The sequence below is a fragment of the Mycena indigotica genome (assembly GCF_014461135.1).
Source record: "Mycena indigotica strain 171206Taipei chromosome Unknown Mind.scaff0006, whole genome shotgun sequence".
NCBI classification, from domain to species: Eukaryota; Fungi; Basidiomycota; class Agaricomycetes; order Agaricales; family Mycenaceae; genus Mycena; species Mycena indigotica.
Genome location: NW_023503005.1, coordinates 3,447,336 through 3,563,841, shown reverse-complemented (window position 1 = coordinate 3,563,841; position 116,506 = coordinate 3,447,336). Strand labels below are relative to the sequence as shown.

The window sequence follows — 116,506 nt, the reverse complement described above, 5'->3', positions numbered from 1 at the left end:
GAAACGCTTGTAATCTTGGAACGACGCAATGTCATTGAAGACGTGTCGGGAAGCACCTGTGTCGTGGTAGACATTGTTGGTGCGTGGTGGTTCACCGCCGGGCGTTACGTTGACGGCATTAACCCAGATGTCGCCTTCCTCTTCCTCCTCATCGATATCCATTCCTCCCGCCATGAAGACAAAGCTGGCCGCTATCGTTTCATTACTCAGAACATCCAGGGCCTCATCATCATCATCTTCTGTGAAGTCCAGCATGCCCACGAAACGATCTCCACCTCCTCTGTTCCTCCCATGGTTTTGGCGCGCCTGCCGTCTTGCTGCAGCGACTCTCTCAGCCGGTGGAAGGTGAATATTCCGTGATCCATGATAATTGTCGGGGTATTGACCTTCTTTTCCGCCCTTGTAAGCGAAGCAGTCGGCTTGGCAGTGGCCAATTGGCGTGGCACATTCGACATTTTCGCAGAACATTCGTTGTCGATCGCGATGGGGAGTATCGTTTGGAGGAGCATTGGCGTTGCGACGATCATATGGTGCGGGGCGTCGATCCGTTCGTTGGTGCGTTCTCTGTTGGAATCTACGTTGTTGCATCGGTTGTGCTAATGAAGCAGTAGCGACTGCGCTGGTGTCGGCATCGGCGTTTGCGGCTGTCGAAGAACTCGCACTTGAAGCTTTGAACGCTTCTTCATTTTGTAGCCTGGTCGACACCTCTGCAGAACTGAGAGGTTTGCCTGCCTTTTCTGCCATAGTCATCTCCTGGAGGAGCGAGTCCCGACAGTATCGCCATTTTTCGGTTTGCGCCATATTCGTGATTAGGCATTTCGCGAATTCATGGTCTGGCATCATCTCGGGATCTGCTCGACAGAGTTTCTGGAACTGCTGGAGCATCGTCACTCTCCAGGCCACTGGATCTCCTGTTCCGCAAAACAACGAAGATATCTGTCGCTTGAGTGTAACCGCTGTCAGTGTATTCGTTGGTTCGTACGCTTCCTTCAACGCCATCCAAGCTTGACGTGCCGTTTCGCAGTCGTTAATCACATACAACTTGGCCATCGGGACGGCATCGGTAATCGTGGACAACGCCTTCTTGTCTTGAATCAACCAGGCCTCTGCAGCTTTCTTGGCAACGTTGACGGCTACCTCGTTTCCTTGCGTGGTTATTGTGGTGGTGTTGCCTGCCTGGTCCACTCCGGTATGTACTTGACTCTGAATGAGTGCTGGAATGACTGGTGGCTTATAGTTTGGACCATCGATGTATTGCCAGTACCCAGCAGCATCGAGCTTCCTCAACGCTTTGGCTCGAAACTCAGCGTAGTTGTTACTGCCGTCTGTGTTTTCGACGATAGGGGTGAGTTTCAATGCTCGCCATTCTTTATCGTTGTCGCCTGAGCTCATTTCGAACAGAGATTGGAATGGGTATGCCGTTGTGAAGTAATAGTTCGAGCGAGCGAAGTTGTGAAGTGGATTGGGTTGACTAGTGATGTTTCAGAGTCTGTGAGCAATATAGTGCCTGAGAATGTGTGTGGCTTTGGTGCGCAGATTTCAGGCGGGGCCCATAACCTATCAAAGATATGTGTATTGAGGTACTGGTACGACTGGTACAACGAGAGAAGGGTTAGGAAACATGTATGTGAGATAAGTAAGAGGGGTCATACCTGGTACGACGAGAGAAGGGTTAGGAGCCTCTCCCGTCGTCCAGGTTTCGTATACTGTGATCGACTGTAGATTGGGAGATAAGATAAAAGATTAGATGATGGCAGCGTCACTGTCTGACACGTACACTCGCATCGAAGGTGTCTTCAACCTGCCCGTGGTGAACTCTGTGGAAGAACTCATCGCCGAATACGATGGTCCTCCTATGTCGAAGGTCGAATGTCTTGTGCTTACTCACTTTGTTGTAAAACTTTTCCGACACCATTCTACGAGAGAAGCATGGAGAGAATATTTTGGGTTGTAGTACCTACTTAGCTATCTTTTCTTGACCTTCACTGTGTAACACATCCGAGTCATTATAATCCAGTTGACGTTGAAGACATAGCTGTGAATTTCGCTAAGTAACAATGAGGTTATAAGGGAGTTGCAAAGTGTGGTAATGTTGACTGTTCTAACAAACTTTATGACAAGCTCACAGGCCACTTACGATCACCTTATCCACAGTGCTCAACATTTTAGGAGGTTTATAAGACACTTGCAAGGGTTTGTACATATCCAAAGTTGTTACAAGCAACCGACTAATTCTGTGATGATATTGACAGGTTTTGACAACAACACTTGGCCTTAAGTTCACAAACTGAATGAGGTGTAGAAATTAGTCTCAAGTATCAAGATCAAGCTACATAAACTTAACCATGACAATAAGCAGTCTGCTTTTTCATACCTCAGCTGAAATGATGGAAGTCACGAGATTTCCGCATTAGGGAGGAGGGTTTATGTTTGATAGCAGATGGCCAGATTCCCTGAACCTGACATCCTACTGTGGTAAATCTATACTATCCTATCCCTGATTGAACAACTGCCAGTGTTTGGTTTCACTGTAGTGATTGATGGTAAACATGACCACAACTAGTGAACTTTGACCGAATTCATGAATCATCCCCTTTGTACAGAGGCAGCCTTTTATACCTAGCCAAGTTAACAGGGAGGTATAGACAACCATTGTATATATGAATTGTACACTATGAGCTATGAATCAGAGTGCAAGACAAGACTTGTGGTCATTGTCTGGAAAGAGTACTGCTTTGGAGCTCCCATTGAACCCCTTATAAGAAGTAGGCTTCAAGTAGCAATTCTCAAGTTGATGGAATGGGCACCAGGCAGTGGCAGGCACCTAAAGCTGTGGTGACTGCAACAGAGCACATACTGTACTATTTCGATTAATTGTCCGCGGCATGTAACACGTAATGCAAACTGTCCGCCGGACAAGGTGTCCGGATTACTATAAAAGGCAAGTGCGGCGTCAGCCGGAACGAAAAATTGCCTTTTTAGGCCTGGATTTGATGGTAAATCAGACTCGAATGTGTAACGGCGGCTGCAGGTGTCCGCACCCGGACCGCGTGTAACGCGTAACGCGGACAATTAATCGAAATAGTACAGTAGACACTGAGGCATTGAATAAGTACACTCAAAGGGTAACTTGAAGCTATAATTCAAGTTACTACTGACCCATTGCATTCGATTCTGCCTAGTGATCATCACGGGTGGCATGACCCGTGACGGGCTGTGAGGACAGGCCTGCGTGGGTATGGGTGTGGGCCTGGCCAACCCAATAGCCAGCCGGGATAGCCGGCTCCGGCCAAGTTTTGATGCCTTGAAAATGTGACTGACTTGGCTTCAATGGTCACAATGGCTGTTGCTGGGGTGCCCAAACCCGCAACAGCATTCCCCGACATCGTCTTGATTGTTTAGACTGCCTTGGCGTGGCTTGTGTGGTCTGCAGGCCGCGGAAACGTGGGCCATCCACAGCCCATTGGCCAAAACGCAGTTACCCGCACCCACCAAAGCGGACCCGGGCCATCGGCGGGAACGGGTACGGCCTGTACAGGCCACCCCAGATTTACCCGCGGGTGGCCCGTGACAAATGCTAATTCTGCCAGTGACAGCAGCCAGTCATAGCCACATCACATTTTTCGGCCAAAATATTTTAGCAAGAGCTATTTTTTTTCATCCCACAGCATCCTAATCGGGAGGATTTTCAAATTTTATGCACCTGCGGCATGCTAAATTTCCTAATCGGGCAGTAGGTCACACAAAATTTGGCCAAATGGTCATAGGTCATTCAGTGTCACAGGCCTGCTGAATTGATTGAAATGGGTCAGCATTATGATTAACTATTGAAAAGGTCAGTCCTTGCAATTTTGTATAACCATAACTTAGCTTCACTGAAATTGAAGCAACCTCTCAAAACCCCTGGCAAGAGGTATGCATAGCTGAAACCCCCGACGTCAGGTCAGAAAAGTGAGTTAACTACTGCTGGACACCCCCCTCCCTGTGTGATGTCACGCCACATGATTGCACGTGATGTCCCAAAAAGGCAATTCCATGATGGGTGTGAGAAACTGGTGAAAATGTCATGCAGTACTACTAATTTCCTCTATATATAGTGTCCCTTCTTGTGCTCTCCACCCACATCCACCCTGCGGACATCATTATAAAACCAATTTTGGCTGCAGGCATAGCTGGCAGGTGTGACTTGGGTGTGCCGTGGCCGTGTCATTACTACCCAAATAGGAAATTCCTATCAAAATGCTTATACATGCCTCAGAAGAACATCAAAATCTGCTTTCCATTGAATGACAATTACATGCATGCTGAGACCATTAATAGCATTCCTATGTACCCTACAAAAGAAAAGTGAATTAAGGCCACCAGACCACCCCCCTCCCCCCTGACGTCTCGGCTTGCGCCGGCACGTACCCTGGTGAGTACGTGCACTGGAGCATAAATATTCACAGAGACAACATGATAAAAAATGACTTACCAATGACAAAAAGCAAAGACTCACAACTGAGCATGCCAGGCATTGCCACTGGCCAGCAAGATAAAAATGGAGTGAAACCCTCTTTCTTAGAGTCTCTCCCTTTGTGTAAATATAATTTAGCACAGATAAGACTAAGATAACCAGGAGCAGGATCTACGGAAGTGATGTTTTTGTAATAAGCACTCAAATGTTTAGCATAGAATAGACAAAACTATAGGAGGGCTGCCTGGCTCGGTGATTATCAATTGTAGGTTGCAATTGACCGAAATATGCCGATCAATCATCGGGCTGTTACAGTTGTTTACCTATGTTTAATATGGAGGACCTTGCCAGAAGGCAAGGTTAGATGGCTTAAGAAGAAAACGCGAGTGGTCACAGACACGTGTTGTGACATTCAAGCAATTCCCGCTGTACTACGGATACAAGTCAGATATGATTATATATACATGGTAACTTCCTTTTGCACCACACACTCCAGTCAGTTGCGCGTTCATTTACTGCATCGTGAACGACCACATCGACCACCAATCATCCACAGCCTCCTGCAGCTCTGCATTAGCATGCAATGTCAGATAGAGAGACGATATGGTGCAACTTGCCTTCGCATCGTAGTTGAACAACATCAGGTACTGCTCCCATGTCTGCACCAACACATCCGACTCCGGGTCACAGTTGTCGAAATCTTCAAACTCGCGGTCTTTAGTCAGCTTCAGCGTCTCGTCGCGCCCATCGCGCTCGGGTCCAGGAGGAAGACAGATCATCAGCAGCGACTGGTACTCTGACTCGCCCGCTGCCTGGACGCGGTTCTGGCGCAGCTCTTCGTATGTTTCAAGGAAAACGGCGATTTCTTTGCGGTTCTGGAGGTGAGAGAACAGCGCGCCCAAGGTAACGGCATCTTCGATCTGAGTATAGTTTAGATTGATTGAGAAGTTGTTGAGAAGCAAGATAGAGCTCACCCCCATTGACGTGTTGTGGCTTCCATGGATCTGCACATAGCATATTAATAGGAACTGAAGGGCGAAAACACGATGGACTTACCAGGACTGAATGAGCAGCATCACCAACGAGTATGACAGTCCCGTCGGGGTTGACTGCATCCTCTTGACTCAGGACGCGTTGCTTCGTTAACCGCATACTTGTCCGCAGTTGGATTGCTGCATGAAGTCTATAAACGAGTCAAGGTTATTTAGAAGGACAGTCCCGGGACCAAACTCACCTTGGATCGTAAGCCGATATGTCAATGGGAAGTTGTGATGTTTCGCTCCAGTCGTCGGATATGGCATTGAGGTCTTGCCCATCAGCGAGCGGCCGTTCGTTTTCGATCGGCATGGGAGTGCAGATCCCCAGATTCATGAATTCACAGCTTTTCTGTAGCCGAGTGTCAATGACGGTCGAAAAGAGAGAAAACCCGTCCTACATCGAGTACCGCGGTAATGCTGGACCCGGAACCCATCCAGATCGTAAACTGGACGGAGCATCAACATCAGCAGAGAGAACGGAGACCGAGAACGGAGACAAACCTGTTGTTCCTCGCAGAGAGATGCAAGATGCTCATGTTCGAGCAGGGCTTTTGTCGGAATGGCGATGTCAACTCTGGTCATAAGTAAGTCCAACAGCGAGTGGCAGTTTCAAGCGGTTGGAATACCCCGTAACAATCCTTGTGTCGTTCGCGAAAGACTCTTCCGCCGTGACGAACGAGCGCAGAAGACTATTGTGACCGTCAGCCCCAATGGCCTTGGTGGTGTTAGCTGGCACTATCAGGTAAAACTGAATGCGCACAATATTTCCATGGATGATTCCTCCATCCTCCAAGACAATATTGACCGAGAAATCGCCTGCGTCTTCTGGGACCACCACGTCAACGACAGTCCCGCAAACCATTTCGACTCCAGACGCAATGCAAAGCGATAAGATTTCTCGCTGCAGGTCATTGTGCTATAATGATATGATCAAGTTGAAGAGCGCACTGTTTATGGACATACCTGCAGCACCAAGAAGTCTGCGCCGAGCTGTTCCATGATTTCGTGGTAGAATTTCATGGACCCGACCGTTTCTGATGTCTCGCCTATCCATTATGAGCGATGATAATAGTTGATACCAAGACATACCGATACGGAACGACAGGCTGGTGATGCTAGTATAAGCCTCAGGACAATTCAAACGATACGGGGTCACGTACCCAGAGACTTCGGACGCAGAATTGAACAAGAAGCTGTCCATGCCTGGCCATCGAGAGAGGACCCGCGTCATGTTAGGCGGGCAGCGGATGCTCCCTTGCGTCTGAGAGCGCGTCAGTCCTTTGTTTTACCACAATCAGCACGAGCCATTAACTTACCGGCTGCGTAAGGTTTCGCTTCTCCACAACCACAACATCGTGGCCGGCGGTACGGAGCGAATACGCGGTCGCAAGGCCCGTAATTCCCCCGCCCACGACGACAAACTTGAGAATGCATGACGCCTGCTGGCCCTCAGGTTTGCTCGATGGCATCGCGATCCTGTTGAAGGGAAAGAAAGAGAGATGGGGTGACATAAAGAACGCAAAGAAGTGGGTTTCCTTCGCCCAGCTTCATCACGGCAGTACAATTATCCCTTCATTTTGAGAGCCCCCCTTCGAGCTCAGACCCCTTCGCTAGTCAGGCAGACATGGTTCTTGATTCGCATTTCCGCAGGTGAGGTTATCTGAAAGAAGACAGCGTTTATCAGAACACGGACTCGGAACTTTTAAAATGCTCAACTTGTAAGATACCAGCCTTTGGTCTTTCGATGCTTTTCAAGTTCAAACGTTCAAGTCCACCAAGTTCATGCTGTCAACGAGTGGTGAAACAGAGCCAGCGAGGCTACAAGATATCTGAATCAAGCGCCGCAGGTAAATTAACACCCTAAATTCTATCTGCTGGATGAAGACGTCAGCAAGAGGTGGCAACACGACTGGAAAAAGCCGCACCAAGAAAAGTCGAACGCGTGATACGTGACATGGTCACGACCTCGATTAGTCTCAGCCGGCGTATCGGGTGCAGTGTTCGCGCTGTCTTTTGCTTACCCTGAACAATCCTGACGTCCGGGTATGCCCTCGGATCCCGCACCGAAAGCGTCAACTTGGAAATTTCCCAAAACAAGCGCTGTGTCCAACAGTTGTCTGTTCGCTGCGAGGCGGCGGGATCTCAGGCTAAGGCTACCCTGACTGCACTATTTATCGCCACAGACTTTGCGTGATGCGTCTTCCAGTTCCAGGTCAGTTCTTTGCCTGTCTCTTGTATATTTTCCACTTCTTCTTTCTTTCCCTTCTTCGCGATGCCTGTACATTTCCTCAAGACCCTACTCCTGTTCAGCAAGTCCGACGTCATACCGATTCTGGGTCCTTCGGTTCGCCTTTCCCCCACTCGCGTTCGTACTTATTCTGATGCACTGAAGCTCGCGGTTGCTATGGTTCTCGCTGGCCCCACCGACATCTACTCGTTTATCATGGGCTTCGCCTGGCTCGAGCTTCACCTACTGACATTCGAGGTTCGTTCAACCCTCGATCGGCCTCTGCCCGAACCTCTCTCTGATATCTTGACGCAGATCAAGAACCAAGTTAGTCTTTGATCATCTAATCCGAGTTCCGACCCTGCTACTTCACTTTTGCTCTAGATTACAGGATTGGAAGAAGACCGCCTCTCGAAACCAGACCGCCCCATCGCCGCCGGTCGCCTAACTGTTTTCTGGGCCCAGCGACTCTACATCCTCGTCGGCATCCTCTCGGTTGTCTGGAGCGTATATCACGGCCTCTTGCTCTGCAGCACCATCTATATGATCGCAATCGTATGCTACAACGAGCTCCAGATGTCCCGTCACTGGTTCTTCAAGTCATTCCTCGGGGCTATCGGGTACGCAGTGTATTGCTGGGGCACGACATCCATCTTTGGTATGTTACTAGACGCGTCGAGGGTCCATTTAACGACGCGTTAGATCACGGAAATGCACTCTCCGTAACCTCCATCGTCGCCATCACGTGTAGCTTTCTCCTCCATGTCACGACAGTCCGTTATTTACCTCCACCTTCTACTCGGGTTAAACCAGTTGTAGGGCCATGCCCAAGACTTCCGCGATCTCTCGGGGGACGCCGCCATTGGCCGCGTCACCCTCCCGATGCTGCTCCCGCCCGCCCTCGCCCGCTGGTCGCTCTCCGCATCAATCATCCTCTGGACGACCGCCTTGGCCGCCCTCTGGCTCCCACCACCCCCGGTTATCGCTCTCCTCGCAGCGCTCGCCAGCGTCACGAGCATGCGTTTCGTCAAGAACATCGCCGCTCGCGACGACATCCACCGCGAGAAGCTCGACGGCAAGGCGTACTGGTGGTACAACGTCTGTTCTCTCCCGCTTCCATTTCCGCTCCGCAACTGAGCCTGTTCACAGATGTGGCTGATCACTGCCCACATGCTTCCGCTCTTTACGCCGGTCGTTGACCCACTTGCCCTCCTCCCCCCGGGTCCGCTAAGCTTACAAGCTGCGAAACCGATTTGGGAATCACTGTTTCTTTCTCCTTCTCCTTCCCCCTCTTCCTCGCGCTAGACGCCGAACTTAATTAATGATCACTAATGATCTAATGCAACATGCGACGCAACATTTACGACTCTAGCACCTTATACTTGTTCTCCACCTACAACTCAGGTTTGTTATCCAATGTTTTTGTGATTGCCTATTCCATTGGCTTCGTCGTCTAGCTACCCAAAGACTAACGGGAGAGCGTAAGCGTAAAACGTACATCAGAAAGAAACATGAGATATAAGTACTAGTAATGGAGAAAGAAATCCAAACACAGTCCGTGCCGAGTGTCCGTGATAGAAAAGTAGAAAGCGAGCGGGATGAACGAAGCGGGCGCGGCGGCAAATAAGATACCGAGGTACCATTGTGACGTGGATGCAATGCCAGCAAAAGTGATGGAATAAGATAGAGGCCAAGGGTATTACGACCAAGGGTAATGTAGGAGGAGGAGGAGGGAGGGAGGGCAAGGCATCTATACACCATGCTGAGGTCGTCGTATGGAGTCGTCAGATGAGCAGGACGGGCGGTCATTGATTCATCATTAGCACGTGCCATGGTAGAGAGAATTTTTGGGTTTCTCCCAAGCCCATGTCGTCGTATTCGCATCTGCAGATCACGATTCAGCCAAGAGGAAAGCAAAACACGAATGAGACCCACTTGAATACGCTGGCAGATGGTTCCTGATGTAATCCATGGTCGGATAGTCCTTGGGGTCACACCCGACGTTCATCTCACCATCGCGTTGATACACGCGCACATAGTCGATCAGCATTTCAGCCGGGAATACCATCGTCGACAAGTCCGGCGTTTCCCAGTTTTCTACAATGTTTCCTTATCAGCAAGCTCAAGAAGAGAACAAAAAGACACGCACTGGATATACCCAAATTCAAGATAATCGACATCGGCTCGACAGGAATCAACCGCTGACCAACTCCACTTCCACCAGAACCTTGGTCTGGTCCAACCGCACCTGCACCCATCCGAATACTTGGCGTCCCATCCACTTGCCATGTGATAAACCCACTCGATGGATCCTTCGGGTCACTCCAATACTCGAATCCATACTTGATGAACTTCTTCCCGCTCCCCTGGAAGCCCTCACCCGGTACATTCGTCAATCCAGAAACAGCCTGTTGTACCGCGCTGCCCTTGTAACCGTTTGGCCGGGAGATGCCAGTGTTGAAGATATTCCATTGGTCGGTTGTTTGCGTCAGATAGTTGTAGTCATGGGTAAACGGCGCGAACTGAGCTGACTGGGACACGACTTGGCCGATAGAGTTGGTCTTGTTGACCTCAGCTTCGAAGATATCGATTTCCGGCGCGCCACGACCGACAGTGACGTCTGGACCAGGGTGGTCTGACCCAGGGCACGAACAAGCACTGCAATTATATTATCAGCTCCATCGCCAAGGCGCAGAGAATATGACATACGAAAGTTTCTGTCCGCTCAGCCAACTCAACTCGTTGTTATACTTGGCGCTGCCCGCCTCGGTCTTCAAAGCAGCAGCCGGTCCCGACCCATCCGCCAATGTCTGATTCGGGAAAGTCCCAACATCACACGACGAGTAAGTGTAGGGCCATGTTCCGTCAGTGGTCGCAGTGTATCCCGGTCTTGCAAGGTTTCCCATCGTCCAAACACCAGGCCAATAACCCTTGGTGTTGGCATTCGGCCCAGGAAGCACAACGGCGACCTCGATATACCCTCTTGTGAAGCAGAACTTGTTCCACGACTGGACCATCCCACTCCTGTACTGTAGGTTGTGGTTTTCCGCAATGGTAAATGGCGCAGTTGAACCAACACTCTGCCCCGACTGTGTGCTGTCCGCAGAGTCCATGGTGATGACAAGGTTCCCATCGCGGGTGACGACTTGGGAGGGGTCATACCATTCGAGGTCGTTCGTATTTCCATACCACAAATCCACGGCCTCCCAATATGGATCGTCGCCCGGGTAGAATGTCCTTCCATCAGTGTTGAACTCGTCGCTGAACACCAACGAATAGCTTTTCCCATCAAAACCCTTCCGTGAGAGCGCGTCGTTCGGAGTTGCGGGGTCAATGAGTGTTGGTAAATTCGGCAACACCGCGACTTGACCGGTCTTGTTCACCCGTATGTTGCCGTCAATCAACGAGATCACAGGTTCTTCGCGAAAGAACGAGACCACCGGATAGGTTATGAAGAGGGCGAGAATGGCGCCGATGACGAGAAGGAGCATACTGATGTTCGCTATCCCGCGCCAGGGGAAGAAGCGTCGGCGCCTGAAATTTGACGGCCCCTGGTAGCCATTCTTACCCCCCTTGTAAGACGGATCATGGAGGAAGTCTTCGTCGTCTGGTGGGTCGAGCTCGTCAAGGGCGGGATCGTAAGCGTAAGGTACCAAACCACGAGTTGTGTTGAAACCCGAAGGATATTTGGAATCGCTGGGCAGTGACGCTTGCGAAGCGAACGAGGCAACACTATCTCGGTTTCCGCTTCCCAGGGCCCGTGGTGGGGCCAGTATTGTGCTCCCTCTGTCAGGCTCGTCAGCGAGACGATAGAGTATCATACTGCCTCGTATCGATCCTCCACCGTATTGGCTTTCCCGCGCAAAGGGGTAAGGGCCAGAGTTGGGGTGAAGGCCAATTGTGGACTCGTCGGAGGGCAGTCGACTTGGCCCAGGAATGTTCATGCTGCTACCTCGCGACACTGAGCGGAATGGGGCAGGGCTAGGTGTCGGGTTGAGTGGTGAGGAGACGAAAGAAGAGTTGCGGGTGGGGGTCGTGGCGGGCATGTCGGAGGGAAGGAAAGGAGTGGCCTGGGTGGGAGAGAGCGGCAGCATTTGGCGCGACTCACCGCCAGGAGGCGAGCGGGGGAGAGGCTGGCTCGGAGGCCATTATTGACGGAGGACGAAAGGAAAGGGCTTGCAAACGCGTGACCACGGCTCATTTATGCCGCCTTCCATCTTTTTCGCATTGCGCACGTCAATTGACCCCAACCCTCTTTCGCCATCCCTAGATTGCGCTCATATAGACATGACAGGGGACAGTGCATGTCAATCCTCACAGCAAACGGAACGCTAGGAGGTCGTAGATAAAAAAGATAAATTAACCACGATAGGTAGGTAGCAAAGGTCGAAAGATTCAGACGACAAGAACGCGTCATCAGGCGGAGGGAAAGAGGACAGCGGGGGGTCATTGAAGATACTTTCAACAGCACTCTTTCGAAGGACGAGATAGCAGCAAGTCGATTACTACTACATAGCACACGTTGCAGGCAATAGTACATCCACAACATGTGTCACCTATTCGGAAGCGTCAACTACTGGAAAAAGGACAGAAGAAAAAAGAAAAAGGTCAGACAGCGTATATAATGATTCCGGATACGTGGTTTTCGTCGGAGGACGGATCCTCAGTCGAGGGAGACTGTTTGTACATCCCACAAGAAGGGAAACAAGGCAGGACGATAACTCACAGTTTTCGATTGTTTTTTATCGGTTCTTGAAGTAGTCGAGGAGGACATGTAGGCCCTCGCTTTCAACACCGTATTCCTTTACGACGACACAGCTGCAGCCAACGATCTTGCGTGCGACACCCTCGCGATCGATTTTGCAGAGACCAGCCCAGGTTCCGAGCACCTTCGCGTCGCCAACCTTGATGAGGTTGATTTTGTGCTCAGCGCAAAGAGCTTCGATAAGCTTGATGTAGGCAGCCTCGGTGTTGGTCTCAACAAGAACACACAGATGCGCCTGTCGCTTGTCGAGTGCTTTGGCACATTCACGGAGTCCACGAGCAAGACCGTCGTGGACAAGCGCGTTCTTCAGAACTTGCTATAGAGAGAGAGAAGTAAGCAAGAATCGGTGAGAGAAATGAAGAATAACACACTTGAAGAGCCTCCTCTACTGAGAGCTTGCCCTTGGGAGCTTCCTGGGCAACTTCGACCTCCTCAACCGGGGCGTCGACAACGATATCATCTCCAGCGTCAGACATTCTGCCTCTAGTCAGTCGCCCGTCCAGCAATAAGAGCGCAAAACGCACTTGGGAGATAGATTTATAGAAAAACAAAGTCTTCGTCCGCTGGGTCTTGATGTGGGGAGTAAAAATTAACGGGTGTCACATCATATACAGTTGCCACTTCGAGCGGCGCTTTAATATTTCTGATCCGTGCTCAATGCCGGAACTGAAACAATTCTGAATTGAACAAATGGAGGCTTGAAGTCAGCTTAGAATAATTACATATCATTACCTAACACCTCTTTGGTCCACTCTCTCAATCTTCTGGCCAATCCATCGTCCCTGCATAGCGCCGACTCTCGATCTGGCACCCCAACAGGCTCATAATACTTCCCAGTGACCACTCCCTCAGCAGTCGTCGCCCAAAGACAGTTCTTCACACCCACTATCGGCGACACCGTCACCAATGGACTGAGCGGCTGCGATATCCACACAAGCAACGTGTCCTTCGCCAACTGGTCCGTCAGTCTTGTCTGATTAAGCCGCCCCGGGTGCACTGCGACGATCTTGATTTGCGGGTGTTGAGCAGCAAGTTCACGCATGTAAAGGTTGATTGCCAGTTTGCTCTGTCCGTAGCGGTGATAATATTTCTGTCGAAAGTGATCAGCGTTGCGAGCAAGAACTCAGCGCACACACTCACCATGTCTTGACCATTGGTCTTCAGCTTGTCAAAGGCAATCCCTCCCTTCGGATTCATCTTGTGGCCCTCGCTCGAAACGAACACCAGCCTCACATCTGTCGCAGGCAGCTCCGCTGTCCTTGTGAGAAGCGGCATGAGCAACTTTGAGAGCAAACAATGGCCAACATAGTTGATTCCGAATGCCAACTCAAGCCCTTCATTCGTCGTTCCTGGCTTGACAGGCATAACCCCCGCATTCAGCAGGCAAACGTCCAGCCGCTCCTCCATGTCGCTGAAGCGCGCCACAGCCCTCCTCACCGAGTCAAATGAGCCCAGATCGACGCCAACAAACCGCAGCTTTCCAATCGCATTCGGCACCAACTCGTACAGCTCTTCAATCAAGCCTTGACCGTGATCTGGCCTGGGTAAGTCCAGAATATAGACCTTCTCTGCGTCGTGCCGTGCGAACTCGAGCACGGCTTCGCGGCCCAGCCCGTTTGCCCCACCAGTGACGAGAATAACTTTGCCTGCCAACGACGGCATGTCACGGGCCGGTTCAAAGGGGGAGGCCACCGCGGTTGCTGGACCCAAAGACGGAGACCCGCGTCATGGTTATGAGGTCCTCCATCCTCGTAGTCACAAAAAGAGACACAAGCGACGATGTGGTGGTTTCCGCGCAAGATCTGCACAAGGCGACAAAATAGGAACTTTCACGTGCAACAACCGAACAGCTTATCTTATCTAGATCCATCCTATCTTATCTTCTGCAGTTTTGTTGTATCGAAGACTTACCTGTCAGAGAAAGGTCCGCAAATATAAGATCGCTTGACACTTCGCTTTCCAAGTCGGAGAAAACACAAGTAGTTGAGCAGTGTTATAACTTGTCAGGCATTTGGACATCAAGGCCCGATAGCGGACTCAACTCAATCCAAGTCTGGATCGACATACACTGTGAAGTCAGGTTCAGGCCCGACCCTCTGATGCTCGTCTGCCCACGCCCTGATCTTACTGTAATCACGACACTCATGCGTAATATCATCCCTCTGAACAACTTGCTTGAAGACCTCTGACCATTGGAACACCACCGGTGTCACATCACCATAGCACTGATTGAAACGAGTTAGTCGACAGATGATAAAAGGGGGGGTCGCGTACCATAAGCGCCTGTCGAATAGCACCGAAGCAGTGGCGGATATGGTCGGCGGGGAGCATTTCATAGCCTCGTTCTGGATTAAGTTGATGACGAATTTTGTCCTGTCCATTGATTAATGCTTTAGTTACAGACTCCTCATCTAATGGACACGCACCAGACAGTGAAGCTGGTGGAAGACCTCCAGGGACAGGAAGTAGTAGCCTGGATCGTTCTCGATTGGGAACGTCGCATTGTACATTTTCCTCGCTTCCGACTTGGGCACACGGATCTCGGGCCCTGATGATTAATATTCGCTTCAACATCGCTTTCGTGCAAAGAGCAAGCCAGGACTTACTGGCGTAGAGCTCTTCCCACGCTGCATCTCCTTCATCAGAAGGCTCTTCGTCGTATATTGGAATGCCTCCCGGACGATCGAGGTCAAAGCCCTTGGTGAACTGAACTAGCTTATATTCGATAGCGGATTGGGCAGGAGCTAAAAAGAATGTAAGATAACAGAGGGAAACATTTCATTGAACCTCGTACAGTAAATGACGCCAGTTGGAGCTGCACGCTGAGACCCCCGCCACGCAAAGAAAAGCCCAACGCAGATTAAGTTGAATAAAAGAGATGCGATAAGCAAAAGCTTCAGTTGGAGTTGTCGCCGAGTGGACGTCTGGTCGAGCACATGTTGAAACCGGACTGGCTGTAGTTCTTCTGGGTCAGCGAGTAGCTTGGCCTCCTCAGACTCGTAAAGGGGAGTATACGGGGCTTCAGGCATGGCATCCGCGTCGCAGGAGGTGACAGGGACCAGCTGATATTAATGGGAAAGTTAGCTGCAAGAATAGTCACGAGAAACGTGAAATTGAGCCGACGCGGGAAAGCCTCGAAGGTATTCATCTCGATATCGGGATGCGATTGAGTCCGGGGTCGATCAAATAGAAGGCTGCACGAGCGCTGGTGTCTCGACAGATCAAAGAAAGGTCTATCAGGATTGCACTCGTGCGGTTCCGAGGAAGTACTTCCGCGCTTCTCTGATGATTTCATAACTCAACAGGGGTGCAGTCCAGTGCTTATTCGAGCAGAGATAGGTTGGGTGAGAGTTGGGCGAGAGTCGAGCCAGAACTATAGGCGAAGATGCTACAGTGTAGCACCGCGATTAGCTTTGAGTAATCCTACAGACGATTTCAACTCACCTGAGCTATTTCGGTCCCGATACCTTCGAAAGTTCTGTTTTCTGGTCTCCCATTTCAGACGATTGTTTCCCAATGAGGCGAATGTCAGCTTATCCCTTGACGTCCAGGATTCTTCGACGAGACAACGTAGTTGAGTTGCGCAATTCCGTCACTTGCTTGTTGGTCCGTTGAGACCGCAGAACTGGTTGACGGTGGCAACAAAAGATACAACGAAGTTCGACACTTCACTTCTAGCCCAAGTCCAAATCGAAGACCGCATTGCGAATTTGGAACGCCGACTGGAACTGGTCTCCACAGTCCCCGGGACTTCCGTTGGTGCGCGCAGCCTCATAGTGACTTACTAGAGTACTTTATGCCACAACTATCCGATGGGTGCGTAGCCTTTGGGTTTCGATGATTCTTGTGAGGTGTTGTTCATGCAAGGACCAACCCTGACCAACCGCGTGACAAGAGTGACTTGTCACGCTGGACCCATCTGTCAAGCGACCTTGAACGTTTGAACTTGAAACTGCACGCTTTCAATCTGCCTCAACCAGGACCCCATGTCATCAACCTGGAGAATTGCGCGCGGTCACCGCGATGCGTACGGCCCCGCTAACGGCCCAACCATGACAACTCTAAGCACTACCACTCGTCAAGTTAGATTTCGTTCCATTGTTTGCGCATTCAATTTGAGGTTCTCTTCGCGAAAAGGTACATTGAACGGCGGCGGCCAACTTGAACATCAAGCTGGGAAGATGGCAATACTGCCAGGCTCGTGTCAAGCTGCTCGCCTTGACGGTCTTCGACAAACTTTTGCGCATGGCTACTGGCCTCTTCTAATTGCACGCTTTCAACTCAATACACTACACCCAAATTCGGCACAATCTCTAGCCAATGGCTGCCTGCGCTTACTCCTCTGAGCGCTGTATGAGGGCCAGCTCTTCACATTCCATTCAGCTTTCCTAAACGGCATGGCCCGTGGTCGACGGTTCATCGAATCGTCAGAAGCGACCGCAAGTCTGCTATAAAGCAAGCACAGAAGAACTACAGGTCCTCAGTTCGCAGTCACCTATCCAGAACTTGAAGAATGAAGTCCTCGCTTGCTCTTTTCATCAGCCTCGCAGTGGTCTTTGCTTCAGGTTTCTAATTGTTCATATTTCATTAGCTGCCACTAATCTTTTCGTAGTATCTGGTCTCGCAGTCGGTACGCTCCTGGATAATTTTCTCGAGATTTTCTCAATTATCTTACCTGCTCCGTAGAACGTCGTGGTTAGCAACCTATCGCGGTACTACATCTAAAAACAACTAAATTTTGTGCAGGCAATAAGCCATTCAATGTTTACCCGACTCTGGCTCCGTGAGCAAGCGTTGAACGGGTATCAAAACCTTGACTAACGTCTCTCCAGCGAAGGTGCACCCGTTGAGCAGCGTGGTAGGCTTGCCTCCAAGATAATCAAGCCTCGGCTCACCGTCCTCGCAGCGAACAAGCCTTTCAACCTCTACCCTACTTTGGCACCGTAAGGCCCCGGTATTGCACCGTGTTGCGTCGATAAACTGTTCATCCAGCGACGGCGAGCCAGTAGAGCAACGTGGTGGGTCGAATATAGTTGAAAGTGGGATATTGAACTAACACAATATCTAGGTGTCAAGCCTTTCAACGTCTACCCAACCTTGGCGCCGTAAGTGCTTTGCTTTGTAAGAGCTTGGTGCTGAAATCAATTTCCGCTTCAGTGAAGGTGCACCGGTCGAACAACGTGGTGAGTGAGAAATAAACAAGTCTTGATATGGGCACTGATCCTTTACCTGTAGAAAATAAACCTTTCAACCTCTACCCCACTTTGGCACCGTAAGCTGCTGTTGTTGGGATTGATACTAGTATCGACCATTGTTACAGCGAAGGTGCGCCAGTTGAGCAGCGCGGTGAGCAAATCCAGTCTCTCTTGATACCCGAGATAGCTGGAATTCTTGTCAGCCAACAAGCCTTTCAATGTGTATCCAACGCTCGCGCCGTAAGCATCCATGTTCCATGATATCAGAAGCTCCATAGTCTGCATAGCGATGGTACGCGTGTTGAAGAGCGCGGTAAGCTCGTCCACATTGAGCGTTTCAGGTCTCTCACTAAACCTTGCTCAGCAAACAAGCCTTTCAATGTTTATCCGACCTTGGCGCCGTATGTGTCGCCGCTCATTTATCTTGTAAGGATCCTTATGGTTTGTCTAGCGAAGGTACGCGTGTCCAGGAGCGTGGTGAGCAGAATATTAGCTATGCAGTCAACCATCGGCAAGTTAACTAATTTTTTCGTACTTAGAAAACAAGCCGTTCAATTTGTACCCAACTCTCGCTCCGTAAGTCATCTTCTATCCGATTTCTATGTTGTTGTCCTAACATAAACATATAGGGATGCTAAACTCGTGGGAGCTCGCGGTAAGCGGTCCTTACAAACGTCCGCATTAGTGCCAGTTCTTAACATACTAAAGCAACGGAGTCCGCGTTCAATATCTATCCCACGCTTGTGCAGGAGTAGAAGTGAATCATTCTTGTCATGTTGTATTTGGTCGAATTGAATATCCATGTTGGCTTTCCACTGGCAGATGTGAAAGAAATCGACCGGAATGGCTTTCTTAGCTCAAACGAGGCAATATCGCTTAGTATGACCAAGAGTTCTTCTCCAGCATACTTCTCAGCGACTTGTACCGGTCAGCTGAAAAGACGAACCGAACTGTCAACTTGCATCGGAACCAGGACATCCATATCTTATCATTGATTATGCGCTCAAAATAGCCCACCATTCTCGGGCCGCGGACAGAACACGGTCACCTGCCTCTTCCATCTTTTGCGACTCCACGTCTTGACAACAAAAGAGTCTCAATGGGCAGGATTCCCGACTTCTGTTGTTGTTCTCACGAAAATCCCGAACTCGCTGCCTGATATCCGTTCACCGAGAAGTGATGTTGAAAACCCGCCTGCATTCGAGCCATTCACTTGTGGTCAGCGTCAAGCTCTTCGCGCATGGTGCCTCTGAGTTGAGCTTATCTGTAACCAATGAAAGACCCCTTCCTCCAAGGACATCGATTTTAACAATTTTCGTCACTCGTGGTTCCAAACTCGGTCTCTTTAATAACGCTGTCGACGGATGGTATAAAGTCCAGTGCGTACTACAGGCAAGACGTAGCGCCAGAAAGATGAAGTCCTTTGCCACCCTGTTCGTCGCTCTCGCATTAGCCGTGGCTTCGGGTAGGTCTAGTACTGATCCTTCCATGACCATTCCACTGAAATCATCACAGTGTCCGCAGCCCCTGTCGGTGAGTCGCCGTCGCGAAATCTCGCAAAACATAACTTTTGCTCGCAATTCTAGAGCCCGCAGTGAAGCGCCAGATCGGAGCTTTCAACATCTACCCAACGCTCCTGCCGTATGATCCTTTCGAGCCCTTGTTCATCCCGAGTTGATACTGGGCCATTGCCAGAGATAACGCAACCCCTGTCCAGAAGCGCCAGATAGGCGCTTTCAATATATACCCGACGCCCCTTCCGTACGCGCCTTCAAGCCGCTCTTCTCGAACTGACAACAATGTTCAGAGACACCGCAAAGCCCGTTGAGGAGCGCCAGATCGGGGCGTTCAACATCTACCCGACTCTGCTTCCGTAGGCCCTCGATGTTATAGGCGATCCGCATTCATGCTCATCTTCAGAAACGCGGATACGGAAGGGAAGCGTCAGATTGGTGCCTTCAATATTTACCCGACCCAACTCCCGTAAGTTTTGAGTTTTTTGCGGCAAGGAGGGGTCCTTATAAAACATGTTCGTAGTGAGGCCTAAGCTCGTGGTGCTTTGTCGGCGATGGAGTGTTGTGTTCGGATCTGTTTTGATTGTTCTGTGTGGTACTGTAACATGCAATGATGAAAGTGCGAGAAATTACAAATATATCCTCCTTAGATCTGTGGCGGCGGTTATCCGCTTGCATATTGGGCATAGTTTTGTCGAGCCAAGGCAGCGGAGCCAGCATTCTTTGCAACAGGTATGCCAGCAACCCGTCGAAACCGTGGGGTCGGTGTAAGCTTCGATACAGATGCGGCAAACGGAAGGGGTGCGAGATTCCTATGATTCTTTATCTCAGCGAGACTTGGAAAACATCACGGACAACGCACGAGAAGTTTAATCTTGCTTTGAAGTAGCCCAATGAGTGATGCCTGGTCGCCGCGACTCTTCGCTGTCAAAATAGCCAGCTCAAGTTTGTCCACCTCGTCACACGTCTGCCGGTGACTATCCAGAACCTGTTGGGCTGGTCGGTCCCGCTTGATCACTTTTCCTTGAGCGACGAGCTCACGCAGAGTCTCTTCTCCGTCCCCGTCTATGTCCACCTCCATATCCTCGCCATCCTCAGTGGGACGTATTCGTTCTGTTGCTGGGAACGCATTCACAACGTCGCGTTCAGTAAATTGGATACCACCAAAAACCTCTTCATCGTCTCCGTCAATGTCGATTTCATCATCGATATCCTGAGCGTTTGGATCCCGGGTTGCAAAACCGGTGCCTGTTCTTCTCGTCAAACTGCGTGGTAAAAGCAGAAGCAAAGTAAGAACCCCGGACATCACCAACATGGCCAGGGCCGTCGGCTTCGTCAACTACCATGACATCAAGGCTGCGCTCAACTCTTCTTGCAGCCCTTCGATCCGACATTTGCTCTCTTCTCTGCTCTTCAAGTCTCCTGGCTTGATCCGCCAAACAGGCGTCCACATGCGCATCCAGGACATCGGTATCTCCTCTCACTGAAACCAAACAAATTGGGCAAACAATTTCGCATGCTCCTCCGCCTGTTGTTCCCCGTCTTCTCCAAGTTTCCCGCAGTCGCGACGACGAGGCATGACTGCTCGAAGGAGCTTCGTCTCCCCGGATCAGCTCTTTGAGTTTTATGTTACGTTGTTTGCGGTGCCGTTTTATTGCTTGAATTTTGTGCGATGCTTCTGCGACAAGATCACGGTCTGTCTCTGTTGGAGTCTGAGCGTTGCCTCTGGACTGTCGGGTTCGTATGCGCGCTCGGGTTAATATTGCGATGGTGGAACTGGGAAAACGTTAGTTATCAAGCGCACATAAGACGACGATTATCGTACTCCTCTGTCATTGCTTCAAGAGCATCCAGCAGCTCAATGTCAATATCTGTCTCGCCTATGCGTCGAACTATAGCTTCCACTCGTTCGGCTTCCAGGTCAGCATGGGCCGCCAACAAATGAGTCGGGATTCGTTCATTGCAGACCGGACATTCGCGGGTTTCTCGTTGGCGGCGGTCTGCATCTCTGCGTCAGAAAGCGTGCGCGTGCGATTGGAAGACAAAAAGTGGGACATTTTCGAGCAGGACCTGGCTCCTCATCAGGCAGGTCTGTGAGTGGTGATTCTGAGCGGCTGGACTCAACGTCCTCATCCCGAGCACGTTTCTTGCCTCTAGCAGAGTTTTAAAGAAGGGTTAAAGGTGGAGCTGAGGTTCGTACTTGTCCGGAGGCATCTTTTTTTGAAGTGAGTGTGAGTTGATGGAGGGCAAGTGGATGATTGATAATAATCTTTAGTTATTGATCGCTCATGAGGACAACGCAAACCATTGGTAACTGGCAAGCTCTGGTCTAGTGTGTGAAGTCGACACTACTTTCTATATGCTATCTTGGCTAGCGCCACCCTCGTCTACTATGCTTTTCCCAGTTTCGTTGTGCAGGGCTTTTCCTATGGCCGAGAATCCACCATAGAAGCTCCTGGAGGCTCTCCACGGCCCATAGCAGGTCCATAGAACGTGTTTCACCACCGGGACACGTCTGTTTCTGGCTCCGAGTCTGGAGCAATTTTTTTCGCGTGACGTCAATTGCATCATGGGTGCACTGCCACCTCCCCCCTACTTAAGCCTTCTTTCGGAAGCGCACAACCTAACTCATACCTCCAACACACAACCAAACACCACCACCCCCTCATACCATGCCTGCCACCAGCAAAGTTATCTACAAGCCTGACTCCCAATCTACGGAAGAGTTTACGGTAGTTGTAAACACCGAATCGGCAAGTCCCATCGTTCGTTAATCCCTAAAATACCTGACCTCCTCTTGTTCACAGTTCAAGAAATGGAAAGCTGGTGGTACGTCTAGCTCGGATCGTTGACGATCGTAAATCTGACCACTTTTCAGACAAGTATTTATGTTTCTTTCACTCGCGTGCCGCACTCTGATCTGGCGCTAGGTCAATCCCACTTGCGGATGTCGTCGACTGTCCGTCTCTGTCTGTCTATCGGGCTTGTTCCATGCTAATTGACTTCAGCCTTCCAAGTCTTCGTGTCGACCCAGGGCGCCCAAGGTGTCCTCGGAAAGCCTTCAAATCAACAACTCGACACGGTATTCGAGACACACAAAGATGTCGACGTCGTAACCATTATTCTGGAGAAGGGTCGCGAGCAGAGCACAGACGGCGTTACATCGTCCACATTTACGGGTTCGAACGTTTCCCGTGGCAACAACGACCGAGGTGGACCCCGCGTATGATGACTCTTTTGGGCTTCGATTGGGTCAAGCTGCCACCGTATTAAACCAAACAAATGTATTACCACTTGCAATCGACATTGCTTTCGTGAAGCTACGTATTTTTTTGGACCGAATAACGAAAGTCGGATCATTGGCGTGTAGCTTTTTTTCTTCTCACAACCACCATGTCAATTCTTCGCTTTCCTGCAGAGCTCACGGCCATGGTGTTCTTAGCCTGCTTACCGGACTGGGACTTGGCAGAATCGAAAGCGCGCAGTGCACCAACTCTGTTGCTCCAGATTTGTCGACAATGGCGATACATTGCGCTCAATACTCAAGCATTATGGTGCAATATTCCTGTTTTTATTCCGGATGATGTCAGAGGCAAGTCCCCGTCGGTAATTGTCGATGCATGGGCAAGCAGGGCACTCAGCCAGCAGATTTCAATTCGCGTTTCTCTTGGTCCACAAGCTACACCCGGGCAGAGCGAAGGCGGGTTTGGGTGGTTCAATGAGTATACTGCGCCGATTGAATTCGCGAACTTTGTTGCTTCGTTGCAAATACTTGCGCCTCGTATCGTTCGCCTTGAAATCGAGCTTCACATCACCGACATTGAGGCCATCGGTAACGCCCTCGCCGCGACCGATTTCCCCGCTCTCGAAAGCCTTGTGGTCACACACACGGGCACAACACGCTACACTCATACTCACTGCGCGATCACCCCGTTCAAATCCGCACCAAAACTTTCCAGCGTCGGTATAATTCGCATTCCGCCCTCCGATATTAGCCTGCCTTGGCACCAAATTCGCTCATTCACCGGCGAGCTGACCTCGACCGGCTTCGCGCTTGTTTTTCCAAAGATGTCCAACCTCGTCAGCTGTAACATCGAGTTTGACGATTCGACATCAGAAGGCGAGGCCCGTGAGATGCTAGCACCGCTTGCCCCACAGCACAAGTTAGAGACACTTGTGTTGAAAGAAAGTTTGGATATAGACTTGGTCAACATTCCTGACGGACGACACACGCTTGCATACCTCACACTGCCAGGTTTAAAGAGACTGGAGCTCTTGGATTGCGACGACTACGAGCAAGAAACCATCGACCAATTTCTTCAGCGCAGTCAGCCGGCCAAGCTGCACCAACTCGTCATCCGACCAATGCTCTGCCAACTGACCCGCATATCCCTGTCTGCCGACAGCGGCCTGTACGCCTGTCTCCAGGTGTTGGAGCTGTGGAGCCCCACACGTTCGTGCGCAACTGTGTTCTTCACCATTTCCGTTGAATCCCTCGTTGCGCTCAAAAAGCTGGTTCTGGGTTGCAACGAAATCGCCGGGGAAATTATACCCAAGTATGGCGACGACAACGCGGCAGACATGAACATGCTGTTGGCCCTCGCAGTCGTGCTCATCAATAAACGCGAACAGGGGTTCCGCGAGTTGACAATGCTCGTCGATGCAGACGCGCCGTCGGAATTCCTGGATGGACAATTCTTAGAGCTGGAGGTGGATGCTGTGGAGAAAGGATGCAAGCCCGCTGACGAGTTATTGGCGCCGTTTAGGGAATGGCCCGCGATGGGAGTGGACGTTTACATCGGCACCAAAGATTTGACGATGCGCTTTTTGTAGACAAAACATTGCTGACAAACTCACAATATAGTTACACCTCATATAATCCAACTTGAATTTACATAGAAACATTCGAAAAAAGGTCCACTTCGACTCAAAACCCGAGACCAAAAACACTTGACTTGTCCTTAACATCCCTGCGCTTTGCTGATACTGGTATAAGAACGCAAAGCTGCTGGTGGCTGGAAAGATACTCACCGAACGAGCGTAGGGGCGCGTTTATCGCCGACTGGAGTGGCCTCGCTGCAGCGGGTTTTCATGATCTTGTCACAGCAGAACTGGAATCGCTCACGGTGCAAGCGTAGGATAGATATTGAACGGAAGGCAGCGTTCTTCAAGGTCCGGAGTAGCCTCCCTGTGGAATGGGACCATAAGCGTTCTGGCATAATATAACTAGAACCACTGACGGAGCGAGAGTTGGGTAGACGTTGAACGGAAGAATGCCAATGTTGCCGCGTCCTGCGACGCGAGGGGTTGTCTCACTGTCAGACAAGATCTAAACCCAGTTCCCGAGTGCGATATTACTATGTAGCACTTACGGGGCAAGCGTCGGATAGACATTGAATGGGAGGATGTTAACTTCGTCGTGGGGAGCTGCTTTACTGCAGAGAGAATATTCATTGAAAGGGAAGTAGACAAAATGGATTGCTTACGGGGCTATCCCAACGTTGCCACGTTCTTCGACGCGAGGAGTTGTCTCACTGCCGGAGAAGATCCAAACCCAATTCCCGCATGCAACAACATCACTTACGGGGCAAGCGTCGGATAAACATTGAATGGGAGGATGTTAACTTCGCCGTGGGGAGTTGCCTCGCTACAGAGAGAATATTCATTGGAAGGGAAGTCGACAAAATAGATTGCTTACGGGGCTAACCCAACGTTGCCGCGTTCCTCGACATCGGGAGCCTCTTCGCTGCGGAAAAGTGAGCCAAAAATCTAGATTTACACGGGTGGAAGCATTTACGGAGCAAGAGACGGATATATATTGAAAGGGAGGACTCCGCTGCGTTCCTTCACACCCTCGGCGGCCTCGCTGCAAGCACTATCAGCGTAAGGGATCGGCATGGGTACACAAGCTGACGGGGCATGGGTAGGATAAATGTTGAAAGGAGGTTCAACTGCGCGTTTACTCAGTTCGATTGCAGCTGTGCTGTAAAATTGGGTTATGTGTCAAGTTGCCCTTCTATATGACTAGTAGGAGTCCCTTACAGGGCAGGTGTAGGATAGACGTTGAATGGGAGCACATTCCGTTTGTCGATAGCTAGAGCAGATGCTACAATCCATTAGCTCTATATCATGATCACTGGGAGAGCTCAGGCATACTATTAGCGACTCCGACGGCGAGAACAACGAGGAGCGCGAGTGTGGCTTTCATTTCTGGAAATAAAATGGTCCTGAGGGTCCATATTGACACTCTCATCAGCTTTTAAGCCTCCGACGCCTCCCATACATAGCGCCAACAGCGCTCTTGTGTTCGAGAACCGGATAAAGAGGCACGAATAAAGTTGCTTCCCATTGGCTCGTGATAGATATCTTTTTGAGGGCGGGAGCTCGGAGGCGAAGTACTGAGCAGGCGAGGCGCAAAAGTCTGCAAAACGACGAAAATAAGCACTAAGTGGCATGCATAATCGAAGGCGAAGCATACGTACATGTGGCTCTCAGTCTGTCAGAAACGTGCTGAGTTCTGGAACCGGGACATCCAAAACGAAGGAAGACGTCGAAACTTGGAAGAGATCATGGCTGATAGAGGGGAAAACTTTGGGATGCTGAGATTGGTAAATCATTTGCCGAGTGGGTTTAAATAGACTTTTCTTGATGCCACAAGTCAATCGAGTGGCCGACGATACAAAGGTGGGAGCCAGACGCCAGTTAAGGTCAAGTGTGAGGTCAGGACAGTCAGGTCCATCTTGTGTTGGACAGAGTTGCAGACAATTGATGTTGGCTGTGCTCAGTTGATCCGAGCTTTGATCCGACGTGGGTCAACCAAACCTTTTCATCTTCGCTTCTGTCCACCAAGGTCTGATTGGATGACTCGACTAGCGCACTCGTACTGGCCAACTACACGGGATAGGCATATACAGAGCCAAACTTGAGCACGGTTAATATCGCGCTGGACAGATATCAGTGTGCTGTTCTTGAACAGGTGGCAGGGCGCGCTATTCTGGTGTTGGACATGAGAAATCTGCCGCACGGCCCGCGGTCACTCATATACCCAGCACCGCGACGGAGGGTCGGAAGGCTCTCCCTCACAGTCGTCACGATCGATGTCCTCCAATGCAGACTATGCTGCTGTCCGACCACTTCTAGAAGTCTACTTTGATATGCTAGCCCTTGAATCCCTAGTATATGGTACGTAGCCCACTTCAAAGATTTTCGTGACATGTTCTAACCAACTCTACCTCTGGCAGGAATTTACGTCGCGCTGTTTGGTGTCACAGTAGCCTCTATCGGTTCGAAATGTTCCTTCAATTCAAATGAGGACACACAAAATAACGCTTTCGGCATAGTCTCTAGACGTCAACTTCAATTAGACAGCTTTGGACTGCATTTTGCGGTTGTGGTCATGTTTGCAATGTCGACAATTCATCTGGCGACCAAGTGGTCCATTGTCAAAACCGCGTTCGTTCTTAACGGAGAGACCCCACTGTCTGTTGCAACCTACCTCTCATCCCCGCGCCCATCTGTCGAAATCCTGGAGGCAACAGTCTTTGCGACAAACACGTTCTTTGCCGACTCCATTTTGGCAAGTTATCTGCCAATATTTGTCAACCAATCTCAACTCTAATCGATAGGTCTGGAGATGCTGGACCATCTGGGGACGTGATTACCGGGTAGTTACAATACCGGCACTTTCCACGATAACTGGTGCACGTAAGAGATTCTCTTCTTGATGTACTTCGTCAACGTTGACTGACACCACGAACGACCAGTTCTCGGATATCTCAGTGTGGCCCAAGAAGCCCGATTTCTGCTGAACAAAGCCACTGCGGCCGATGCCTATGTGCAGTTCTCCAACCCATACTTTTATCTGTCACTCAGCACGACGGTCCTGTGTACGCTGCTTATCGTCATTCGGATCGTCCTTCTGGCACGCGGGAGTTTCGGGCAGTTGCGGAGCTATAGCGGTGTGATCGAAATGGTGGTCGAGTCTGCCGCCATGTATTCAGCCACGCTGATTGCGTTCATCGCCATGGGCTCGCTGAATGTCGCGGACGGGTACCCACAGGCGATTTTGGGGCCGATGACGGTATACTTATTTTTTTTGAGGGCTACATATCAAGGTTAGAGCTAATCTATAATAGGGCATTGCGCCAACTTTGATTGTCGCCCGTGTTTCTTTGGGCTTATCGCGCGCTGAACCTTCATGGAAATCCCGAGGAACAGTTAGCGCAGATACCATGCGGTTTACGCCTCAGGTGTCCCTGTCCATGGCTGGTTCGGCCCAGCCCAGCGACACGATATTCAGTCTGTCAACACTGGATGAGCGCCATGGAAAAGTATAGAAAGAGCATGTGTATATTTATCTTCGCAACGAGTAGCTTCTGGCTGGAACGCCCATGAGTCCAATCTGCGGTTGTGTTATGTTATGTTATTAAGGCCATACTTATAGGTCCCCCCGAGTGACATTTTTTTTGTCAAGTCTTATTCTACGGTCATGTTGCACTGCTAGCACCAGTTGTGATCATGATCAACGGTTTCCTGGCCCATGAGTTAAGTAGTGGCTGCTATTTCTGAGTGCCCAAGTTGATAAGGAAATCACGGCCTGATGACTAATCACACATCTCTTTGAAGTTGACCAACTCCGCGTCGGGTAGTTTTGCTCGAAAGCCTTTACGCTGTGTGCTCCAACCAACTTTTCCCGATGACCTATGCTCGACCATCTCAACAATGCCAGTGACACTCGACCACAGGCGGAACATTTCCCCAAAAAATCATTCCAAACGTCGAACATGGCAATCCATCAAGGGCCAACATACAGTATGGCACAAGCCTCAAAAGTCCATACGCCTAACAAAACTTTCGCAATTCTGCGTCCAAAAGTTTCCATTTTCGTCCTCAAAACTTGAAATCCATATTTTCCGACCATGAGTGTCACCGTGTCCCGGGCCTAATGCTAGTTTTCCAGTGCAGATGCAAGTAATGCGCCATTGGCTCGCGCTTTAAGGAACAAAGAAGAATTGCTCGTCAGATTCTGAAGTTGTAAGTATGCTCTTGATGTCCGTGGAGCATCGTTTCCCGCTCACCAGATGACAGGTAGTTCATCTCCGGGCGTTGATGTCATCGTTGATTGCTGGCTTTGCGGGCATTAGGTTCACTCTATTCACGCACATTGTTTCTATCGCTCACTCATTGCAACCAGTACAAACTTGAAGTATCCGTGCAGACGCGCGCTTTAGTTGACGAAATCAATTATTTAAGCCCGAAACTCTCCACCACACGATTATCAGACAGCATTTGTTTCCCTCGCGCCAACATCAACCGCTCCCTTCATCCCTCTGCTCCGTCCCGGTAACTGAGTTGCAAAGGTTGCAACAGCGAGAGTTCGGATCTGCATGGCCTTTCCGCAAGGATTTAGTTGAACGAAATGCTGCGTGCACATTGCATTCCCGTCATCAACGATGGCTTCGACGAATCTCGACCACCTAAGGAGCATTTGCCGATTGTTTCCGCGCGAGGATGGTATGATGAAGTTACTCTCGCCACAGACGGCTCGTATGATTGACCCTGATAAATGACACAGGGCCCCAATTCCCCGCCGAGCGTTCTAAATGCAACTCATCAGCCAAACCTCGCCGAAACATCTCCTTCCAGATGTCCGCTACACCCGGCCCCCCGCAAGAGCCCTCGCAAAAAGGATCCAGTCGTCACCCCGTCTTAAGACGTTTGTGAGGGTTTGGACTTGGACGCCTCGCTGTAAGAAGAAACTTGACGGACCGCGTCTGTGTGCATGGCATTCCCGTTGTCAACGATGACCTCGATAAATCGCGGTCACCTAAGGAGCATTTTCCGCCGTGTTCCCTCCCGGGGATGGTATGATGAGATACTCTCGCCACAGTGGCCTATGCCGCTGAGCGTCTATGCATCTCATCAGGCAAACCCCGCTGGAACATCTCCCTTCAGACATCCGACACACTCGGCAGGCCGGCAAGAGCTCTAGATCTTGCAGCAAGGACCCCGTCGTCACCAACTTAACAAGAGTGAGCGCAGGAGGAAGCCAAGGCTTGTAGCCACTTACTTCAAAAACTTCGGATCCGATATAGACGATAGCCTTTCCGAAGACGCAAGTCAGAGCAGAAAGCGACAAGCACTCGAGAATTGACAACCATTCATTGTTCGACGCAGATGGTGGGGCGAGACGAGTAAATCCTACTGTTATTGACCACGTATTTAACCAGATGGTCTGCGACATGCGGATGTGATCTCACTTTCGTTCCCGTGGCTCCATGCCTTCCACCCGAAACAAGAATTGACTGTGGTCTCAACTATCCGACTTGTGCTTTCCATCCGGGAACTTCTGCTCGGGGCTTCTTCACGCCAAAACTCCTTGACCCAATTGTCAACGGCTCTGCGGACTCAAGGGATTCGGAAGGCACCGGGGAAGATTTGACCAGAGGTAGCGGAATCCAAACGAATCGATAGGATCCCGGAAAAGCTTAAGGATGCACAAAGTACACAACACTGGTGGTTACACGTATTTGAACAAGCTATACCAAAACCTCTCATTCACCATTTCCCACTTGAGACCCGCTAGCGACTTGTGTGCTGTCTGAGGCACCGCCCTTCGGATACCCTTGGGAGAAGCGATCGTCGACGTCAGGAGCAGGGCGATGGATGCGTTGTTTGAGCTTGGAAGCCGACAATCCTACTAGGGCTATTGGTCGAGTTGGACGAGCTGTCTTCTCTGTTTCCATTTTCTGATTCATTCTACCACCATCATCATCCTCCGATTCCCACCTCCCCAACCACATTCCTCGCTCCCGACCCAAGTGACCACCGTACAAACCTACGCTACTCACTTGGAGGGACCGCAGGCTCAAAGTACATACAGAAAATCAAAATAAATTATATAACAAGCTGTTGCTTGCACGAAAATCGGTGACCAGTACCTTCAGCCAGCACCATTCTCTTCTCTAAGTGCTACGGAGCAGTCTCTGCTGGCGTCTGCTGGAGATTGACTGGCGGAAAGAAGCTCAAGTGCCGTCACTTCGAAGTCCGCGCTCGCTTACTGAACTCACCGAGAGAACATTTCATCGTCTATGCATTTGCTTTGTTCAGCTTGAGTACAACTGGATACAAACCTGCTCTGCTCTTGAACACCACCCCCCCTCAAAAATAGCCTACTGTTGTCCTGCTTTTATTTTTCCCCTGTCCCTTGATAAGTCACAACTACTTAGAAGGTGACTCCAGACACGTGCGCATAGGCAGTAGTATAAATTAAAAACCCTCTCCAAACATAAGCTCTCTCTGCTCTCCCACCTCCAACTCAAAAAGATGACAGCCTTGTCCACCAACACCCAAACCGACGCGCCCGATGCAAACTCCGGCGAGACTGATCTTGGGTTGGCTCTCGATCCAATCCCTATCAACCCCAACATGCCCGGCACGTCACTCTCGGCTACACCCGGTGGCTTTCCAACCTTCTCATAACCGCCAAGGCCTCCAATGCGGCTTCCGTCCGCAAACAAAACAACTCAGCCCAGTACTGCCGTCATCAACGCCCGTCACTGCGCTCGCAAGCCAGTCTGTGTCGAACTCTTTAACTGCGACAACGAATACTCCACCAGTCACCACTTCCACTGCGCCCCTCTCTCGAAATGACAGCGAGGTAGCTCCTGCTGACGGAGCGGACAAGGAGAAGGGAAAGGACAAAGCCCCCACGGCCCACCCCTTCATCGCTGCCCTGGGCCTGCCAGCTCCGTTCGCCAACACTCGCTGGACCGCCAAGGATGGGATTGCCATGCAAGCGCAACTCGACCGTGTTGTAGCCGGCCTTGCCCAAGTCCATGAGCAAAACCGCGAAAGCTGGCTCTCCATGGACGGACGTCTGGAGAGTGCGTCACTTTTGCTTGAATTAATTGACAACAGATTTGACGTTCATCGTCCAGGTCTGCTTGCTCGTCAAAAGATGACCGTACAAACCCTACATGAAGGACATGGCCCGGTCTTCCCCATCCCTGACGGCGTCATCCCAACTATTGAAAAACTGACCACCGAAATCACCGCGTTGACTGCTGCTCAAGAGGATATCAAACTCGGCATCGACGCTGTCCGAGATGTGGCCCTCCAAGCTAACGACACTGCCAACGAAAATCGGGCCGTCCTTATTGAGGCGGCGAATGAAATCCAGGCCGTGAAGGCTCAGTTGGAAGCGGTTATCGAGGCCCTCAAAACTCATATGATCCGTACTGCACCGGATGCGGTAGACCCGTCCCCTGCCCCGCCAATGATCAACCCAGTGCCAGCGCCAGCCATCATCGACGCAGTGCCGACGGCTCCCAGACCCATTGCGTTCCCAACTAACGCCTTCTCCGCACCCACTGCTGGTGGCGCTGTTGCGTCTTCGATGCCGGCTATTTCGACGCTCAACTCAATCTCGGCAGCCTTGGGAGAAAAACGTGCGCGCGAGGAAGAAAGAGACGCTACGCGGGAAGTTCGAGCCAGGGCTGACTCCACCGCGTCGACTATGGCTGTCGACACCGCTAATGCTATCCTTGGGCTCCTGGCGGGCGCGAGTACCAACGCGAGTGTGGCGGCCACTGGCGACCCTGTTGCCCCCGCTGTCTGGATGGCCGCTCAACCAGCAATCCCCACGGCTCCGGCAACGGGTTCCGCCCTTGCGGCTGCTGTCCCATATGCCCCGGCTCGCAACTCCTACCCAACTGGCACTGAGGTCGTCTTCGGGCCAGTTGTCTGGCGTGGCAACCCTCTCAGCGAAGCAAAGCAGATAATCAACGAGGGCATGCGCTTCACGCCCCAACATGCGACACATGGGAGCGCGCGAAATGGACGACAAGCATTATGTCGCTCTGTCGTGGGAGCATGCCGCAGCCGCTAACTGGTTCGTCACCAACTGGATGGAACAGCGCCCGTGGTAAATGGTCCGGCATTGTTGCAAGGCGTTTAAATGCGTAAGGGCAGCTCATGTTGTCCCGTACAGCGGTAGTCTAGTATTGTCAAGTAGTGTGTCTGCGAATGCATCCCCTTTGTTGCCTTCCCATGATTCCCTTGATTTTATACCTTCTCTACCAATTCCAGTCCAGCACTCTCTGAAAATCAAAAGCTGGAATATCAGAGGTAACTTTGCTGTACAAATGAGCTGCCCAACCTTCATAAAAAAGCTGCGTAACTTTGATGTCAACCTGTTTCAAGAAACACATCTACGAGTGGATGAGCATGACGCAATTGAACTGCCTCACGGTTACTTAATTGAAAGCAAACCTCGTAAGAAACGGTCAAACTTTGGCCCCGCATGGGGTGGTGTTGCTGCAGTTATTGCATCCCGTATTCCCTATAAAATATGTGATGACCTCGCTGGCCCTGAGATGCAAGTAATTCAGATTGAAGACCTTCTGGTCTTCAACACTTATCTACTGCCCGAAACCACTACGTGGATTGGTGTACTACCGGCCGATCCTGTTGCAGCCTTGACCAACTCGACTGCAATCGCATATGCGAACAATTGAATGATGCTGCAATTTGGTGACCTGAATGCTCGGACCGGGTCATTGACGGGCGCTCTTGTGGATGAAGGAGAACGGGACTCCCCAGATAAGGTCATAACAACAAGAGGTCGTGGTGTGGCGCGCACCTGCACAGACTATAATCTTGCAATTCTGAATGGCGCCAAAAGATTTGGCGAGGGAGGCCGCAAGTTCACATCCTTCCAGGGATATAACAGCACTTCGCGACGTAGCATCATCGACTATGCACTGTGTTCAGCGGATCTGTTAGACGATATAAAAAGCTTTGAAGTCGCAGATCGAGAAGATGGTTATGACCATGCTGCAGTATGCGTTGAGGTTAACATGGAAATTCACCTTAAATCTGTTCCGGCCTCACATCCAAAGAAAAGACGCAAAAGTGGAAATAGTCTTGCCACAAGAAACTGACCTAGACCGCGCATTCATTACAGCACTTGAATCCTCAAAAGATGAACAAACCAAGCTCACACATGTATTCGGACCAGTACGAGTTGTGACATTGCCGGTGAAGGTGACCGTTCATGGCATGTGCAAAAACGTGGGAAAGATCTTTGCCTCCGCTACTGCGTCAGCATACTGGGGCCCGGGTGCCCTGCGCAATGTGTCACTGCGCTTACTCGGAGTGCAGTCACCTGACCATGCAGAACTCATGGCAATCGCAATTGCCCTCTATAAAGCCAACCCTGCAAAATCCCTGGCAATCTCCACCCGATCCGCCTATGGTATACGGGCTGTTACTTATCACTCTGAACGCCACAGAGGTATGGGATGGCGAGTCAAAAATGGAGACCTCCTCAAACTGCTCAACTTGCTGCTTCAGCAGCGCGCTGCCCCGATCTCATTCCACCATATTCCAAAAACTGACCCGCAAAATGGCCACCTGATAGCCGCAAAAAGCCATGTGTGAATCAGCAACTATTAAACCGGGTTCTTCTCTGCCGCCTTCCGTTGAGCACCCTCTGAATGCGGAAAGTCTTAGCCAGCCACAGCTTCTCACTCGGAAGGTTGTCGCTGACATTACCGACAATGGTCAGAATTCAGATGTGCCCACAGTGCCTCCACGCGATAAGTACCCAGCGGGACACCGAGGGCGCCCAAAAATATGTGCGATTAGGGCCAGAAATGGACTTAAACTCACACAAGCGACATCACCGGGCGCTTTCTGGAGCGCATTACGGAAAATAGCTGACCCAAAACCTGCACCTGTTGCAGTCCACGCAACCGCTCTCAAGAATGTCTTTGAAGAGCGATCTAACCCTCCCGCAGTCCTCCCGAGTTCCTTCGACGCAATGCAACATAAGATTATCCGGGACATATATGCCCAAATTCCCGAGCGCACAATAGATACTACTCCGGAAAGACTGTTCTCTCGAACATTTACACCGGATGACGTGGATGATGCAAAATACCATCTTGAATTGCATGACTCGGACAGTGCGCCGAATGACGACGGCACATCGTACGCGGGTATACTGCAGATTGAGAGTGAAATCCTGGCTGACTTATTCAACGAGTGCATCAAGCATCTCGACAGCCCTACTATCTGGCTCCGGAGCACAGTAATAGGCATCCTGAAGAAAAAGAAACCTGCAACAGACCCAAATAGCTATCGGATTATTGTACTGGAAAGCTGCTTTCTCAAAGTGCTCACGCTCCTCATCCATCAAAGGCTGACCTTTTGGGCGGATACACGAAATCTCATTCCAAATTGGCAGAACGGCTTTCGCGCCAAATACAGAACTAACAACAACCCGTTTGTTCTCCGATGCATTCGTGACTGGGCAAGAGCACATAGTAAGACTGTTTACGTGGCTGCCATTGATGCCTCCAATGCTTTCCCATCGGTTGACCAACCCTCGCTCTGGGTCAAGCTACACAAATTAGGCTTCTCGGGCCCAATCTTTGACTGGCTCCGAAAAACCTATGCCAGCATGTCCTACGCTGTCCGACATGGTGGTGAGGATGCAAACTCATACAAAGCAGCAATGGGATTGCTGACCGGAGATCCGGCGTCCCCAATCTTATGGAACCTATTCATGTCTGACTTGTGCCTTCCACCTGACTCCGACGACTTCCTGTTTGAATCAGTACGGATTGCGATTATGGCTCAAGCCGATGACATCTTACTGCTGGCGTTCACGGTGCTAGCTTTACAACTCAAGCTAAATGCACTTGCCTACTGGTGCTCTCGAAACTTCGTTCTGATCAACATGCTCAAAACGGTGATTCTACTGTTTGGCCCTCGTCTGCTTCAAGCGCCAACTTTTTACATCAATGGGAACCTGCTGCAGATCACGGAACTCGAGCGCTATGTAGGTATTCACTTCCATGCAACTGCGACAACATCAAACATTCTTGATGAGCACTACAAGCAAAAAGCCAGCACTGCGCGGTACTGTGCCCATCGAATTATGGCTGTAGAAGATAAGGCAACTGTTACCCCGAGGGAATTAAGAAACCTGTACATGGCGCGCGTGGACTGTCATCTAATTCATGGCTGCGAAATCTCGCCAGACTGCGAGGATGTGCACGTAAATCGCCTAATAGATGTCCAGAAAAGCTTCCTCCGACAGATCCTCAATCTTCACAGTCGTTCAATGGTGGCTCCTCTTTATACGGAAACTGCTGTTGTCCCAATTCGCACACGCCGCTTCCTCCTCACTCTCGGCTACCTTGGCTACATATTAGATCTGCAACCTACGCACTTTGCCCGTGTAGCACTGAACAGTGCTATAGACCTACATGGGAGAGGCAAACGCTCATGGGTTAAAGACCTGATTTCTGCCCAGTCAAAACTGGAATATGCATGCACAACACTTGTCCTAACACGAGACACCACTAAAGCCGAGATAGACAGTCACTCAAAGCACGTCTATGACCGCATGCTCCAGTGGCTTCAGAGTGAAATTGACAACAGCCCCAAAATGTACCTGATCCAGCAGCGTTTAGAACCTCAACCAGAAGGCCGTGCACCTAAGCTAATGACTCTACGCATGAGACATTATCTATTCATGGTGAAAACCAAGCCTCATCGTAATGCTCTGATTTCCCTTTTGCTGTCGACGCACCGACTGGCGATTGAAGAACTCCGCTATCCAGATCATGCACATCAGAGAGAACCCGACCGTGAACGGCGCGTATGTCGCTTCTGCAAGACGGCTGTCGAGACTCCAGAGCATGCACTACTCACTTGCATGTCAAACCCTCTGCTCTTGCAACTACGTCTTGACTTCCTGGGAAACCTCTTTGAGAAAGCGCCAAAAACTCGCTGCCAAATGCATGCAGATGGATCCAGTCGACTTTCTTCGAATGGTGCTATACGAGCGCTCGACAATAGCAATATTTGCAAAACATGCATCCGATGTACTGGAGGTCTACTATGCTACTCCAATTTACAGGTTACCACCAAGGATTCCTCGACTTCCTTGAATCAACGGGCTAACACTGATTCTGGTTCCATTCACAGACTAGGTTCTACAGCGCTTGGGAGACTGGGCGTGAGCTCGACTTGGAAACTGTTTGGAATCCCGGGACGAAGATATTCGTATTACTGCACTGGCTATGTACTATGTATATCGGGCCAATCCCCGGAAACCGGCGTTCCTCAGTGGGACCGTGCCGCGTAATGCTATCCTATCCTATCCTATCCCTCCGACGCATAGGACACATTGAAATTGTCCATCTGTTCTGGACTCGCGATGGCTGCAAGTTTACGCATTGCTTCGGCCACCTTGCTATTGCCTGCCTCCAAAAGATTATCGTATTGAGCGTCAAACATGATGTCGTTGTGTCGTGCAGTCTTGAGAACTTCTAGATGATGTCGATGCGAGACGAGAGTACTCTCGATTTGATGTACAAAGTGTTTTCCACTGGTGAAGTATTTTGCAAGCTTGGCACTAGTCTTGTTTAGGGGTTTTCTGGCAGTATGCACGATAGTAGCGTCCACTTGAGCAAAGTAACCGCTTGCAGAGGAAGACGCGACAGTGGTATGATAATCTTCGGCTGGGATGGCTCTGGGAAAACCCCAGCTAGCGAGGTTCCTGTCATAGTTCGACTTCGTGTGTGCTTCTCTATCTTCAAGTGGGGCGTTGTCCTGATCGGCTTGCCGAGGCTGGTTCACCGGAGCGAGAGAAAATTGAGTCGGAGTCGGGGACAAAAGCAAAGAGGAAGAAGTAGGAGGTTGCGGGAGTGACTCGAAATTGGTTGTTGGTGTGAGATGGTCGAAAGCTAACAACTGGCCGTTGTACGCATATGAAGGGGGTGGCGCTGAGTGTTCTGTGGGTGGAGGATGATTGTATCGAGAAGGAGATAGAGAGACCAATGTTGAATTGTCGGAGTGTGAAGTATCCGTGGTAGTAGTAGTCGACGTGAAGGGACGAACACTCGCCATTGACCCGGAGTCCGTTTGTCCTGTAATGTCGGTGGCCACTGGAAAAGTGTCTGTGCGGGATTTCTTCTTGACGGAGACTTCTGGTTCTGTGATGCAATGAGAGAACTATGGCGGGCATTCAGACGATGAACAAACCAGGGCCCTCCTCCTCGTCGATAGCAGACAAATCACGTTTGCTGTGACGCTTCCGCTTGAGGTTATTTTCAGCGGTGAGAGTAGCGGCAAGTGCTTCCCAAGTATTAGCTTGAGCTCAGCGACAGCTGGAAAAAGTTTACCAGTCGCCCCTAACTCCCTTGTCCCAAGGGCAGCGAGGCGTGTGCGACGTCTTTCTCGAGAACCTTTGGTTGCGTTCCATAACATGTCGTTTTCTTCGATGGCGATTGCATGCGTGAGAGAGACGAGTTTCTTATTTGCGTCATCGAGATATGTTTGTGGGTCCAAGAGAGCATGCAGCACAAACACATCTGACTCGGATGTGTCAATGATGGTGGTGGTGGCGTCCTTGGCTTGAGCTGGAGATGTCACGCAGATCACACTTGAGGGGAAATCACAATTGACCAGGTTGTTGTTGTGTTGTTATCTCCCATACTTATCCAAAAGCGCCGTAAAAAGCAACGATTCTGAACGTCGTGCGACGTGAACGCGTGAACAACGCGGTTTGGGAGTGGTGACATGTCGTGTCGACGCTTATCACATGAGCGCTCAGGTACTGTCCAAGCAAAGCCGAGGCCTGGATTTCTCCCACGTTGCTCTTTCCGCTGAAAAGCCACGACAGACGGAAAAGCTTGTTGAGAGTCCAGTGGTTCTCGTGAAGAATGCTCAGCTCGAAGCCAGCCGCGAGCCATCTGGTCACATCACATGCAAGTTTCTTGCAAAAATACCATAGAACCAGAAGATGCGACACCCATTCCCCTCCGTTTTCCCCTTCAACGACCTTCCTCGCGATATTGGCATCTTGGTCCGCCTCACAGAATTAACATGCTACTAACCTATGAACTTTTGGCCTATAGATTTTAGAGCAATGCTCGCCATACGATCTCGTTCAGCTCTCCGCGACATCGAAACGCCTTCGCAAAATGATACTTTTGAAACACGTCTATCTTTGGAATAGGGCCAGAGCCAATCTTGAACGCAGTGGAATCTCTCTTACTCTTCCCCCTTGTCCTCAAGTCCCAGCGTCCGGCAACTTTTCCGAAACAGCCTACGCAACTTTTCTCTTTGGCGGAGGAATGTGCACCGTACGCAGATGTCACTCTTCCAATTGCTCATCGCTTGACCAGACTCCCCTTTACTAGCAATGCACAAAACCAACTGCGCGCCTCCCTTGCATATTCTTGTTTCGCTCTAGAGCTTGCTCGGTAGCTACGCCTAGCCTTCTACCACATTCAACTCCTCACTCCTCTCAGCGTAGATGCAAGCTTGATATCATCTCGTCCGTTATGATTTGTCTTTTCCACTGGTTTTATAGTTCAGCGAGCAACAGGAATTTGGCTGTGGATTGGATCCAAATCCAAGATACCACGCCGTGGGGACGTTCGCTTCCGAAGATTCCATACCAAGTGGTCGCAGGCGTCGTCTATTACGCATTCGACTGGAAGGCTATCCAACTTGCTAGGCAGGAGCATGACGAAGCTATTGCTAGAACCTGCGGCGCAGCTCCAACCCCCCCAAAATTGTTTCGTTCACGAACGAGGCATCAACTCGAAGAGGTACCCTTCCACAATTACCACCACGATCAACACCCATGACATGACCAGGAATATACCAAGCGCGAGCAATCAGTTCCCATATTGCTACAGGTCCGCAACATCTTTGATCTCACGAGCACAAATTTGCTCATCTAACGCGTCACTAGAATGCCGAACAGCTCAACTTGTGGGCAGCAGAATACTGTGATGAGCAAAGAAGAGTTTACTACCGCAATTTGAAGTTGTATGTTTGCTCCTGGGCTTCCGTCAACCCGTGTCACTACGAGACAGTCTACAACGGGTTGTAAAGCTGGCGGACCCGAAAATCAGCGCCAGCCAGGTCATCAAATCCCAAGTCTTCGGGCTCATATTCTCTGCGTTCAACAGAGACCTGCAAGACATCACTTTGACCGGTAATTATCGGACAAAGCCCGCTGTTTTATAAATTCAGCTTCTCCGCAGTTTGGCAACATCACTGTTCGGCGGTTATGACAGAACTTAAGCCGAGCTTCAAGATTGCCTGTCCATACTGCAAGCGTTTGATCCATATCGATGGATTGCATATCCATGTTGTTGCGAAGTCAATCTTCCATTGCTTTTATTTGACCTTGGTACTGACTTCTCTTCAGACACAATGACATCGACAAAGTTCGTTTGTCTACCCCGTCCGGTAAACTTGCTTGTTTTGAATGCCCAAACTCGGGTCGGGTGTTTACAGAGAAAGGCCTTTCAGATCATCGTCGCACCAAGTGCGTCTTTCATTGCTATTTGTTCTCCAGACTTACTTTTTTCTCTCTCTCTCTCCAGACATCCAGACCATCCCAGGCGTGTGCCATCTGAGAACGTTGATGAGGCATGATCGTAACTCTTCTCTTCTTCTCGTATTACTAGTAGGTGTGAAGTTCTATTCCCTCAAACAGCTCTTGTCGTTTACCCTTTACAGAACATGTACAGTCTATCCCAAATTATTTGTGAACTAGCTACGACGCGCACTTGGTTGACGAAGTAAATCGCCGTAAGCCCGGAGCCCGACGTCAAGGGGGCGTGTCGTCCTCCGAGACTCTCCAACTACAAAATTTGTTTCGACAACAAAAATCCTTCGACTAACACCGGCCGCTCCCTTCATCCCTCTACTCCATCCTAGTAACTGGCTCGCAATAGTTGCGATGGTGAAGGTTTGGACTGGAGAGCCTTTGCTGCAAGGCCAATTAAACTTGGACGGACGGCACGTGCGTACATGGCTTTCCCGTCATCAACGACGACTGCGACAAGTCGCAGTCACCTTGGGAGCATTTTGAGATTGTTCCCGCGCGAGAATGGTGTGATGAAGAGCTCTCGCCTCTGCAGCTCTTATGATTGACCCCGCAGGACGCTGCCGGTCAAAGCGACGTGTCTTGACGCGAGGCCCCAATTCCCCACACGGCGATCAATACATCTCATCAGTCAAACCCACCGGAACATCTCCCTCCAGATATCCGCTACACCCGGCGGGCCGCAAGAGCCCTTACAACAAGGATCCAGTCGTCACCAGAACTAAAGCGAAATGAGTGGAAGAGGAAGACAAGGTTTTGAGGTCATTACTTCGAGAGCTCCGCGAACGATCCCAGTTCAATTCACAGAGGCTTTACACTGGCAAGTTGCAAGCCAATCGTTAGAAGGACAGAACGCTCAGTGGCAGGAAAATAATCACAGTCAGTCATGATCATCCACAACAACTGGTGAACTGACGAGCGAAAACAGGGAAAATATCAGCACATCGTCGAAACCAATAACCGAGGCGAAAGGTTCAGAGCTGCAGAGCCCCTCCGTCCAGGCATGCTGAGGACAACCGTGTGTACATGGCATTCCCGTCATCGACAATGGCTTTGATGAATCTCGACCACCTAAGGAGCATTTGCTGATTGTTTCCGCGCGAAGATGGTATGATGAAGAAACGTCGCCACAGACGGCTCCTATGATTGACCTCGATAAATCAGATGATTGACCAAGGCCCCAACTCCCCGCCGGGCGTGCTATGCAACTCATCAGCCAAACCCCACCGAAACATCTCCCTCCAGATGTCCGATACACCCGGTCCCCAAAGCAGCCCTTGCCAGAAGGGGTGCGGTCGTCGCCGGCGGTGGTTCAGATTTGAAGAGCCTTGTCGCGACGAGCGTCCTGAAAGAACAGCGTCTGTGTGCATGGCATTCCCGTTATCAACGATGACCTCGACTAGTCGCGGTCACCTAAGGAGCATTTTCAGACTGTTTCCACTGCAAGGATGGTATGATGAAGACGCTTTCGCCACAGTGGACCAGCCACTGAGCGGTCTGCACGCCTGTCATCAGCCAACCCCCGCCGAAACATCTCCCTTCAGATATCTGACACACTCAGCAGACCACAGTAGCTCGTGCGACAAGGATCTCAGTCGTCACCAAACTTGGTCAGAGTGAGGTCAAAATGAGCAAAACGGGTGCGATGGAGGAAAACCCATAAATCCAGATTATTTAACGGCTTGGTCCAGGGGGCAGGTTTCGGCAGTGATCTGGCTTCCGCCTCTGAACTCCCACACCCGAAACAGAATTTTACTACCAGTGGTCTCAGACAGCCGACTCATACGATTCATATCGATTCTGCGCGATGTCTGGTCTTCAAGCTTGCGCAGCCGTTCTTCGGCCATTTTACCAGTTGTGTACAATGCTGGCACAAAGTGGACCTTCAATTCGAAGTACTCTTTCACTTACACACCCCATTCTTTCAACGTCTGGAGCGGAAATTAGTAAAAATGATGAATTTCCGCTAAAGAGTTTTGTACCTCAAACATTATACCATTCTCAAAGTGTTTAACTTGTCCTGTCACTTTCGTTTTCAGTGCAAGGTTGATTCGGCTTCGCTCAAAGTTCCGTTGGGCTACTAGGTTGAACGCGAAAACGAGCACCGCTCATTTCACTGCCTTAATCGTGTGGGGTACACCCTTATTGCCCACAATTGTGTCTTTCATGCCCAGAGTTGACGAGAACATATTTTTCAATGAATTGCCTTCTCTGTCATTTTCCTTACTCGGATCCGGGTCTCTCTTTGTGGAGTCTGACGAGCTTTGTTGAGTCCAGCGCATAAGTATCGATCATCGCGCGGGCACTTGAAGCTTCTCTGACTGTCATTTCGACTGCCCTCAGAACAACAACTTGAATACTAGTATGTTTCGCGCTGGAACTTTTAAGACGATTTTTGAGCTATGGTGTGCGAACACAACGCGTCAATCCGTTAGTGGGAAGATGGATGCAGGCTGGCTGAACTTGAAGTTTATCGCGCTAGTGAGACAGTATCGATGAAGGCTAAACATAGTGGCCGCAATGTACAAATAAACAACTCCAAGTCCAAGTGTCCTGTTTCTCTAGATATTTCGTTTCGCGCTACGCCTTGGAGAACATTGTTAAAAAGAATAGGAATCATGATTGTTCAGGAAGCTTCGAAATCAGTAGCACTGGGACGGTGACTACAGGTGCTGTTCAGTTGAATCCACAGATAGTTGATGAGGGATCTTGCGGTTGGAAGGGCAGAAAAGCAATATCGAGAACGTTGAATTGAAGTTCCGAAAGGCATGATTCGCAGGGATGCCCGAAATTACTGCAGCTGGTATCCGAGTCAATAGGTAAGTCTGCTAGTAACTTATGCCCAGTTAAGGCTGTCAGTATTTAAGAGATGTTTGCGACACGAAAGCATCTTTGGAAAGACGCTCGCTGACGCTTGAGTAAGGAGAGGGCTGGCGCCGACAAATCCCAATGGGGAAAAGCAGGTGACTAACAGTAAATTTCCCGTCCACTTATTAGATAATCGTCTCTTGTCTCTTGTGAAGTTTCCTCCAATGTCCCTCTGAGTTTGTAACCTGTATCCTCGTTGTTCTACCACCCCTGTACTCCAACACCCATGTCTCAAGTGCGTTTACACCAGCGAGCTTTTTGTTGACTCATACGTGTACAGGATTCTGCTGCCCTCAGTTTGCTGTCGTTGTCGCTGGCTGCCGAGAGTGCTCCTCATCTAGCACTCGAGCCATCCAGCGCAGGCAGCAAGCATCCCTCTGCTCCCGCCCATCATCGCCGTCTCTCTTCGTCAACAGGACGTCGTCGGCGACTGAGCGATGCCAGAGACGCAGCAACCCGCCCAATGTGCGTAATCAGTTGTTACTCTCAGCCCATCTCATCTCAGTCATAGTTCGGTCGGGAGTCCGATATCCTCAATGGCGGCCATGTCTCTCTCTTCGGTGTCTCCTCCCACTTCGTCAATCCCACTACCTGGAAGCGCCCCAACCAAAGGAAGCACACCCATCCCCATTGCCTCCAATGGTCCAGGTCGCAAGAAGCGCGGCGTAGACCACAAATGTGAGACTTGCTCCAAGGTGTGTCTTTCACTGCTGTTCATTCTCTTTCTTTCCTTGTACAATTTCGACGGCCATCATTTCCTTTGCTGTGATATGCCTGTCAATCACAATGTTACTCTTTCGGGGTCGTCTGTGCGCCCGAAGAGCGCCTGATCCAATGCTCCACTACTTTTTTTTCATTTTGCCCCTAGTCTCAGATCCCACTCTATTGATGTTTTTTGTGGCTTACTCCTCACAACACAATACTCAATATTCCAATAGATCTATCGTCACCCTTCTTGCCTTATCAAACATCGTTGGGAGCACACCCCGCATTGGCGAACCCTTGCATCACTCCCCACTGGAGGCGGTGGCGTTCTCAGCAAACATGCACAGGTTCAGTTGCTCGAGGCTGCCGCTATCCTTTCGAATCTCAGTCCTGTTTCTGACAATGGAACAAGTCTCCCTGAAGACCGTGGAATGTGGCCTCGTTGGTGCAGTGGCGGTGTTCTGGAGGGCGAAGATACTGTCTCGACCTCATATGGATCGCCTGGGTATGGTTCGGTCCCTGGAGTATCCGAATCTTTCAACGGCTATGGATTTGCTGCTCGCTCTGCTGGTGCGGGTCCCCGGCTTCATGACTACGAGGTGCCTCGTGGAGCCCAAGTTCGAGCCGGAGTTGTGCAAGTGCCCAATCCTCGCCATGGTCACAGCCACAGTCTGGGGAGTAGCGCATGGAGTGTCCCTCGCTCAGTGAGCGTCTCAGCATCCGTGTCCTCCGAACAGAGCCGCAGTCGTTCCACTCCCAGCGACGATGAAGAACTCGAAGAAGATGAAGGTTATCTTCGTGGTCGTGGTAATGCACGGGTTTGGAAGCATGAGGAAGACGACGACGATCTTGGTTACGACTTGCGCGGGGTGCGCGAGGAGCGCGAACTCGAGGAAACCTTGGAGCAGGACAACGACAAAGAGAAAGCACGGGAGACTGAAAGCTTGCGTTGGGCTGGCATGCAAGAGGACGACATCGACATGGACCTTGATTAGACTGCCGAACTTCCTTTCCATCCTCACCTGTCCAGCCCATCGAATTTCCATTTTTTCAATCACTCTGCTGCTATGTCTTTGGCTGTCCTTCTCCAATAACGACCAAACTCCATATTTATATCCACTCCCATCGTACTCGGTCATGATTCTCCTACGACGTATGATGGTCCCCGTACACAAACACCCCATCCAACTCAGCGCTTGGCTCCCTCAATCTCGCCCTTTCATCTCTTGCGCCGAGCTACCCCACCCGCATAACCACCGCACCACCACATTTTCTTGTGTTCGCGCCTTTTGGTGCTCGTACCATATCACACGGACTTGGACTTCACTAGGGTCATCGTTCTCTTTTTTCCCTTCTGCTCCTTCCATCCTTCCCATATCTCCTCCTTTCACCTTTCTTGTCTGTCGTCCGCGAGAGGCCAGGATGGGAGCAAAGTTGACACCATGTACCGGCGCAAGGGCGCTTCGACACGATATTAAAGTAAATGAAACAGCACAAGCAATGTAACTGTATTGGTATATCTATTCCTGAGGGTTCTGGAATTTGGAAATTCAATCAAGTGATGTTCTTGGTTGTCCCAACTTTGCTTGACGTCCTCGATGGGCCGTGATTGGTAATGCACCTAACTTGGACGTGCTGCTGCTTCCATACAAATTGAGTACATTTTAGTTTGGTATCGCTGCTTGAAAGAGCTCAACTAGACATACTGTACTCTTTCCAGGTGTTGTTCGACAGTACCTTGATCAATTTCAATTGGGAGGACGTGTGCCTGACTAAGCAACTTCCGTGACTGCCACGTCTGTGATCTCCACAACTTTCTTTCCTCCCGCTCGTTTATGTACCCATTATGAGCGGATGTACGTCTGCAAGGCTATTATTTCGCACAAAACGCGCTGACCTCTTCTAAAGTTAGGTTCCTCAATCTCGTCCGGCCATTTCTTCCGATTCTACCAGAGGTAGCATCTCCCGACCGTAAAGTGCGTGGAAACTTGGATTTCGTGACTCTATTTCTGACGTGGCGACCAGGTTCCATTCCAGCAAAAGATATTATGGACGGCCGTCACGCTACTCATCTTCCTGGTCTGCTCGCAGGTGCCGCTATATGGCATTATGTCGTCCGACTCCTCTGACCCGCTCTACTGGATGCGGGTCATCCTCGCCTCCAACCGTGGAACGCTAATGGAACTCGGTATCACCCCCATTATCACCTCTGGCATGATCATGCAATTACTGGCTGGCGCAAACCTCGTCGACGTGGATTTTAGCTTGAAGGAGGACCGTGCCTTGTTCGGTGGTGCCCAGAAACGTGAGTGCTTCCTTCTCGTACCTGTTGTATTTGAACTGTTTATAGTCTTCGCGCTCATCATTGCCCTCGGTCAGGGTATCGTTTATGTTGTGTCTGGTCTCTATGGCCAGCCGAGCGAGCTTGGTGCCGGTGTTTGCCTTCTCCTCATCGTTCAACTTGTTGCGGCTGCCATGATTGTGGTTCTTCTCGACGAACTCCTCCAGAAAGGATACGGTCTCGGTTCTGGCATTTCGCTGTTCATTGCAACCAACATTTGCGAGTCGATTGTCTGGAAAGCGTTCTCCCCCACAACTGTCAACACTGGTCGCGGCCCTGAATTCGAGGGAGCCATTGTTGCCCTTTTCCATCTCCTCTTCACCTGGAACGACAAAGGCCGTGCGCTCCGCGAGGCTTTCTGGCGCGACCGTCTCCCCAACGTTATGAACCTTGTTGCCACAGCAGTCATCTTCGGCATCGTCATTTATCTTCAGGGCTTCCGCATCGAAATTCCTGTAAAAAGCAACCGATTCCGTGGCCAGCGCGGGTCCTACCCCATCAAGCTCTTCTATACCTCCAACATGCCCATCATGCTGGAGTCGGCTCTTACATCCCAACGTTTTCATTCTCTCCCAAATGCTCGCGTCGCGCTATCCCAGCAACCTGTTCGTCAAGCTGTTGGGTGTCTGGGAGCCTATGGAAGACTCGCAACAGCTTGTTGCTACTTCTGGTATCGCGTATTACATGTCGCCGCCCCACACAATGAAAGAAGCCCTCGTTGACCCAATTCATACGGTCATATACATCGCCTTCATGCTTTCTGCCTGCGCACTCTTCTCCAAGACTTGGATTGAAGTTTCGGGTTCCGGCCCTCGCGACATTGCCAAGCAGTTGAAAGATCAGCAAATGGTGAGCTTCTGTTTCCTTTTATTCCTGATTATACGTTGTTGACCTGTTTGGTAGGTTATGGCTGGGCATCGTGAAGGCTCAATGTATAAGGAACTCAAGCGGGTTATACCGACTGCTGCCGCCCTTGGTGGTGCTATTCTCGGACTTCTCTCCGTCGTCGCCGATCTTATGGGCGCCATTGGCAGCGGAACCGGTATCCTCATGGCCGTAACCACCATCTACAGCTGTAGGTTTTTGCGCACTTTCTCTCTTTCTAACTGACGAACACACGAACAGACTGGGAAATCGGCATCAGGGAGTCTGGTGGGCCGGAGATGGCTGCGTTTGGCGATCTGTTGTAGGGGGGAGTGTATTCCAAAACCAAAAAAGACGCATGCGTTTCCTTTACTTGTCCGCTTCCACTATAATCATATCTATTCTCGCATTTTTCTGGAGTTTGTGAGTTGAATGAAGACTTGAAGTTGTTGGCAGAGTATCTGATCCGCATCAATGACGGAACTTCGACTCCTTCCACCTCCACGAGTACCTTTCGCGGTGGGCTCTAACCCATAAATTAGGTGTCAGGCCTAGGTCGCTATATCGCAACATTCGAAGCCCATAAGCAAGGGAGGGCATTATGCTCAAACACAATCTGACAGTTGTCGCACAATAATATAAAGTTCGACAAGCAAAACGCGCCAAACGTCTCCTTTTTCCACCATGTTGTCCGCCCTCTTCGGGTGGTTGTGGCCACCGAAAACCACGCCGCCCCCGCCTGGAATGCACGTCGTGCCATGCACTGGCGTCGACCTCGTTGCGCTTGACCTGGTGCTCACAACCGCGTTTATCGTTGATGCCAAACTGGATCCCAGAAAATTGGAGGAAACTCTGCTGCTGCTGATTTCACGCAAGTTTCCTAGAGCAGGCGCGAGGCTGGCATTGCGAAACGGGGTGTGTCTTCTGCTTCCAAATTGAAAAGACTGATTCCAGTTTAGAAGTACGAATACCAGATCCCGCTCGCTTTCGACGCCCAGACGCCAGCCGCAGTCTTCACGAGCGAGACTTGCCCAGAACTTTATGACGCGTCGGATAGACCGTCTCCCGCGAAATTGTGGTCGAAGGCCAATCAGCCTTTTGCTTGTGGCTACCCAGACATGGTTCCATTCATTCGCGGTCCCACTTGCCCCAAGGGCGCAGACGATTGCCTCAAATCTGGTGCTCCACTCCTCCACGTCCATGTTTCCGTGTTCGAAGACCTCACTTTCATCGGTGTAACCGCCTCTCACGTGCTCTTCGATGCAATGGGGACAAAAACATTCTTGCATGCCTGGACGCGTGCTATTTCTGGCGAACGCATAGAAGACATACCTGGGATGGACTGGGATGCGCAGCCCTTCGCAACCTTCTCGCAACCAGCGCCGGCTGGGTGGGTGCAGCGGGGATTCTTTGATCTAGGGCTCATATCCAAGGCTTCCTTCATTGCGCGAATGGTGCTGAGTCTAATGCGCGACCCAAAAGACCACGGAATGTATGTCTGTGTGCCAAAGCCATTTCTGGAGGCTGAGAAGCAGAAGATTATGGATGAGTTGAAAGAGGAGGGCTCCAAAGAATGGGTCAGCAGCTCCGATGTGCTTGTGGGGTGGTGGCTGAAGGTATGTTATTTGTTCCTTTTTCCCACTTCATAACACATGATGCAGACGGGTTACAAACATCGCCAAGACTTACAGACGCCCTTTCACCTCCACTTGCCCGTCAATGTGCGAAAACACGGGATTTTCTCGACCGCTTCAGGCGACATTGGCGGCCCGTTTATCAACAATGCTGTCATGGGCATCTCTATCCCTCCGTTCACTATCGGTGACCTCCACACCATGTCATTGCGCGATATAGCGTTGAGAATTCGACGCGCCATCCTCGCCTACAACAACGATCTAGAGGGTATCAAGAACGATGTCAGTTGGCGTTGCGCGAACCCTTCAATGATGGTATTTCCTTGTCCACCCGGAGCGGAATACTCGTTCCAGACCAACTGGCGGACCGCTGGCTTTGGCCAGCTTGATTTCTCCGGCGCGTTGGTAGCCCCAAAGAAACAGGCGCGGGTGATTTGGGTCACGGGTCATTCGACTTCGGGTAACCCGATGCCTATGCGGGGCAGCGGTGTGATGCTGTTCGAGAACGACGATGTTGTGTGGATGGGCCAGATGAGGACAGTCGGAGACTGGGAAGATATCAGACGGGCCGGTGCCCTTAAGTTTATTGATTAGATCAAAATTACAATTTCTGCTTTCATCCATGACTGACCGCGAATCGCACTTGCTTCTCCTCCTCTCCGACAGCAACCTCCCGACTGGATCGTTTGTCGCGTCTTCGGGACTGGAATCATTCCTCACCCACGGATTTGGCGCGGGGTCCGCCAACAAACTGGACTTGGTGACCACTTTTGTGAGGGACAGCTTGTCGACCTACGCGCCAAGCGCGCTCCCGTTCGTGTCTGACGCGTATATGACTACCCTCCGTCTTGAGGAAACCGACGAAAGCCAAATTCTTGCAGACCTGGAAACGATTGACGCGCTCTACGAGTCCATGACGCTGAACCATGTCGCCCGTCGCGCCTCTGCTGCACAAGGCGTAGCCCTTCTCACATTATATTCCAAAGGATTCAGCCGACCACCTAATAGCTCTGGCACCGAAACTGCTGCAGAGAAACTGTTATCAGCGCTTATCGCCTCATACAAACGGCGCGTGAGGCAAAGCGACGGTTCAGCCTTTGGGCATCTGCCTATTTGTTGGGGTGTCATCTGTGCCGCTCTTGGCCTCTCACTTGAACGAACCCAGCACTTGCATCTTTTCCTCCATGCGCGTGCATTGCTCTCTGCTGCCGTCCGCCTCAATGCTATCGGGCCCTACGCTGCTCAACAACTTCTGCTCCATACCGTCAATGGTTTTGTCGAGGCACAACTCTCTAAATGTGCACGATTACGAGCACGTGCTGGGGGAAACAAAGACTGGGATGAAACCCAAGATGGGCCAACAAATACGTGGCCATTGGGCGAATTACTCGCTGCGCGACACGATCTACAACATTCGCGCATTTTTAACAGCTGATATACTCATGCAACAAGCGCTAGTCTCGACGACACTTCTGCTTGGGAGCGGAGGAGGTTGGCCAGATAGGAGATCATCAATGTGTCCTATGGCTTGTTGGCGGATTGGAGGCGGGAAACTTGTTTTGCACGTACCTGAAGGGCAGCGTTGAAGGCCTTATCCTCGCTTCCTTTCTCCCCAACAGCGCTGATGGCAAGCGTATCCATGAGATACCGTCCCAGAGCCTTGTCGCCCGGAATCTCGCCCGCAAGAACACGTCGAACGTAGACCAAAACGCGGTCAATCATTTGTGACACACTTGTGAGTGCAGCGTCAAGGTTGGCGAGTGTCGTGACGGGCTGCGGGGATGTGGAGTTGGGAGAGGTTGAAGTTTGGGAGAGTAGATCAACTATGGACGATTAGTGGGAAGGATAAAACCAAGGTTGACCGACTTACGTCCACTTCGCTCAGCCTCGTCAAATTTCAGCCGCACAGGTACTGGGGTGAAAATGCAGTTCTCAGGTTTCGGGAACACGCCAACGGGTGAGCTGGGTGACGCTTTCAAAACAAGCTAGAATCAATCGAGAATCAACAAACCTAACGAAAGCATGAACACCGGCTTCTGTGTCTTCCTCTGCGCCCGTATTTAGCGCAACGTGTATAGCTTGTTGAGGGGCTGTCTCTTGAGAGTAGAAGTTTTGAATGAGCGCCGAATATGTGTTTAGATTTGAGCCTGTTGAGTACCTGTTTCAAACGATTAGACTTGCTCTCCAAAGATATCAAGCACGTACCAGCCAACGATTGTCTCCTTTGGAGTGACCCTTGTGTGGAGCTCGTACATTGTGCGGTGGTATTCCATGTCAACAGCAACTTGCTCATCGGTTTCGCTATGCAGCACGGCAAATGACGAGCGGACATGAACAACGGTGCCATCGGGCGATCGAGTGCCGAGGAGGGTACCGATTACTCGCGGTTGTTCGTCGCTGCGCCTGAGATAATGGTCGAGGATTGAGAAGAGAGCAGCTGGGTGTACAGTCACATTGCTGGGTTGCCGACTAGGATATCATCAGCAGACCAACTCGGATATGAGAGAAACAGATAAGCACGGTAGCGTAGGAGCTGAGACGGTAGAAGTCTGGACGTGGACTGCTGAACTGCCGCCGAGTGCCATCGCAAAGAGATCAAGGCCTGAAAATTATTTGTCACGTGCAACGCAAGTGCTTGTCTGTTGTACCCAACATGCCCTCCGAAGAGACCAAGGTTTGTATGGACTCCAGCAGCGACGCGGTGGTCGTTAATGAATGACAGGAACGTATAGTCAAGGTTGTTGAGGTCGGCCGCGTACGTTGAGAGCTTACTGCAGAATATCGTTTTTCTCACTTGCCCATTTTTTAGACCGTCTTGCACTACGGATGGATTCCATTCATTATCTGGGTCGGCTTCACGCGCAGCAACCCACAGCCCTCCCTCATCAAGTGCGTCCTTCAACGTCATGACTCTGTTTGTCACTAATGTCTTTTGCTCAGACTCATCTCCCCGCTTGCATAGACGTGAGTGTCAGGCTGAACTCTCCCGCTTCTTTGGGATTATACTTGTCGTGGTGGCGCCTCGATATACTTCATACGAGGCGCCCTGATACCGACGCCGGCAATAACCGCCTGCTCTGTGGTGCTGCGTTTCTGCAGGTCGTCGAAACTGTGGATTGGACTAGGCCAGATCTGACCTTCTGCTTTCCTTTCATAAAACCACACTCTGATAACTTGAATGCAGACCTAAAATCCGACACTCGGAGCGTACTGTAAACATGTATTAACTTGGCGAATGCATCCACTCCCGAAATTATCACGCCAATGGCGGAGGCCGCTGCAACCCCCGTTTGGACATGCCATCTGAGCAGTTTTTGACGCCGCCAAGCTGCACGACTGTGTCATAGCCTTGTTATAATTGCTACCTGTCTCCGCTTATTCGTCTAAGTTAGCAGTCCAGATCCATGGTGCTATTGCGATGGTTTCGAGGAGTGAGGTTATTACATACCCTCACCTCCACCAAATTGCGCTGTTGGTCTTAGCTTTCCGGGTTCCGACCCCAGAAACAGACCAGGGCACCCCACGTTCGCTCGATGGTCGCTCGCTCTTCTGGTAGCTCCAAGCTCTTCTACCATTTCCTGAGTCAACTAAACAGTAATCTCCACTTCGCCTTCCTTTGCTCATCCGCATCTTGGGCAACTATTCGCACTGTCTTCATCGGTTCGGCGCCTGAGCGCGCCCTTCGTGCGGAGCTTGCTCTGCGTCATCTCAAGACTGAAAGGCATAAATACCTGCTCTGGGTCCACTCATGGCATCGAGCTCCTCACACGAGCCCATACAATGTCTGACACCATTTATATCCCACCACCCAACATTTACTTCCGCTTGGCCAACTACCTCAGCCTGCACGTCCTTTACTCACGCACGGACGCGCAGCCTGAGGTGGGCCACACTCCTCTTGGTGATAAGCCGATCGCAAATCAGTACTTCTCCCTCGTACCGGGCACTGGTTCGCACGATGGCCAGTATGCTATCAAGAGCAGAGAAACGGGCAAAGTCCTCTTTTCGCGTACCAAAGAGGAGCCCAAAGTGGGACACATTGACGGGGATGGCAAGTATAACGACAAGTTGGTGTTCTTTGTGCTATATATGATGGGTGTTTATTGTTTTCAGCTGGTTCAAACTTGATCCTGGTCAAGGAAAACAGACACAGATGTTCCGTTTCATCTGTCCAGCCACGAACACCGTGATATTCAGTCGCACGCATGCGAAGCCACAAGTGAGTTCTGATCTCAGGAAGATAATCTCTCATATGCATGACCACTCAGGTTGGTAACTTGGAACCGATCACGACCAAATACGACGACCATTATTTCTCGTTCTTGTTTGAGGACCTGGAAGTCGTCCGCGTCGACTACGATCTGAAGCAAGGCAAAATCCTGAGCGCAGCGCCCCAGGTGGTCGGCACCCAGTCCCTGACCAACAACACCAATAGCAGCCAAGAGATCAGCTTCAGCCTTCTCGCGTCATCTAACCACACCCACTCTTGGGAAACTACGGGCGGATTTCCTGTCAGCGTGGGTCTTGGAATCAGCTGTAAGTCAAGTTTGTTCAGATATCTGAGTGGAATCACAAAAAAATCAGCTGGCGTTCCGTACTATGTAGCCGATTCCGGCTTCGTCTCCTCCCCGGCGTTCGACTGGACCTTCGGCGAGGCGACTACATACACCCATACGTGGAAGGACACTATTCAGGGCAAAGCTGGCCCCAAGGAGACCATCCGTGCGGTCAGCGCGGTCACGCGTGGACTGCTCGAGGTCCCGTACGTCATCGTATTCCGCTCGCAAAGCGGTGTCGAGGTCGAGTCCAAGGGAGTCTGGCGTGGAGTGTCCACCTGGGATCTCCGCCATACGATTTATCGGGGTTGAAGTACGATAAATCAATATCGCTCGATTGATGTACATCCGCTGCTTACAACACGAATTGTTCGCACATTCAGCTGCCAGAGATGGGCTTCCACGTTTGAGACATTCTGTCGGGAGGATAGATGACAAGTGACTTTGCTTCTCCAAGTTTTTCGAGATACAGGGGTGGGAACAAAGCTGTCATTTTCCTCGACGCCAACGTCCCGATATAGTAAAAAACAAGCAAGCCAAGTTCATAAATATCCCTCGTTAGCCCCAGCCAAAGAAAGTGTATAGCGAGTTCTGGTTCATAATAACAATAAAAATTTGCACGCAGGTTACACTTTTCCCTCGGCGGTTGGTTCGAGGGTCGAAAGGGTAAAGACCGTGTCGCTTCGGCCTGTGTGGTCGGATGCTTCGGATCTGTTGAACCGGACTGCAGTTGCGTTGGTCCTCGTGTGCCATGTCGGATCTGGGCGGGAAAGACCGAGAGCAACACGACAGACAATGAGAGTTGGTGCGATTCCCTGGGTTTTGTCAATTGAGGAGGCTGGAAAGAGTGACGGGGCATACCGTCATCGGTCCCAACATCGCCTGTGGGTATCCATCTTGAATGTTAAGCATGCCGGTGGCGATAAATCCGATGAGGGTAATAGAATATAACGCAGCCGACTCGACGATCATCTCGATGGCCGAACGGTAACTCCGCAAACGTCCTTTAGCGCCACGCGACATGAGAACGATACGCAGGATGATGAGGACGGTGCACAAGACAGTGGTGCCAAGAGAGAGGTAGAAGTACGGGGTCGAGAATTCAACATAGGCATCAGATTTGATTGGTTTGTTGAGGAGGAAACGGCCCTCCTGTGCGATGCTGAGGTAGCCCAAGACTGAGGTGGTTGTTAGCCAAGGCATATAGAGAAACCAGGTAAAAAGCCGCACTCGCTCCGGCAATTGTAGCGAGCGCGGGAATTGCGGCGACCCGCGCATCGCGACCCCAAATAATCCAGGTTCTCCAGACCTGTTGAGGACAAGTGTCAATAGCCAAACTGCTTCTTAGTCTAACGGCGTACCAAAATAGAATCAGCAATGAATGTGCTGGTTGAGAAAACAGTCGATTCGAGAATTTCAATCGAAAATGGTGGCGCAGAGAGGTAGTCGACCGTAGTCAGAGGCGTATCCCCATTGAACACATAAGCGTTTCTAACGATGGTCCATTTGGTAGCCAGGTGAATTGTCGAAAAGATGAACAGGAGAAGAATCGCGATGTGAAGACCGATGACGTTGAAGTGTATTTGATGCCGGGAAACTGCGAATGCACCATCAGTTCTGCGTCGTGAACAAAATCCGTAGATTCGAACAGATGGTGTAAGCGGTGACCAGGAACAGAGCGACATAGACCCCTAAGCAAAAATTCAAGCCCTCGTTGTGAAGATTAGATAAGGATACTAACCATAGAACAGGGATTCGATGACGAGCATGTCGAAATAGACGGTCCTAAGGGGGAGCACGGCCGCGTAGTCGGCGTTGGAAGACATACTGGAGCTTGCTGAGGCACACAGGCACGACGAACCATGGCATGTACTTATATGTGATTTGCCCTCAGCCCACTTAAGGCCCGACTAGCTATGCATCGAAAGATCTGTCACGCCAGCGAGCCAAAATTAACTGGACTATCCAGGTGATGGCCATGGTCGAGCGCTGAGAGCTGAAGGCCAATGAACAGCGGTTCTGTCCAAGATCTGTCTATCACTGTGAGAGTACATAACAAGGAGTGTGCGAGATGACGGTGGCGGCCTACCCTCTAGGTCACGTTGGGCTATCCATCACACGGAAGTCCGGACTGAAAATCCCACACGAATGTTAGAGTTCGATTAATCGATCTTCGGCGATCATCAGCTTGAGCTCAAAGGTGACCGAAAAAGCTTCAGCGTCGGTTCGTTCTGACGGAGTAAGCATAGGGTTGGAACTTGAATCCAGACCGCTGAAAGTTCGGGGGAGAGTTCGAAGAAGAGCCGATTTCCGAGATCAGAAGAAAGCCAACGGCTCCGGTTGACGGAAGACTTGAAGAGATTACGTGCCTTGTGTGAATATGACAATTCCAACAAAGTTTCTTGCTCAACACCTCGATATATCGGTTAGTGTATGTTGTTGCGTTGGTTCCTTGAGCCAGCGATTCGTCGACAACATCAATACCTGAGTGGTCAGAGTCATTCATAAAAAGATCCGCTTCTATTTACAGCAAGACTCCATTTGCCACGCCTATTTGACAGGTTTCGAAACCTTCGGTACCAGGCTAGTTCCGTAAAACACGTATCTCGAGGTTGCACCTGGAGCGCGCATTGCGCGCAATTTAAGATGTCTATCATCAACGAATGGGCCCGTGCCATGCCTGTGATTTTTCCCTCTTTCTTGAATGGAACCTGTTCAACAGCTTCAAGTGAGATATACTTAGGAGGAGGAGGGGCAATACTTATAGCACAACGGGAACTCAACTCTTTCCTCGTCCCCCACTCAAAATGAGCTCAAGGTTTGCGTGCCTTATCCTTGCACTTGCGGTCGCTGCAGGTAAGTTCGAACGGATGCCGTCAATAACCACAATGTCGATTGACTGATTTGCGTATGTAGTCTCCGGAATTGCTATCGGTACGAGTCCATGCTGACCGAGAACTGAATGTGCCTTGAAGGAATTGGCTTAGAGCGTCGTAATGGTGGGGCACCGTCAAGTCAACGTTGTCTTGCTGATCATCTTTGTCAAGTCCTGCCGTTCGAAGTCTACCCCACACTGGCCCCGTAAGCCCATAAGGCTTTTGTTATTGTAGCTTGCATCCTGACGGCGAAAAGCGACGATAAACCTATAGAGGAACGTGGAGGTGAGCTCTGAAGTGTCCTCGAACGTGAACGAGATCGACTAGACCTCTTAGGACTACCGTTCAACATCTACCCAACTCTTGCTCCGTAGGTGCTGAGGATATTACGCAAGTATCGGCTGAGACAGAAACTAGTGAGGCAAAGCAAGTCGAAGAGCGTAATGGTCAGTCTGCCTTGTAACTACATCTTGATTGGCGAAGCTGAATCGTACTGGAGTGCTGCCGTTCAATATCTATCCTACTCTTGCACCGTGAGCATAGCCAAATATTGCGTTGCCAATGTTTATGCGTACTCTTCACAGTGAAGCCACACGGGTTGAAGAACGCGGAGGTGAGTTTTCTGTCGCGTCGACGCTAATGTGCCGATCCTGTCCCAGTCCTACCCTTCAACATCTATCCGACCCTGGCTCCGTAAGTAGTATCTGATCGTGTCGCTTCATGGTTCCGAGTCTGAATCGCATACAGGGAGAGTGCAGTGCCCAAGGTTGCTTGCCTGTGTTGATGCCCTTGACAAGGATATTGAGGTAGGTCGAAAGAAATCTCGACCCAGAATAAAATGTATGTTGGAGGAGTATGTACGTCTTGAATTTTCGCAAATGGTTTGTCCTGCGTCGCTATAAGTTGCTCTGAGTTGATGTCGGCGTGACCTGTCAGTGACACCGGCACGTGATCAATGGGGGGTGTCAGTGTGGTCGTACATAACTTCAACCCGCCGATGCCCTCTCGCATGTCGCGTACTTCCTCGTTGACTAGATTGTGTTCTCCGTTGGCCAGCTGAGTTAGTCAGCATAGTACACAGCATCAATGCTTCTCCTCAGTCAGCGCGGGCTTGGTAATCTTGACAATAACAAGGGATATTCCAGCACATTCTACAATGGCCGCGCTTCGTCTACCAACACCCTGATATATAAAAGCTGAAGGAACAGCAAATAACCCACAAGCCCCCTCCACCATCCACCATGTTTACAAGCTACCGTCTAATCTCAACTCCCCGCGACAACTATCTTGCTGCCCTGGCAAATGTGCGTGCTGCTGAGGCCGAGTACCTCGCTGCAGAGCGCCTTCAACAAGAGGAAGATGCGATTCGTTACCACCTCCGTCAAATCCAGGCTATAAAGCAGCCATTATGGCGCAATGTTCCTTACGACGAGCCGGCGGTCTACCCACAAGCACCCTCGTTCCATTCTCGATCACCCCAATTGGATATCGAGGCTCTTCGGAGGCAGATAGCCTTCGAAGAACGTCAGCGCATTCTCGAAGAACAAGAGCAGGAGCAACGGCAACGGGAAGTGCAGCGACAATCTGAATTTCAAGGTCGCAGAGCGCTCTCGCATATGCATCCTCGGCCAACGTCAAGTCCAAATCCTTGCTTATCTGAAGGCTTATGGCAGTCGGTATGTCCCCTATCGTCGTTCTCCGCTATTCATACTGATCCATCTGTGCAGCAGATTGACGACAACACTCATAATCCCCTGCCATCCATCGACACTCGCAATCCCATACGTTTCGTTAGGCCCCAGTTTGAACATCAACCCTCGAACACGAGGCCACCTACCGCACAGAGCTCACAGCCTTTACGGAAATTCGAAACCATCATACCAAGTCGCAATCTACCCACGGAACCTGTGCGAATGTTTATTCGAGTTGCCAACCATACACCCGCAAATACACAATCAGAGCCATCTAAGGCCTCTTCTCCTTCCTCGGAAGTGAAAGCACCTGAATCACAAGAAAAGCCCGTCGGTCCTGTTGATTCTCGCTCTTCATCAGTTGCCGAGATAGAAGCCGTTCTAGCAGCATTCAACGCATTATCCAAGGAGTGGGCGACGCCAGGAAAACTAGATTTTTCCTCTTCTCGCACAAACTCTCCCGCTGCTCGTGGCACCGGACTAAACGACAATGACACCATCATTTCACGTCTCAGTTCTAATGCGCAAAATCAACCCTTGCGACAGTACCACCAGACTCTAAGCAAATTGCTGGCGCGTCTTGATGCAGTCGAGAGTTTTGGTGACGAAGACATCAGGCATGCGCGAAAAGCGGCTGTCGGGAAGGTGGAGGGTGCGCTGGATGAGGTCGAGAGCATGGTTGAGACCCAATGGCGTATATTTTCTGGACGAAAAGCAAGAGAGGACCCAGTTCTTGGAGAAGAAATGTCAGGACTGGCCATAGTCGTACCGCCTTCGGCACCGGCGGTATCCGTTGACCTGGAAGAACCAGAAAATCAACAGCAAAACTCAGCTGCACTTGATGTCGAATTCATCACAGCTGCGGATGGCATAGAATCCCAGTCCTCGCTACTCGACACCGACTTTACAAGTGAGGGTGGGGATGAACGGCCCGAACCTCAGGGAGCAAGCGCAACCGAAATTGTCACTCCAATTTCGACTGAACCTCCATCACTTGAGCAAACTACTCATATCGTTCAGACATACGAGGTCGAACCCGCCAGTCCGAGTCCGATTCTGGATGTATCAAATATTCCATTATTCGACACCGAGCCAAGCCTACAATCTACAGAGGATCACGAAGAAAGTGATTGGTCTGAAGTTGACGCTTAGTCTACTGCGCTGTATCTTATCGTTTCTTTAACTTTCTTGTACTAGTAATACTTAGGACAATCAATCCTTGAAATGTGAAGCACGTGATCGGTCCTATCAAACGCGTCTTCTTTCAACCGCCATGTTCTGCCTCCCGCTGTTTCGCAAGGACGAGAACAATGAAAACGAAGCACGTGTTGTTTCTCCGCCATCTTACTTCCAAGTCTTGAAGAGATCAGGCGCCGGCTCTGCTGCAGTTCTCAATCATCTTCGTGCGATTCTGGTGGACAACAAGGTTGACGCGTATATTATTCCGAATGAAGACGAACATGGCAGCGAAATTCCATCCGCGTCGGAGCTGCGACGCGGGTTTATGACTGGGTACGTGTGTTGTTTTAATATTTTGCTTGTGTTCTTGATTCCAGATGCAGCTTCCACGGCTCGTCAGGTCTCGCTGTCATCACTCAAACCGAGGCATTGCTGTTCACGGACAGCAGATACTGGGTCGCAGCGGAGAAGGCTATTGACCCCCGCATTTGGACACTCCGCAAGGCTGACCCGCGTGCCATTGTGCCTGGTGGATTCCAAGACTATCTCTGCAATGCATGTCGTTTACTGGGGCTTGAAACAGCTGTTGAAATCTTTATTAGCTACCCGCTGGGAGTCGCATCGCTGTCGATGCGCGGTTGATTACTCCAGCGCTGATGGCTTCCTTGGAGGCGACTCTACCAACAGGCTCTAGAGTCATTGCAACACTGGTCAATCTTGTGGACCAAGTTTGGACTGACAAGCCTGCGCGCTCAACTGACCCGGTTATTGTCCACCCGCTCAAGTTCTCCGGTTACTCGCTCTGTCAATCGTGGTCGCTGGGTCTGAATATTTGTTCCCAGGTCGTGGAGCGGATTCTAAAATTGCCCAGCTACGTGAGGAGATAAGAGCATATTCGGAATCAACCTCGGTGAGTACATTTTTTTTCATTCTAATTGTTGTTTCTCATTGCTCACTTGAAGTATCTTGCGACATCTCTGGACGATCTAGCATGGCTCCTCAATCTCCGCGGCACCGACATGTTCAATCAGCCGCTTTTTTATGCGTACTGCTTCGTCAGCGCAACCGAAGTCGTTCTTTTCATTGATTCTCGCAAGATCACAACAGAAGTCCGAGAATATCTCAATACCCTCAACGTGCAAATCCAAGAATACCAAACTATTTGGGCCTTTCTTGCGAAAAAAGCGCAGCAAGATCCCAAGGTACCTACTACTAGTACTCAAACTCTTCGACTTGCATATAATTTGATACATGTCATTAGTCGCAGGTTTTGGTCGACTCGAAAGCATCGTATGCTGTTATACAAATGCTTGCGGTGCGGAAAAGTCAGCGCAGCTTCCTTCTCCCAAGTTTATGTCCAGTTTAGGCTACAGCGACCGTCATTCACTCCCCAATAAACACAGCCAAAGCCATCAAAAATGCCGTCGAAATTGAGGGTTTCTTCAACGGCAATCTTCGGGATAGTGTGGTCATGGTGCGCTGGTATGGATGGCTTCATGAGCAGATCGTCAAGAAAAAGAATGTTGTCACCGAATACGAAGCGGAGAGAAAATTGAGTGAATACCGTTCAAAGGTGAAATATTGGGCAGGAGACTGCAGTTTCATCAGGTTAGCTTGCCGACCAGCCAGAGTGGGACTCCATGCTAATACGAGCTTCCAGCGCATATGGACCGAGTGCCGCTTTACCCCAGTATGTTTCTTTGCTCATGTTGTCCGCCCCTGTCTGATCAAGATAACTAAGCTACCATGCGGAACCTGACGAATGCCTCGTTATCGGACGGGAAGCACCTTATCTCCTGTGGGTCCAATCACGTTTCATAACCCGTCTGATTGTTTCTCTTAGGGACTCTGGCCAGCAGTACTTTGACTCGACGATCGACACAACACGGTGGGTGTTTTGTTGCTTCGGAATTTCTCGTTTATTGTCCGTCTTAGCACAGTCCACTTCGGCAAACCCAGCAAGTAATGTTCGCTTTCTCCATCTCCATCTAAATGAATATCACAGCCAAAGAGCAGAAACGTGCCTTTACACGTGTTTTGCAGGCCCATATTGCAATCGACTCCCTCATCTTTCCTCAAGGCACTTTGGCCACGAATCTAGGTATTTGATTGCTGTTTCGAGTGGCTCCTTGACCGGAAGCGCCGTCGCAGATGGTATCGTGCGACATCATCTTTGGAAGGACGGAATGCAAGTAGTGGTTTTTTCAATTTCACTGCCTTCTTGACCGGGCACAGGAACTTTGGACACGGCCCCGGACATGGTATTGGAAGTTATGGTGTCGTTCACGAAAGTGATTGGGATCATAAAAATGCTGCAGAGTTTGTGTTTAATAATGAGCCCATGTAGGTTCAACGGGCATCAGCGTCCCATTCATCTTGAAGCCTGGGCATGTTATAACGAATGAGCCAGGGTTCTGTGCGTGCTCTACAATTCTTGCTTATTGTTCTGTTGAACTTGTGTGTTGGCAGATGACGAAGGTAACTTTGGATGTCGCACAGAGTCGACAATCGTCTGTGTCGAGAAAAAGGTTACACTTTTCTCAAGTTTCCATTGTGGCTTGGCTAAGCTTGCACATCAGACACGCAAGGAATTTGGCGGAAGCATATGGCTGGGCTTCGAGCGATTTACAATGGTTCCCATTCAACAAAAATTGGTCGAAAGTTCGCTCTTGTCCAAGGAAGAAAAGAAGTGGTTGAGGGCACATAATAAGCTTTGCTACAAGAAACTGCGGCCACTCTTGCGGGAGGTCTGTGATAAACGAGCTGAAAAATTGCTAGGTAGATTCTTCTGAGAGTTGTCTAGGTAAAGCTATTGAGAATATCAACGTCTTAAAGCCTACAGTTGTTCAGCACAACCACTGGACATGAAAAAAACGGGTACCCGGAATCCAAATAAGATGGCCATCTCGTCGAATGGTGTCTGCTTTATGTGATAACGTTGGATAAAGTCCTTCACGCGTTCTTCGGGCCACTGTGCCATGCCCACAAGATGATGCGCTGTTTTTATGCCGCAACGATTAAACGCAGAAAACAGTCCGCTCATTGGTGGTTGGCAAACAAGCATCAGAAAAGTGCCGATAGGATCCTCGGGGTCCAACAGCGAGATAAGGTCGTTATTGACAACTTGGACAACATTCGGACGCTTTTTCACAGCGGCCCCTCTGGTTATACCGAGCCCCGAGTCCGCTTCGCTGTTCTCGTTTGTCGAAGGACCTTCGTACTCGGAGGAGGCGGGTATAGTCGATGCCATGGATGCGGAACGACGTTGTTCATTCTCCGAGTCTGGTAACGGTACTTCAAGTTCAATTCCGAAATCCGCATTCAAACTAGATCCATTTGACCCATCTTCGTTCAAGGCGCGATGCAGTTCAGCGTTCTGGTACACTTGGAAATAGTTTTCCAGGGATGCGATACGGGTCTTCTGTCCAGAGTCCGAAAGTTTGTAGAGAAAATGACCGTGATAGATATCTAGAAACTTTGAAGGTCGGTTTGGGTGGTGATGCACTGCGAATAGGTAGATACTTTCTCCAATACTTCTTTGGCGAGGCGTCGTCGCTGGTTTTTGGGATACGGACAAACTTCAGCATCCAGCAACGAATTGAGACGCCTCTTGAGGTCAATGCGGACCCAACGTTAGATGCGGTTTGGGTATGTAGGAGACCTACGAAAACCGGCTCGTATATTTTGGGGTCGGACAAGTTCAGGTCGAGACGAAGGCGTTCTTTGGCCTGTAAGTGCAGATATCAGTGACTGGATTTCGGCCAGGCCAATAAGTGCCTACCCCTTCGAGGGTTCCCCAGTCGAGGCCTGAGGGTGTGTTAGACTGGGCCCCGCGGAAAGTTACCTCGTCGTACGGCTATTTTCTGGGGCAGCGGGCATTTCGAATTTTCGAAGATTGGGGTGGGCGAGGGAAGTTCACCAGAAGGTCCATAACTAGCCTTTATGTAAGAGTGAAGGCCATTCCTTATTGAGTGTGTGCCTCAAGCTCAAGCTTGATCATGTCGCGGAAATTCTTGAGTGAACACCCGGGAGTCACCGGATAGAACCCTCGGATGGAGTCGGACAGGAATCACGTCGAGTCACGATCACGGCGTCACGCATGCCAAAATGTGACGCAATAGAGTCACTTTTCTGATCCCGCGGGACCGACATTGTTTCCTCTCTACCGCCATGTCGTACTACGAATATTCAAACAATTCTCAACCTCCTACGCCGCGCGAAAACTACCAGTGGGAACAGCAAACACAACCGGCAGAATCTCAGCCTCATTCTGAGCCCCAACACTCTCAGCCATCGCTTGACCAGCAACAACTCGTCACCCCGACTCGGCTTCAGCCAACTTTACCGCACATTGAAGAGCCTCAGCAGCTAGTTCCGACCCAACGTCCACAACGGGGTCAGTTTGATATGGCGCCGGTTCGCCTTCACCCGCCGGTGGCGGGACGGTCACCACCAATTGAGATTAAGCCTGTCTTGCTGCAGGTGGACACGTCCGTGCGACAAACTTCCCGAGCCAATACGCGACCACCCCATCAGCATAATTTTCACCCATATCAGCGTCCGTCCAGCGCTGCTGCTCGTCGAGAGATGGAAGCACATCAACATATCAGGTTTGCGAGCCAAGCTTCGACACCACAAGCCCACCCAGGCTCGGCAGCTCAATCACCTGCTCCGGGGAGACAGACTTTCACCACGTCGCCCCTCAGGTGTGCCGCATTTCCCGGATTTTATCGACCTGATACGCCTTTCGTTGTAGCGAGTTTACCCCGCTAGCTCAACAAGGCTCATCGTCGTCATTCGTCCCCAACTCTCCTCATGGGGCTCTGCAGGACCAGGAGAGTGTTATGCACTCTTTTGTCGCCAACCCTACTCCGGCCACAGCAACAGAGGCTCCGAAGCGGTATCTAATTCGAGCGGACACCAATTACGATCCGCTCACTCGCATTCTAACCGCCACGCTTGAAGTCCCTGGGGTCAGAAAGGACGACCTTACGATTAAGCTTGCGACAACCCCATTCAATCGGTTGAGACAACTTGTTGTTCTTGGACACTCCTACCCGCCCTTTGCCCCAACCACATCTCCCAGCGCTCTTCGGGAACGCAAATATGGCATGTTTAGTCGACACTTGCCGGTCGCAAGCGACACACGAGTGCGTGCTTCTGTTCTTGTCCCGTTATTCTCACCCGTCTTTTTGGGGCGACAATATATGCCGACGTCGATTTTTCTTGTGCTTACAGCCTACCGACATCGATGCGACGATGGAGGATGGTATCTTAGTACTGAAAATACAATGTGGCTTTCCAGCACCAAGTGCGGATCAGCATGAGATACCAATCCGATGAGAGCCCGCATCCGACAACGCCAACACAAACCACAAACAACGCGCGACCGGCATAACTTATCGACATCCTCTCTTGCTGTGCGCTTTCGCACTTGTGAAACACTTCAGACATATCCATGATGCTAAGTTTTTCTTTCTCTCACTCCCATTTTGTCTGTTCGACAATCGCATCGCCAAACGACTGACACAAACAATATCACCCATCCTGTAGTGGAGGGACAACTGGATACGACAACGGAAAACTACCTACCTCTCGTTTGCTATCCCTGCTTTCGGTTTCGCATTTCTGTTTGCTATTCCGCTCTTTGTACTTGTACTTTCTTGCCCGCACGATACCCAGGTGGCTTAGGCTTAATTTTTGTTACATACCTCTGCGATGGCTCGTAGATAGTTTTTACATACTTAGCTAAGGACGGTCGCATAGTGTAAACACATCGGGGTTTTGCGCAAAAACAGCGACCCGGAGCTGGACTTTTTTGTGAGAAATCAGGTGCCAAAAATGGGCACCCAAATCAGTGTCGCAGATCCGATGTCCGAATTACCAAATAAGGTAACTTAACGTCACGTGCTCCACGATCTGATTCATGATTTGGGCCCCGATCTCTGCTATATAAGTCCAGCTTGGGGTGGCCGTTTTGGCGCGAAACCCCAATGTGTAATTAAACCTGAACTCGGATTTGCCTCCGATCACATTCCCCAATCCGGACTTTCCCCCTAACCACGATCAATGTCAACAAAAATAATCTCGTTTGAGGTCGTGCATGGCCGCAACGACCCAGAAATCATAGAAGAGTGCCATCGCATCCGCAAAGAGGTCTTCCACATCGAGCAGGTGCGCCAGTCAGTCTTGCGATATGAGTCATTCTCACTTTAAGCTAGAAATTTCCACTTGATACGGAATTCGACGAGTGAGCTGGGTGCTCTCCGCGTCTACCTTGCTCTAATGCGCTGACAGAGTAGAGCATGTCGCAATGCATTTCCTGGTGCGCGTAACGGAAGAAGATTCCACGACCGGCGAGCGCGTCACCAAAGGTGTTGGCACGATTCGTGGGACAGCCCCGGACGTGTATCCCGCCATAAATCGCTACAAGCTCAGCCGGCAAGCGTGTCTTTCATCTTCCAGCGCTCGTTGGAACTCATAATTGACATGGTTAACCTTCACAAACTATTCAATACTGCTGTGAACAGCTTGGCTGTGGAAGCAGACTACCGCCAGCATAAACTGGGCCGTCTTCTCGTCAACAGTCTTCACAACTGGGTGCTCTTAGACGCCGCCGCGACAAACCGGCCAGCAGAGGTCGAGTGCCATGCGCAGATCCCTGTCATCCCGTTCTATGAAAAGTCAGTCTGAAGTCCCCCTTCTCTGCACGCTCCGCGTCATTGTCGTTGTGGCAGAGATAGATTCTGCCACGGCGTTTCATTTCTGCCATTGAGCGTTTCATTTCGATGCCATCTCAACTCACCGCCGCCGTGCTTACCTGCTATATCCAGATTTGGCTTTGTCCCTGAGGTAGCGGCGCCTCCACCAGTCTAAACCCGATTGCGATGCTGATCCCAAGCGCTTTTTGCAGGGCGAGCGTTTTGACGAGGATGGCGCCCCACACCAGAACATGGTCGCGCGCCTCAAGTTTCCGGTCCCCGTCCAGCATATGGTTGCTAAAGTTGGAACTGGGTTACTCGACGCGAATGCCAACGCCAATGGGTCGGATTAGCGCACAATTGATTCAAAATGGGGTCTAGCATAGAGGGCGCTGTAAGTAGTACGATGGTGGTGTATGATCTAGGCAGGTACAGCTACAAGATAGTAGATCGGGGCATAAGTATGATACAACTATGGTGGGAACATCCACACTGTCCGGATGTACGAGTGGGCGAGTATATGAATAAGTACGCCACGGGAAGGTCGAAGAGGCGATGAGAATGGGTCGTAAGGGGTCGTAAATGAGTACCAAGGTACAGCAATCCAAACCAGGGAAAAAACAAGCAGCAGAACCCTTCAATGTGTCTCATGAATCATGACGATGCCCGAAATTGCCGCGTTCGCGGCCCATGGCTGTCACCCTCGCTCTCACTCTCCGATTCGAGTTTGAGCGTAGGAAACGGGGCAGGACTGAGGCTCCCCGGCAAAATGCTGAAGTTGATATTGGTCCCGTAGCCAGGCGAGCCAGCCCCGTCTTCGTACAGCCGTCTCGCAGCCTCGTACTCCATCTTCTCTTGCTCCGCCTGTGCCAAGAATGGCTATAAGTAGAAAGAAAGAAGGAATGTCAGATCAGCTGATTGCGATATGATAAGACAACGAAAAAGAAGCACCTTCCTCTCATCGTCGGACATGGCACGCCACTTCGCCGCAGCGAGGACGCTCTGTTTGGTAGTTTCGGTCTCGTCCCCAAATATCTCCCTCACGAGCACGGGGTCTGCCCTGATCCGTTGCAAAAACATGAAATACGCGCTGAGTGGTTTCTTGGGAGCGTTGGGGTCCTTGATATTGCTCTTTCTCGACTTTCCGGCCTTGCGTTGAGCAGATCGGAACGCGTTTTCACGCTTGATGTCTTCAGGAGTAAGCGATCTGAGATAAGCGTTCAGTTCACGCTCCCGGATCTCCTTCGCCGCCTGAGATCGCTGCTTGTAGGGCTTGGGAGAGCATGAGTAATGACGTCGTTTGACAAATTGGAAAAAGACACGTACCTCCTTCTCCTCCTCGCTCAAACTAGCATATTCCGCCCCTGCTTCCTTGGCTGCCTGGGCCACATTGAGCTTCCGGTTGCTTGACGCTTGCTGCCGTTGAATCCAATCGGTGAAATACAGCTGCCAGGCTGATGGGGCAAGCTTTGGGGGCCGCAACAAAGATTTCAGAGGCGCTGTAGCTGTTTTAAGTACGATTCATTAAGATGGTAATGAATAGAAGAAGAGAACACACGGTTGTTATCATGACTCTGTTCATCTTCGACTTCCTCCGCCGGCCCACTGCGCTTTCGCCTGCGAACAGTTGCATCGCGATCTCGATCCTCGGAGGCGCCAAATGACTCGGCACGCTTGCTGTAAGCGCGGATGGTGTTGTGCCCTACAGCTATTGCAGATGAAGGAGCACTGGTTGACGGGAACAGCTGTCCCCCAGAAGTCGTTAAGGAGTCACGTCTGCCAGACAAGGGTGAATGACGCGTAATAGAACGCGGGGATGATGCAGTGCGCGAGTGTCGCGTCGCTGGTGACGAATCCCATAGCTGGGCAGCCCATTGAGGGACTTGTGTTGTTGAAGAAGAGGAACTAGTGGTCTCTTGTGGCGAGACAGAATCCATTAGTTGCCGTGGAACGGCATAGTGGGTATGATGGTGCTCGTCCATTGACGAGGAAGGCGAGAAACTCGCGGGTAAAGGAAGCGCAGCAGCAAGTGATAACGGAGAGAATGGCGCGTCAAAACTGAGTGGTGACGAATGATCATTGTAGGAGATAAAGTCATGAGTCGAATTGGGGGAAGGGATGGGTATCGGGGAGGTCGGGGAGGTAGCGGAGGGCGGGTCCGAAGCCCAGTTGCTCAGATAGAGTCGATGTGGCTGTGGTTTGACGTCTTCATTGTACGACGCAAAAGGGTCCGCGGAGTATGCTGGCGCCAGCTCATAGGCGGGAGACGGAGGCATTTCGTCGAGGGGAGGATGAGTTTCGTCGTATCCAGGGGCAATGAACGACGAGTAGTCGTCAAAATCGAATAGCATTGGTTCCTCTGGGCTGTTGGAGAGGAACTGGTGTTCAAAGCGGGGCTCGTCGAAGAAAGACATGGTGGAAGGTTGGTGTTGTTTGAGGGCGGACATGGGTCGACGGAGAGTGGGGAGGATAGAAGAGCGGATGACAGGCAGCCGGAGGGCCTGTTTTAAAGGCTCTCGGAAACGGCTTAGTACCATTTATGGCGCTTGCTGACTCCGAGATGTAGATCTTCTCTTTTGTAGATAGTATGACTGTGACCTGTTCCAATCTTGAATCTCGTGCTGCGCATGCGTCTTGAGCTGTGGGACAACTGGCAAAGTCCAAGAAACAAAATGGAAGCTCTTGACAAAACGGGAAGGTGTGACCCAATGCTCTGGATAGGCATTGTCCGGTCCTCCTCCCGACTAAACCCATCAAGGACACAACTTTTGGATGTAAAACTAGCACAAAACACTACATAGAACGGTATCGCGGGTTGTGGTACGACGAATCGGGTCCCTGCAACGATTAAGAAGACCTGCGGGTCAAAATGAGATCAAAAACTCACCCAATTCTTCACATTCTTCATAATGTCCGCTTCCACTGCAGCAGCTCGTTGTGAGGCAGCATAGGCTTCCCGGTCTCCCTCCGCCATAAGCAACGGAACAAGATGAATCCTGGCCCACATCTGCTCGCGACGCAACTCCCTAGAAGTCGAGTTGCGTGTCAGCTGAGGTCGGTCCGAAGATACGCGTAAAAAGAGATGGCGAATACGGCCGGAGCCACGAAACGTTTTTCGGTGACCAGCCCCAGTACCAGCTGATCTCCGCCGACGTTTCTAGCCGTTTAGAATTAGGTTGGCTTACCTTCGTTCAACGTTGCCCAGTCCAACTCGGTAAAACCCAAACGCACATATCGCAGTCACACCTCCAAGGATAACCAGAGCTCCGGGTCCGCGAAGGGGGAGGTTCCGCTTATACTTCACGGTCTCGAATCCGCCAGCGGGAGGTAGATCTCTTGTTAATTTGTGGAATGAGCAGATAGACCGTTCTGTGACGCGACATACTGTCTAAACTGGGGTGTTGCCACTGCCAAAGAGTGCTGTTAGAGTCTGTGCCTCAACGGGAGGGTGAGCCATGGAAACGCACTGGTGGGAGGTGGGATGAGAGTCGGAAGGACAAAAGAGGAAGGTGTTGGCGGGCGATCAATATACTGAACGCCAGCAAACAAATCGAGACACAGCCAACCTAACTTGGCTTTTCCCTCCATGGCGGCCCAGGAGACGGTTTTTTTGCCACCTATCAACCGACCACCTGTCCCCACCCCTCGTCCACAACCACCACAGCTCCCCTACGGGCCAGGCCTTGCAGCGGGTGCAAACGACATAAAATATCACGCTAAATACAAAGACCTAAAGGTTAAGGTGAAGGAAATAGAACAGGTTCGTTCTCGCTTTCTTCTCTTGATATCTCCACCACTTAACGATGTCGTTCAGGATAATGACAAGCTGCACTACAAGATTCTGCAAGCAAAACGAGCAATTCAGAGAATGAAGTTGGAACGCGCGTAAGCACCTTGTTCTTTTCTCAGGTTGATGTCCGCCCAACTGACTCTCTGTGTTAAACCAAGCGTGTTGTATGAACGACTGCAAGTAGTCCCACCGTCATCCGACATGCTTTCTGTCAATGTAGGACGATTACCACCGCATCTTCAACCGCACGAGCAACAACCACCCCCAATGGACCGTCGTCCGATAGGACCAATGAACATGGATCGACGAGGGTCAATAGGTTATATGCGGCCACCTGAACCATTTCCTCCAGGAAGCAGCTCTGCCCCGACAATGTACCCACCCCCTCCTGAGCCATATATTGAACCGCCGCCACCACACAGCTCACCCAACCACGCTCGTCGCCACGTTCCTGCAGCATTGCCAGGCCCAGACATTCACGAGCTTGCGGCACGTTCCCAGCAACACTCCCACTCTCCCCCATCCGACTCACGTGTCCCCACCCGTGGAATACACAACCACCAACGACTGGGACCAGGCACGTACATAAACCGCGAAGATGAACGCGACTGGGATAGAGACCGTGAACACGGTTCTCGACCTCGTGACCTGCCAACCGCGTCTCCTTCCTCTCAACAGTACCACCGACCATATTCCCGTTCAAACAGTCCCTCTGCCCATGCTTCTGGCTCCGGACAGGCTGAATCACGTCCAGACTCGCGCGACCAATTCTATGATGGCGATCAACCCCCTCCCCAGCCAGCAAGACGCGCTTCATTCAGGCTTCGCCCTGTACCCCCGAGAGATGACCGTGATGTCGATATGCCACTTTCCGTACCCCGTAACGGAGGTAGCAATGCTGGTGGGCCGGGATCAGGTCTATACCCGCCGCCGCTGCCTCCAGGTGGCCCAGCGCCGCCGCCACCGCTTGAGTCTCGAAAGCGGACGAGAAACGAGATGGAAGATAACGATGACCCCCCAATTTTCCCCGGTAGACATCACGAGCCACGCAGCTCAAAACGCTACCATCCATAGACCGACCAAAACGCGCTACTACCAGCGCAGGCGAGACATAAAAAAGCCGTATATCTGTCTCTTTCTTGACTTATCATTTGTAATGTCACATCTTGCTGTCCCTCTGTTTTGTCGTCCTTGTCGTTACCACTCATTTTCCCTCCAATTTGCCATATCCCCACCATGACCCATCACAAGTAATCGTAATAGACCGAATGTTTTGCGGGCTTCAGATTGGACTAGCGCCTTACTATACCACTTGTTTCAAATGCCGACCAACACCACCCGAGTCGATCCATCCCGACAAACGGCTTGATAAGTGTGTTAGATGCGGACTGGTCACTTACTAGTGGCGGCGGCTCCGGACGGAACACAACTAAACATAACTTCCGATGTAAAGCGTTCCTCTCAGTCTCTCTCTCTCGGACTAACTCTGAGCGAGTTTGATAACCTTTAACGCGGAATGGAGATTGGCCCGAAAGCGCCGGAGGTTGTATGTCATACGGATAGTTGCACTGAAAAGTATAGAGATACTTGATCCATGATATAGAACGCCGGTTAACCCCATATGCATTCTCGACACCCAGCCACAAAGACCCAAGAATTGAAAGAAGATACCGACGCCGGTGATTTCCTGCATGGCCAAGCACAAGACGAAAAAAAAAGAGACAGAAACCGCAAAAAAACATAGAATGTCGCGCCGGAAGGGGTTCAAGCAAGCGCTACAGTTGATCGCTCCATAGACACAGGAAACCGGTGTTGCAAGCGCGAAACACCATTCGACGCCGAAACGTAGCCAGATACATCGCTGTTGTTGTCGCAGTCCTCCGCAATATCGATATCCACTTGAAACCCACACCAGAGCGCCGCCTGCCCCGCCCAATATTTCGCCAATGCGTCCCTATTTCCGTTTTCTTTGCTGTCGGTAGCGAGAATGAGGTCATACTGATAGCTGTTCTGCTGTCTTTGCAAACGCTGCTGGATAGCCAAAGCCACGTCTTCGAGATCGACTGCTGGCCCCTTGAGGTCCATGACCACGTCCATGATTGAGAGGGATGGAGTTCTCCGAAGAAGACCGCCTTGCTGTTGCTGTAGTTCCAGTTCTTGCTGGTGCTTGACATGTTGGCGGGCACGAGTGAGCAGCTTGATAGCGACAGCGCGGTCAAGATCGCGGTCACGGCTGGCGCGAGAAGACTGCGACTGACTCGACGCGAGAGATTGCGATCTGGAAGGCGAGCGGAAAGAGGCGATATCGATTCTGTATGTGGAGCTGGTTCTTTGTTGTGGCGTCGGCGAAGACGGGGAGGTAGCAGTAGAAGAAGTGACTCCCAAGGCCCGGAACTGCTGCTGTTTCTGTTTGTTTTTGCTGTTTTTGGTAGTGGGACGGGCCTGCCTAACCGAGGGTGTTGGCGAGATGTGCTGCTTCGGGTTTTGCTTGAGCTTGTGATGGGGACGGGTGCTTGAAGAGGACCGTCGTAAAGTGGCTGCTGGCGAGGACGAGGTATACGTGGCGTGAGCACGAGCTTTACGTGTGGTGGGGCTGAGACTGCGGATGCGATTGCTGGTGACCCCCGCTGAAGCTGATTTGCGCAAACTCGCCCGGCGATGTGTCGAAGATCCGATTCCGAGTCCGGAGGGTCCAATCGTTCTGTAGAGTCCATAATTAATTCCAAGAATATCGCCTATCATAGCAAAAGTTGGACATTTACCCTCGGCCTAGAAGCGGTGTCTTCGAAGAAGGCGGACCTGTCGAAGAGTGGTTCACAGTCTCCGGCGAGTCCAGCCCTGGATTGAGGATACTGTGAAGGTCCATATCCTGGTTGGCGAGACGGAAGAGGAGTGGAACCTTTAGATCGAGACAACCTCGCCATCAGAAAAAAAGTTTGGAACCAATCCGACAAAAAAGCTGGATTGTGACAGGGGCCACATCCGTTTTGGGCGAGCTGAGGGCAGGAGCCAGGAAAGACGCCACCAAACGGGTGTTCCCGACGTCCGCCGCCCATTGCGAAAAAGAGGTTTGCTGTAGAGAGACAGCGTCATCGCAACTCGAGTTCGTCGTCGGAGACGCTTCGCGGTAGCGGGATGTTAAGATGCAAGTGGTCCGCGGATGAATAAATCGACTCATCGCTGATCCCACCGTTGTCCGGAGGAACCAAGTTGTGTGTGATAACAATGGAAAGAAGTTATACCGCCTCGCACAATGGGGAAAGGGGTAGACTTCTTGGGTCAGTCTTGCCTTCCTGAGAATGGTAACTTGAAAACGACAAAAGCAGGTTTTCAACGATACCGACGAACGTAGCTGCGATTCAATTTGGAATTCGGGGTCGGAAGAAGAAAAGTAGACCTGAGCAAAAAAGGCAACCAGCTTCTTCGACGCCCAGATCTCGTTTTGGAAAACTCGCTAGCACGTGTATCGCAAAACGGTGTATTATTGGCTTACAACACGACATCACCGGTAGACATGATCAGCTAGCCAATAGTCAGCAAGATAGATAAAAAAGTGGGGCAGAGTAGACGTACAGCGCAGGTTAGCGGCAATCTCTGCTTCAGCTCTATCACCATTTGCAAGTAGCTTCTCTTTGTTGTAAAGCAGTTCCTCCCTCGTCTCTGTCGAGAACTCTTGATTTTGTGCTGTAGAAAGGGAAAGATACGTCAGAGTCTTGATACCTCGGAAACAAATCACCCACTTTCGACAATCGCATCGACAGGACATGCTTCTTGACAGAACCCACAGTAGATACACTTGGTCATGTCGATATCTGTCCCGGGGTAAAGAGAAGCCGCAAAAGGAGTAAAATAGCTGACCATATTTCGTAGTCCGACGCGAACCATCCAGACGGGCCTCGCTTTCTATTGTGATTGCTTGTGCCGGACAGATTGCTTCGCACAGTTTGCAGGCTCAAGTCCAAGATTAGCGCACGTTCTAAACCCAGCGCCGAGTACGACTCACCAATGCATCTTTCCTCCCCACTGGGGTATCGGCGGAGGGCATGTTCCCCACGGAAACGAGGTGACAGCGGGCCCTTCTCAAACGGGTACATGATAGTGTATGGCGGACGGAAATACTGCTCCAAAACGATCCACATGCCTGTGAAGAGTACTGAGAAAGTAGTGACTGTCGAAGCAGACGTTCATACCACGGATGATCTCGGTGAAAAAGAAGATGTGGACGGCTTTGTCTATCGCACTCGGTCCACCCTTGTATGGGTCGACTTCGTTTCCGTCTGCATCGAATTTGCGTGGAGTGAGCTCTTTCCGGTGCTTGCGAAGAGTCAGGTCACTAATGAGACCGTCCGCGCTCTCTAGGTAGTTTGGGGTGTTGGTTGAACGACTGTGGGCATGGGTAGACTGCAGTCGGCGGGAGATGGTGATAAGGGGTCTTGGCTGGGGCTGCGCTAAGGTACGCAGAAGCCCTACCGGCACGACAAGGCGGGGCGGAATGACCGGCATTGGAGGACGCTGCCAGCAACCGCACGCAGAGAAAGTAAAGTGTCACGTGTGACCCAGCCAATCACAAGTTGCGCAATTACCTTCGCTCAACTTTCACCGAATTCTTCACTATTCTTTACTTTCTAGCCCGGGCCTTGTTTCATTTCCAATATGTGCCTAACACTCAGCGTTTCAATATCAGCCGTGTGCCCATAGAGGCTATTATGGGCTGCTCAAGGCGCAGAACTTGATTTCAACTTCAAGAGGCCCCGGGAAGCTCCACCAAAGGGTGATTCAAAAATTTGGGTTTTTGAGGGCCAAAAATCGCGATTTCCTTGTCCAAAAAATGGGTTTTTGAGACGAAAATTCTGAAAACCTTCTTCAAAATATGGGTTTTTCAGGCCTCGGGGAGGTTCACAGGAAAGTTTTCGACTGGCCTGTGCACCAGCGTCTCACCGAGTAACAGATGCCTTTTTTTTGAGAGGTGAATCACCCCAGAGAGTGTTAGTTCCAAGGTAAAAGCGCCACAAGACACTTTTTGATACCTGTAAAAATTACCATTTTTGGCAGCTGTCACGCAGTTACATGTCACGATCCTTCTTCAAAAATGGGTTTTTGGGGCCCAAAAAAATGGGTTTTTGAGGCCAAAATTCGGAATTTTTTTGAATCACCCTTTGGTGGAGCTTCCCGGGGCCTACTTCAAGCTACTACTTACGACAACAGTTACTTTAAAAATCTCAAATATCACTTTCAACGAGTCTGGTCCGGGCTATGTATGCGTAAGAGCACTTACCAGGAATATCATGAATCGTTTTTAGCTGCCTCAAGCCTACCACGTTGAACGTCAACATTGAACAAGTCGCCGCGTACTCCAAGCCAGGAAAGCGTATAAATACTTCTGCCCTTCCACGGTCTCTCGTCTCTCCTTCATCCATCGATCTCGCGCAAAATGGCTGAAACACTCTATATTCCACCCCCTGGGGTCTGCTTCCGCCTGCTTGGCTATGTGACCCAACAAGTCCTTTTTTCACGAACGCACGAGCAGCCAGAAGTGTGGCACCACCCTGTGCAGTCCGAACATCAGGACCAATATTTTTCGCTCGTTCCTCTTAGTGAGAACCAGGAAGGCTTTTATGCCCTTCAAGGCAAAGTATCCGACAAATTCCTTGTCATAACCCCAGCACGGACCCTTGCGAATGAGGACGATGAGGGAAGCCCTGCAAGGTCACTGTGTCCTAATTGTCGATAGAGACTGGTTTAACGACTTTTTCAGCTGGTTCAAGCTAGAGGCAGGAGAAGGGAAGACGGCCAAGATGTTCCGCATTACATGTCCTGCTTTAGACATGGTCATCTTCAGCCGCACCCATATGACACCACACGTCCGTCTCGCTCTTCCTGGTCCGTGATGTTAGATACCAAAATACCATCTCATCTAGGTAAGCGCCACTTCGCCGATTTCAAATAAATGGGACGACCAATATTTCTCTTTCGTATTCGAGGATCTTCAAGTTAACCGCGTCGAATATGACCTTGCAAGAGCCACGATTGCAGATCGGAGTCTTGTCCAGATTACTGTCCATACCTTCACCAACAACACCAGCCATGAACAGCAAATGACGATAAGTTCCGACTTGCCCGCGGCACAGACGTTTACATGGAAGTATTCGTCTGGATTTCCCCTCGGCGACGACATCAGCTTCAAAGGCAAATTGAAAGTTGGGGCTTGGAAAAGGTACTAACCTACCCTCGTTATGTACAGCCGGTGTTCCATCCGTCGGCACCTCGGATACCGAACTTTCTATCGACATGTCCCCCCGGCTCGACTGGAAATTCGGCCAGGCCAACGACTACACCAGACCATATCATGCATCCTTCCAGGTTAAGGCTGGACGGCACGAAACTATCCGAATCTCTAGCACGGCCTCTCGTGGGGAGCTGCAGGTTCCGTACACCGTTATCTTGCGATCGAAATCGAACGTCGAGGTCGAGACAAAGGGCACATGGTACGGACTAGTGACGTGGAATCCGCACCATACGCTTTCGGTTGTTGAGTAGGATTGTTGTGGTCCCGTTTGGAAACGACAACTTCATCTTCATCAAGCTAGCGCTGGCGCTCCGTAACAGAAATCGAGATTTGAGGTAAAATTACGACTATTGTTCTGTTCGGTTTGTGGGACGATATATCGTAGATAGCCCACTCCAGGTCTCATAGGCATGGCTTACGCTCATCGGTCACTATGAAAGAAAGTTCCATCTTGGGTAGAACATTGAACCAAATGAGCTTCAGCTCTAATATGAAACCACTAGTAATGATTATCTTGCTATCAGATGTGGGCAGAGGCTCAAAGTAGGAAGGGAGTTTGTTGATCGCCGCAATGAAGCCGAGGCGCGCCGTCCGGATCATGCCGAAAGAAACCGCTTCACGGATCATTCCGGCGCGCGGCTCGGCGTCTGGCGGTGAAGTTTTTAGATGATTGAAGAGGCGGCATCGATTATAGCGATTAGGTTCCCTATCCTATTCTATCCACACCGCTCTTCCACGACTTCCAATTCCGCAGGTCGTTTGACAATCTTTTAGATTCTCTACTTACCCGAACATTCAATTCAACTCATAGTAAGCTCGGGTGAATCCTGCACACCGTAAAACCGAAATCTTCCTCTCCTGCAACTAAAAGAGCTTCCTCAACATCACAACTCGTGTCTAAGACGGTTTATAAATATATCCATTAGTTCCACCCATGTAAACTAGAAATCCTTCCACTCATCGTCCCAATCGTTGTCCTTTTTAGCCGGGGCGGCTGGCTTCATACCACTCGAAGAGGCAGGGGCAGTCGAGGCAGACAACGACTGAGGTTGGTCATACCCTTTGTACTCCGAGAACAGATCATCGTCGTCATCATGGTAAAGCGACGTTGATTCCCCATCATACCCACCCACAGAGCCATATCCCTGCTGCGACGGGGACGGGCCGACACGGTCACGCACAGCACCCATCGCGCCACCCACGCTCTCCGCAACATCTACACCAAATTGATTCTTCGACCACTGGTTGGCGGCTCCGCCAACGGCCGCAGCGCGCTTCTGGGCCTCGGAGACGTAACCCATCACGTTTGCCTGGAGATTTGGGTCGCGCATCTTCTCCATGCCTGGCTGAATGACGTTCTCTGAGACGGCGCGTGATGCACCCACGACAGCAGCGGAGAAGAGAGACCACCCCTTGCTCAGTGCAGCAACGGGGTTTTCCTGGAGTTCGGCAAGTGATGGAGCGGCGGCAGAAGACATGCCATATGAAGGGTGTTGGCTCGGCGCGGGCGAGGGAGTGCTGCCAAATCCAGCGTAGCGGCCACCTTGAGAAGGAGGCAAATCAGCTGAACGTGCAGCATTGGCAGCACCGAGATTCGCGAAATATGATTCGTTGGCGGATTTTTGGTCGGCGGGACCGTTCGCACCGAGGTCGGGTGTTTGGCGACCGGAACCGAAGGAGGCTGGGGAAGCGGAATCGCCACGCAAAGAGGACCCGGTGGCGGAGCGAGCAGACGCCCTTGATTTGCGAAGACCAGCGGCAGCGGAATCATTGCTCGGCAATGTCGGGGGTGGGGGTGCTGATGGGGCCCAGGATTTGCCTGCGATTTCGGCGTCGAGCTGAGAAATTGGCTTAGGTACGAAAAAAACAAGTGCATCTGCGTACCTTCTCGCGATATTGTGAGGCCGCCCAACAATGATAAATGTCGTATGCAGAGTTGTTCTCCTTGTAGCCTCCCTGCTCTGCGGGCTCGTAGGATTTCATGAACTGTTTGAATGCAGCATTGCCGCCGATCTAGAGCCAGGTTTGAGGAACGAGAGATTGCTTGGCGAGAAGCATTATGTACCTGCATTCTCTTGAGCTGGTCCGGCTGCCAGGCATCCATAGACACCGAACGGACAAAGCTAAACGTGGATTAGCATTGTAGCGAGAAAAGAAGGACCTATGACGCACCTAATATGCACGCCGAACCCTCTGTGCGTCCCAGCACATTGGAGACACAAGAACACGGCGAAACTGGGTGAATTTGTGGTTTGGTCAAAGTGTTTGTCGGGAGGAGACCAACGACACGGACCCAAGAGAGGCCCACTGTGGATTCGGGTTGCCACAGTCGCAGCAAAGACGGTTGTCCGACTTTATGAGGTCTTGCAGAACCTTCTTTGCGGCAGCCTGATCCATGGTCGTGGATTAAAGCAAGATTGGCAGTGGAGGAAAGGTAAAATCGTGGCCACGTGGTCGGGAGATAAAATCGGCGTCACCCGAATCCACGACAGAGAACTCGGTGACTATTGGTGCTTTCCTCGAGCTGAGAGAATTATTCAATTCTTATCTACTGTACTCGATTATCGATGAGCATTTACTTCCGTATTCCATCTGCAAACGGGTACTTTGGGACCGGAAAGCTCTTGGTGTTCTTCGAAGCCAGCCTGCCATTCGATTGGTTTGAGTGGGTTATCGAAGATAATGGGAGACGCGTTACTCACCAAGGATTTGTCGAGCGGTATGCTAGTGGCGGGAGTTCTATTACTCCCTACCAATGTTATGTTCTGCCGGATACTATCAACTGAGCGAATCGCAGAGGCCGTTGAGACGACAAAACGCCAGTCAATCATTAGGCCGCATGCTTTGTTGGGTTCATATAGCTGATGCTTGGCGAGTTCTGAAGGCAGCGGCATCGGTACAGGAGCTTGTACCACTTCTGAATCTTGAACACGAAGATTAACGTAGCAGAGTAAGTATGAAGAGGATCAATTTTGCATTATCGAACTCTATAGTATATGCATGAGAGCAAGTGGCGGCCATTCGAGATGGGAGGCAGGTCGTTCCTCCTTATTTGACAGTAACTTGTCGCCCGGATAGATAGCCATGGATCTTACTTGGGATTTGTCAGAGCGGAGGCCTGTTCAGAGCATTATTCGGTGCAGATGAGAACAATTCGGTGGAAATCGATATCTGACTGACCACATATGACCACCACCAAATCATATCCGTCGGAGTTCCCCGAAGGCTTTTGCTACCTTGATATGTGTGAAGATCATTGAATATTCTGGGCGTTGGATGCTTTGTGGCTGGCAACAAGATATGTTCAAGTCAGGAGGAGCACTTGAAGAACATGCATTGGCCGAGTTTCGCATTCGGTGAAGGGATTTCAAGGTGATGCTTTCGATACAACAATCGCAAATCAACCTAGAGCACAAGAAAGGCAGAAGAGACGCTTGTCGCAATTGATGAACCTTCTTATTAAGCTTTTGTCTTCGTGGATTCTTCTTCTCTGCGGTAGCCTAATCCACGGTCATGGTTTGAAGCAAGGGGAAATCGCTCACGTGTTCGGGGGATATAATATCGGACTTTGTCCGAGTGTGAATGTGCATTTTCCGTGTGAGGACGCTGGCGTTGCGCTGGCAGGGAAACCGGAAGCCGCGGTTAGCTTCCTCGGGCTTGAGTTCGGTGCTGTTTAGCGCGTCTGTGTCACGCCCCTCGCGTCCCTGTCCCCCCTAACCTCAACCACCAAAATCGCCCACCATCGTCTGCCGCTGCCAACGCCTACTATTTTCGCCGTCGATTGCACGCAGGAGATCCTCCGCTTGCGTGATTGGCCTTGACACAAAACACTTACACACAGACTGCCCACATCCACTCTTTCGGGTCGTGCAAAAACACTCCTCCGGCCTTATATCTTCACCCACTTCCCTCTATCTGGAAACCCCAGCGGTCAATCCGAGCTTATTTGACACCGTCTTGCGACGGCGGTGCTCTGCAACACTGCCCACTCACTCCCTTTATCGTCACCATGATACAGCATATCAGCCCTCGCAAAACGTCCGCAGCCATCGCGCCTATGCGCCAGCCCGGCCAGGATTTAGAGCAGTGGGGAAAGTGGATAGGCCGTCAGTGCGTACTCTTTTACACGATGCTTTACGTGTCGGAGCCTGACACGACCTGAAAGTTATTATTCTCTGGAAATGGTGCAGCATCCCCTACGCGCACGAATGTGTGGTTTCGGCGACAAAGTTCGTGATACTTTTCTCGCCATTTGCGTTCTACTATGCTGAATAATGATAGGATCGACGACCCTTAGCGCCTGCTGCGGTTGCAAGAATGGTCGTGAAACGCGAGGACCACAGCGTTGTCGACGTTGAGTGCGTGATTTCTCTCACACTTCTGGGTGGTCTGATTCTCAAGCACTCGGCAGCGACGTGGATGTGTCCTTCTTCCTGGTCACCGTCGATCTGTGGTCTGAAGACGGGAAACACGAGCGAAATCTTGTGCTGCACCCGTCTTCTGGTGAGCGATATGTACCGGTACAAACTACCAAGCCACGCCGTCGCACAACGGGCCCACCCCCTTCAGGTCAGCAAACACCAGTTCCCAGTTCCACCCCCTCACAATTCACAACAGGCGAACCGGTATGCTCATTGCTTCCCTCTGTAGCGGCTAACGTTGATTTCTAGACAAATCCTACCTATAATGGTCCTCAAGGATACTACCCAGCAGCGCCTCAGTCGCCAATGGCCCCGCCCTCTGTTGCATATTCCCCAACAGCTCAATACGGCCAGCCACCACCAACATGGGGTTACCCGTCAGGTGCTGACCGGAATACGACATACCCGCCACCAATACTCCCATCCATTCACTCGTTTGGACGTAGTCCTAGCGTTGGCCCACATGAACCTTGGGGATCGCCTGACACAGAGCCGACGTATCGCGGGTGGAACAACAATAATAATAATGACCATGGCTTTGAGCAGCTCGAGCCAAGGCCATTCTCACCTGCATCGCAGACGTACAGCAATGAGTCGTCGTTGTACAATGTCCCTTATTCCCACGCACAACCCCCTGCCGTGCCTTATTACCCTGCCGCTTCTCCCAGTGCGCCTGCCCCACCACCACCTTCTGCCCCGCCACCACCTTCGACAATGCACGGCTCACGAAGCGCGTATACGCGAACGCTTGTGGGACCACTGTCCTCAAACGGTTACCGGCTTCTCGACGAGCATCGCAAACCGGGCATCTTTTTCCTCTTCCAAGACCTGTCTGTTCGGACTGAAGGTTTGCATCATCCACGCCAATTAGTAGTCGTTGACAACTATCCAGGCACATTTCGTCTGCGATTGCGTCTCATGAACGTTGGCGCGTGAGTCTATATCCTTGTCAGGCCAAGACCGTCGTGCTAAAAACAGAAAGACCCCCGGCCCCAGAACCGGGCGCGACCGAGGTTCATACCGGCATCTCGCCTGTTCTCGCCCAGATATTCTCCGAGCCTTTCACCGTGTTCTCGGCCAAACGATTTCCGGGTGTGCCGGGTAAGTATCATTATATTTGCCTCCTGTTCTTGCTTACCAAAAGTGTAATCTACTAGAAACTACTGCGCTGTCTATAGCGTTTGGCAACCAAGGCTTGAAGCTTCCCTTGGTAGGTTGCCTCCTGTGGCACGATATCGGTTTCACTCAACTTCCTTGCAGCGCAATCGCAACGGCAACAGCAAGCGGCGGCGGGACGATTCGGATTCAGAGGACGACTCCGATAGTTGATACTACTTAGTAGTAGTAGTGGGATGGGTTGTCTATGACTTGTTGTATTATCATTATCGAATGGCTGCTGCTCTGGGATATACCCGCTTATATGATGATTCTCTGTGAACGCAGGCTCAAATGTCTGCCTCAATTGGTGTATTTTTTCCGAGTCTGGAATTCAAGTTGGAGTTGTATGCTGAATCACATGATCTCTGATCTCCTTCAACAATAGTGGAGGTAAGTAAGCCTTCAGAGCAGTTCGACGCAGGTTTCGGGCTTGAATGTCTCAAGGCAAATGTTCATCGACGTTTATTGGATTCCTGGAAATTTACTTTTGGAATCAGGCGTGACGTGACGCAGACGTCACAACCTACAAAATTCGAGTTGTGGACGACGACGAGCGGTGTGGTGTGTGCCTTTCGTCTCACGCGGTAATGCAGCTGATGCCAAACTACTCAGGCCTCCGTTAATGGTCGAGCCATTGCTGCTCACGACCCTCCGTCGCCCGCTCGCGAAAACGATGACCAACGCCATCCGCATCCAGCTTGCCCCCGACTTTTTCAGCCCGCGCCCGCGCAACGCCAAGGGAAAAGAGCGCATGTCTGACGACACCGTCCTCTCCTTTCTCGCCGCCAAATCTCAGGACTGGTCATGCCGCATGCGCGTTTCCGTGTGGTGCCAAAGTGTGTTCCAACAAAAAAAACATTTCCATCCAAGAAGCTGACTGGCCTGTCCAGACGGCACGCATAGACCTGAAAGTGATGCTCCCCCGCGAAAACGGCCGCGCGGGCCTCGCAGAGCGCGCTCTTCTCCTCCACCCATCCGCGGTATATCAATACTACACCAACGGCGCGGGCAGCAAGCTCGACAAGTCTCACAGCTGTCATCCGAGCCCCCACCGCTGCCCGACAGCGACGAAGGGGAGCCAATACCCATACCCGACCCCCCATCAGAAACGTCGGCTGACGCGTTAGTCGATGACCCCGATTCGCCGCGCAATGTTCCAGACCCTCCTGCACCGGGCCCGCATCTGGACCGCCTCCGTGGGTTCAAGAATGAGCCGGACGCGAATTTGGAGGAGCTTTGGTCGTCATTCGAGGTCGCCGACACGTATGGCCTTTTGGGAGAGTTGTCGGCGGAGGAGCTGTTGGGGTTGGTGGAGGCGATGGCGGACACACTGGAGCTGACTAGTCAGCAGGATGATCTGGATAGGCTGCATAAATGGGGCGAACGCGTTGGTCGCGTTTTGGAATCAGTTTCATCGGACTCTGAGGCTTTCCACCACTTACAGGCCCGAGTAATGGCATTGCAGGGCGATGTTCAAAAAGCCCTGGATATTGCACAGGCTCATCGACCTGACTATGCCGACTTTGGCCCTTTTTTACGCGTTTACGAATCGATACTGGTCTCGACCTGGCGCCATTTCGACCGCGTTCGTGCTCTCGAGTTTTTAGTGTTGGAGTGGAAGACAATTGGCTCGTATCTTCTCACTGAAACAAGCCGGATCCACTCAGGCAGTCCAACAATTGCCAATGCTGGCCGGTCTCTGCGACAGACTGCATTTGCGATTGTCTCCGCTCTACCCGACCCCGTTGGGCTGCTTGCCCAGAAACGCAACTCGGACTGGGATGATACACAAAGGCAACACATGGGTGACCTCCTCATCGAGGCCCTGATCCGGGCTGACCTCCCTTTGGAGTCTTCCAATGTCCTCCTCGAAATGCGACGGCAGCATTTGGATGCCGCACCCCATATGCAACTCTTCCTCGTTCGAGCTTTAGCTCGCGAGCATTGTTTTGCCGAGGCCCAGCAGCTGTTCAGCTCTCTCCCCCGAGAACGCCGATTCGACTATTTTTTCACCGGGCTTTACCTAAACGCCCACGAAGGGCTTGAAACGGCTGCATTGGATTACTTTAACCGAATCGCCGACGCGGGGTGGATGACTTCCAAAGTGGTAGTCCAGCTCATGTATGTTTATGCCATCCAGGGCCACACCAAGGAGACCGTACACGTATTTCAAGAATACTTTCCGGAGGACGATGACGGTGTCCCAAGCAACAATCCCACTTTGGAGCATTTTGGCGTTGGTTTATTGGCGCATGCGCAAAGCGGAGACTATACTGGGACGCGTTTCTGGCTGGAGCTTATGCGGAGACTTGGGCTCGAGCCCGATGCCTACGTCTTCTCTACTATCTTGAAGACATTTGCGCTACAAGGCGACCTTGACTCCATTTCTGTGGTGCTTGACCAAATGCGCCAGGCTGGCTGTCGGCCAAACCACGTGACATACACTACTGTGATGACGCTTCTTGCACATAGGAAGGACCCTGCCAATGTGGAGGCGCTGTACGCTCGCGCACTTCGCGAGGGCGTCATTCCGGACACAAAGATGGTTGCGACGGTGATGAATGCGCACGTTGAGGCCGGCTCATGGGCCGGAGTGATCCGGGCTTTCGATTTCACCCGGGCCGCCCCACACCGAGCACTTACCATCGGGGTTTACAACATCCTTCTCAAGGCGTATGTGCAGATCGGTGCTCCATTTCGCATTGTCTCCCGCGTTTTTGCACGGCTGGAGAAACTTAGGCTCCGGCCTGACGCGTATACTTTCACGCTGCTCCTCCAGTCAGCATGTGATGCGCGAATGATGGATGTGGCTGAGGACATCTTTGGCGAGATGGAGAGGCTCGCGGAGCGCTGGGGCTCCTCGCGTCACGTGACAACGTGGGCGTTGACGGTGATTATGGCGGGCTTCCTGCGGCTCGGGCAAGGTACACGTGCCATGGCGGTATACGAGGACATGGGCAAGCGTGGACTGCGGCCTAACTCGATCACATATGGCCACATATTGACCTCGTATGGCCGGGAAGGCACGGAAGATAGCTTCAAGCTCGCGGAGGAGTTCATCAAGACTGTCAAGAAAGCCGGTCCAGAGCGCAGGCGGGACTGGGATACACCTGACTATGGGCGACTGCCAGCTCGCTCGCGGCTGTACATTCCGCTGATGCGGTCATACATCCAGAAGCGCCGCCCGAAAGAAGTTGCTCGATTGTTTGGCGAGATTATCCAGGACGGGGGGACGCCGACGCTGAGTCTGTTGACCATCTTACTCAGGTCTTACAGTGCCATGCATGACATTCGCAGCATCGTCTCGTTGTGGCCTCAGATCTTCGAGCTCGGCGTTAAATACTGTGCTGTGCCGGTGGTGGAAGAACACGCGGAATCCCGAATTCACACCTTTGTCCTCTGCGACCCACTGTCGATCTACATCCGAGAGCTGGCCCGGGCGGAGATGCACGACGAAATTGCGCGGGTATGGCGTGAGTTCCAGGAGGCTGGATTCTCCTTCTCCTCCGACAACTGGAACGAGCTTGGCCTTGCACTGTTGGGCGCGGGCGAACTTGAGCGGGCGTGTGAGGTGCTTGAACGCGTGGTGTTGCCTTACCAGCGGCAGTCCGTCCAAGCCAAGCGCCAACGAACCGTGAAGCCAACATCGCCTTTGTTATTTGCGGATGACACCGTCATACCTGTCCCATTGGAACTCCCGAAGAGGGCTAAGACTCGGGCTGATGCGAATAAGTGGCACAACTACCACCGGCGCGCGGCTGAAGAGCTCGGCAGCGCGGAGCACGCGGACGACCTTGCGCACCAGCTGCACATTGTCCACCAAATCTCGCCCGTGTGGAACTCGTGGACGCCGCGGCACTCGCTGCTGGGTGGGCTCTTCCGGAATCTGCTCCGGCTCCGGGCCGGCCATCCGATTGACGCGGAACGGGAGGACATGGCGATGGATGAGTCCACGATGGAGAAGGACGAACTGGCCGCGAGGAAGAGGGAGGCGGCGACGAGGCTTGAGAAGATCCTCGTCAGCTACCCTGACACGGTTGCGGAGGTGTCGTGGTTTGAGGACAAGGAGCAGCGTCGTCTCGGAAAGTGGTATGAACGAGTGTACCCTTGGGCAGCAGCCATTCGTTAACGAGAACACGACAAACAAAAAACTACCAACCATGGATGTCGTGCCTGTTGCGCTGCAGGGATACCGTGCCGCGGGAGGCAGGAGCAGAGTATAAGTAGAGTAAACATTTAGCATATAACCCAAACAAAAGAATCATATAATTCTGACCTAAAATGTTGAGAGACCGTCATTACAGATCCATTTTTCTCTATAGTTGACTGTTGTTTACTATGACAGAAGGCTTTTTCCCCGTTTGGATGGCTTTCTGGTCTCAGTCAAGACCAGACTGTTTGGCACTACTTGCGACGCTGTTACGGTTGAGCTGGTTGTTTTTTTCCTCCCTCCCCTTGTCGCGTCATCGCGCGCGCGCTGTTGGTTGTCCGTTTTCGGGTCACGTTATCGTGTTTTGGCCCCTAACCCTTGGTTGTTTGTCGCTGCTTGGCTGCTTGTGTGACGACGGTTTGAAGATCTACTTCTGCAATTATCTCAAATGGCTGCCGAAAACCCACAGCGTCAGTGTCGCTAGCTGTTTCTGTCTTTCGTCCACTTACGTGTGGGTTTTCCTTGGACAGAGAGCAACCAAGACCTAGGTTCCATAGGTCCTGGCGAGTGTCTTTTCGTTGCTTTGCATGCCTGCCCCTGCTTATCGTTACGCTCGTAGATGACCCCGACTTTTGCTCGCCCATCGAGAAGGCTTTCTTCTACAAGGGTGTTTCCGAGGACCATCCCCGCCTCTTCCAGCGCTCCGACATCCAGACTCGTCCCTTTGTTCTTCCCGCTTCCGAAGACCAGCATACTGCCATTCCGGATAAGACTGCTCACGGCGCTTCCCATGCTATCCTCACTTCAAAGCTGTGGAGCCAAGACGTTGGCCCTGCCATCATGAACCTCCTCCAGAAGAAAGAATATGGCATTCATGTCTCCACGATGGCCCCTGTCCAGTTCTCTCTTCCCAACGCTCAGGGCAAATCTGTCCTTGAGGAGCACATCGTCATTTGGATTTCCGTGTTCCCCGGCACCACGTCCGAGAAATCCTGCCGTGATGCCAATGCGCCCATCCTCGCCATCCTCGACAAGCACAATGTCAAGGACGCTGCCGTTCACTGGATTGAGGGTGCTCCCGAGCGTTACTAACAAACTGCCCAAAGACACCAAAAAGCTGCACCACAGCCTGAGACATTTCAGCTGTGAATCGGTCCGTCAAGCTGAGAATAGTTAGATTCATAGTACTTACTGAAGCACGTGGAAGACAAGATATTATGGTGCCGAAACGTGAGAAACGCTGCTGATAACGGAATGCCACATACATATAAGCGGAACCTTAGCTTTGTCTGTTGTGAGATATGGCGCAAACCAGATATTTCAGCCAACATGATGCCAACACCAATGGAGAGCCCCCTTCTTCCAACGCCGCCCTAACGCTTGCTTATCGCACATTCGGCAACCCCGCAAACCCTGTGGTCTTCATCCCCTCATGCTTCTCCGGAAAGCTAGACACCACACTGACCTTTCTGTACCTCCCATCCGCTGACAACACCCCGCCTGTGCTGCAAGACTACTTCTGCATCGTCTGTGGCCTGCTTGGCGGGAGGCGAGTCGTCGTCCCCGTCAAATTCTCCCGATTCTCTCCGCGGCCCACGGTTCCCCAAGCTGACCTACGAGGACAACATCCGGCTGCAGCACGCACTGTGCCTCAGCCTGGGCGTCACAAAGCTTTACGCGTACATCGGGTTCAGCATGGGCGGGCAGCAGGCGTACCACATGGCCGTGCTCTTCCCCCAGTTTGCTGACCGTGTTGTGGTCATCGCTGCGTCGGCGCGGACGAGTTGGCACAACTATTCGTTCCTCGAGGGCCCCAAGGCCGCGCTCGTCAACAGTGTCGACTTCCATGACGGAAATTATCAGACGCCTGCTGTCCGGGGAACTCGGGCTTTCGCGCGGGTCTACGCGACGTGGGCACTTTCACAGGCGTGGTTTCGCGCGCATAGCTGGGAGACGCTGGGATATAAGGACCTAGAGGAGTATCTTCGTGTCGTGTGGGAAGGAGGACGGGGAGGCTGGGATGCCCATGACCTATTGGCCATGATTCACACATGGCAGGGCGGTGATATATCCCAATTCGGGCCGGAGGAGGATAAGGGCGATTTGGCGAAAGCCCTAGGACGAATTCAGGCCAGGGTACTCCTCATGCCGAGCCGCAGCGACTTTTATTTCCCTCCAGAGGACAGCGCAGAAGAGGTAAAATATCTGAAGCATGGCGAACTTCGCGTGATTGAGAGCATTTGGGGTCACATTGCCGGCGGGGGAGGAGGAACGAAAGAGGACAACGAGTTTATCAAAGCTGAGATAAAAAGATTCTTGACAAGTTAACGGTTTTTTGAGGTTTATTCTATATTTTGTCAGCTATGTGGCTTGAGACAGAAGGAACCACTGACAACGGGTAAGAATCCAAAATTGACCAACGATTCAGTTCCAACTGAAAACAACGCCATCCGTCTGTGGATCTCGCGCTTCTAGCCACTTTAAGCAACTGAGAAGCACGTCTCCCTGCCCATAAATCCGCATCCGATTCCATCTCTGTCGCCCAGCTTCCTGGATCTCCGCGTCCGCCTCCTGAGAAGGGGTAAGATTTACATCGTCGTCTGTTGACATGCAGTTGTAGTTGTTTTATACTTCCAAGTCAAAGAAAATATGCACCTTCTTCGACAACGGCAAAGAGCTCGAAGTATTTTTGCACATACCGCGCCACGACTTCCTTGCGGACTGTCGATGGCGATCTGCCCAAGTCCGCCAAGGGCTGTTTGAGCACGGGGAGTCGGAGGTTGTCGAGGTTCGAGTCGAAGAGTGCCAGCGATAGCTCGCTTGGATGTTTTCTGCAAAATCAGAAAAAATATGTTATTGATGCTCATCATGATTTCAGCACAAACCAACCTAACATCGGCAGATGAGGAAAGAACCGCGACTGCAGCTAGTGAGCGTGCCACCAGCGTCAGGTAGGACGAAAGCGTCCATTGGTGGTGGTCTAAATGGTTAGACTGCTTATCTGAAAAGAGGAACAAAAACCTACCAGGATCAGCCTCGACATCCAGCATGAAATACGCAGACAGCTCGATCAAGACCATTAGAGAAGGTGGGCGGTATAATATCGCCTTGGGATCCGACCCTTCGACGTTTGTCGACAGTGAAGACACCAGGTACGAAAAATGGGCTGGCGTAGGGGGATAACTGCCATTTCGTATGAGGCCATGGATTTAAGAAAGAAAGGACGACACACTATACGACCGTGCAGTCCGCAAACTCAAGTACACTCCCGTTCCCCGCGTTCTCTATCATCCAGCTGTCCTTATGCTCTTGTAGCGCTGCAGAAAGCGCGTCGCGCGAGGGCGTGATCATGACAATCCGCGTATCGGGGTATTTTTCAGCAACAGAGAGCGCGAGATAGATCGGTGCCGACGCGTGATAGGGGCCTTTTATCGCGATGGACTTGAACTCGGGCAAGGCAAGGGTCGGGCCAGCGCCAGACGGAAAGAGCGACATCGTCGCGACATGGACGAAGCGAAGGAAAACTTGGGGCACGTTACCGTGACGGTCACACCACTGGTCACACATTTCTTCTGCTGCATGAACCCCATCCCGCTCCTCCGCGCTCAGACCAACTCCCTGCCGGCAAACGGCCACGGCGCGTTCGTTCCGCAAATTCGAAAACTCGTGTTTGAGTACTGCAATGACTGGCCGTCGTCTGCGCCAACGCGCACTTTTCTGAGCCGGAACCTTGTTGCGTTTGCGAGGGAGCATCCACATGTGGAGATTGTAGTGAAGCAGCGGAATAGAAAGGAGCCAATAGTGAGGGGCTTCTATGGTGCGTGTTCTAATATCTTTGGTCTTCACATTTCCTCATCCTCGTCTTTTACTTCAAGCAAATGGACGAGACAAAGTCATCGCGCTGAACAAACTACAAGTAACTGGCATCGAGCAAAAGTTGCAACTGCTACTTGACTCCTCGGGGATGAAGATAAAGCCGCTGAAGCGGAGGACAGTAGAGAGCACCACAGAGGCGGCCCGTGGTATTTGGAGCGGATTACACGCAGCACGACCAACATTATAATACATCTTTTTTCTCGCTCTTCTACATCCTGAATACCCCGAAACCCTTTCCATCGCCGTCCCAAGTGGTTCCGGTTCCCAGTCTTGAATTGCCTGCAGCAGTTTTCCTGGCTGATAAACCGAGCGCAAGACCGAGTACATCGCGGGTGTCTGTGGGGCGAATTATTCCGTCATCCCACAGCCGCGCTGTCGAGTATAGTGCTGTCGATTGTGCTTCAATCTCATCTTGGAGAGATGCGTGTTGTGTTGGGTCTCTGATCAAGGAATGAGAACCAATGGAGAGTTGTGAATAAAGTCATACTTTGAGACGGTGGCCATGACCTGCGACAACTGGGAAGAGCCCATTACTGATATTTTTGCGTTCTAGTCATACTGAGCAAAGTAAAAACGATGCAAATGAAAATCTTACTGGCCACATCCACAAGAACCTTGGCGAATACTAGAAGAAATTGAGGATAGAGTTGGAAAGAGACCTAGAACCTACAGCTCGTCCCGCCATGCCTTGGTAAAGTTAGTAGATCATCAATATGGTGAAAGTGACGGCTAACCATAGTTTCCAGCACCGAATGAGCCGCCAACGATAACGGTCAACTTGGGTACGTCCGCACATGCAACGGCGCGAACCATCTTTGCACCTACCATCCTTTAATAAACCTCACCCAAAAGATGGGGGGAAAACTTACCATCTTTCGCGATTCCTCCACGTTCAGCCTTGGACCCAACCATATACCCCGTAACATTAACGAGGAACAGCAGTGGAATCTTGCGCTGAGAACAGAGCTCGATGAAGTGCGTCGCTTTGAGTGCAGACGGCGAGAACAAGATCCCATTGTTGGCGCAAATCCCCACTTCGTAACCATGTATATGCGCGAATCCCTAGAATGATTTGTAGCCAGTACTAAGAAAGAAAAGGCCACTCACTGTCAACATCGTGGGCCCGTATTCTTTCTTGAATTCCCGGAACCGACTGCCATCGACGATTCGCGCAATAACGTCCCGCATATCAAACGCTTGACGGACATCGGTGCCAACGATTCCGTGGAGTTCAGATGCGGGGTATAATGGGTCTTCAGGTTTTGCAGAGGGCTATAACGTCAAAATTAGTCTGGACCAACTTTTACAGCGCTTTGCTTTACTGACCAGTCCTTGGAGTCCGGCAGCATGTCCCAAATCACCAACGACATCTCTTGTGATTTCGAGCTTAGACTCGAGTTAGTACTTGTTCGTTCGGAATTTCGGTATCTACCGCGTGTTCGTCGTCGTTCGCAAGATGGTCTGTAACCCCACTCTCGCTGGAATGCATCATTCCACCGCCAAGCGTTTCTTCGTCAACCTCTTCTCCGGTGGCTGCTTTGACCAATGGAGGACCTGCGAGAAAGATACGGCCTTGATTTCGAACAATGATGTTCTCGTCGGCCATCGCAGGCACATACGCGCCACCTTAGAAAGGTGTTATGCTGCAACTTGCTTGAGGAAAGTGGGTCAGACCTGCAACAGATATTCCATGTATTGAAGCAATTTGTGGTATTCCCAGAGCGGACATTTGAGCCTTCAGATATTTAGTAGATTCAAGGCGGTGTTATGTGCAATACTTGCCATGTTGTAGAATATTCGACCAAAGTGTTCCTTGTCGGGGAAAACATTTGCCTGATGCGGAAGAGCAGCACCTGTGCAAGGGTCATCAGAATGAGAGAGCAAGAAGGTCAACTCATTTACCCCCAGATTCAACTGTTCCCCCCAGTCAATCATGAACAACAGGAGAAGATGTTACTCCGCACCAACATAGACACAGGGAAGACCGTGCTCCCGCGCGATTTCTTGAGCTCGGAGTTGCTTTTTGACCTTACAGCTGTCTCAGCATTATGTATGACAAGGTAACACCGCGACGAACGGTGAGCGGGTAATATGCACCGCCCTTGACGGTGGGGTCGTTTACGATGACCATGCATTCGCGCCCCCGAATTCGGCCAATGCCAGTGATGAGCCCAGCTCCCGGAATAGCTTCTGGATACACGTCATGCGCGGCAAGAGCAGAAAGCTCGAGGAATGGCGTGTGTGGATCGAGCAGGAGATTCAGTCTAACTACTTTATCAGTACCTCGGTTGAAAAAAGCATAGATAAACGCGCACCGTTCGCGGGGCAGCTTCTTCCCTTTACTCCTGAAGCGCTCAGCCGCCTTTGAACCCCCCTCCCAGACGCGCTTGCGCCAGGTTTTGCTCGAGATCCGCAACAAGCGTGTCCATTGCAGCAGCTTTGGCGGCGAATTCTGGTGACCCCGTTGAGACGAGAGAGGGGAGCACCGTCGCGTGGTATTTCCGTCGACATTGCGGGCGTATCCTCGACAATGCCTTGCTCGATGCTCGCAGCAGTGGTGGAGCCATAATAAGAAGGTCCGTCCCGATTCCGATCAAATTTCGGGTCAACTTAGAACGACTTGATGTTGAACGTCGACCCTTGCGCTGTTATTTCTCTGGCACCAGGCAATTCCTCAACAGATGCGCCTGAGGCTTCGCACTCCTTCAGCTCCCTATCACTTGTTATCGACGACTAGGCGCCGCTTTTCCTCCATTCTTACAGTCGGCCTCTGATACACATGACTCTCCCCAAACTCTCACAAGATCTTCTCCTCCCGCGCCGCCCGTCCCGCACATGCTGCGCTGGGACGCCAAGGAGGCTCTACTGAACTCTTCTCGGAGAATCTTCATCACGAAAACTTTTAAGCGATACGTTATAGAATGACTTCGAATTCTATACATAAGGCACAGAACCCCAAGTTGAACAGCGTTTACCCTCACGCCATGTCTGCCCCGCGGGGAACCTCGTCTGAGGACGCCATCGTCTCTCAGCTTGCAGCAGAGGACACAATTCCATGGTACAAGAAGCCTAATCTGCGCTACCTCTACCTGCTGCTGTTCCCAACATGTATTGGCGTCGAGATGACCAGCGGGTATACTTGTGAAAACTCCGATTCTGCCTTGAGTTGACTTTTTCTCAGATTTGATTCGTCGATGTTGAACGGCTTGCAAGCTGTGGACAGCTGGGATACCTGTGAGCCACTCTAAAATATGTTTTGGGGCTTGACTCATTTCGATAGTCTTCCACTCTCCCCGGTCAACACTACTCGGTCTTATGTCCTCTGCCTATTCTCTTGGAGCGATCATCGCGCTTCCTGCCGTCTCCTACGTGAACGATACCTTTGGTCGCCGGAAAGCCATCATCTTTGGCAGCATGTTCATGCTTCTCGGCGCTGCCCTACAAACCGCGGCACACAACTGTAAACTCCATTTGTTTCTATTCAAATGACACGCTCTGACAGGCTCCAGTTGCCATGTTTGTCTGTTCGCGCATCATCCTTGGGCTCGGCATCCCCTTCGCCGTCGTCGCTGCCGCCTCTCTCATCGCCGAACTCTCCCACCCGAAAGAACGCGCGCGCATGGGCTCCCTCTTCAACTCGTGCTTCTTCATCGGCAGCATTGTGGCAGCCGGAGTAACGCTCGGGACATTTAGTATGCCGTCTAATTGGGGCTGGCGCATCCCGAGTTTGCTCCAGCTGACGCCCTCGCTCATCCAGCTTATCTTCATCCCCTTCCTCCCAGAGAGCCCGCGCTGGCTCATCGAGCAGGGCCGTGGTGACGAAGCACGTGCGATCCTGGAGAAATACCACGGGGAGGGCATCAACGGCGAGGAGTTCGTCAAGGCGGAATACGCGCAGATCGAGAAGACCCTCGAGATGGAGCGCGAAAGCCGGAGCATCACGTGGCTGCAGTTCATCAAGGCGCGCGGCATGCAGAAACGCGTGCTCGTCGCGTCCGGGCTGGGGCTGTTCACGCAGTGGAGTGGAAACGGGCTGACCTCGTGCGTTTTTGTCTGCATTTTCTATCCGGTCCTCATCCTGTTTAGTTACCTCCTCGCCCGCATCTTGGACCAGATCGGCATCCACTCGAACCGCACGAAGAACAAGATCAATTTGGCGCTGACCTGCTGGGGCTTTGTCAACGCGACCTTCTTTGCGCTCACGGTGTCCAAGTTCCGGCGAAGGACCATTTATCTGGTAATTATTAAGGCACGATGTTGGAAAATCGGGACTGATGTGGTGCAATTAGACTTGCACGGTCTCCCTTTTCCTCGTCTTTACCAGCTGGACGATATCCAGTGCTCGGTATGTGCAAACGGGCAGCGACGCTGCCTCGAAAGCCGTCTTGGCGTATGTCAAAACTGTTTCTCGAAGGAATATCTTTTCTCAATCCCGACAGTTTCATTACGCTCTACAGCCCCGCCTACAACATTGGATACAATGCTTTGACCTACAGTGCGCTTTTTTAGCTCTTTCGAGGGAATATTATCAATCAACTGATTGTCCCAGCCTTCCTGGTCGAACTATTCCCATATCATGCGCGTGCCAAAGGCATCACGATCTTCCAATGGTGGGGCCGCGGCGCGTCCTTCTTCAACCAATTCGGTAGGCAACACAATCCGAGCCCATTGTAGTCCCTGAGTTCCCGCTAGTCAACCCCATCGGCCTCGCGCGCTCCGGATGGAGATTCTACATCAGGTATTTACCCCCCTTCCTAGCAGATTTAAACGCTGACCGAGAACCAGTTACGTCGTCTGGCTCGCGTTCGAGATCCTCTTCGTGTACTTCCTCTTCCCCGAAACGTCCAATCGCACGCTTGAGGAACTGGCATTCTGTACGATAGTTACCTCGTTTGTTGTTCCGTCGCTGATTATCTACAGTGTACGAGGGCGACGAGATGCGCAAGGAGCAGGCGCGGCGGGTCGAGATGGAGGTTGGCGCTGCCGCTGTCCAGAGCATCGAGAAGGTGGAGGAGAAACAGAGCTCGGAGGGAGGAAAATGAAATGTCATGTCTTTTGTCATGAATCACGATTGCAATGACCCTTGAAAAAAGAAATCTACTTGAGTGGACGTGGCTTTTGTTATCGGAGCAGGCCTTTTCCGGTCAATTCTACAAAGGCCTATCCGGTCTCAGCCCTCACTGCGACCATAGAACTGAGCGGGAGGTGTAACAAGTGGGTTTCCGATTTGGACAAACATCAGCTGGTCCCCGTGTTTTTTGTGCTCTACAAGAAAGACGATGGTAGAAAAAGAATGGTTTTGAAACAAACGGAAAAGGTGTTAAACACACTCGTGATCCGCCGCTGCCGGCCAGGGATCCGGTCCCGGCACCAGTATCGCCGGCTCGGCGGGCCACCCCTCGGCGACAGTGTTCATACTTTCCACCCACGGGCGCTTCCCGATCCGCATAAACGCATCTGGATCGACCTCCCACGCCCACGCCCACTCCAGCTCCGTGCGCTTCAGCGACCCCGTCGTGGTTGGTGGTGGTGAAGTCGTAGTCGGCGGCGGCGGCGTTCCCGGCCCGGCCAATCCCGGCGCCGAAAGGGCTTCGGGTTCCGGCGAAAGGATTGGTTGTTCTTCGTACGGAGAATCCGTCGGTTGCGGTCGTGGCTGCTCGTGTACTTGAGCCCGAGCCGCCGTGACATTGCTCCATAAAATTCTCGCAACTCTTTTCTTTTCCTCTCGGATTCGGATTCGCATTAGTTTTTGGACCCGGCCTGGATCCGTCGCCCCCCCGGGTATCGCTGGCCCCTCCTCGACGACGGTCTGCATACTTTCCGCCCGCCGGCGCTTCCGCGGACCTGCATCTCCATCTCCATCGATGTCCCAATCCAGCTCCGAGCTCGTGCGCTTCATCGGGACAAACAGCTCCTCGCTCTTTTGCATCATCGGGACAACCAGCTGCTCGCTCGTGGGCTGATACGAGTCCATTTGCACCGGCAACGGTGTGGCGAAATGTGACCGGGCAGACAATGCATGCTCGTGTGTTGGTGTCCTGAGTTTCGGCTGTATCTGTGCTTCGAATTTCGCCATCAGCGTTTCGGTCGATATCTGTAGCGCCGGGAGCGGCTTCTGGTTCTGGCGCCGCCGCTGCAGGGGCGATATTTGTGGTAGCAGTATCGGAGGCAGTGGGCCCAGCGTTTCTTGGCGTTGCTCTAGTACTGCCTGTACTTTCTGTTGTAATTCCTTAGTACCCACAGGCCCAAACACATCCGGCGCAATCGACAGCGGGCTCCGGCTCCGGCTCCGGGTCGGCGGCGTGACCGCCCGGGAGCTCGTGCCGACGCCCTGCAACATTGTCGTCCGGGACGGGACTGGGATGGAAGGTGTTGTTGTTGGGGGGTGAGTTGTAGCCACTGGACACGCCACTCCCGCATATATCTGGAGTGGAGGGAACACTGGCAGTGGCATTGACTTGACGGCGAAGACGCGGCGGGAGAATTAACCGTCCGATCTTCTTCGGGACTCGGACTTGGAGGGTCCGAGGCTCTGCTGTATCATTCAGTGCACGCGTGCGTAGACGAGATTCATCTGGAGGAAAATCCCGCAACCAATCATCCTGAGAGGTTTATCAAGTTGGATTTGCGGGACTGTCGATAAAGATATACTTATTTTACTTGCGGGACTTGACACAATGGTCCGCTCCCATGCCTCGATTCATTTATATCTCCCGGCCCGATGGCGAGTTGTCAATCCTTCGAACAAACGACCAACCCTTGTTGTAGACCTTGTCGGGCAGACTTGGCCGATTAGTGTTCGTATTGAATACGCAGCCGTAGTCGTTGGTCCTCAGTATGGACCTGATTCTACGAGATTAAATCCACGAGTTGCGCATTATTGTCAAATGTGCTCACCATGTTCAGCCACTCATGATCAGTCGCCTCCATTCCCCTGTTCGCTGCTAGCTTTCGTTCCCGAGTCCACCGGCAACGAGAAGCGCGCGGTCGGTCGCGTCGTTTAGGCATCCCCGCTTGCCCGTCGTTGTTTATTCTATTGCCACGCGGTCATTATTTCCTGCCATGCTTGCCGTGCGTTGGCCGGGCGGGGGGAGGTTTCTGCGGCACAGATGCTCGCGGCGCTGCTTGGCAGCTCGTCATACCGCTGGCCAAACGGACGCCATTTCGGCCACTTGCACGGCGCGCCGTTGCGCGACAGGACCAGCACCAGCAGTGGAGCCGAATACTGTGGTTCCCGCTGATTGGGTAATTTCCCATTGACTGGGTAATCACAAAGTCCTAGCATAGTTTTTTGCATAGTGCTTCCGGTATCATCCGGGATGGGTTTCGTAGCCTATCAAGTATATCCTGACAAAAAATTAGAGGTATCCGTGAGGAGATGGTGTGCCGGCGCAGTGGCCGATCATGCGACTCGTGTAATATTTGGGTCCAGATACCCATTTTCTGTTGTTGAAGGGGGAGGTTATTATCCAGAACACCTGGGCAACCTCTATATGCCTAATAAGTAACATTGAGTGTGTTGATACCTATTTCTATGCACCAGTCGCTCCGTAGCGTTGAAATTGAGACAAATGTGACACTCTGTCACGGGCCCATCAAATCTAGCAGTGGCTCAAGATAACGAAGAAGAAATGTCTTGGGGTCAAAATTTAGACTTCAGGGTGGCATATAAGGCCGCTTATACCTTTGTGGCATATTTATTGCCCAGTACACACTCAGGAGAGCTCAAATACGAAGTTTGGACCCAAATATTACACGAGTCGCATGATCGGCCACTGCGCCGGCACACCATCTCCTCACGGATACCTCTAATTTTTTGTCAGGATATACTTGATAGGCTACGAAACCCATCCCGGATGATACCGGAAGCACTATGCAAAAAACTATGCTAGGACTTTGTGATTACCCAGTCAATGGGAAATTACCCAATCAGCGGGAACCACAGTATTAGTTGCCCGCAGCCCTGTAGATGAGTAAGCTTGTATATGGCACCGGTGTGGTGGGAGTCAAAGTCAAACGCCGCTGTCACGTGTGATCGATGGTCCGGTTTCAGGGCATCCCGGCCGGCCGGGCCGCATGCGTCCAACCTTGTTCGGGCTATTCAGATGCGCTGCTGCCCGTGGATAGCGATAAGATTTGGTGTGCGCGCCGATCCCCCGACTTCGGATATACTTCTGAGCAGAATGAAGGATACGTACTTATTGAGGGTAGTGCAGGAAGACGAGTCGATGTCTGCAGAGGGAGCTTCTGCTGAGCAAGACGCCTGTCCCGTTCGTTTGACACTTTCCGTCAAACACACAAACCCGCTATACAGTCTATTCTTACCCCGACACACATAAAATTAAAAGCAACATAGTCTACTCCAAGCCCGCCAGTGCCAAAGGCAGCATATGCCCCATCCTGAGCACCTTCGTGCGCAAGTACTTGTCCAGATCAGGGCCATGCACCGCGTGTCCGCCGACGAGCGTCGCGCCGGGGGCCGGGGCGGTGTCCCCGGGGAGCCACCCGGCCGCCCCGGTCTCCGTCTCCATCCCGGCGTCGGTCCCGGCCTGCATGCGCCAGCTCCGTGGCACCATCGGCACCCGCTCGACGACCCCCACGCCCTCCTTACTAAGCGCCTCGACCTTGTCCGGGTTGTTCGTCAGCAGCCGCACCGCCCCCAGCCCGAGATCCCCGAGGATCGCGCCCGCGACGTCGTACGCGCGCTCGTCCGCGCCGTGGCCCAGCAGCAAATTCGCCGCGACCGTGTCGTGCCCGAGGTCCTGCAGATTATACGCCCGCAGCTTAGAAAGCAGCCCGATCCCACGGCCCTCCTGTCTTAGGTAAACCACGGCGCCCCGGCCCGCGAGCGAAATGAGCCGCAACGCCTCGTCGAGCTGCTCCCCGCAGTCGCACCGCTGCGACCCCACAGTCTCGCCCGTGAAGCACTCCGAGTGGATTCTCACCAGCGCGGGCGAACCCGGGGCGTTATGACCTGTCCCCGGGACTGACGGCACGGCGTTCTCCGGGCCGAGCCGCCCGACATACGCCCCGCGCACGATGCGGTCCATCGGCGTCTCCTCGGGCCACACCGCGTCCAGCGACGCCGACCGGATCGGGGGGGCTGTGCTGCTGTCGTCAGCGTACTGGGCGGCGTCGACGACGAGCGCGAGGTGCTCTTTCGCGTCGCGCGAGTTGTGGTAGAGGTGCAGGAACGCCGGGCCGTGCGGCGTCGGGATGCGCGTGCGCGCCATGCATTTGACGGTCACGGGGCCGGGGCCGGGCCCGGGGGTGTCCGCGCTTTTCGGGGCGGGTGCAGCGATGACCGACGCCCGCCGCTTTTTGGTCACGGGGGAGGGCGGGGTGTCGGTGTTCTCCTTGTTGTGATTTTGCTCAGCCACAGGCGCCTGGATGGTCCCCAGACGCTGTCGCCGCGGGGCCTGGCGGCTGACATACGCCATGGGGCTCTTCACGTTCGTGGGCAGCGGCTCCCCGGGGTTGAAGTCGTGCACGGCGTGGTTCCGGGTAATGTGCGGCCCGGACGCTGCGGGCGGGTAAACGGACATGGACTACGGAAGGGAAGGGGAGGGAAGGGAAAGGAAGGAATTGGAGAAGGGAACAAGGGGAGGGAAGAGAGCGGAGAGGAGTGGGGTTACGGGGGGGAGAATGGAACGGGAGGGAGGGAAAGCCAGGCAAAGGAGATGAAAGGAATGGAACGGGAGGGAAAGGCAAGCAAAGGAGAGGAAAGGAACGCACCGAGGGCAGCAGCGATCATGAGCGGGTCAAGCGCAGCATCTCGCCGGGGCAGCTTCGCCTTCGTTTTTCCATTCAGATTCGCATTCGTTTTTGTCCCTGGGGCCGGGGCGGTGAGCATCTCGAGCAGCGCGGCGTCCGCCGGTCCGAGCGTTGCGTGGTGCGCCATCTATCTGGGCCGTGGTTTGTAGTTTGCAGTTTATAGGGTGTAAGGGAGGAGGAGGGGGCGGGTTATATAGGCGGCGCAACGAAGGCAAGGAAAGGAAAGGAAGGGGCGAGAAGGGTGATGAGCAAGAAGATCCTTATGCAGATGCTTACGCCTCCCGCGCGGGTCAGCCGGAATCACGCGGGTGTGGCGTGGACGTGGGTCCCCGCCGGCCGCCCACGGCCCACCGGGACCGGCACAGCCTTCGTTCAGGGTCTCCACCTGCGCAGCTCACTGGGCTGCGATTTGGGTCGGGTTGAACGGAGCGAATGAAAGGGTAGCGGCTATCCCTTTGCGGCTGGCTTCGCGAACCCCGACCTCACTGTAAGAGATTGAGCTTGATCTAAAAGGCTAGTGTTAAAGTCAAAGCTACAGTCTGTGCCTTGTCCAGTCTGGAGATGTAAGGGAGATGTTGAATCAGCATCTGACAGAGAAAGATAGAGCATCAAGCCTGAGTGCGGTAGCCTGTATATATATGGGCCCGGTCTTCACAAAAGAGGTCCTGGACATCTTATCATCTGCCAGATGAATGCAGTGGCAGAAATCCCAGTGGGATACAGACGATTAGAGAAAGACTCTAAAGTAAGCGAGGGTTCCCAGATAAATTAAGCACGCCAAAATCACGCGGGTGCCACTTTGCGAAGGCACAGCATTGTATGGCCGAGCACGTGCCTTGCCTTCACTTTCTTGACTTTGCTTTCGCCCGGCGATGACCTAGGATGGGCCGCCTGCGCCGTCTCTCCTTGCCTTGCCTCTGTCTTTTCCTCCTCCTCTTTGCCGCTTTGTGAGTTTGGAAAGCTTATCATTGCCGCGCTAACGCCCTGCTGGTAGGACACATGCTATCCCTGCCCTCCCCAACAACGACAACGACGTTGCTGCTGCTGCTGCTGCTGGGTCCAGCGAGCTGGCCACGCCCACCCAGACCCAGCACGAGTCGAGCACGCCGCCACACAGCTCCACATCGGGCAGCCCCACGCGCAAGGCCTCCGCGACGGCGGACAGCCCCCACACGAGCAGCGCCCGGCCCTCCGAGCAGATAACCGCCGTGCACGCCTCCCGCGTCTCCTCCGACCCCGACGGGCGCGGCCCCGGCCCCGGCCCCGCGCCGTCGGCCACGCACCGCCACCACCCGCCGCCGCGCCCCCCGCCCGACGCCGAGCCCCGCCGCGCGCGCCGCCCGTCGCTCGCGGCGCTCATCTTCGCGGTCGTCGGCGCGCTCGCGGGCGTGCTGCTGCTGCTCAGCGTGATCCGCTGTCTGTATATCTACCGACGGACGCCCGCCCGCGACCGCATCACGGCGATTCTGCACCGCCACCAGCTGCAGCGGGAGATGGCGGAGCTGGAGCGCAACCCGCCGAGAAGGGAGAGTGTGGTGGTGGTGCCGCCGCCGCCGTATTTGCGCCCGCCGGAGTATGATGACGAGAGCACGCCGTTGAGCAGGCAACCGAATGGGTAGCCATGCTGCGGATATACATACACTACCCATACACTCCCTCACTCTCCATATCTCGGCGCCGTGTATATGTAGCTTATTATATTTAGGGACGGACGTTGTTAGAGTTTACCGTACATGGAATGTGGATGTGTGCTTGTCTGATGGTCCGCTGATTGATTGTCCTTTGGCGACGCGATCACGTGGCAGGTGTTACCCAGGGCTAAGAGGAGCAGAGACTATAGCTTTGTTTTCTTTTCGAATAGCTAAAGGACGGCATTCCTTCGTCTTTCTCGCCGTGGCGCCTAGACGACCGCACGCGCTCCAGCGCCGATGGGTGGCTGGGGTCCGGGCATGCTGCGGTGATCTGATGGGGTGATGTCCATACGGCGCGAAGGGATTCAGAAGGCCTGACGGACGGTGGGAAGGCTCAGGCGGATCCATGGCGTGGCGTGGGAGCGAAGACCGGCGGCGCACACGTCCGTCCCCAGGCCCCATTGCAATCGCGCTCGTCCTCCCCCCGTGTCGACGTCGACGTGGACGGCGACGCACAGATCGTCCGCGATAAGGACACACACGTGATCGCGCAGCGATTCTCTGTCTGACTCGCAGAACGGCGGATGACTAATAGCCGATCCTCTGACGTTGACTCTTTGACTCTTCCTTGACGCCGGGTGCTCGTCGTTGCCCTACCAGCGCCGACGGAAAAAAAGCAAGCGGGGGTGCAACTTGAGAGCGAGAAAGAGAAAGAGAAAGCGCACGTGGGATACGGATGGCGCAGGAGGGGCTGTACGGGTGCGTGGATCTGCAGCTGGGATACGATAACGTTACGCTGACCCGTGCTTTTTTTGTCCCCACCAGCGACCCACTCGCGAGCGCAAACGCAAACGGAAACGGAAGCGGGGAGGCCTGGGCGGGGCTGGCGGCGGCGATCCGGGCGCGGAGACGGGACGCGGTTATGCGGGTGCTGAGTGCGACGGCGAACGGCTGTCTGCACGAGCTGGGCTACGCACCCGGCATGCGTGAAAAGCTGGCCTACGTCGAGACAGTCCGTCCCTCCCTTTCCTCCTTCGTCAAATGCTGACATAACCAAACAGCAAAACGCGCACTTTGCACAGAAGCTCGACGAGTACGTCGGGGAGAACAGCCGGCTGTACGCGGACAACGCCAAGCTCATCCAGGAGGCAAGAAGGGCGCAGCGCGAGAATGCGGTGCTGAGGGAGCAGCTCGCGGTGGCCGCCGCGATGCACCAGAAGAGTAGTCAGCTGCTACTTCAGCAACAGCAAGAGCCCCCGCCCCGGAGGGCGTCGGGCCCGCCCGCGATCCCATCACATCCCAACCCGAACTGGCCCGGGCCGGTGCAGCGGAGCGCGTCGGGCGGGCGGGCGCAGATCGCGATCCCGCCGGGGCAGGCAGCGAGTCAGCGCGGCGGGAGCGGGGGCGGCGTCGGGCAGGTCACGGGATGGCAGGTCGCTGGCCCGCTCGTGCCCGCGCAGGGCCCCGTGGTGCAGTATACGGCTCAGCAGCAGCAACAGTTACTCCAACAGCAGCAGCAGCATTTGCGACGGAGATCGGAAGGACATAATGTCCAGTTCGCCTCTTCCCCCGCTTCTTCGCCGTCGATTTCGTCTTTTTCTGTTCCCTACCCGCAGCAGCAGCTTGCACAACAACAACAACAACTGCTCCAACAACAGCAACAGCATTTACAGAGAAGATCAGACGGAAATAGCGTCCAGTTCGCCTCTTCCCCCGCGTCTTCACCATCGATTCCGTCCCCTGCTGTCGTTCCCTACCCGCAACAGCCGGCACAGATATATAACAACCACGGGCGGGTGCAGCAGCTTCAGTATCCTCCCCAGCACCAACTCCAACAACACCCGCCGCTCCGCATAGCGACCAGCAGCCCCCAGACCGCGTTCCTCCCGCCCGCCATCAGCCGTCTTTCGCAGCAACAAGCACAAACACAGTCGCCCTCGCCGACGACAATGCTGCAAGGCATGTTCGCCAGCCCCGTCGCGCTGATCCCGCAGCGGCCGAGTCAGCCGTCGATTGCGGGCGCGTTGGGGCCGGTGGCGGTTGACGCAGCGCAGGTTCAGATGGCACTGCAACAACAACAGGTGCAAATACCACAACAAGTGCTGATCCCGATGGCGCAACAACAGCGGCCGGAGCCGGTCCGGATTCCGGTGCGCCCGCCGTCTGTGCCCGGGCAGGTACAGGTGCGAGTGCAAGTACAACCGCAACCGCAGCCGATGCCGATGCCACGAGTATTACCTCAATCCCAGCCGCCAGAAATGCCACCCCAACTCGAAACACCAACGCAAATGCAACTGGGGGATACAGAGGTTGAGCGGAGCGCGTCGTTGCCTGCGGTGAGCGGCAGGGAGGCGTTGCCGTTGCCAGTGGTGGAGACAGAGCGGGAAGGCGAGACGGCCGATCTTGCTATTCGGGGGCGCGGAGATGAGGGAGAGGTGCAATCAGTTGAAACAGCGCAGTTAGAGGGAGCACCGCAAACACTCGCGCAAATTCCGCAGCAGCAATTGCAGGACCAGGTACAGCAACAGCAGGAACAAGAAACGCCGATGGGGCCGGGGCTGGGGCGACCCCCGTCTGTGTCCGCTCAGGCACAAGTGCAAATACAGCCACAACCACAACTACAACCGCGACCTCATCCGCAAGCGATGCTACAAGTACAAGCCCAAGTTCACGTCCAAACGCCGACACAATCGGCACCAGTCGACGTGCGACCGAGCAGGCTGGGATCTAATGGTACCACCACAGATCCTCTCCAGCAACACATCCCTTCGCCCCAGTCCGACGATCTGCCGCAACCTGGACCACTTTCTGCGCCGGGATCGGCCGGGCCGGGAACGCCGCCGCCGACAACGACTTCCCCGCCGCCAACGACGACGGGGTCGCTGAAAGCGCACGAGTGTGGATCTGGAGCGGGATATTGATCCGGAAATGCGGAAGCGGCCGCGGGTAGACATGATCGACGAGGAGGACGAGGTGCGCGTGAAGCAGGAGATGCTGGCCGAGCCGGCGATACCGGTTCCCGGGCCGGGGCCGGCGTATGCGCTGAAGCAGGAGGAGCGGGCGATCCCGGTGCTTCTGGCGGGGCCGGTGGTGGAGGACGACGAGGACGAGTTTGTGGAGGTGGACGAGGACGGGAAGCGGACGAAGGAGGACTGTGTGAGGAGTATGTTTGACGAGGGGTGGGTCTGTCGGTTTTGCAGGTGTGTGCTGAGCCTTTGATTGGTAATTGTGTGCTGACTACTCAACAGACGCCGCGCAGAGGTGGTGGGTGACCCGCCGCCGCCGTCGTTTGCAGCAGAGTCGCTTGAGGTGCGGGTGGCGCATTGTGAGGGGGAGCATCCTGCGGCGTGGACGAGTTTAAGGGACAGCGCGGACGACAGCGATGAAGACGAGCCGTGATGTTTTCTGTATTCCATTCTCTCGCATCGAAAAGTCTTGCACTGTACATATATCTTGCTTAGTCATCTGTTATCCCCCCTTTAGCTGTCTCGCCCCAACGCTAAGTCGCGCTCGCTCGCCAAGTCGCGCGAGGCCAAGGCCATTCTAATATACTGCTCTGGGGCGCGCACGGACCTATCAACAAGGTCACCTGAGGACTTTGTGCGTCGAGTAGCGGGAGATTTTTGGGGGGTTTAACAGTGTTTTCAGGGCATTTCGGAGGGGTTCTCGGGCAGGCATGAAGGAGTGCAAAATTTCTGTATTGTCTATTTAAAGAGTACATCGGGACACGCTAATTTACGACGCGTCGCGACGCGTTTGATGGCATTTCCAAGTCCTACGCGTCGCAACACGTCCACTCCTAACACGTAGGTCCAACGTGATCCCGCAACCAGCCCACTCCTAACGCCAAGTCCGCGCGGGCCAGCATGTGTGGCCAACACACAGCCGACCAGTTGCCAAGCCAGGGCGTTACTTGCGCCTCCGGCGGCAAGACCCTGGAAAAAAGTGAGTCTTGAATCGTGAAAAAGTGGACCAAAAGCGCACCTTGAAATACCATCAAAACAGCATGTGTGATCAACACACAGCCGGGAAATTGCTGGCCGGGCGGCACACACGCCTCCGGCGGCAGGACCTGGAGAAAAAGCCAGTCCTGAATTGCAAAAAAAGTGAGTCAAAAGTGTACCTTGGAATACCATCAAACTCGGCCGAGTGGCCGTAGGAACGGGCTTGGATGCAACGCCGACGTTGCTGCCCGGGCCGTAGCGCTTGCCTTTAGCGGCCAGAAGCTGGAAAAAAGTGACTGTTGAAGTAAACAAAAGAGCATTGAAAGCTCACCAGAGAGCATTTCAGAATCGCACGCAAAGTTTGCAAACACGCGATCGAGAAGCCGGCATGACTGCAGCTGACACCGAGGCCGTGGAACCGCCGAGCGGCTTGCCAAATGGTTGATGGCGGCGGAGGGGAGTTCGGCGTGAGGAGGGGCTCGGCGTTGACGGCTAGCACGCAGTCGGAAGGCAGGTTTTGCGCTCGGAACCTGTAAAAAGGTGAGTGTTGCAAACAACAAACGTGTTGATGAACGTACACCGAGGATTCATCAAAACTAGCCGAGAGATGGCCAGGACGCGTTGCAAGCCGTGGCAACAGTGAGCCGCAATGATGCGTGGCCTCCGGGGCGGCATGGTACTAGCCTGAGATTGAACATCAGTTTGAATCAAAGAGCACAGGAGGAAGTAAACTCACAATAGTGGGGTGCTAGAGCAACAGCTCTAGCATAAGCAGCTTTGTGCTAGGGCGGTATGTGCCTCCGGCGGGTCAAAATCCTGGAAAAAAAGTCAACTTTTATTCGTGTTTCTGGTGGGGCTCGAAACGCTTACGTAATGGACTGGTGATGCCCGGATTTGACCTGATGAAGGCCCGCGCAACTGGAAGGGAGTGCGGGGGAAACAGCCCCTGCATCCGATTCGTTGTCGTAGGGGCGGTATGTGCCTCCGGCGGGCAAAAATCCTGGGAAAAAAAGTCAACTTTATTCGTGTTTTGTGTGAGGCTCGAACCGCTTACGTAATCGACCGCCGAGGCTCGGATTTCGCTTGACGGGGCGCAGGGGCGGGAGTCAGCAAGACACGAGAACGGTGCCGAATCCCGTAGCATGCGCGCGACAGGACCACGAGAGGACGCGTCAGCCTCCAGCAACACAAGCACAAAGGCCATCGCCAAATTCTACCGGTGATGTCAGCAAAGTTAGCAGAAAGGAAAGAAAAGCAATACGGACCTTCAGGAGACTCTTGAACTGTTGAAACTTTAAGTTGCGACTGGGCACGCAGCTGCCGTTGCAGTCAGCATCTGCTAGTGCAATGTATGATGGGGAGCAAACTTACCAGCAGCGATGACGAGCACAGAGAGGAGGTGGTCGCCGAGAATGAGCACTGCGGGCTGACACTTGAAGCCGTTGGCGATGCAAGTCTTAATGATATTAAGATCAACAAGGGCAAAAAAAAACAGGAAAATGAACACGAACCTTTATGACCGCCCAACACCAATCAAAGATAATTGGGATCCATCGGGAGAAGTCGAAACCATGCCCGGAGCACGTTGATGCTTGCGACCGAGCCACAAGACTCAGACAGCGCTGTCAGCGGTGCCCGGAAAGCCTGCCGCAGCTTGAAGCGAGAAGTTAATGAGTCAAATGCTATTGGTAAGAACGCGTGAAGACTCACCTTGGGTAGCATTCAGCGACGTGCCGCAGCACGAGGGAACTTGAAAATCTGCAAGTGATGTCAGCAAAGCCGAGAAAGAGGATGAAGAACAACACACACCTGGGAGAGATGCTTGAACGCGAGCAGAGGATTGTCGCTGGGTATTGAAACGTTGTGGGGGTCGCGTCAGAGAGTGGTCGCCCAAGTTGCGGTCGGCTCCGGGGAAAAAGAGCTGTAGAGATTGCAGTCAGCATCTGCAAGGCACAACAAGAGCAGACCTACAAGGAAAGTGGCGGCAGCGACGAGCTCAAAGTGGAGCGCATAGGCGACGGTGAGTGCGGACGAGGTGGTGGAGCAGAGACAACCAAGATACAGCAGCGTGACTTTGTTGACGAGCTTCCTGATCACGCGCGTTGACGACTTCTTATGGACTTAGAGCGGACTGGAAGCCTTGAAGCGAGTATTGCGTGGTGTTTGCAGGTTAGTGCGGAGGAAGACTAGCGCATGTCTCCGATTCACGCGCTGGCAGGTGGCGGTCGGGAGGAAGCTTCGGCGCCGGCCATCAGAGTGTGACCACGGTGATGTATCACTTGAGTGCACATAGCAAGATATCTGCTTTTTGAGAGCTGCACTTGGGTGAGGTACCAGTGTACTAGTGATGCCACGGGAATCCTGAGCTCATGGGCAACAAGCACCAAATTGGAAGCTAATTATAAATTTGGACCCACCTGAACCTTCCCCAACCAGGCCGAAATGAAGTTAAGAAGTATCAGGGAAGCGAACACGGCTGGTGGAGCTTGTGGCGCTTGTGCGGTTCGCAAAAGGTTCTTCGTTGTTGAGGCGGAACAGAAGCAGCAGTGTGACTGACAGGCCTCGGGGTGATGCCATGTAAGCCCGTCTGACTTGGCTGCCAGAGTTCTCCTTGCTCAGTTGGCTGGCTACTGTACTAGTTTTCGCACTGCTGCCTTCCGCCCTCCTCTTTTCCTGGGACAGCATCCCATTTTGCTTTTTGCTCCAAATTACCACTATTTGCCTGTGAACATGCCGCGTTTTCGCCGCGCAACATGCCAAATTTTCCCGTAGGCCATGTACCACTCGGCGCTCAGTTTTCTCTCCGCATCACCACTGACATCCAACGCTAAATGAGGCAATTGCCTCGGTACGGCCTGGGTTCAACACCCGCGCCATGTTCCGTTTAGCCTAATTCAGATAAGTTTCGCAAACTGGTTCCGCGGAACCAACCCGCACTATCCGCGCCTTATCGACCGTTGCGATGTAAAGCAAAATGCCGCAAAACAAGAAACTCATGTTTGTGCATCGAATCAACAGGTGATGTCAGCGGTAGCCGATTAAGGACGCTGAAAGATATAAATAGACCATTCGAACCCGACCACGGCTTCCGATTGGCCGCACAACGCCCTCCTCGTACGATCTTTGAAAATCTTTGTTGACACGTATAGTGATTCTCGTGTTGTCGTTACAATCGAAGCCTCCGCGCTAAGTCCACTTGACAGGTGGATCCGTTGCGCGATTCTTGAGCGCGTTATTTCCGTCCCGCACGCTTCTATAAGAGGTCACGCATGTTGACTTTCGCCCCAGCTCTTTCTTTCCCTCCTACCACGTCTTGGTTTACTTTGCGCCGTCGTCGCCATCCCCTTACACTTTCATCTTCAAGTTACCCTGCTCGCTACCTCTCTCTCCTACTTATTCACTCTCTCCTCACCATTATGCCGCACTCAATTCTTCATTGCATTCTACCTACCCGTTACAACTGCTGTTGACCGTTGACCCATATACCTACATCAACTCCCCCACCGCTGACCATTTCATAGCTCCCGTCGTCGCCTCCTCCTTCATCTCAGTCAGTCTTGCCTTCCTCCCAAACCAAACACTCACCATTTCACAGTCCTTCAACTTGTGCCGCGCCGACTGTAGGTACGTGTCGTGCTTGCGATCAACACGCTGACCAAAATCTCAGTTCCTGTTCCTTCCAGAACGAGATAATCTCACCATCTCCACACCCTCAGCGCTCGGTATGTTGGTCGTTCTTGATGCCCGTTTGCTAACGATTTCGCGCAGCCCTCGTCGTTGTCAGTGACCCGTTAGGCAAGAACGCGCCACTAATATGTTGGTCAGTTTCAACTTGCTCTCGGAGTGAACACTGACCAATTTACAGCCCACCGACTCGTTTTCTCTCCCCACTGCGCGGACATGTTTGCGATCGACGCTGACTCCAATGTCAGTTGCTGACCCTTCGACTCGAGCTGTCGTTCTCGGCGCTTGCCGGTCGGGGTTGTACTTCTGGATAACCCTTTTGCTGACCATCTCCTGTAGCCCCCGTTGTTGTCGTCGAGTGCGTGGTCCGTTACTTGTCTTGGAGCCGCGCGCTTGCGTTGCCAAGTCGGGGCCTTGATCTATTGCCGCCGTTGTTCTCGTTCAAGTTGTTGGTGTCCGGCGTCGCTGACCTTCTCGTAGACCCCGCGCGTGACGGTCAAGCACCCTGCGCAATTGCGTTGTCCTTTCTCAGTAAGTCGTTTGCTCGCACTGAGATTTATGCTCACTTGCTACCGCAGTCACCAACCCGGGGGTCTCCATCGGTACCGTTCCCCGCTCCTCGTTCCTCCTCGCCGTCGCTGACCATTGTTGCAGATGTGTTTGCTGAGCAGACTGCTTTTGGGGGTGTTCGTGCTTGACCTTTGGCAACACTAACGCGTCAGACTGGGGCTGGCGCGGAACTTGAAGGTGGCGCCGAGTTGTCATTTTTCGTGCTGATTGTTTTCGCGTTCACTGATGTCGTTGCAGTTGTGTGGTTAACAGGCCTGTTGAATATGGTGCTCTTGTCGTCAAGGTAGGCGTTCTCGCGGCTTAGAATATAAGATGCTGACCTTGATGTATAGCGATTTCGACTTTGGGAAGATGTTGCCGTCCTTGAGGTGCGTGCTTGCCGTTTACTGCTCCGTTTGCGCCGTTATTGTAGGCGCCGCGCGGCCCTGACACATTGGCGGGAGGCCGGTTTGGAGCAGGCCCATTAAACGGCCAGATTTAGCGATAAACGGCACCCGGAGTTCGATTTGGGAGAGCCAGAGCTTGCCGCTGGGCCGAGTTGGAGTTGGCGGCAGTAGATACCTAGTAGTCTTGCTGGCCGAGCTGCGGCTTGTAGTGTACTTGTGACTGAGGCAGGGCGGGGGCCGAGAGCGGAAGGAGATGGCTTGAGGAAAGTGGGTGGTGGTTTGGTTGGAGAAGGAAGAGACGCCGGCGGCGTCACGTGTGATCGATCGATCACCGTCGACCCTGACGTCCGCCGCGTTCAAAACGAGGCCAGTGCGGCGTGTGGTTCGCTGAAGAGCCAGGCAGTAGTGTCGGTGAGTTCTGACCTTTGCTTATTGATGCTTATACTAAGTTTTAATTCCAGTTGTCGTTGTCTTTGGCCCGCCCTGTGGCCAGTTATGTAGCGTGAAGACAAGGTATGACATTATCTTACCATTTGTCGTGCTAACCAATACTTGCAGCTGTTAAACAGGCCCCGCGACAAGGAATTGAGCCAACGATGGAGGTGGCCGGGCACCGGGCCGGGGCTGTGCCGCCGCTTCTTTTCGATGGCCGGGACGCGCACAGACGTGGGGATGGCCCAGCTAGATGGGTGCGTGGATCTGCCCTCCTAACGTTATGGCTGACCCGTGTACCCACCAGAGACCCAGTTGCGAACGAGGCGTGGGCGGGGCTGGCGGCGGCGATCCGGGCGCGGAGACGGGACGCGGTTGTGCGGGTGCTGAGTGCGACGGCGAACGGCTGCCTGCACGAGCTGGGCTACGCACCCGGCATGCGCGAAAAGCTGGCCTATGTCGAGGCAGCAGCAGCATTTGCGACGGAGATCGGAAGGACATAATGTCCAGTTCGCCTCTTCCCCTGCCTCTTCGCCGTCGATTCCGTCTTCTTCTGTTCTCTACCAACAGCATCAACAGCAGCAGCAGCATCTACGACGGAGATCGGACGGACATAGCGTCCAGTTCGCCTCTTCCCCCGCTTCTTCACCGTCGATTCCGTCCCCTTCTGTTCCCTACCCGCAGCAGCAGCTTGCACAACAACAACAACTGCTCCAACAGCAACAGCATTTACAGAGAAGATCAGACGGACATAGCGTCCAGTTCGCCTCCCCCGCGTCTTCACCATCGATCCCATCCCCTTCTGTTGTTCTCTACCCGCAACAGCCGGCACAGATATATAACAACCACGGGCGGGTGCAGCAGCTTCAGTATCCTCCCCAGCACCAACTCCAACAACACCCGCCGCTCCGCATAGCAACCAGCAGCCCCCAGACCGCGTTCCTCCCACCCGCCATCAGCCGTCTTTCGCAGCAACAACAAGGACAAACACAGTCGCCCTCGCCAACAGCAATGCTGCAAGGCATGTTCGCCAGCCCCGTCGCGCTGATCCCGCAGCGGCCGAGTCAGCCGTCGATTGCGGGTGCGTTGGGGCCGGTGGCGGTTGACGCGGCGCAGGTTCAGGCACTGCAACAACAACAAGTGCAAATACCACAACAAGTGCAGATCCCGATGGCACAACAACAGGTGCAAATTCCGATACAGCAGCAGGTAGAAATACCACATCAACAGCGGCCGGAGCCGGTCCGGATCCCGGTGCGCCCGCCGTCTGCGCCCGGGCAGGTCCAGGTGCGAGTGCAAGTACAACCGCAACCGCAGCCGATGCCGATGCCGGTGCCACGAGTATTACCTCGAACCCAACCGCCAGAAATACCACCCCAACTCCAATCTCCACACCAACCACCCCCGCTTGCGATCGACGGGCTCCCGTCCCGGGCCGAGACGATGGAGCGTAACGCGTCGTTGCCTGCAGTCAGTGGCGGGGAGGCGTTGCCGTTGCCAGTGGTGGAGACAGAGCGGGAAGGCGAGACGGCCGATCTTGCTATTCGGGGGCGCGGAGATGAGGGAGAGGTGCAATCGGTTGAAACAGCGCAGTTAGAGGGAGCACCGCAAACACTCGCGCAAATTCCGCAGCAGCAATTGCAGGACCAGGTACAGCAACAGCAGGAACAAGAAACGCCGATGGGGCCGGGGCTGGGGCGACCCCCGTCTGTGTCCGCTCAGGCACAAGTGCAAATACAGCCACAACCACAACTACAACCGCGACCTCATCCGCAAGCGATGCTACCAGTACAAGCCCAAGTTCACGTCCAAACGCCGACACAATCGGCACCAGTCGACGTGCGACCGAGCAGGCTGGGATCTAATGGTACCACCACAGATCCTCTCCAGCAACACATCCCTTCGCCCCAGTCCGACGATCTGCCGCAACCTGGACCACTTTCTGCGCCGGGATCGGCCGGGCCGGGAACGCCGCCGCCGACAACGACTTCCCCGCCGCCAACGACGACGGGGTCGCTGAAAGCGCACGAGTGTGGATCTGGAGCGGGATATTGATCCGGAAATGCGGAAGCGGCCGCGGGTAGACATGATCGACGAGGAGGACGAGGTGCGCGTGAAGCAGGAGATGCTGGCCGAGCCGGCGATACCGGTTCCCGGGCCGGGGCCGGCGTATGCGCTGAAGCAGGAGGAGCGGGCGATCCCGGTGCTTCTGGCGGGGCCGGTGGTGGAGGACGACGAGGACGAGTTTGTGGAGGTGGACGAGGACGGGAAGCGGACGAAGGAGGACTGTGTGAGGAGTATGTTTGACGAGGGGTGGGTCTGTCGGTTTTGCAGGTGTGTGCTGAGCCTTTGATTGGTAATTGTGTGCTGACTACTCAACAGACGCCGCGCAGAGGTGGTGGGTGACCCGCCGCCGCCGTCGTTTGCAGCAGAGTCGCTTGAGGTGCGGGTGGCGCATTGTGAGGGGGAGCATCCTGCGGCGTGGACGAGTTTAAGGGACAGCGCGGACGACAGCGATGAAGACGAGCCGTGATGTTTTCTGTATTCCATTCTCTCGCATCGAAAAGTCTTGCACTGTACATATATCTTGCTTAGTCATCTGTTATCCCCCCTTTAGCTGTCTCGCCCCAACGCTAAGTCGCGCTCGCTCGCCAAGTCGCGCGAGGCCAAGGCCATTCTAATATACTGCTCTGGGGCGCGCACGGACCTATCAACAAGGTCACCTGAGGACTTTGTGCGTCGAGTAGCGGGAGATTTTTGGGGGTTTAACAGTGTTTTCAGGGCATTTCGGAGGGGTTCTCGGGCAGGCATGAAGGAGTGCAAAATTTCTGTATTGTCTATTTAAAGAGTACATCGGGACACGCTAATTTACGACGCGTCGCGACGCGTTTGATGGCATTTCCAAGTCCTACGCGTCGCAACACGTCCACTCCTAACACGTAGGTCCAACGTGATCCCGCAACCAGCCCACTCCTAACGCCAAGTCCGCGCGGGCCAGCATGTGTGGCCAACACACAGCCGACCAGTTGCCAAGCCAGGGCGTTACTTGCGCCTCCGGCGGCAAGACCCTGGAAAAAAGTGAGTCTTGAATCGTGAAAAAGTGGACCAAAAGCGCACCTTGAAATACCATCAAAACAGCATGTGTGATCAACACACAGCCGGGAAATTGCTGGCCGGGCGGCACACACGCCTCCGGCGGCAGGACCTGGAGAAAAAGCCAGTCCTGAATTGCAAAAAAAGTGAGTCAAAAGTGTACCTTGGAATACCATCAAACTCGGCCGAGTGGCCGTAGGAACGGGCTTGGATGCAACGCCGACGTTGCTGCCCGGGCCGTAGCGCTTGCCTTTAGCGGCCAGAAGCTGGAAAAAAGTGACTGTTGAAGTAAACAAAAGAGCATTGAAAGCTCACCAGAGAGCATTTCAGAATCGCACGCAAAGTTTGCAAACACGCGATCGAGAAGCCGGCATGACTGCAGCTGACACCGAGGCCGTGGAACCGCCGAGCGGCTTGCCAAATGGTTGATGGCGGCGGAGGGAGTTCGGCGTGAGGAGGGGCTCGGCGTTGACGGCTAGCACGCAGTCGGAAGGCAGGTTTTGCGCTCGGAACCTGTAAAAAGGTGAGTGTTGCAAACAACAAACGTGTTGATGAACGTACACCGAGGATTCATCAAAACTAGCCGAGAGATGGCCAGGACGCGTTGCAAGCCGTGGCAACAGTGAGCCGCAATGATGCGTGGCCTCCGGGGCGGCATGGTACTAGCCTGAGATTGAACATCAGTTTGAATCAAAGAGCACAGGAGGAAGTAAACTCACAATAGTGGGGTGCTAGAGCAACAGCTCTAGCATAAGCAGCTTTGTGCTAGGGCGGTATGTGCCTCCGGCGGGTCAAAATCCTGGAAAAAAAGTCAACTTTTATTCGTGTTTCTGGTGGGGCTCGAAACGCTTACGTAATGGACTGGTGATGCCCGGATTTGACCTGATGAAGGCCCGCGCAACTGGAAGGGAGTGCGGGGGAAACAGCCCCTGCATCCGATTCGTTGTCGTAGGGGCGGTATGTGCCTCCGGCGGGCAAAAATCCTGGGAAAAAAAGTCAACTTTATTCGTGTTTTGTGTGAGGCTCGAACCGCTTACGTAATCGACCGCCGAGGCTCGGATTTCGCTTGACGGGGCGCAGGGGCGGGAGTCAGCAAGACACGAGAACGGTGCCGAATCCCGTAGCATGCGCGCGACAGGACCACGAGAGGACGCGTCAGCCTCCAGCAACACAAGCACAAAGGCCATCGCCAAATTCTACCGGTGATGTCAGCAAAGTTAGCAGAAAGGAAAGAAAAGCAATACGGACCTTCAGGAGACTCTTGAACTGTTGAAACTTTAAGTTGCGACTGGGCACGCAGCTGCCGTTGCAGTCAGCATCTGCTAGTGCAATGTATGATGGGGAGCAAACTTACCAGCAGCGATGACGAGCACAGAGAGGAGGTGGTCGCCGAGAATGAGCACTGCGGGCTGACACTTGAAGCCGTTGGCGATGCAAGTCTTAATGATATTAAGATCAACAAGGGCAAAAAAAAAACAGGAAAATGAACACGAACCTTTATGACCGCCCAACACCAATCAAAGATAATTGGGATCCATCGGGAGAAGTCGAAACCATGCCCGGAGCACGTTGATGCTTGCGACCGAGCCACAAGACTCAGACAGCGCTGTCAGCGGTGCCCGGAAAGCCTGCCGCAGCTTGAAGCGAGAAGTTAATGAGTCAAATGCTATTGGTAAGAACGCGTGAAGACTCACCTTGGGTAGCATTCAGCGACGTGCCGCAGCACGAGGGAACTTGAAAATCTGCAAGTGATGTCAGCAAAGCCGAGAAAGAGGATGAAGAACAACACACACCTGGGAGAGATGCTTGAACGCGAGCAGAGGATTGTCGCTGGGTATTGAAACGTTGTGGGGGTCGCGTCAGAGAGTGGTCGCCCAAGTTGCGGTCGGCTCCGGGGAAAAAGAGCTGTAGAGATTGCAGTCAGCATCTGCAAGGCACAACAAGAGCAGACCTACAAGGAAAGTGGCGGCAGCGACGAGCTCAAAGTGGAGCGCATAGGCGACGGTGAGTGCGGACGAGGTGGTGGAGCAGAGACAACCAAGATACAGCAGCGTGACTTTGTTGACGAGCTTCCTGATCACGCGCGTTGACGACTTCTTATGGACTTAGAGCGGACTGGAAGCCTTGAAGCGAGTATTGCGTGGTGTTTGCAGGTTAGTGCGGAGGAAGACTAGCGCATGTCTCCGATTCACGCGCTGGCAGGTGGCGGTCGGGAGGAAGCTTCGGCGCCGGCCATCAGAGTGTGACCACGGTGATGTATCACTTGAGTGCACATAGCAAGATATCTGCTTTTTGAGAGCTGCACTTGGGTGAGGTACCAGTGTACTAGTGATGCCACGGGAATCCTGAGCTCATGGGCAACAAGCACCAAATTGGAAGCTAATTATAAATTTGGACCCACCTGAACCTTCCCCAACCAGGCCGAAATGAAGTTAAGAAGTATCAGGGAAGCGAACACGGCTGGTGGAGCTTGTGGCGCTTGTGCGGTTCGCAAAAGGTTCTTCGTTGTTGAGGCGGAACAGAAGCAGCAGTGTGACTGACAGGCCTCGGGGTGATGCCATGTAAGCCCGTCTGACTTGGCTGCCAGAGTTCTCCTTGCTCAGTTGGCTGGCTACTGTACTAGTTTTCGCACTGCTGCCTTCCGCCCTCCTCTTTTCCTGGGACAGCATCCCATTTTGCTTTTTGCTCCAAATTACCACTATTTGCCTGTGAACATGCCGCGTTTTCGCCGCGCAACATGCCAAATTTTCCCGTAGGCCATGTACCACTCGGCGCTCAGTTTTCTCTCCGCATCACCACTGACATCCAACGCTAAATGAGGCAATTGCCTCGGTACGGCCTGGGTTCAACACCCGCGCCATGTTCCGTTTAGCCTAATTCAGATAAGTTTCGCAAACTGGTTCCGCGGAACCAACCCGCACTATCCGCGCCTTATCGACCGTTGCGATGTAAAGCAAAATGCCGCAAAACAAGAAACTCATGTTTGTGCATCGAATCAACAGGTGATGTCAGCGGTAGCCGATTAAGGACGCTGAAAGATATAAATAGACCATTCGAACCCGACCACGGCTTCCGATTGGCCGCACAACGCCCTCCTCGTACGATCTTTGAAAATCTTTGTTGACACGTATAGTGATTCTCGTGTTGTCGTTACAATCGAAGCCTCCGCGCTAAGTCCACTTGACAGGTGGATCCGTTGCGCGATTCTTGAGCGCGTTATTTCCGTCCCGCACGCTTCTATAAGAGGTCACGCATGTTGACTTTCGCCCCAGCTCTTTCTTTCCCTCCTACCACGTCTTGGTTTACTTTGCGCCGTCGTCGCCATCCCCTTACACTTTCATCTTCAAGTTACCCTGCTCGCTACCTCTCTCTCCTACTTATTCACTCTCTCCTCACCATTATGCCGCACTCAATTCTTCATTGCATTCTACCTACCCGTTACAACTGCTGTTGACCGTTGACCCATATACCTACATCAACTCCCCCACCGCTGACCATTTCATAGCTCCCGTCGTCGCCTCCTCCTTCATCTCAGTCAGTCTTGCCTTCCTCCCAAACCAAACACTCACCATTTCACAGTCCTTCAACTTGTGCCGCGCCGACTGTAGGTACGTGTCGTGCTTGCGATCAACACGCTGACCAAAATCTCAGTTCCTGTTCCTTCCAGAACGAGATAATCTCACCATCTCCACACCCTCAGCGCTCGGTATGTTGGTCGTTCTTGATGCCCGTTTGCTAACGATTTCGCGCAGCCCTCGTCGTTGTCAGTGACCCGTTAGGCAAGAACGCGCCACTAATATGTTGGTCAGTTTCAACTTGCTCTCGGAGTGAACACTGACCAATTTACAGCCCACCGACTCGTTTTCTCTCCCCACTGCGCGGACATGTTTGCGATCGACGCTGACTCCAATGTCAGTTGCTGACCCTTCGACTCGAGCTGTCGTTCTCGGCGCTTGCCGGTCGGGGTTGTACTTCTGGATAACCCTTTTGCTGACCATCTCCTGTAGCCCCCGTTGTTGTCGTCGAGTGCGTGGTCCGTTACTTGTCTTGGAGCCGCGCGCTTGCGTTGCCAAGTCGGGGCCTTGATCTATTGCCGCCGTTGTTCTCGTTCAAGTTGTTGGTGTCCGGCGTCGCTGACCTTCTCGTAGACCCCGCGCGTGACGGTCAAGCACCCTGCGCAATTGCGTTGTCCTTTCTCAGTAAGTCGTTTGCTCGCACTGAGATTTATGCTCACTTGCTACCGCAGTCACCAACCCGGGGGTCTCCATCGGTACCGT

At 52.4% G+C, this 116,506-nt stretch overlaps 42 protein-coding genes across 42 annotated transcripts; 25 read left to right on the top strand and 17 right to left on the bottom strand.

The window, feature by feature from the left end:
* Window positions 1-4,968: 4,968 nt before the first annotated feature.
* MIND_00763600 (FAD-binding-3 domain-containing protein) lies at window positions 4,969-7,004 on the bottom strand (the record flags this gene model as incomplete). The annotated part of the gene is made up of 14 exons (XM_037364331.1): window positions 4,969-5,016; window positions 5,074-5,376; window positions 5,431-5,460; window positions 5,513-5,565; window positions 5,611-5,639; window positions 5,691-5,842; window positions 5,892-5,939; window positions 5,995-6,067; window positions 6,120-6,208; window positions 6,254-6,409; window positions 6,457-6,539; window positions 6,583-6,608; window positions 6,654-6,754; window positions 6,810-7,004. The coding sequence occupies 14 exons, from the start codon at window positions 7,002-7,004 to the stop codon at window positions 4,969-4,971; spliced, it is 1,386 nt and encodes a 461-aa protein (XP_037219975.1).
* Window positions 7,005-7,765: 761 nt separating this feature from the next.
* Window positions 7,766-9,025, top strand: MIND_00763500 (Integral membrane protein; the record flags this gene model as incomplete). Its single annotated transcript, XM_037364330.1, has 6 exons — window positions 7,766-7,837; window positions 7,886-8,047; window positions 8,105-8,378; window positions 8,423-8,493; window positions 8,540-8,818; window positions 8,870-9,025. 6 exons carry the CDS (start codon window positions 7,766-7,768, stop codon window positions 9,023-9,025), a joined length of 1,014 nt encoding a protein of 337 aa, XP_037219974.1.
* A 514-nt stretch (window positions 9,026-9,539) lies between these two features.
* On the bottom strand, window positions 9,540-11,814 carry MIND_00763400 (uncharacterized protein; the record flags this gene model as incomplete). Its single annotated transcript, XM_037364329.1, has 4 exons — window positions 9,540-9,604; window positions 9,656-9,817; window positions 9,870-10,378; window positions 10,430-11,814. The coding sequence occupies 4 exons, from the start codon at window positions 11,812-11,814 to the stop codon at window positions 9,540-9,542; spliced, it is 2,121 nt and encodes a 706-aa protein (XP_037219973.1).
* Window positions 11,815-12,462: 648 nt separating this feature from the next.
* On the bottom strand, window positions 12,463-14,147 carry MIND_00763300 (Retinol dehydrogenase 13; the record flags this gene model as incomplete). Its single annotated transcript, XM_037364328.1, has 6 exons — window positions 12,463-12,801; window positions 12,857-12,962; window positions 13,010-13,048; window positions 13,098-13,151; window positions 13,208-13,575; window positions 13,626-14,147. The coding sequence occupies 6 exons, from the start codon at window positions 14,145-14,147 to the stop codon at window positions 12,463-12,465; spliced, it is 1,428 nt and encodes a 475-aa protein (XP_037219972.1).
* A 380-nt stretch (window positions 14,148-14,527) lies between these two features.
* MIND_00763200 (uncharacterized protein) lies at window positions 14,528-15,514 on the bottom strand (the record flags this gene model as incomplete). Its single annotated transcript, XM_037364327.1, has 5 exons — window positions 14,528-14,710; window positions 14,760-14,858; window positions 14,912-15,033; window positions 15,092-15,229; window positions 15,280-15,514. 5 exons carry the CDS (start codon window positions 15,512-15,514, stop codon window positions 14,528-14,530), a joined length of 777 nt encoding a protein of 258 aa, XP_037219971.1.
* Window positions 15,515-16,998: 1,484 nt separating this feature from the next.
* Window positions 16,999-18,435, top strand: MIND_00763100 (uncharacterized protein; the record flags this gene model as incomplete). Its single annotated transcript, XM_037364326.1, has 18 exons — window positions 16,999-17,050; window positions 17,098-17,115; window positions 17,172-17,180; window positions 17,232-17,268; window positions 17,318-17,343; window positions 17,392-17,428; window positions 17,478-17,503; window positions 17,554-17,590; window positions 17,643-17,668; window positions 17,721-17,757; window positions 17,806-17,831; window positions 17,884-17,920; window positions 17,968-17,993; window positions 18,045-18,081; window positions 18,132-18,157; window positions 18,220-18,256; window positions 18,310-18,335; window positions 18,389-18,435. The coding sequence occupies 18 exons, from the start codon at window positions 16,999-17,001 to the stop codon at window positions 18,433-18,435; spliced, it is 567 nt and encodes a 188-aa protein (XP_037219970.1).
* A 1,388-nt stretch (window positions 18,436-19,823) lies between these two features.
* MIND_00763000 (RING-type domain-containing protein) lies at window positions 19,824-21,408 on the bottom strand (the record flags this gene model as incomplete). Its single annotated transcript, XM_037364325.1, has 6 exons — window positions 19,824-20,006; window positions 20,057-20,442; window positions 20,492-20,970; window positions 21,020-21,194; window positions 21,250-21,347; window positions 21,395-21,408. The coding sequence occupies 6 exons, from the start codon at window positions 21,406-21,408 to the stop codon at window positions 19,824-19,826; spliced, it is 1,335 nt and encodes a 444-aa protein (XP_037219969.1).
* Window positions 21,409-21,866: 458 nt separating this feature from the next.
* MIND_00762900 (SBDS domain-containing protein) lies at window positions 21,867-22,423 on the top strand (the record flags this gene model as incomplete). Its single annotated transcript, XM_037364324.1, has 5 exons — window positions 21,867-21,959; window positions 22,002-22,023; window positions 22,073-22,084; window positions 22,125-22,163; window positions 22,203-22,423. The coding sequence occupies 5 exons, from the start codon at window positions 21,867-21,869 to the stop codon at window positions 22,421-22,423; spliced, it is 387 nt and encodes a 128-aa protein (XP_037219968.1).
* Window positions 22,424-24,155: 1,732 nt separating this feature from the next.
* MIND_00762800 (uncharacterized protein) lies at window positions 24,156-25,447 on the bottom strand (the record flags this gene model as incomplete). Its single annotated transcript, XM_037364323.1, has 12 exons — window positions 24,156-24,174; window positions 24,226-24,270; window positions 24,320-24,382; window positions 24,435-24,509; window positions 24,567-24,629; window positions 24,681-24,728; window positions 24,779-24,841; window positions 24,893-24,940; window positions 24,992-25,060; window positions 25,109-25,177; window positions 25,237-25,300; window positions 25,351-25,447. 12 exons carry the CDS (start codon window positions 25,445-25,447, stop codon window positions 24,156-24,158), a joined length of 723 nt encoding a protein of 240 aa, XP_037219967.1.
* Window positions 25,448-26,291: 844 nt separating this feature from the next.
* MIND_00762700 (uncharacterized protein) lies at window positions 26,292-27,530 on the top strand (the record flags this gene model as incomplete). Its single annotated transcript, XM_037364322.1, has 5 exons — window positions 26,292-26,376; window positions 26,436-26,791; window positions 26,820-26,898; window positions 26,958-27,274; window positions 27,330-27,530. The coding sequence occupies 5 exons, from the start codon at window positions 26,292-26,294 to the stop codon at window positions 27,528-27,530; spliced, it is 1,038 nt and encodes a 345-aa protein (XP_037219966.1).
* Window positions 27,531-38,014: 10,484 nt separating this feature from the next.
* MIND_00762600 (Inositol-pentakisphosphate 2-kinase) lies at window positions 38,015-39,666 on the top strand (the record flags this gene model as incomplete). Its single annotated transcript, XM_037364321.1, has 11 exons — window positions 38,015-38,077; window positions 38,130-38,357; window positions 38,415-38,477; window positions 38,526-38,551; window positions 38,603-38,828; window positions 38,877-38,918; window positions 38,975-39,051; window positions 39,099-39,220; window positions 39,270-39,387; window positions 39,437-39,556; window positions 39,615-39,666. 11 exons carry the CDS (start codon window positions 38,015-38,017, stop codon window positions 39,664-39,666), a joined length of 1,137 nt encoding a protein of 378 aa, XP_037219965.1.
* A 3,047-nt stretch (window positions 39,667-42,713) lies between these two features.
* Window positions 42,714-44,187, top strand: MIND_00762500 (C2H2-type domain-containing protein; the record flags this gene model as incomplete). Its single annotated transcript, XM_037364320.1, has 4 exons — window positions 42,714-42,722; window positions 42,768-42,952; window positions 42,999-43,182; window positions 43,426-44,187. 4 exons carry the CDS (start codon window positions 42,714-42,716, stop codon window positions 44,185-44,187), a joined length of 1,140 nt encoding a protein of 379 aa, XP_037219964.1.
* Window positions 44,188-45,038: 851 nt separating this feature from the next.
* MIND_00762400 (Protein transport protein Sec61 alpha) lies at window positions 45,039-46,723 on the top strand (the record flags this gene model as incomplete). The annotated part of the gene is made up of 7 exons (XM_037364319.1): window positions 45,039-45,048; window positions 45,101-45,168; window positions 45,218-45,497; window positions 45,543-46,138; window positions 46,188-46,382; window positions 46,437-46,608; window positions 46,659-46,723. 7 exons carry the CDS (start codon window positions 45,039-45,041, stop codon window positions 46,721-46,723), a joined length of 1,386 nt encoding a protein of 461 aa, XP_037219963.1.
* A 358-nt stretch (window positions 46,724-47,081) lies between these two features.
* On the top strand, window positions 47,082-48,625 carry MIND_00762300 (uncharacterized protein; the record flags this gene model as incomplete). The annotated part of the gene is made up of 3 exons (XM_037364318.1): window positions 47,082-47,312; window positions 47,357-48,013; window positions 48,059-48,625. The coding sequence occupies 3 exons, from the start codon at window positions 47,082-47,084 to the stop codon at window positions 48,623-48,625; spliced, it is 1,455 nt and encodes a 484-aa protein (XP_037219962.1).
* A 28-nt stretch (window positions 48,626-48,653) lies between these two features.
* MIND_00762200 (uncharacterized protein) lies at window positions 48,654-49,466 on the top strand (the record flags this gene model as incomplete). The annotated part of the gene is made up of 1 exon (XM_037364317.1): window positions 48,654-49,466. One exon carries the CDS (start codon window positions 48,654-48,656, stop codon window positions 49,464-49,466), a length of 813 nt encoding a protein of 270 aa, XP_037219961.1.
* Window positions 49,467-49,471: 5 nt separating this feature from the next.
* On the bottom strand, window positions 49,472-50,634 carry MIND_00762100 (Eukaryotic translation initiation factor 3 subunit F; the record flags this gene model as incomplete). The annotated part of the gene is made up of 6 exons (XM_037364316.1): window positions 50,552-50,634; window positions 50,237-50,500; window positions 50,043-50,189; window positions 49,902-49,993; window positions 49,601-49,854; window positions 49,472-49,552 (listed from the first exon to the last, which is right to left on the bottom strand). Exons 1-6 carry the CDS (start codon window positions 50,614-50,616, stop codon window positions 49,472-49,474), a joined length of 903 nt encoding a protein of 300 aa, XP_037219960.1. The 5' UTR covers window positions 50,617-50,634.
* A 1,177-nt stretch (window positions 50,635-51,811) lies between these two features.
* On the top strand, window positions 51,812-52,899 carry MIND_00762000 (Hemolytic lectin LSLb; the record flags this gene model as incomplete). The annotated part of the gene is made up of 4 exons (XM_037364315.1): window positions 51,812-52,098; window positions 52,145-52,250; window positions 52,300-52,567; window positions 52,616-52,899. 4 exons carry the CDS (start codon window positions 51,812-51,814, stop codon window positions 52,897-52,899), a joined length of 945 nt encoding a protein of 314 aa, XP_037219959.1.
* A 314-nt stretch (window positions 52,900-53,213) lies between these two features.
* On the bottom strand, window positions 53,214-54,413 carry MIND_00761900 (uncharacterized protein; the record flags this gene model as incomplete). The annotated part of the gene is made up of 6 exons (XM_037364314.1): window positions 53,214-53,402; window positions 53,449-53,765; window positions 53,818-53,896; window positions 53,949-54,184; window positions 54,237-54,278; window positions 54,329-54,413. 6 exons carry the CDS (start codon window positions 54,411-54,413, stop codon window positions 53,214-53,216), a joined length of 948 nt encoding a protein of 315 aa, XP_037219958.1.
* A 981-nt stretch (window positions 54,414-55,394) lies between these two features.
* On the top strand, window positions 55,395-56,247 carry MIND_00761800 (uncharacterized protein; the record flags this gene model as incomplete). The annotated part of the gene is made up of 11 exons (XM_037364313.1): window positions 55,395-55,443; window positions 55,504-55,521; window positions 55,575-55,586; window positions 55,635-55,668; window positions 55,720-55,748; window positions 55,800-55,833; window positions 55,881-55,909; window positions 55,963-55,996; window positions 56,048-56,076; window positions 56,123-56,156; window positions 56,211-56,247. 11 exons carry the CDS (start codon window positions 55,395-55,397, stop codon window positions 56,245-56,247), a joined length of 339 nt encoding a protein of 112 aa, XP_037219957.1.
* Window positions 56,248-56,704: 457 nt separating this feature from the next.
* MIND_00761700 (BAG domain-containing protein) lies at window positions 56,705-58,306 on the top strand (the record flags this gene model as incomplete). Its single annotated transcript, XM_037364312.1, has 2 exons — window positions 56,705-57,139; window positions 57,191-58,306. The coding sequence occupies 2 exons, from the start codon at window positions 56,705-56,707 to the stop codon at window positions 58,304-58,306; spliced, it is 1,551 nt and encodes a 516-aa protein (XP_037219956.1).
* Window positions 58,307-58,427: 121 nt separating this feature from the next.
* On the top strand, window positions 58,428-61,125 carry MIND_00761600 (Xaa-Pro aminopeptidase; the record flags this gene model as incomplete). The annotated part of the gene is made up of 17 exons (XM_037364311.1): window positions 58,428-58,666; window positions 58,717-58,888; window positions 58,936-59,125; window positions 59,176-59,243; window positions 59,296-59,535; window positions 59,595-59,648; window positions 59,700-59,941; window positions 59,994-60,023; window positions 60,075-60,131; window positions 60,177-60,221; window positions 60,269-60,291; window positions 60,339-60,434; window positions 60,485-60,521; window positions 60,569-60,624; window positions 60,681-60,749; window positions 60,803-60,861; window positions 60,913-61,125. The coding sequence occupies 17 exons, from the start codon at window positions 58,428-58,430 to the stop codon at window positions 61,123-61,125; spliced, it is 1,890 nt and encodes a 629-aa protein (XP_037219955.1).
* A 29-nt stretch (window positions 61,126-61,154) lies between these two features.
* On the bottom strand, window positions 61,155-62,212 carry MIND_00761500 (uncharacterized protein; the record flags this gene model as incomplete). Its single annotated transcript, XM_037364310.1, has 6 exons — window positions 61,155-61,169; window positions 61,215-61,808; window positions 61,856-61,942; window positions 61,999-62,061; window positions 62,115-62,140; window positions 62,188-62,212. The coding sequence occupies 6 exons, from the start codon at window positions 62,210-62,212 to the stop codon at window positions 61,155-61,157; spliced, it is 810 nt and encodes a 269-aa protein (XP_037219954.1).
* A 291-nt stretch (window positions 62,213-62,503) lies between these two features.
* Window positions 62,504-63,676, top strand: MIND_00761400 (uncharacterized protein; the record flags this gene model as incomplete). Its single annotated transcript, XM_037364309.1, has 3 exons — window positions 62,504-63,039; window positions 63,090-63,483; window positions 63,572-63,676. 3 exons carry the CDS (start codon window positions 62,504-62,506, stop codon window positions 63,674-63,676), a joined length of 1,035 nt encoding a protein of 344 aa, XP_037219953.1.
* A 726-nt stretch (window positions 63,677-64,402) lies between these two features.
* On the top strand, window positions 64,403-65,387 carry MIND_00761300 (Glucosamine 6-phosphate N-acetyltransferase; the record flags this gene model as incomplete). Its single annotated transcript, XM_037364308.1, has 6 exons — window positions 64,403-64,507; window positions 64,555-64,583; window positions 64,631-64,774; window positions 64,864-65,016; window positions 65,167-65,185; window positions 65,247-65,387. The coding sequence occupies 6 exons, from the start codon at window positions 64,403-64,405 to the stop codon at window positions 65,385-65,387; spliced, it is 591 nt and encodes a 196-aa protein (XP_037219952.1).
* A 301-nt stretch (window positions 65,388-65,688) lies between these two features.
* On the bottom strand, window positions 65,689-67,571 carry MIND_00761200 (uncharacterized protein; the record flags this gene model as incomplete). The annotated part of the gene is made up of 4 exons (XM_037364307.1): window positions 65,689-65,913; window positions 65,986-66,306; window positions 66,361-66,539; window positions 66,593-67,571. The coding sequence occupies 4 exons, from the start codon at window positions 67,569-67,571 to the stop codon at window positions 65,689-65,691; spliced, it is 1,704 nt and encodes a 567-aa protein (XP_037219951.1).
* Window positions 67,572-67,827: 256 nt separating this feature from the next.
* On the bottom strand, window positions 67,828-68,622 carry MIND_00761100 (uncharacterized protein; the record flags this gene model as incomplete). The annotated part of the gene is made up of 5 exons (XM_037364306.1): window positions 67,828-67,872; window positions 67,922-68,177; window positions 68,220-68,369; window positions 68,420-68,441; window positions 68,502-68,622. The coding sequence occupies 5 exons, from the start codon at window positions 68,620-68,622 to the stop codon at window positions 67,828-67,830; spliced, it is 594 nt and encodes a 197-aa protein (XP_037219950.1).
* MIND_00761000 (uncharacterized protein) lies at window positions 68,621-69,898 on the top strand (the record flags this gene model as incomplete). Its single annotated transcript, XM_037364305.1, has 3 exons — window positions 68,621-68,794; window positions 68,849-68,919; window positions 68,983-69,898. 3 exons carry the CDS (start codon window positions 68,621-68,623, stop codon window positions 69,896-69,898), a joined length of 1,161 nt encoding a protein of 386 aa, XP_037219949.1.
* A 2,428-nt stretch (window positions 69,899-72,326) lies between these two features.
* Window positions 72,327-73,327, bottom strand: MIND_00760900 (uncharacterized protein; the record flags this gene model as incomplete). The annotated part of the gene is made up of 6 exons (XM_037364304.1): window positions 72,327-72,346; window positions 72,398-72,508; window positions 72,565-72,636; window positions 72,683-72,775; window positions 72,828-72,965; window positions 73,015-73,327. The coding sequence occupies 6 exons, from the start codon at window positions 73,325-73,327 to the stop codon at window positions 72,327-72,329; spliced, it is 747 nt and encodes a 248-aa protein (XP_037219948.1).
* A 928-nt stretch (window positions 73,328-74,255) lies between these two features.
* Window positions 74,256-75,045, top strand: MIND_00760800 (Hemolytic lectin LSLb; the record flags this gene model as incomplete). The annotated part of the gene is made up of 3 exons (XM_037364303.1): window positions 74,256-74,530; window positions 74,580-74,685; window positions 74,743-75,045. 3 exons carry the CDS (start codon window positions 74,256-74,258, stop codon window positions 75,043-75,045), a joined length of 684 nt encoding a protein of 227 aa, XP_037219947.1.
* Window positions 75,046-75,112: 67 nt separating this feature from the next.
* Window positions 75,113-75,361, top strand: MIND_00760700 (uncharacterized protein; the record flags this gene model as incomplete). Its single annotated transcript, XM_037364302.1, has 1 exon — window positions 75,113-75,361. One exon carries the CDS (start codon window positions 75,113-75,115, stop codon window positions 75,359-75,361), a length of 249 nt encoding a protein of 82 aa, XP_037219946.1.
* Window positions 75,362-76,051: 690 nt separating this feature from the next.
* Window positions 76,052-77,507, bottom strand: MIND_00760600 (ArfGap-domain-containing protein; the record flags this gene model as incomplete). Its single annotated transcript, XM_037364301.1, has 5 exons — window positions 76,052-76,948; window positions 76,995-77,123; window positions 77,176-77,233; window positions 77,283-77,345; window positions 77,404-77,507. The coding sequence occupies 5 exons, from the start codon at window positions 77,505-77,507 to the stop codon at window positions 76,052-76,054; spliced, it is 1,251 nt and encodes a 416-aa protein (XP_037219945.1).
* A 1,612-nt stretch (window positions 77,508-79,119) lies between these two features.
* Window positions 79,120-80,860, top strand: MIND_00760500 (Velvet domain-containing protein; the record flags this gene model as incomplete). Its single annotated transcript, XM_037364300.1, has 9 exons — window positions 79,120-79,220; window positions 79,276-79,339; window positions 79,392-79,468; window positions 79,522-79,735; window positions 79,781-80,378; window positions 80,424-80,463; window positions 80,514-80,632; window positions 80,689-80,741; window positions 80,792-80,860. The coding sequence occupies 9 exons, from the start codon at window positions 79,120-79,122 to the stop codon at window positions 80,858-80,860; spliced, it is 1,335 nt and encodes a 444-aa protein (XP_037219944.1).
* A 337-nt stretch (window positions 80,861-81,197) lies between these two features.
* On the top strand, window positions 81,198-84,818 carry MIND_00760400 (uncharacterized protein; the record flags this gene model as incomplete). The annotated part of the gene is made up of 2 exons (XM_037364299.1): window positions 81,198-81,525; window positions 81,580-84,818. Exons 1-2 carry the CDS (start codon window positions 81,312-81,314, stop codon window positions 84,816-84,818), a joined length of 3,453 nt encoding a protein of 1,150 aa, XP_037219943.1. The 5' UTR covers window positions 81,198-81,311.
* A 1,322-nt stretch (window positions 84,819-86,140) lies between these two features.
* On the top strand, window positions 86,141-87,167 carry MIND_00760300 (AB hydrolase-1 domain-containing protein; the record flags this gene model as incomplete). Its single annotated transcript, XM_037364298.1, has 2 exons — window positions 86,141-86,437; window positions 86,478-87,167. 2 exons carry the CDS (start codon window positions 86,141-86,143, stop codon window positions 87,165-87,167), a joined length of 987 nt encoding a protein of 328 aa, XP_037219942.1.
* Window positions 87,168-87,263: 96 nt separating this feature from the next.
* MIND_00760200 (uncharacterized protein) lies at window positions 87,264-88,334 on the bottom strand (the record flags this gene model as incomplete). Its single annotated transcript, XM_037364297.1, has 5 exons — window positions 87,264-87,439; window positions 87,495-87,670; window positions 87,729-87,819; window positions 87,865-88,022; window positions 88,072-88,334. The coding sequence occupies 5 exons, from the start codon at window positions 88,332-88,334 to the stop codon at window positions 87,264-87,266; spliced, it is 864 nt and encodes a 287-aa protein (XP_037219941.1).
* Window positions 88,335-88,343: 9 nt separating this feature from the next.
* Window positions 88,344-88,902, top strand: MIND_00760100 (L51-S25-CI-B8 domain-containing protein; the record flags this gene model as incomplete). Its single annotated transcript, XM_037364296.1, has 2 exons — window positions 88,344-88,656; window positions 88,715-88,902. 2 exons carry the CDS (start codon window positions 88,344-88,346, stop codon window positions 88,900-88,902), a joined length of 501 nt encoding a protein of 166 aa, XP_037219940.1.
* A 21-nt stretch (window positions 88,903-88,923) lies between these two features.
* MIND_00760000 (Carboxyl transferase) lies at window positions 88,924-91,282 on the bottom strand (the record flags this gene model as incomplete). The annotated part of the gene is made up of 16 exons (XM_037364295.1): window positions 88,924-89,155; window positions 89,203-89,264; window positions 89,311-89,340; window positions 89,386-89,402; window positions 89,450-89,536; window positions 89,585-89,777; window positions 89,823-89,987; window positions 90,042-90,101; window positions 90,148-90,341; window positions 90,390-90,450; window positions 90,498-90,568; window positions 90,618-90,629; window positions 90,680-90,743; window positions 90,793-90,979; window positions 91,031-91,052; window positions 91,099-91,282. 16 exons carry the CDS (start codon window positions 91,280-91,282, stop codon window positions 88,924-88,926), a joined length of 1,641 nt encoding a protein of 546 aa, XP_037219939.1.
* A 354-nt stretch (window positions 91,283-91,636) lies between these two features.
* On the top strand, window positions 91,637-93,757 carry MIND_00759900 (Hexose transporter; the record flags this gene model as incomplete). Its single annotated transcript, XM_037364294.1, has 11 exons — window positions 91,637-91,848; window positions 91,897-91,949; window positions 91,996-92,175; window positions 92,225-92,756; window positions 92,802-92,952; window positions 93,005-93,105; window positions 93,155-93,210; window positions 93,265-93,360; window positions 93,408-93,453; window positions 93,501-93,589; window positions 93,636-93,757. 11 exons carry the CDS (start codon window positions 91,637-91,639, stop codon window positions 93,755-93,757), a joined length of 1,638 nt encoding a protein of 545 aa, XP_037219938.1.
* A 278-nt stretch (window positions 93,758-94,035) lies between these two features.
* Window positions 94,036-95,091, bottom strand: MIND_00759800 (uncharacterized protein; the record flags this gene model as incomplete). Its single annotated transcript, XM_037364293.1, has 1 exon — window positions 94,036-95,091. Exon 1 carries the CDS (start codon window positions 95,053-95,055, stop codon window positions 94,036-94,038), a length of 1,020 nt encoding a protein of 339 aa, XP_037219937.1. The 5' UTR covers window positions 95,056-95,091.
* Window positions 95,092-97,072: 1,981 nt separating this feature from the next.
* Window positions 97,073-98,616, bottom strand: MIND_00759700 (Cyclohydrolase; the record flags this gene model as incomplete). The annotated part of the gene is made up of 2 exons (XM_037364292.1): window positions 97,073-98,238; window positions 98,451-98,616. 2 exons carry the CDS (start codon window positions 98,614-98,616, stop codon window positions 97,073-97,075), a joined length of 1,332 nt encoding a protein of 443 aa, XP_037219936.1.
* Window positions 98,617-100,856: 2,240 nt separating this feature from the next.
* On the top strand, window positions 100,857-103,041 carry MIND_00759600 (uncharacterized protein; the record flags this gene model as incomplete). The annotated part of the gene is made up of 4 exons (XM_037364291.1): window positions 100,857-100,879; window positions 100,946-101,132; window positions 101,182-102,270; window positions 102,334-103,041. 4 exons carry the CDS (start codon window positions 100,857-100,859, stop codon window positions 103,039-103,041), a joined length of 2,007 nt encoding a protein of 668 aa, XP_037219935.1.
* Window positions 103,042-109,300: 6,259 nt separating this feature from the next.
* On the top strand, window positions 109,301-111,191 carry MIND_00759500 (uncharacterized protein; the record flags this gene model as incomplete). Its single annotated transcript, XM_037364290.1, has 2 exons — window positions 109,301-109,594; window positions 109,647-111,191. 2 exons carry the CDS (start codon window positions 109,301-109,303, stop codon window positions 111,189-111,191), a joined length of 1,839 nt encoding a protein of 612 aa, XP_037219934.1.
* Window positions 111,192-116,506: the final 5,315 nt, after the last annotated feature.